Raw genomic sequence first — 144,179 nt, forward strand, 5'->3', positions numbered from 1 at the left:
TACCTTAACTTGAAATATTCTTGAATAATGCTGAGAAGACTGGGTTCTCCTCAGCAGTGCACACACACAGCTCAATATCTTTTGCACCGAACAAGTCCCAAAATGGTGCAAAGCCCACCTTCAGCCTCACCCCCACCTTAAAAGGTAGTCATAAGCATTAATCATAGCTGCTCCTGCACTGGGCCTGAAACCATGTTATCATCCCAAGGTAATAGCCACCAAAGAAGAAAACTGCTCAAATCTTTTTTCTTTCTTTTCCTTTTTTTTAAACCTTGAGCACACTTCTTTCTAACAGGTAAGAATTAATGTTTTATGCCTTGTTCTTCACAAGATGTGGGAAAGTGAGATACAACACGAGACTGGGGAATTATGTGTCAGAAAGTATAAAAACAAGCATCCCACAAACTTACTTTCCTCCCTCAAAACCAGTTATGGGGATTAAAAACAGCAGAATGTATTCACAGGCATCATATCACTGGGAAGAAGAAAAAATTGCTCTTACTCCCACTTACAACACCCATTTGGGACTGACAGTCTCATGTCAGTATGCTTTACCTGGCAGAGAAGTTAAGCTAACTAGCCTGTAGTTTCCCATAAACCCCAGTAAATCCCTTTTTGAAAATCAGAGTTACATTAGCTACTTCCCAGTCCTCTGGCACAGAGCCTGACTGTAGGGACAAGTTACATATTTTTGCTGGGAGATCAGCAAACTTCACATTTGAATTCCTTCAGAACTCTTGAGTGGATGCCATCTGGCCCTGGCAATTTGTTAATTTTTATTTTCTCAAGGCAGTATAGAAAATTCTCTCTCGTCATCTCAAATTGGCCCAGTTCTTCAGCTTTCAAGCCTGAGAAGCTCAGTTCTGGAGATGGTATATGGTCCATGTCCTCCGCCATGAAGAAAGATGCAAAGAACTCCTTCAGCTTCTCTGCAGCCTCCTTATCCTCCTTAATAATCCCTTTCATGCCCACATAATCTAAGGGTCCGACCGCCTCCCTGGCAGGCTTTCTGCTTCTGAAATATTTGAAGAAGTTTTTGCTATTCCCCTTGACACTTCTTGCTATATGCTCCTCAAACTCTTTTTTAGCATCCTTTATTGTCTCCTTGCATTTCCTTTTTCCAGAGTTTTCTGTTCTCTTCATTTGGGCATTTTTTTAAGGAAGTCTTCTTCCATTTTATTGCTTTCCTGACTCTACTTGTTAGCCATGCTGAACTTGGTGGTACTTTACCTCCTTGGTATACATTCCAACTGAGCTTTTATTATTGTGGTTTTGAAGAAGTTCCATGCTTTCTGAAGTGATTTGACCTTCCTTACTTTCCCTTTCAGCTTCCTTTTTACCAGTCCCCTCATTTTTGAGAGGTTTCCTCTTCTGAAGTCCAATGCATCCGTGCTGGACATCCTTGGCAGTGCTCCGCTCACTTAATTAATGAATTATATTAATTATATAAGCTTAATTGGATCATGCTATGGTCATTATTCTCCATTTGTTCTACAACTCTGACATCTTGCAACTGGTCCTGGCCACCACTTAGGATTAAGTCCAAGGTCACCTTCTCTCTGGTTGGTTATGCGACCAACTGCTCTAAGGCAGAGTCATTTAGCATGTCTAGAAAATTAGCCTCTGTCAATACCTGCACATGAATTTGCCCAGTCTATGTGAGGGTGATTGAAGTCACACATTATTACAGCTCTGTCTCTCTTTGCCACCTCTCTGATTTGCTTCTCCAACTCCAGGTCACTCTCTGGATTTTGACCCAGAGGGTGATAGCACATTCCTAAGGAACTAGACTACATCAGGAACCAGGCTACATGACAGAGACTGGCATCCACTGACGTCCATTGTCAGCTACAATGCACAGTCTAAGAGATCCTCCCCAGAATCCTTTGCAAGGTCAGAGAGGGTGCTGGAGTGCACATTTTGAATTGCACATGGCTTCACTGCTGCTTTGAAAAATATTGCCATCCCATGGTACTGTCTGGATTAGAGCCTTATTAAAAGAAAATTAATACTGTACAATAGTGTGTTATTTAGCAGGGGAAGAGTAACTGGCCCTATCCACCCCCAGCACAGTACCTCCAGTGACTGTTGCTGGTATCTATCTTATGTTTATTTTTAGATTATGAGCCCTTTGGGGACAGGGAGCCATCTTATTATTTGTTTGTTATTTCCCTGTGTAAACCGTCCTGAGCCATTTTTGGAAGGGCAGTATAGAAATTGAATTATTATTATTGTTGTTGTTGTTGTTAATAATAATAATAATAACAAATGCAATAAGAGCAAAAGTAGAAAAATCAACAACAAGCAGCAAGTGCTGCCTTTGTAAAGAAGCAGATGAAACAGTGGACCACCTAATCAGCTGTTGTAAAAAGATCGCACAGACTGACTACAAACAAAAGCATGACAAGGTAGCAGGGATGATACACTGGAACATCTGCAAAAAATACAAGCTACCTGTAGCCAAAAATTGTTGGGACCATAAAACTGAAAAAGTTGTAGAAAATGAAGATGTAAAAATATTATGGGACTTCCGACTACAAACAGACAAACATCTGCCACACAATACACCAGATATAACTGCAGTTGAGAAGAAAGAAAAACAAGCCAAATAATTGACATAGCAGAATAGAAGAGAAAGAAATAGAAAAAATAACAAAATACAAAGATCTACAAATCAAAATTGAAAGGTTGTGGCAGAAGAAGACCAAAATAATCCCAGTGGTAATTGGCGCCGTAGGTGCAATTCCAAAAGACCTTGAAGAGCACCTCAACACCATAGGGGCCACAGAAATCATCATCACTAACTACAAAAAACAACTTTACTGGGAACAACCTATATTCTGCGACGATATCTATAATAATAACAACGATATTGATAATAAAATTCAGCCATCGCAGGTCCTTGGGAAAGACTCAATGTCTGGATAAAACAAACCAGTCAATAACACCTATCTGACAGTGTAAACAAAGAAGAAGAAGAAGAGGAGGAGGAGGAGGAGGAGGAGCAGGAGGAGAGTGCAATTTGCATTTGCAGCATGCACCACAACATATACCTGTGCATTTTCCTTGTCTGTGCACAGATACTTTGATGCCTAGAGTCACATTCTATGCATTTAGAAGCCTGCATAGAGTGGGAGAAAATCCTCAGAACTGGGAATTTAACAGCAATGTTGCAGAAGAATATTATATTCATTGATGAAGACTCTGTGGAGAACAGCAGTGGAGTCTACAGGAAACGTCATTGGCAGTGGGAGGCGAAATGGGTCCACTTGATCAGGGTTTGGGTTCTAGAGGAGCTTGGACTATTCATTTTATTTTACCTATTTTATTTTACCAGTCACTTTTTACATCAACGAAGTCATTGCATGACTTCAATCAATCAATCAATCAATCAATTTTTATTACAGCCGTTGGCCAGCCAGCATTGCATGACTTGAAATTGTTTAAATAATAAATTTTATTGAATTGTTATCTTTGACAATACAAATATAAAAAGCAATTTTGAACTGCACAAATGTTACCTTAGAACCATTGTTCCCTCTAACAGAGATTCCCAGATGTGGTTGACTACAACTCCCAGAATCCCCATCTGCAATGGCTTTTGCTTGGGGATTCTGGGAGTTGTAGTCAACACCATCTGGGAATTCCTGTTAGAGAGAACACTGCTTAGAACAGCACTTTTTCTGGGGGGGACTATATGTTTTGTAGCTGGTGGCACATTTTGAAAAGCCCTGGTCTGGATTATGCGTGTAGTTGGGCTGGCCTGCATTTTTCTGGGATACGCCCTTTGTTGCATGCTATAGTGTTCTGCTGGAATCATGTTTCCTGGGAAATTCCCAGATTAAGAGAATGCCCTTTGAAGTAGAAGGACCCGTTCTCAGAATCCAAAACCATCACCAATTTATTTTCCTATCTCGTATTACAACTACTGCTAGGAAATAGTACAGGCAGAATTGCATTCTGGGAGCTGGCAATCAAACTAGTCTACCAAAGACTTGAGATATATTAATATATCTGTCCTTAAACACAAATTGTATCAGCCAAGTCTCAGTCTCTCTCTGCTTTTTTTCAAAAATAGTTACATCATTCTCTTTTGGCCGTAAAAGATTGTGGACTACCCAGCAAGCTGACACCTCCTATCAGATGCAATTCATTTTGTGTGGCTGTTTGCTTGTCAGAATTATTTATAGCCGTAACTCATACCAGACAACTTGTACAACTGCTGTTTCTTACAGGGATATTTCAAGAGTGTATGATTAATCCTCGCAGCAACTGAGAGGGATCCAGACAGCATTTGCAGAAGATCACAAGGCATCCAGAACTCTACTGCACTTTGTCTTTGGCTCTTGATGCATCTTCAGGCCAAGAGATGGGGATGGTGGAATTCTAAACCTCATGTATGGACATCCTGCGTAGACTTAAGGTTCAAGCATCCATGTTTGTCCCTGAATGAAATATCATGATGACTTCCTTTCTTGGATGGCTCATCAGAGATCGAATACTGCAGAAGAAAACCAGGGGTCACCCCATGAAATTGATTGCCAGGAGGTTTAGGACCAACAAATGGAAGTACTTTTTCACACAATGCGTGATCCACTTGTGGAACTCTCTGCCACAGGATGTGGTGACAGCCAACAACCTGGATGGTTTTAATAGGAGTTTGGATAACTTCATGGAGGAGAGGTCTACCAATGGCTACTAGTTGGAGGGCTGTGAGCCACCTCCAGCCTCAAAGGCAGGATGCTTCTGAGTATCGGTTGCAGGGGAGTAACGGCAGGAGAGAGGGCATGCCCTCAACTCCTGCCTGTGGCTTCCAGCATCATCTGGTGGGCCACTGTGTGAAACAGGATGCTGGACTAGATGGGCCTTGAGCCTGATCCAGCAGGGCTGTTCCTGTGTTTCTATCACCTCGTACATGGTGCTTTTCAATTAAGGTGATTAACACCTTTGGGGACCAGGTCATCAGGCGTAGTGTCAGGAAGTAGAAAAAATTAGTAGTCTGCCTACCAATGTGAACCAGACCTAGTTATCAGCATCTGCATGGAAACGAATTATACATAGCAATGCCTCCTGTTGCTAACAAGGGCCATTTAGGGAGCTGCTATGGGTCAAGGGAGACAATACTTGAATAGCAGGACTGATGTTCTGACTCAGTACTCAGCAACTTCATACATTCATATTTTAAAAAATAAAATAAAAAGAACAGGAAAAATAGATAAATGCTAAGCATTCTTCATAACCCCTTACAGATGTTTTTAAATTATCATAATCACCATCATCATCATCATCAAACCCCTGCTAACTGGGCAAAGAGGCACCTTTTTAACATGGTCTCTTTATTTAGCAGGGGAAGAGGAACTGGCCATCCCCAGCACAGTACCTCCAGTGACTGTTGCTGGTGTCTATCTTGTGATTCTTTTTAGATTATGAGCCCTTTGGGCACAGGGATCCATCTTATTTATTTATTTGTTATTTCTCTATGTAAACTGCTTTGGAAACATTTATTGAAAAGCGGTATATAAGTTGTTGTTCACTGGCGGAGCTACCATAGTGAGAAAGCGTGCAAAGAGCACGGGCCACTGCCTCCAAGGAGCCGCTGACGCTGCCTCTTCCCCCCTCCCCCCCCCCCACACACATTTCAAAAGGCAGGCAGGTACTGTTGTCTTTCATCCCCCACCCCCATTCTCCACCTCCGCTACAGGGCCGCAGCCTCCACCCCCTCCCTCACCCCATCCCATCTCTGATGATTACCACCCCTCCCCCAGTTCCGGCAGGAGAGATTAACTGGGGGGGGGGTCAAATAGCAATTTGACTCCCTGCTTTACCACTTCTTGAAATGACTCATCCAGTTTCCTAGAGAAGCAGGTAGGAGGAAGAAACATTTGGCTGTAGATAGCAGCAGCAGCCCGCCGTCACAAGCAAGCAGAGGAGCGAGTCGGCAGAAGGACCTCTTGAGAGAGAAGGCAAGGAACTGGCGGGGGCACAATCTATGCGGGGGTGGGCTGTAACAGTGAGACTCATGGTTAGGGTTAGGCTTAGGGTTAGGCTGGAGCGGGCAACTGCAAATCTGCAACTAGTACAGAACAGAGTCTCGTACAGCAACTAGCAACTAGTACAGAACAGAGGAGGAGAGTGGAGAAACTGAGAAGAAAGAGATCCGCAGCAGCCCCCTCTGCCCTGAGCCTATCGAGTCCACCGCTTGTGTTCCCTGCTTCCCTTCCTTCCTGCCCCCCCCCCCACTCTTGATGCTGCTAGAGAGAGTGCTGAAGTGCTAGCAGAACAACACAGAGAGAGGGACTCACTGAGAGCAAGCATTGCAAGTTTGCAAGAACTGAAGATGTTCTGTTGTGCAGTGTTGTTGAGTCTGAGAAGACTACGTCAGGGGTACGCAATTCGGGAATTCGGTGATTCGGTTCGGGACCCGAACCGAATCACCCCTGTTCTGTTTTGTGCCCGAATATGCAAACTTCTGAGGTGTGAATTCTCATTCTATCATAGCAAATGAGATTTTTTCCAATTAGACAACTCTCATGACCCCTTTCACTTTTTCACACTCTCAATTACTATGAATATGAGGAAGTAATCAATTTAGCACACTTCACCTTATGAAGACAAACCTCAGAATTCACCAAAATTCACCCCTCTGCCCAATCACTCTGAAATTGGGGATGGGTGGTAGCCTCCACCCATTAGGCACTATCTACCAGCCCACCCCACTCCTTTGGGGCAGATCCACTTTCTGCCCCCAATCTGCCCCAAAGACACCAAAACTTCAAATATTCCCAAAAAATCAGGCCTCTGCCCAATCCCCCTGAAATTGGGGTGGTAGCCTCCACCCATTAGGCACTACCACTCCAACTCACTCTTTTGGGGCAGATCCACTTTCTGCCCCCAAACTGCCCCCAAGTCACTAAAACTTCAAAAATTCTCAAAAAATCAGCCCTTTGCCCAATCCCCCTGAAATTGGGGTGGTAGCCTGCACCCATTAGGCACTACCACCCCACCCCACTCTTTTTGCCCAGATCCCATGCTATGCCCCCAAACTGCCCCAAAGTCACTAAAACTTCAAAAAATCTCCCCAAATCAACCATGAACCGAATCACCCGAATTTTTCATGCCCGAAATTTGGGTGATTCGACTCGGGCCTGAAAAATATTGGGGGACATCAGGGGTGATTTGGTTCAGCCCCCAATCACCCGAAATTGCTCGTTTTGGGCACAGATCGTTCTGTGCCCGAAATTTTTTACACATCCCTAGACTACGTGATGAGAGTCCTCAGAGTCAGATTCAGGTAGTGCCATTGAGTAGGGGTGCGGGGCAGGCGCAGGGCAGGGGTGGGGGGTGGAGGTGTCTGTGTTTGTTTGCTTGCTTGCTTGCTTACTACTACCCTTCCTGGCCTCCTCGTTCTCCCAGCATAACTGCCATCCCGGCCATGGGACCGCATGTTCTGCTCCGTGGCAGCATGCTCCCCCGGCCCCCTCTGTGTTGTATGTGTTGCTCGCGCCTCACTTGCTTGCTCGGCCCACTCCAACCTTGTTACGCCCCCTGGACTCACCATGTCCCTGACCTTAGCCCCTGCGAAAGGTGAAGCCGGAACCTTTCTCCCAGACCTGTGTATGAAAGGATTTGTTTGTGCAGAAGAACATTCAATCATATGAGCATCCACCTCATTCTGAAATGCTGCAGTCCAGCAGGGCTGGCCCCACCATAAAGCAGAGTGAAGCAGGCTGCTTTAGGACAATGGCCACATACATAGCTGCTCACCTAGCACCCTCCCCAGAGGCAAATGAAAAGACTACAAGGTGGTTTTCTACTTACCTTCCTACTAGATAAGGAAAAAAGGGGAAGAGATCTGGGGAAAGGGAGATGAGATTTTAAGAGGACAAAATGTGGGGAGAGGAAGGGGTGCTATTTTGTGCTCTGCTGCAGGCAGCAAAACACTTCTGGGCTGCCACTGTAGCTCAGACACAGCTTGTCACCTCTTCAGGTTTTTGTGGGAAGTAGGGCAAAGTGTGGATAGAATTGCAGCCGTGTGACTTGCACATAAGGCAACAAGAGAGCCAGCGTGGTGTAGTGGTTAGAGTGCTGGACTAGGACTGGGGAGACCCGAGTTCAAATCCCTATTCAGCCATGAGACTTGCTGGGTGACTCTGGGCCAGTCACTCTTCTCTCAGCCTAACCTACTTCACAGGGTTGTTGTGAGGAGAAACTGAAGTATGTAGTACACTGCTCTTTGCTCCTTGGAGGAAGAGCGGGATATAAAATGTAAAAATAATAAATAAGAATGACACACTCATCAAAAATGATAATGGTAAATTTTAGCAATATCAACATTGTGATGCCTTAATCTGAGTCCTGTTTCTCCCCCAAATAGCCCTACAATTCTGCCCCCTGATGCTGAATTATCTTATTTGTATTATTACAAATAAGAACTTGTATTATTTGTTATTTATTATAATTAAAGTTGTGTTTGCCTTTTAGCATGTTCTTGTTCTTTGCTAGTGCCTGGATACCCATATTACCTGTCAGACAGATGCTTGCTGCCTCTTGGCACTATAGCAGGAGGAGGCTAAAGCTTCTTTTCCCTCTCTCTTTATATGCAGCCACCAAAAAAAAAAAAAAAAAAGGCGGGGAGGGGCCCATCTTCAATTCTTGAACAAGGGCCCCTTCAGGGCTTGCTACGCCCCTGTTGTTGTTGTTGTTGTTGTTGTTAGTATCATCATCATCATCATCATCATCATCTTCATCTTCATCTTCATCTTCATCCACTGCCAGGCTGCATTTCAGTCCCAAACTGAACCTTTGCATTCGTGCAGTCATTTCATCACTTCCCTTTATATTATGACTAGAAAGCACCCATGGTTCTCCACAATAACACCAAAGTGAGCAGCATTAACTCCACAGAAACCCGATCAAAAACAGTTGTAGCCAAAGAGTATGTATTTAATAACTTGCTGCTGCCCAAAGAGAACTCTTTCTCCTATGTCCACATACAAAGAGGCCATAGCTCAGTCTCCTACCCTCAAAGAGCTATGGAGCACACACTGCAGAAAAAAAATTCCATGGAGAAATTTCCATTTTATTCTTCAGAGGAAATCCTGACATTTGAAGAGAATGAGACGAGTCTCATGATGAATGAGACTCGCTGAAATGAGGTCTATGGGGGGAGCGGGCTTAGCCCGCTCTCCCCGCAGACAATCACCTGCAGTTCAGCTCCCCAGACGACTGCCGGCTCCATCATGGAGCCGGCAGGGGCTGTGGGGATCGGGGGTCGTGTGGCCCTCGGAAGTTCCAGGATGCCCTGTGCGAGTGCACAGGGCATCCTGGAGAGACCCCCGAGCCCAGGAGACTTCTTTCAGCCTCCCAGCAGGGGTCTACTTGTGTGTTGCCGCAGCATGGAGCCGCGCTGTGGTGGCACATGATCCGGAAACCCGGGTTAGCGGAGCACTCGCTCTCCTACCCTGAGCTTAGGGGAAGAGTAATTAAGAGGGCTAGCTACCGGAAGCTGCGCAGCTCCTGTTTCAGCACACAACCGCCAAAAAGTGGGCTAGGCTTCCTTAGCCCACTTTTTGGCGGTCGTGAGATTCGCCTCAATGTCTCTTTTGGAGAACCTTGGAAACCCTGAAATTCGGAAAGAATTTCCTCTTTGGAGAAATTTCTCCATCTCCACCCTTTGGAAAGTATGTGATACATTTTACTGCGGAATCTGCAATGGTGTGCCAATACTAGTGGCAACCCATGTTCAAATTATTGATGATGATGATGATGATGATGATGATGATGATGATGATGCATTTATATCCCACTCTTCCTCCAAGGAGCCCAGAGCGGTGCACTACATACTTAATTTTCTCCTCACAACAACCCTGTGAAGTAGGTTAGGCTGAGAGAGAAGTGACTGGCCCAGAGTCACCCAGCTAGTATCATGGCTGAATGGGGATTAGAACCCGGGTCTCCCCGGTCCTAGTCCAGCACTCTAGCCACTACACCACGCTGGCTCCCCTACACCACGCTGGCTCAAATATGTTGGCAGCCACCATTACTACCCCCCCAACTCACCTGTTGCCTCTCTCCAACAAGGCCCCCACAACCACCTCCTCACCTGCTGCTCCCTGCTGGCTCCATGGCAGCTCTAAGCCCATGACCAGCTTGCTAAGGTTTGCAAGCCATGGCACAGCATGACATTACAGCCCAATGCCTGTGGCTGGGCCATGGCATTATGCTATGCCATGGCTGGCAAATCTTAGCAAGCCAGACACAGCTTCTGCAGGCTTGGTGGGGGGAGAGGCAGTAGGTAATCAGTGCTTGGCATCCCCTCTTCACAAGCGGCTTTGTTCATGGAATTAGAGATTCCACTCAATTATAGATCTGCCACAGGGACTCTTTATTTACCCTCCTTGACATGGTTCTGTCCAACGAACATGGCAGCCCTGTTTCAAGGGCCACTCCCCTGCTTCATGTGTCAATGTTCCTCTGAAAATGTTCTGTCCTGAAAACTTTTTAACCACAAGCAGAAGCTCCAGTTTCGCATGCCACAGTTGACCTCCATTGAAAACAGGAATGTGCAGAATACCTATCTATTCCTCCCCAATCTTTGCCACTCTTCTTGGAGTTCTTTTCTCTTCCCTTGAGATTCTTAGCAGGAATTTACAATTTCATCTCAGAATTGCACTTTAGGAAGAATATGCTAGCAATTCAAGGAAGTGCTGGTCCAGAGCTTCTTCCTAGAGGTTTTTCTAAATTTCTTGAATGTTCATCCAGTCAGGGCTCTCCAAACTGGCCTCAGCAACATATATTAGGGGAAATTTAGAGGACATGCAACATGAGTCTGAGGCTGAGCCTGGCTCCTGAGGTTGTTATGAGTTCCATAGTAGGACTGCCTGTATGCCCCCCTTGATACTTCTACAAAGCTGCCTAGTCTAGCTTGACCTGCATTTGAGAGAGAGAGAGAGAGAGAGAGTGTCCAGGAAAGGAACAGTGTTTAACAGTGAATCTAAGGGCAACCTAGAAAGTCATGCAAGGAAAGAAGCATTGCTACTGCTTCCTATCCATATAGGAGTCTCCCTGAACTTCTTTGGTCTGTCCTTCTCTTTCCTCCACTCCTTCTCCAGATCTTTTCTCCAGTCCTACATTCTCTTCCTGAACTTATTCAGGTTTGTCCTTTTCCTTCCTCTGCTCCTTCTCCAGATCTTTCATCAGTCCTACCTTTCCTCTTTGCCCAATCTTGCTCCGACCTATCTATCTCCCTCTCTCCCTTAACATCTTCCACTCTCTTCTCCTCTCCCACTCCTCAGTATAGCATATACATTTAAATAGCCAGTATAACAGAGGTCAAGTATTAGTATCCAGACACATGTCCATCTTGCCTATTCTGTGTCACGTGGGAATGCCCTACATGTCCTATCACATCTAAGCCTCTACACTGTATTCAATAAAATCTATTTTTATTTGGATTTGAAACCTATGCTTGTGACTTTCTGGGAAACTGCCTGTTCTATAACCTTAGCCTAAAGGGGCACAGCTGCACCCCTTCATAACAAGGTTATTGTGTTGACTTTTTCTACTAAAATCAGGACACCAAGGATCATCATCATTAAGTAGCTGCTGAGGCCTCGGAGTCTCAGAATTGTCCACTGCTGATTTCTCACACCAATCTCCCCCAACCATGAAAGTGCACCTTCCAGCCAAGAGCCAGTTCAGGGAACCACTTCTGGGTTTCAAGGAGCACTTCCAAGGATGGGGGAGACCAACAAAAATCTCCCACCCACCCCACACAACCAGTGGAGTGCTGCTAGCTTGCAGCACAGAAGTGCCAGATTCCCTCATACAGCACTGGTGCAGCCATTTTAAATAAATAACAATATAATATTTCCCAAAACTCCTTCAGAGAATTCTCCGCAATCTACTCTTTCTCCACTTTTCCCCTTATTTTTTGGTACAGGAAGATATCTTTTTAACTACTTTAAAAAAATTATTCGTTGCTATGGAAATGCATGCCTGTGCTAAATTGTGCTTGATTGCTGTGGCTTCACAATTCATCACCGTTCCTGTCCTAAAGGTACATGTTGCATACCTTTGATGACATGCAAAAGCATGCCTCGGATAAATGCTGCTATGATGGCTTCCTGAAATGTGATAAGAAGCAATAACATGAAATTGGCTGCCTAGGTATGAGACAATGGTTTGTGACATTTATGCAACAAATGATTATATCAATTTTCTATGTACAGATAATAAATAGAGGTAAAATAAATGTGCTCTTAGAAATTCTCCTCTGCAAACTTTGATGCTGCATACACTTCAGATATTATCTGAATACAAATATTTCCCCGATATTCACCAATTTTGCCATTTATTTATTATTTTATTTATCAAATTTGTACACCGCCCCAACCTTTAGTCTCTGGGCAGTTTGCAATAACATAAAACCAGTTAAAAACATATACAAAAACTTAACAACAATTTAACAATTTAAAAATAAACCAGAGATTAAAACCCAAAAATATTAGGAAGCTGAGAAAGCTTGGGTAAAAAGATGGGTTTTCAGGTGTTTTTTTAAAATTGCCAGAGATGGGGAGGATCGTATCTCAGCAGGAGCACATTCCACAATCTCGGGGCAGCAACTGAAAAGGCCCATCTCTGTGTAGCCACCAAACGAGTTGGCAGTAACTGGAGACAGACCTCCTCAGATGACCTCAATGGGCGGTGGGGCTTGTAATGAAGAAGACACTCTCTTAAATACCCAGGGCCTAAGCTGTTTAACTAGCACTTTGTATTTTGTCCGGAAACGCATTGGCAGCCAGTGTGACTTCATCAGTAAAGGAGTAACATGGTCTCTCCAAGATGATATATTCACCAACTGCAACAGAATGTGCTGCTGAATCCAGCATTTAACAGTATTTGAGAGTTGATATGCAAAAGGATTTAGTATCTGATAACTTACTTCCAACGATATTTTACATTTGACAGTATTGGATAGGTGTGAGCAAAAGAGGGGTCATGCTTTGTGAAGCTTTCAGCATTCAGAAAATGCCTGCCCTTTCAACAAATTTTCAGCAAATTGTATTGAGAGAAGGGAAATTTGTTTACCTTTTTGGAGTGAGGCTTCACAAGGTATCAAAAGGGGGTTAGATGAATTCTTGGAGGATGTCTATCAACAGCTACTGGTCATGATAGCTATATGTCATCTCCAGATCTCCAGAGGCAATGACTTACAGCCAGAGTAACATATCAGGGATGTTACAGGAGGCTGCATTTGTTTCAATAGGACTAATCTGAGTAATTTGATCGTGAGTAGCTGCAGTGCGGCTCCGCAGCGCGGCTCCTCATGATGAGACCCCCGGAAGGGAGGTGAAAAGCCGCCTCCCGGCTCCGGGGGTCTCACCAGCATGCCCTGCGCGCTCGTGCAGGGCATGCTGGAGCTTGCAGGAGCCGATTGGCCCCCGCTCCCCCCAGCCCCTGCTGGCTCCGTAACAGAGCCAGCAATCGTGTGGGCAGCCAATACGGCTGCCCAGGCCCCTGCAACAATCGTCTGCGGGGAGAGCGGGCATAGCAGATCCCCGCATAGCCCGGTCTCCCCACTCTCCCCGCAATATTGGCAAAAGCGGGTCTCACTGATTGTGAGACCTGCCTCCATGTCTTTCTCTAGTACCATTAAATGACTAGCATCATCCACAATTTACAAAACCTTTAAAAAAATAATTTAGGATGATGTTCTATTGTGATACATAGGTTCGTTCGTTCGTTCGTTCGTTCTCTCTCTCTCTCTCTCTCTCTCTCTCTCTCTCTCTCTCTCTCTCTCTATATATATATATATATATATATATATATATATAACTATGCTTTTTTTACCACTATTCAGCCTCATTTACTATTTCTTTACTTCATGAGCTGAGCTTCAGTGGGGAAAATATTTTAAAATCTTGTCTCTGGGCCCACTCCAACCTTGCTACGCCCCTGAATGAAGGCACATTATTCTCTCCAAGTTTTGCTTAAGGGTATTTGGAACAAATCCCATTGCTGCTGCTGTTGCTGCTGATGCTGATACATGGGTACTATGAATTGCAAAGATGTTCATCTAGAGATACTCTAATCCTTGCTTTTATCATGAATACACACATATAAGCACAAACTTGTAAGAAGTAGGAATGCCCAAAGTCAGAGCTATAGCTACTACTGGAGACAAATGTCCCTGGGTCCCACTGAGGAACGTGAGGTGCTGGCTGGGTGATACCTTGCCCACTCCAACCTTGCTATGCTCCTGTTAGTGTTACCTGTAACAGGGACTCCCAGATGTTGTTGATTATATTAATCTCCAGCCAAAGGACATTGCCCTCAGCCAAAAGCCAATGCAGCTGGGAATGCTGGGAACGGTAGTCAACAATATCTGGAAATCAGAGCTGTGCAAATCGATTCAAGCTCAAATCGATTTGAGCTCCAAATGGGTTGTTTTGAGTGTTTTGAGCTCGAAACAAAATGCCCTTAAAATAAAGGGCCTGTTTCAAGCTCAAAATGAAAAAAAAACCCACCATTTCGACTCAAAACATTTTAAGTGTTTCAAGCGCCATTTTGAGGCCTATTTTTCTGGGGAGAGTTGGTCTACCAATTGGAATCAACAGGTAGACCCATCCTCCGTGGCGGTCTAATGCACTAAGTCCAGAGTAGTGGTCTACCCACTGACCCCAATCAGTAGACCAGCTCTCTCCAGAAAAACAGGACTGTTAAGCCCGCTCTCCCCGCAAACCCCTTCCCGGCAAGTCTCACTGATCGTGAGATTCGCCTCCTGGTCTACCAATTGGGGTTGGCGGGTAGACCAGCCCTCTGAGGTGGGCCAACCTGCTAAGTCTGGTGTGGAGGGCTGGTCTACCACCATGTGAGATGGGTAGATCAGGCCTCCTCCCCAGACTTAGCAGGTCAGCCAACCTCAGAGGGCTGGTCTACCTGCCAACCCAAATTGGTAGACCAGCTCTCCCCAGAAAAACAGGCCTCAAAATGGCACTTGAGAGACAAAACATTCTGAGTGGTTCAAGGTTGGTTCATTGAAACAGCCGGCTTTGGCTGCTGTTTTAACTAATCGATTTGAGGATTTTGCAATTTGTTTCAATTCATTTCAAAATCGCAGAATCCATCTCATGCACATCCCTACTGGAAATCGTAGGGATTAGTGTCTCCTGTCCAAAGCTTTGGTGGCCAAATATATTCTGAAGAGATTCAGTTTGATTCAACCATCAAAACTTCAACTTGGATCTGAGCAGACACACTGAGGATCAGTGATGTTTCCTCTTTTCCAGATTGATTGATTATTTATTTATTTACTACATGTTTATACCACCTTTCTGCCTTGACAAAGGCACCCAAAGTGGTTTACAATATTAAAAGAAGATCACTTCCAGAATGTGGGCAGAGCAGGGATATTTCATCCACCGTGTGCAACAGCATGCATGCTGAGCACCTGGGGGTGTTGCATGCATGCTGCTCCTTATGCAGCCCACTAGAGGAGAAGCAGGAGGAGGAGGAGTCCCAGCTGCCGGACAGCCATGGGGTGCTGATACAACAGTGAGAATGCATCCTCGGACCAGGGGGAGGAGTCCAAGCCCCTCCTGGGATCTCAGGGAGGGGTTTTGGGAAAGATGCATATTTAGCTAATTTGAACAAAGACTGGCATGACAGGCCACTTGTGCAACATTTGTGAATTTGACATCAGATATTTTTAGATTTATGTTACATACATACCCTGCACACTTGTCAACAACAGCTAAATGGCCTTCATGCTGCCCTGTCATTGAGAGATTACAGGAAATGGAGTCCTGACTGATGAGTGAAGTATTATATACTTTTTAATTATGTCAGCATCAGTCTAAGAAAAAAAATGTAATGATGGTCAGCCTCGAAAGGTATGGTATAATCCATCTTCTGCAACACAATACCTATAATGCACCTAACATATACTTCCATTAATTCTGAACCATATATATTATAATAATATAACCACAGTTTATGTCCTTAATTATAACCACAGTTTATGTCCTTAAAATTTGCAACAAACAACTTGATGGTGAACTTCTGTGTCTGAACTTCAGAGGTATGAATGTTGCCCTATGCTGTTTCCAAACTGAAGCTTTGACGCTCCCAGATGGAGATACCTAGAAGATTCACCTTCTCTCGGGGGAAGAGAAGTGTGTGGAGATCAATGCAAACACTAACCCCAGTGGTGCCACCACCACACCAGACCTTTAATAGGCACCTTGGATGGATGCTGGGAATAGTTATGACTTGGTTGTCCAAACAACTTCATAACACTAACTGAAGGTGTCCTGAATATCTTGCAGCTTGAGGCGAGATCCTCTGCAATCCTGGGTTGCATTAATAGGGGCATCATGTCCAGATCACATGAAGGAACAGTTCTACACCACTCAGTGTCACAGATACACACCAGTGCTGGTTAGAACCCACTTGGGATACTGTGTCTAGTTCTGGCCACCATATTTTAAGAACATTGACTAACTGGAAGAGGTTCAGAGCATGGCAACAGTCAGAGTGTGGGGTGTGGCAACAGTCGGGGTGTGGCAACAGTCGGAGCATGGAAACAGTCAGGGTGTGGAGGTCTAGAAACCAAGTCATGTGAAGAATGGCATCTGGTTGACCTCTGAGAACCATCTGAGAATGGCATCTGGTTGACCTCAGCTTGGCTACATTATGAACTGAGAACCATTTTTCTCTTGTTCGGAATGTACTCTGAGCTTCTCAGCATGCACAACAAAGAACAACAACAACAAAGGGGCCCGTGACTGTAGTTTTTCAGGCCATCTGGGCACACAGAAGAAACATGTTGCTCTAGAGGGGAGTACTAGAAGCAGTGGGTTGAAGTAAGCAGATTTTGTTCAGAGTTTTGACAGTCTTGCTTCTCACAGTGGCATGCTCTCCTTAACTACTAGATTTCATCAAACAGAGGCTGGAATCTGGATGGTCTTCTATCAGAGATGCTATATGAGATTCTTACACTGAACAGAGAGGTTGAACTTGAAGACCTCCAAAGTCCCTTCCAATTCTAAAATGCTATCATTCTGTGTGCCACTTGCTGTACTGTATTTGGCAAAGAGATGGAAGGAAGGATGGTGGCAGCTGAGCAGGCTGTGTAGTACTTTCTGGGAGACGGTGAGCACAGGTAAAGTGGGCGTGGATGACAATGGAACATAGGAACATAGGAAGGTGCCTTCTACCAAGTCTGACCATTGGTCCATCTAGCTCAGCATTGTCTACACAGACTGGCATTGGCTTCTCCAAGGTTGCTGGTAGGAGTCTCTCTCAGCCCTATCTTGGAGATGCCAGGTATGGAACTTGGAACCTTCTGCTCTTCCCAGAATGGACCCATCCCCTAAGGGGAATATCTTACAGTGCTCAGACATGTAGTCTCCCATTCAAATGCAAACCAGGGTGGACCCTGCTTAGCAAAGGGGACAATTAATGCTTGCTACCACAAGACTGGCTCCCCTCCATAACTGTGAACACTCTCCCTTCCATAACTGAGGCTTGGGAAGAAAGTAGGAGCTGAACCAGAAGGGGCAGAAAACCCAGGGAGTGAAGAAGGAGGCACAGAGCAGGCACAAGCTCACACACCTGTAAAACCATGGGCATTCTTCTCTGACCTCTGAAAGATAGATAATACTGAGAGTATAATTTGGATACTTTGCTTGAATGTTAAGGATATAGCTATAAAAAGAAAGGAAATCTTATATGCATTGCAATACACTGCATTTTTGTTTATCCAAATTATTTTGTTTATCATTCCAGGTAGTGGATATAGTGTAAGGTTAAAACAGATCTGAGGGGTAGCAGTTCACGTTTTGTGTCAAACATTTTGTGTGTCAAACAGCAAGCATTTGATGACCACATCATTGTTTCCAGAGATGGGGCAAATGTCTCATTATCTCTCCAACCCAACCCAGAAAAACCATTTCCCCTGCAAATGTCAACCGAGTAGCTACTGCCATTGATCGTGCTGACTTGCTGCACTGTACTGAAGATGAAGCTGGCTTGATGATCTAATATTGCCACTCTCCTATTCTTGCTGATTGCACATAAATGCCATAGATACAGGGAGAACTGATGCAGTTGCTCTCAGCAATGCCCATTAAATCACGTTATTGGGGTGGGGGGGCAATCTGTGTGGAGAAAGGGGAAATAAAAATATGTGCCTTGGTATTATTTTTCATTTCTATTGCTCTTTTATAACCTAGTCTAGGTCTGAACCAAAATGGCTATCGCTGTCTTGGTTTTGATCTCAAATGTGATGAAAAGGCCACCGAGCCTTTGAACCCTTTTGAAAAGTCGGAATGTTTGAAAATAGGGGCTGACGTGCCCTTATTGATGTGCAAGCCCATCTTCGCCATTGGGACTTGCGATGCCTCTGCCGTGGACCCAGAAGTCTCTGCACTGCTGTACAGAACCAAAGTTTGCATATGTTACAATATGTTACCTTCCCCCCACCCCATTTTCACAAATGGCAAAAAATTTGGTAGAACCCTGCTTAGCAAAGGGGAGAATTCATGTTTGCTAATGCAAGACCACATCTCTTTATCCAACTATTTATATTAGCCTGCTGGAGAAGAGGAGAGGAGGATACCATCTCCCCAAGGGTGTGAGAATGGAGTGCCTGCCTCTTCTCTTCTGCCCTCCCTGGTTGCCATCTGCCTCCCCCCAGGGCTGCTTGCGGAGAGGCTTTGCAGGACTGGGGCTGTAAGGGTGCCTGGGCAGTTTTTCCTGGTTCCACCTGCTGAGCTTATTGCTCAGCCTATATAGGAAGATTGCCGATGGCCACAGCCCTCAGAAGCCTGCTGGAGAAGAGGAGAAGAGGATACCATCTCCCCCAGGGTGTGAGACTGGGGTGCCTGCCTCTTCTCTTCTGCCCTCCCTGGTTGCCATCTGCCTCCCCCCAGGGCTGCTTGAGGAGAGGCTTTGCAGGACTGGGGTTGTAAGGGTGCCTGGGCAGTTTTTCCTGGTTCCACCTGCTGAGCTTATTGCTCAGCATATATAGGAAGACTGCCGGTGGCGGCGGGCCCGCCACCAGCGGGGTTGCCACCAAAGGGGTTGCCACCGAAGGGGGTTGCCCCTTTGGGGGACCCACTTCGGGGGAGAAACGAGGGCGAGGGCTGGACACTTTGTCCAACCATTTGTATAGAGGGAGGCATTCAATAGTGGGGTTTCTGTTCAATCAGTTTTAATGTGTGCTGAGGTTGGGTTGAAGATGTAATGTGTGTGGGTTTGTCTGGAGATGGGGAGCCAAGGAGTGCCTTCGTTGAAGGTGGGGCAGCTATTCCGGTGGTGTTGGGGAATAGAAGAAGAAATGTTGGCAGGTCAGCAGGCTGTTCTAGGGGAAGGGTGGTCAGAAATCTAGTAGCTGTCCCCCTTTCCGGCTGTCCTGCCAGCTTTTTGACCTTGGGGAGCACTGCCAACATCCCACATAACCTTACCTTGCTCCTCTGCAATGCCAGGTCGGTCCAGAATAAATCAGAACTCATCCCCGTTGTCATGGACGGATCACCATCTGGTTAAGGCTGGACTTACAACCGCTTTCCACTTTTGCAGGGGCGAGGGACCTATTAGAATGGTCCGCCCGAAGAAGTTACTGGATCCGGTAGGATTCCAAGAAGCCTTAGAGGGGTTTAATGTTGGCTCTGCTGGTGATCCTGTTGATTCCCTGGTTGAGAACTGGAACAACTTGCTCACCAGGGCAGTAGACACGATTGCTCCTAAGCGTCCCCTCCGACCTGCTTCAAAATTGGCCCCTTGGTATATGGAAGATCTACAGGGGCTGAAGCGGCAAGGTAGGCGACTGGAGCACAAGTGGAGAAAAACTCAACTCAAATCCGACAGATTATGACATGGAGCATATTTAAAGATCTATGCTCAGGAGATACGTGCGGCAAAGAAGCGGTTCTTTTCTGCCCATATTGCCTCTGCGAGTTCACGTCGGGCGGTGTTGTTCAGGGTTGTCAGGGGACTAGTATCTGCTCCCTCTCCCTTGAACTAGAATTTGGAGGCATCAGTTACCCGCTGTGGTGTGTTTAATGAATTTTTTGCAGACAAAATCTCTTGGATTCGGGCCGACCTAGATGGGGACTCCACAATTAATTTGATGTCTGAACTGGAGGTGTCCGACAACTCCTCTTATACGATTCGACTGGATCAATTTCAGTTTGTGATTCCTGATTATGTGGACAAGCTGCTTGGAGTGGTGAGGCCTACCACTTGTCCTCTTGATCCTTGTCCAACATGGCTTGTTCTATCTAGCAGGGAGGCTGTTGTAGGCAGCCTGGTAGAAATCATAAATGCTTCTCTGAGGGAGGGCAGGATGCCTCCTTGTCTTAAGGAGGCAATCATTAGACCTATTCTAAAGAAGCCTTCGTTAGATCCCTCAGAGTTGAGCAATTATAGGCCAGTTTCCAATCTCCCATGGCTGGGCAAGGTAATTGAGAGGGTGGTGGCCTCTCAGCACCAGGCGGTCTTGGAGGAAACTGATTATCTAGACCCATTTCAAACTGGTTTTCGGGCAGGCTATGGGGTGGAGACTGCCTTGGTCGGCCTGATGGATGATCTCCAATTGGCAATAGACAGAGGAAGTGTGACTCTGTTGGTCCTCTTGGATCTCTCGGCGGCTTTCGATACTATCGGCCATAGTATCCTTCTGGAACGTCTGAGGGGGTTGGGGGTGGGAGGCACTGTTTTACAGTGGTTCCGCTCCTACCTCTCGGACAGAATCCAGATAGTGTCGATTGGAGATTGTTGCTCTTCAAAATCTGAGCTTAAGTATGGTGTTCCTCAAGGCTCCATACTCTCTCCAATGCTTTTTAACATCTACATGAAACCGCTGGGAGAGATCATCAGGGGATTTGGAGCTGGGTGTTACCAGTATGCTGATGACACCCAGATCTACTTCTCCATGTCAACTTCTTCAGGAGTTGGCATATCCTCCCTAAATGCCTGCCTAGAAGCAGTAATGGGCTGGATGAGGGAGAATAAACTGAAGCTGAATCCAGATAAGACGGAGGTACTTATTGTGCAGGGTCGGAACTCTAGAGACGATTTTGATCTGCCTGTTCTAGATGGGGTCACACTTCCCCAAAAGGAACAGGTTCGCAGTTTGGGAGTACTTCTGGATCAATGTCTCTCCTTGGTTTCTCAGGTTGAGGCGGTGGCCAGGGGTGCTTTCTATCAGCCCCGGCTGATACGCCAGCTGCACCCGTTCCTCGAGATCAATGACCTCAAAACAGTGGTACATTTGTTGGTAACCTCCAGACTGGACTTCTGTAATGCGCTCTACGTGGGGCTGCCTTTGTACGTAGTCCGGAAACTTCAGTTGGTTCAGAATGCGGCAGCCAGGTTGGTCTCTGGGTCATCTCGGAGAGACCACATTACTCCCTTGTTGATGGAGTTACACTGGCTGCCAATAGGTTTCCAGGCAAAATACAAAGTGCTAGTCATAACTTATAAAGCCCTAAACGGCTTAGGCCCTGGGTATTTAAGAGAGCGTCTTCTTCGCTATGAGCCCCACCGGCCGCTGAGGTCACTTGAGGAGGTCCGTCTCCAGTTGCCACCAACTCGTTTGGTGGCTACACAGAGATGGGCCTTCTCGGCTGCTGCCCCAAGATTGTGGAATGCACTCCCTGCTGAGATGCGATCCTCCCCATTTCTGGCAATTTTCAGAAAACACATCTCTTCAACCAGGCTTTCTCAGCTTTTTAAAACTTGTTTTTAAATTGTTTTGATTATTTAATTGTTGTTTTATGATGTTTTTAATTGTTAATCATTGTTTTATGTTTTATAATTTTTGTTTAATGATTAATTGATTTAATGGTGTTTTAATGTAAACTGCCCTGAGCCTTTTGGAAGGTCAGTATAAAAGTTTTAATAATTAATAAATAATAAATAAAATAAATAAATTAGTAACTCACTAATATTCAAGAATTGCTCAACTATCACTTAATATTTATATTGTACCACCTGGGTTCCAGGTGACAAACAGAATATAGAACTGGCATTGTCCCTGTAAACAGATTTGTTTATTTGTCTGTCACATTTATTCTGCCATTTCTCCGAGGAGTTCAGGAAAGATATATGGGTTATCCCATTTTATCCTTCCAATAACCCTGTGAACGCTGATACGCTGATGATGGCTATGTGTCAGAAACTGTCAAATAGTAAGCACTCCTGCATGCCAGATGTCAAATGTAGGAAACCCTTTACGATACTGTGACCCTCCTACCTTGGGAACATTTTTCTAATTTTGTCAGTGGCAGCTACTAAAATAGTTATCCGGGGGCTAATCACCAGGGAGGGGGAACCTGTTCCCTCACTGCAAAGCATTGCCAGTGTGATTCAGTGGGACTCTTAGCTCAGCACCACATATGCATATAGTGGCTGATTGGCTAGCAACACCCAGCATGGACCATTGGCCCATCTTACCCAATATTCTCTACTCGGAGTGCCTTTTATCAGCTTCAGCTGAACGTCAACTGCAACCTAACCTGGACAGAGATAGCTTGGTCACCATTACACACACTCTGGTAACCTCTCGCTTGGATTACTGCAATGCCTTGTACATGGGGCTGTCTTTGAATACGGTCTGGAAACTGCAGTTGGTACAAAATAGGGCTGCAAGATTATTAACTGGGACCGGATGTTTTGAGCACATTACACCAGTGCTTCATCAGCTGCACTGGCTCCCAGTCCGTTTCCGGGCCCAATTCAAAGTGCTGGTTTTAACATTTAAAGCCCTAAATGGCTTGGGGCCAGGTCACCTCAGAGAGCGCCTTGCCCCATATGTCCCAACCTGGATGTTAAGATCTTCTTTGGAGGCCCTCCTCCCAGTGCCCCTGCCAAACGAGGTGAGGCAGGTGGCTACCAGCAAAAGGGCCTTTTTGGTGGTTGCACCAAATATGGAATAGGTTTATTTATGGAATAGCCTCCCCAATGAGGTTTGCCTGGCATCATCACTTTGCTCTTTTAGAGGCCATATAAACTGCCCTGAGCCATTTTGGAAGGGCGGTATATAAATCTAATTAATAAATAAATAAATAAGACCTTTTTGTTTACTCCGGCTTTTTAAATTTTGATTTTTAAATTTGATTTTTAACTGATTTTTAACGAGTTTTTAAATTGCTTTGTGTTGTGTTTTGTATTTTCTTTTCCCTCTTTTGGTCTGTTACAATTTAATGTGTTGTGTGTTTTTATTGCATATGTTTATGTTGTGTTGTGAGCTGCCCAGAGAACAATTTGTATGGGGTGGCTAAGAAATAAAAAGTTTTTTTTAAAAAAACCAAACTCTGTCAGCAGATCTCTAGGGCCTTTTGGGACCCACATGCAAAGCAGGCATGCTATCAGTGAGCTGTGGCTTCCTGTCACACTTGATACCTTTAGAGCAGGGATCCTCAATGTTGGGCCCCCAGATGTTCTTGGACTTCAACTCCCAAATCCCCAGCCAAAGGCCACTGGGCCTGGGGATTATGGGAGTTGAAGTCCAAGAACATCTGGGGGCCCAACGTTGAGGATCCCTGCTTTAGAGAACCATTAGATTAACTGTTGTATTTTCCTTGATGAGCTAAATATAGAGAAAACATTGGTGTTAAAACTCCTTTTTCAATGTAAATGAGCCACAGAGAAATTAGACTTGTTCCCTTAGCTAAGCAGGGTCCACCTGGGTTGCATTTGAATGGGAGACCACATGTGAGTACTGTAAGATATTCCCCTCAGGGGATAGAGACACTCTGGGAAGAGCAGAAAGTTCCAAGTTCCCTCCTTGGCTTCTCCAAGATAGGGCTGAGAGAGATTCCTGCCTGCAACCTTGGAGATGCTGCTGCCAGTCTGAGTAGACAATACTGAGCTAGATAGACCAATGGTCTGACTCAATATATGGCAGCTTCCTATGTTCCTTGAGTCCAAAAACTCCAAGGTACAATGCCTTACATTCTAAGGGCAAAAGCCCAAAGATTTCTAATACAGAGTCAAATGTCATCCTCCACCCACACCCCTGTCTGAGTTAAAGCAAATCAACAAAGTTATCTAGGTTCAGCAGGAAGAAAGGGGTGGAAATTTTGATCCAGAGGATGCTACTTGCATCAAAAAATGCTCCAGTGCCACTCCTGCTGCATAGTTTAATCTTTTTTTCAATTAAAATGCCTGCATTGTCATCCAAGTAGGGAGCAGGGAAAGGCAACAGTGCCATCTATAGGCTGCAGTGAACTTCTTTATGCAATCAGGATATTGCAATAAAAAGCACAAGAACTGTCTTGCTGGATCAGGTGAGTCTATTCTCCAACCTTGGAGAGATAAAAATAGGGACTCAGTGGCTACACCCCTATTTTTATACCAAGGATCCCCACAGGAGCTCCAAAACCATTAATGACTGTATTACAGCAAAGGCTTTAGCTGAGGAGGAGAACATCTGTTTTCCCTGCAGAAGCTCCCAGATTCCATCCCAGCATCTTCAGGTGAAACTGGGAAACACCCCTGTCTGAAACTCTGAAAAGCCACTACCAGTTAATATAAAATGTATAATATGCACATATGTATATGTAGTTCAAAAAACTTGCTAGTTTAAGACCGGAGAACCATTGTGGCTCAAACTCCACAAAACCGAGAAACTGGAACCTAGAGTTGATGCTTCAACAGACATGCCACATGAGCATAATGATGTTGTGAAATGCCACAAAGCATGTTCAAGTACAACTTGTCTTTCCTGCACCCACAGCTTTTCTTGGTTCTTGAGGCCCAAATCAAGATGTGGAGGATGGAACGGCTGGCACCAGCAAAGATGCCCATGTGGGTGCATGGAGGGGACCCACATAAAATTTCTATGGGTTCTGAAAAGGGATTTTTTTTTGTTACCGTTGGCAATCCAGTATTCTCCCAATGTACATTTAGTACAGATTCTAAAGAGACAATAGCCTCCTTCAGACATTATAAAATGGAGGCCGTACTTGAGTATAACCTCTAAGAAAAGCAGAAGTCCTGCCCAGCTGTCAATCACTCTCCCCTGAGAGGCAAGCAGGGGCGGGTTAAGCCATTTGCCGCCCTTAAGCCAAGTCTTTTGCCGCCCCCACTTCCGCAACAAGGAGGGTAGTAGGGGTGTCGAGGAGGAAGGAAGTCCCCCAATTTTTCATTAAATGCTGATGCAGTAGAGGGATGGATGGGGCCCCGGGAAGGCTGTACCAGCGGGACGGGGGATGAAGGGAAAGTCCCACTGTCCTTTTACATTAAAATGCACTGTACAGGCTACATTGGGGCATGCATTCATTTGGGAGGAAGAAGGGGAGCTGAAGGAGCTCTCCCTCATTGTTTCTCAGCATGCAGTGGATGGATGCTGCTTTAAGGAAAATGAGGGGCTTCCTCCCCCCAACATACAACCCTTGCCACTGCCTGCCACCTGATTTGGCCTCTGTGCAGTACATTTTAATGTAAAAGGGCCGGGGGACATTCCTTTTGTTCCCCCCCATCCATCCCACTGTATAATCCATCCCATTATATTTAAATTATAATGGGGGGTGCTTCCTTCCTCCTAACCACCCCTACTACCCTCTGGGGTGGGGAGAAGACTTAAACTTTCGCCTCCGCCATGCAGCGGTGACAGCTTTAAAAGTTGAAAAAAGGAGGGGTTAAAGATAAAAACATTCCCCCGCCCCAAAGATTTGTGCCGCTTCTCCTGGATTTGCTGCCGTAGGCTATTGCCTCTATTGCCTCTGCAGTATTCCACCATGTATAATAATAAATAATAAATAAATAAATATAGGCAGGCACCTGACACATACAGCCTTCATCTGAAGCGGCAAAGGCTGAAAGTGTTTTGGAGGGCAATTCCATGAATGGGAGGATCCAATGCCCAAGGCTTTAACTCTTGGAATCACCCTCCAACATGCATACAGTCTTTGCTGCTTCAGATGAAGGCTGTAAGTGTCAGAAGAAGGCCAGAAAGGGAGAATGATTGACAGTCAGGCAGGACTTTTGCAGCTCTTTTATGGAAACGGTACCCAAGGACAGCCTCAGTTTTAAAACGTCTGAAGGAGGCTAGTGGATTGCATATTATTTTACATGTGCACCTTCCAGGATGATGCTGGATCTTGTCAGGGCTCTGTTATTCTTAAGCCCCACTCTCACCCAGCATTGGGAATAGCACAGCACTGCGTGGAGGTGAGAAATGACTCTCAGGTTGGAGATATTTTGTGAAAATGGTCCCACTTGAAAAATATGGATGCTCACTGACATATGAGTTTTTCCACTGTAAAAACAGAGACCTCCCCCACAAGCTATAGAAGAGAGAAGTTAGCAAGCTGGGAATTGTGGGATTACTTCAGTGTTGATGTAATAAAATAGGCACAAATAGAAGTAGCCCACTCCACTGAAGTCTATAGGACCTTCTGATCGCAGAAGTCAGTGTCCTTCTCCTTTCAGTGTTCTGATAGTGGGAGATGGGCAGCAGGACACAGTCAACTGTGAAGTGATTTGAGGGCAGAGGGAGTCACTTGTCTGCCAGACAGACAAGAGAGGGTTGAGGGGAGGGGAGAGAAATATGTTATATATGTTTTGATATGTGTTTCAAATGTGGTTTTTCTTTTGTTTTGCTTTGTTGTTGTAAAGAACACTTGGGTAGTAGGTGGCATATTAATTGGATGGATGGATGCTGCAATCCTGTGCAGGCTTATTTAGAAGAATGAACAAAGAGGGAGTTGTTCCATTCTTCAGGTAAATGGCCCATGTCTTTTTTTAAAGGGTCCCATACGCATGTATGGGACCCTTATACATGCACATGTACATACGTACATACGCATGTACTTCCAGTGACTGTTGCTGGTGTCTGTCATGGAGTTTTTTGCTGGGTTTTTTTTAGATTGTGAGCCCTTTCGGGGGACAGGGAGCCATCTTATTTATTTATTATTTCTCTGTGTAAACCACCCTGAGCCATTTTTGGAAGGGCGGTGTAGAAATTGAATGAATGAATTTACCCATTTAGGCATCATTCTTGACCTTACTGATTTGCATTTTAAAAGAAAGCATTTTTTAAAAAACAAACAAACAAAAGCAGTGCAAAAATGCTCCAGAAATGGAAGGAGGAGATTTCTTGTTGACAGTATGGGCACTAGCCAGTCAGTGCTGTCCACAAGTGGTTCCTGCTGCAAACACATAGAACGGTTTTTTCAGAACTCGGCCCGGGGAGAAAAATGATATGTGTGGAGCAAACACAATGAGGGTGCTTTCAGATTTGCCCCACTCTCTAAATGTACATCTCTTTTCTCTCTAACATAAAAGCAATTAGGTTTCCTTCAAGATAAGATCAGCATATGCTTATTTTATGTTTTGAAACTGCTAGGGTTTCTTTTTCCCTGAGGCCAAGAATTCTCTGCCTCTCATGCTTTGCAGGTTTTCCTGGCCCTTAGCTGTCTTCAATCAGTGAGAACAATGTTCAAACCAAATCTTTCAGAACATTGCAGGACGCAGCCATGGATGAAGGAGAAAAGGAAAGCTGGGATTATTTTTCATGTGCAGGGACAGTTTGACTGAATCACAACTGGTGTTTGACTGATATATCTATACATTTGACACCTGACTGCTGATGTCCACCCTTTGTTTTCCTTAAATGTGTGTATAAAGGCTTGCATGTGCACCACAGCACATACAAATGTGCACCCAATGATAAATGGTAGCAGAAAGTGCTTTGAAGATAGATGAGTGAGTACTTATGTTTTTGATTTGACACCCTGCCCCTTGGATTTTCAGAGCTGCATGGATTCAACACCCTGGATTCGACAACCTGCATGGATTTGACACCCAGCCCCATGGTTTTTCTGAGCTACATGGATTCGACAACATGCATGGATTTGACAACCTGCCCCATGGATTTTCTGAGCTGCTTCTCTGGAGCGTACTAAGCACCCAACATGCACTTGGGTGAAGATTTCACTGTATCTTACTTTCAAATCTGCATACTCTGGCTGGGCAAATACTACTTGCTACATTCCATATTTATTTTTGTGAGCGACAGAACGCATAGTGGCTGACACCCAGTGCAGCATTACATATCCATAACACTGTGCTGGAGGGCTGTTGTGCCCTTCCAAGTCAGGGATTGTGCGAACTGGGCAATTGCGCAAGAAGCACTTCTTCAGATTTCCCCATTGTCCTGTTGGTGCAACCATTGTCCTGTTGGTGCAACCACTGTGCAACCATTTCCCATTGTCCTGTCGGTGTCACTGCCTTTGAAGGGTGCAGCAGCCCGACAGTACAGTGTTACAAAAATGCAGCACCGGTTGACAACAATAGTGTTTGGGATGATTTTCAATCCTCATTAAAGATGTAGAGTACTCCGAAATGCCATTCTGAAACACGTTCAGTGCTGGTTTATACGGAGAATGTTACTGCTCAAATATATGATGCATGTGTAAATACATGATTTTCTGGCACGAATGGCCTTCAAATCCACAAAGTGGAGTAAAAAAAGGACCTGATGTTTTGTTGAATGCCCAAATAGTAGAGGAGGTAGTTCACCACACAGACAGAGCCTCTTTCCAACCCACTGAGATAAAAGAGGCTGAGAAGGAGGGTGTGTGTTCCCCTTTAAGTCTCTCTCCCCCTACCCAAGTCTCCCCAAGTAAAGGAAGCCATAAAAGGGAAGAAGACTTCCTTCCAAAATTGGAAGGCTGGTCTAAATGAAAAGAACAAAAAGGAACACAAACTATGGCAAAAAAAAAAAAAAGAAAGGTAACAATAAGGGAGGCGAAAAGAGAGTTTGAGGAACATTTAGCTAAAAGCATCAAGAGGAATAACAAAAAACTTCTTTAAATACATCAGAAGCAGGAAACCTGCCAGGGAGGTGGTTGGGCCATTAGACAATGAGGGAGTGAAAGGGATTATTTAGGAGGATATAGAGGTTGCAGAGAATTTTAAAAAGTTCTTTGCATCCGTCTTCATGGCAGAGGATACTGAGCATATACCTGTTCCTGAACCAGGCTTTTTGGGGATGGAGGCTAAAGAACTGAGTCAGACAGAAGTGACAAGGGATGATGTTCTAAACTGTCTGGAAAAACTGAAAACTAGCAAATCACCAGGGCCGGATGCCATCCATCCAAGAGTCCTCAAAGAACTCAAATGTGAAATTGTCGGCCTCCTTGCAAAAATATATAACTTATCCCTGCAATCAGGCTCTGTACCAGAGGACTGGAAAGTAGCAAATGTAACACCAGTTTTCAGGATCCAGGGGCACTCCAGGAAATTACAGGCCGTTTAGCTTAATGTCCATTCCAGACCAATTGATGGAAAGCATCCTCAAGGATAAAATTGTAAAGCACATAGAATAACAGGCCTTGCTGAGAGAGAAGCAGCATGGCTTCTGCAAAGGTAAATCTTGCCTCACCAAATTTTTGGAGTTCTTTGAGAGTGTCAAAAAGTGTGTGGATCAAGGTGATCCAGTTGCCACAGGGGCTATTCTCATGACCAACAAAAATCGGGCTAGCAGAGGCTAGCCCGATTTTTGTTGGTCGTCAGAACCACCGGGCTCGCAGCCGAGCCCGGTGGTTCTGGAGCAGCTAACCTGCTCGAGAACCCCTGGCAAAAAGCAGGTTTGCGGAGCGAGCACTCCTGCAAATCTGCTTTTTGCAATCATGAGTAGCCACGGCGCGCCTTTGCGCTGCACCTACTCATGAGTAGACTCCTGGCCAGGAGGCTTAAAAGCAGCCTCCTGGCTCGGGGGTCTCCCCAGTATGCCTTGCGCGCTCGCGCAGGGCACACTGGGGCTTGCGGGGGGCACGTGGCCCCCACTCCCCGCCAGCTCCGTCTTGGAGCCGGCATCATGTGGGCGGCCGATTTGGCCACCCAGGGCTCCCTGCCCACTCGTGAGTGGGGAGAGCGGGCTTAGCCTGCTCTTCCCACTCACCAGACAAAACCGGGTCTCACTGATCGTGAGACCCGGTCCATAGTATACCTGAACTTCCAGAAAGATTTTGACAAAGTTCCTCATCAAAGACTTTTGAGAAAACTTAGCAGTCATGGGATAAGGGGACAAGTACCTGTGTAGATTGCTAACTGGTTGAGGGACAGGAAGCAGAGGGTAGGGATAAATGGAAAGTTTTCACAATGGAGCAGATGAAGAAGTGAGGTCTCCCAGGGATCTGTACTGGGACCGGGGCTTTTTAATCTATTCATAAATGATCTAGACGCTGGGGTAAGCAGTGAGGCGGCCAGATTTGTAGATGATACCAAACTCTTTCGGGTAGTGAAATCCAAAACGGATTGTGAGGAGCTCTAAAAGGATCTCTCCAAACTGGGTAAGTGGGCGACAAAATGGTAAAGTCAGTTCAATGTGGGCAAGTGTAAAGAGATGCACATTGGGACGAAAACCTCCAACTTCATGTATACGTTGAAGGGATCTGAGCTGTCAGTGACTGACCAGGAGAGGGATCTTGGGGTCGTGGTGGACAGCTCATTGAAAGTTTCGACTCAATGTGCAGCAGCTGTGAAAAAGGCCAATTCTATGCTAGGGATCATTAGGAAGGGGATTGAAAATAAAATTACTAATATTATAATGCCCTTATACGAAACTATGGTGCGGCCACACCTGGAGCACTGTGTACAATTCTGGTCACATCTAAAGAAGGAGGTTATAAAACTGGAAAAGGTGCAGAAGAGGACAACCAAGATTATCAGGGGCCTAGAGCACCTCTCTTATGAGGCAAAGCTGCAGCATCTGGGGCTATTTAGTTTAGAAAAAAGATGACTGCGGGGAGACATGATAGAAGTCTATAAAATCATACATGGTGTGGAGAAAGTAGATAGAGAGAAATTCTTCTCCCTCTCACATAACACTAGAACCAGGGGTCATCCCATGAAATTGATTGCCAGGAAATTTAGGACCAACAAATGGAAGTACTTTTTCACACAATACATAATCAACTTGTGGAAGTCTCTGCCACAAGATGTGGTGACAGGCAACAACCTGGATGGCTTTAAGAGGGGTCTGGATAACTTCATGGAGGAGAGGTCTATCATCGGCTACTAGTCGGAGGGCTATAGGCCACCTCCAGCCTCAAAGGCAGGATGCCTCTTAATACCAGTTGCAGGGGAGTGACAGCAAGAGAGAGAGCTTGCCCTCAAGTCCTGCGTGTGGGCTTCCAGCAGCATCTGGTGGGCCACTGTATGAAACAGGATGCTGGACTAGATGGGCCTTGGGCCTGATCCAGCAGGGCTGTTCTTATGTTCCCTAGGCCCTCTATCATTTCCCTTGTTCTTGCTGTCCTGTGTACAGGTCTCCCCTTCTCCTCCCCTCCCCAGTCCTCTCCTTTTCCTAAGGCCAAGCACTGGATTCTCTCTCTCTGCCCACCTCTCTCTCTTCTACAGTGCCACAGCTTCAGCAGTGTTGCAAACCAACCAATCAACAAACCAACAAACCACAACTATTTAGAGTCTTGGGTGAAGTTAGTCCATAATGTGTTTGGGTTTGCCTGGAGATGGGGAGTCAGGGGGCATGTCCATTGACTGTGGGGCACCTATTCCAGTGGTGGTGGAGAATCGAAGAAGTAACATTAGCAGGTTATCAGGCCGTTGCAGGGGAAGGGAAGTCAGAAATTTAATTGCTGTTTCCCCTTCTGGCTGCCTTGCCAGCTCTTTGACCTCAGAAAGCAGGGCCAGCCTCCCACAGAGCCTTACCTTGCTACTTTGCATTGCCAGATCAGTCCAGAATAAACCTGAAATCATCCATGATTTGATTCTGGATGAAGGGGCTGACCTGGTATGTATCACAGAGACATGGCTGGGGGATGCTGGTGGCCCAATCTGGTCCCATCTTCTCCCTCCAGGGTACTCTGTTGAGGAGCAGGTGAGGAGATGTGGGTGGGGATGTAGAGTGGCTGTGGTCTATAAGAACAATATCTCCCTTGCTGAGATCCCTGTGGAAGTGTCTGACAATATTGAATGTGTGTACCTAAATTTGGGGACTAGGGATAGATTGGGACTTCTGTTGGTGTATGGATCACCCCTCTGCCCAACAGAGTCCCAAACTGAGCTCACGGACTTGGTCTCGGATTTGGCATTGGAATCTTGCAGGCTTGTGGTGGTGGGGGACTTCAATGTTCACTTTGGGACCAATCTGTCCAGGGCAGCTCAGGAGTTCATAGTGGCCATGACAACAATGGGCCTATCCAAGTGGTGTCAGGACCAACGCATATTTCTGGAAAGACGTGATCTGGTCTTTCATTCTGAACAGGGTGGTGTTCCATGGATGGCGACTCCTATAATTTCCCCATTGTCATGGATGGACCACCATATGGTTAAGACTGGACTCACCACCATGCCGCACCTCTGCAGGGGCAAGGGGCCCATTAGGATGGTCTGCCCAAGAAGGTTATTGGATCCAATAGGATTCCAACAAGTCTTGGAGGGATTTAGTGTTGGCTCTGCCGGTGACCCCTTGACACTCTGGTGGAGAATTGGAACAATCAACTCACCAGGGCAGTGGATACGATCGCTCCTACGGATCCTCTCTGACTTGCTCTGAAACTGGCCCCTTGGTATACAAAAGAACTAGGAGGGCTGAAGTGGCATGGTAGATGACTAGAGCACAAGTGGAGAAAGACTTGATTTGAATCTGACAGATTATTACACAGAGCACATTTGAAGATCTATGCTCAGGAGATACATGTGGAAAAGAAGTTATTCTTTTCCGTATCACGTACGCAAGTTCACATCCAGTGGAGTTGTTCAGAGTTATGAAGGGGCTAGTGTGTGCCCCTTTCCCCCTGAACCAGTACTTGACGTTTTTAATGAGTTTTTTGTGTGTGGTCAAAATCTCTTGTATTCAGGCCGACTTGGATTCAAACTCCACTATTGTTACAGTGTCTGATGCCAAGGTGTCCAGAATCCCCTCTTATGTGATGACTCTGGATCAGTTTCAGTTTGTGACGCCCAAGGATGAGGTCAAGTTGCTTGGAATGGTGCAGCCTACCACCTTCCCTCTTGATCCATGCCCAACATGGCTTATACTATCTGGCAGGGAGGATGTTGTAGAGGGCCTGGTAGAGATTATAAATGCTTCTCTGAGGGAGGGCAGGATGCCTCCTTGTCTTAAGGAGGTAATTATTAGACCACTTCTGATGAAGTCTGCCTTGGATCCCTCAGAGTTAAGCAACTACAGGCCTGTCTCTAACCTTCCAGGGCTGGGCAAGGTGATTGAGAAGGTAGTAGCCCCCCAGCTCCAGGCGGTCTTGGAGGAAACTGATTATCTAGACCCATTTCAAACTGGTTTTCTGGCAGGCTATGGGGTGGAGACTGCCTCAGTCAGCCTGATGGATGATCTTCAATTGAGAATTGACAGAGGGAGTGTGACTCTACTGATCCTCTTGGATCTCTTGGTGGTCTTTAATACTATTGACCAGAGTATCCTTCTGGAGCGTCTGAGGGGGTTGAGGGTGGGAGGCACTGCTTTGAGTGGTTCCGCTCCTACTGCATGGGCAGATTCCAGATGGTGTCTCTTGGAGACTGTTGTTCTTCAAAATCTGAACTTTTATATGGTGTCTTGCAGGGCTCCATATTGTCTCCTATGTTGTTTAACATCAACCTGAAACCAATGGGAGAGATAATCAGGAGATGTGGTATGGGATATTATCAATATGCTGATGACACCCAAATCTATTTCTCCATGTCAACATCATCAGGAGAAGGCATGACCTCCCTAAATGCCTGCCTGGAGGCAGTAATGGGCTTGATGAGGCATAGCAAACTGAGGCTGAATCCAGATAAGACGGAGATACTTATTGTGCAGGGTTGGAACTCAGGAGACAATTATGATCTGCCGGTTCTGGATGAGGTCACTCTCCCCCAGAAGGAACAGGTATGCAGTCTGGGTGTGCTTCTGGATCCAAACCTCTCCCTGGTGCCCCAGGTTGAGGCCGTGGCCAGAAGTGCTTCCCCCCCCCTCCCCCAGCTTCAGCTGATACGCTAGCTGAGCCCATTACTTGAGATGAATTTCCTCAAAACGGTGGTAAATATGCCGGTAACCTCTAAGCTGGATTACTGCAATGCGCTCTATGTGTGGCTGCAGTTTCCTATGTAGTCTGGAAACTGCAGTTGGTAGAGAATGTGGCAGCTAGGTTGGTCTCTGGGTCATCTCGGAGAGACCACATCACTCCTCTGTTGAAAAAACTACACTGGCTGCCAATATGTTTCCAGGCAAAATACAAGGTTTTGGTTAAAACCTATATAGCTTAGGCCCTGGGTATTTAAGAGAACATCTTCTTCGCCATGAGCCACATTGCCTGTTAAGATCATCTGGAGAGGTTCATCTGCGGTTTCTGCCAACTCGTCTGGTGGCTACTCAGGAACTGGCCTTCTCTGTTGCTGCCCCTGGACTTTGGAATGTGCTACCTGTTGAAATAAGAGCCTCCCCATCTCTGGCAGCTTTTAAAACCAACTTTTTATTGGTTGTTTTAATTGTCTTGTGAACTGCCCAGAGAACTTGCATTTTGGCAAGTTCTCTGGGCAGTATAGAAATATGCTAAATTTGGCGGTATAGAAATATGCTAAATAAAAATAAAACAATAATAATAAAAGGCACTGAAGACATATTTATTCACCCAGGGTTTAATTAGATTCATAGTTTTAATACTTTTATTGTTGTGTTTTAAATGAATTTAATGTTAATGATTTTAATGTTTAAATGATTTGAATTGTAAACCACTCAGAGATGCAAGTTTTGGGCAGTATAGAAGTATGATAGATAGATAGATAGATAGATAGATAGATAGATAGATAGATAGATAGATAGATATTTAACGTATTGATATACTGCCCACTACCAAGGTCTCTAAGCGGTTTACAATAATAAAACACACCGAAAGATTAACACATTTAAAACATACATAAAATTTAAAATTTAAACAAACTCAACTAAAAACGTCAACTAAAACTTCAACTAAAAAGAAACTAAACTTGGAGAAAAGGCTGCAGAACAAACCAAGGGTGTGTACAGCCCACACTGGCTCTAAATTAAATGAAGTGTGCAAATCCATCTATCTAGCTACCCTCTTGTTTAGAAAGGCTCACATTTGAGTTATTTCAGTGCTGTTCTCTCTGTTTCCCCCTTTTTGCTTGTCTTCAGTTTCATTTGTTCTCAATAATGTTTAATCCAATTTAATCCACATGATTTTCTTAGTGCAGTGGTTGCTCAAGGCCTCTGTGAGCTGAGGCAAGGTGCCTAATGCCTTCCTACTTATGTGAACTTTCCTCCACTTCTTCTCCCTCTTCTCTCTCTCTCTTTTTAAAGCAAGGAACAGATTAGAAGAGCATCTTGCCATCTTGCTGGTATCCCAACAATTTGCTGTCTGAGGCAGCTGACTCACCTCACCTCATGGAAGAGCTGTCCTGTGCTGGTGCCACATTGCTCAATCAGTCCCCTTCCTGAGCTACTCTGTGGCTGAACTATTAAGAATGTTTCTATAACCATCAAAATGCATGGTGCTTTGAAAACTAGTGCAAGCAGAAAGGTCCTTGCTCCAAGGAGTTTGCAGTCTAAACTTCAACAAAAATGACAGCAAGGAGAGAAATATAGGTCAGAGATGGGAAAGAATGTGGGAAATAAGAGTTATGAGGAAAACTTTGTGAAAGAAATTATTTACCTGCACAAGAACTTTGCTAGACAGAAGAACTGAGAGTAAGCAATAGGAACTCGAATAAGACCAAATAGAAAATGACTTTATACCAAGTCAGATCACTGGGCCATCTCACTCAGTACTGTCTATGCTGATTGGCAACAGCTCTTCAGCTTTCAACCAGGGGTCTTTCCCAGCCTACCTGGAGACAGAAGAGATCAAACCTAGGACCTTTGGCCTGCAAAGCATGATCTAATCTCCACCACTTACCCTTTCCAAATCATGAAGCACACCAAGATGAGAGTTAAGCCATCGTTCAGCTAAACCCACTCAAATGGTTGAATATTGGTTTCATTTTAGCACATTTTCCAGCACTTCTTGCTAGAAAGTGGAAAACCTTTCCAGAAGAAGAGCTTGAGGGGGGAAATAGGCCATCATATAACCTACCTACTGATTCAACAAAAGGTTCTGCCCTGTTTGTTTGTTTGTTTATTATTTAACATAAAATACAAGGGCAATTCTAAAGCAAAGATCAAAATCCATGCAAATTGAATTCAGCCCTAATTCGACCTTATTCTTTTAACAATGCAATGCTCCATCCTCACTGACTCACACACAGTACAATGCTGATCGCCCATGCTGACTCTGTGCGAGTCCAAATGACGTCCTCACTTCCTCAGAACATCCTCTTGTCCTTATGTGATGTCCTCACAAGAGCTGATCTTGTGGTAGCAAGCATGACTTGTCCCCTTAGCTAAGCAGGGTCTGCCCTGGTTTCATATGAATGGGAGACCACATGTGAGAACTGTAAGATATTCCCCTCAAGGGATGGAGCCAATCTGGGAAGAGCAGAAGGTTCCAAGTTCCCTCCCTGGCAGCATCTCCAAGATAGGGCTGAGAGAGGTTCCTGCCTGCAACCTTGGAGAAGCCACTGCGAGTCTGTGAAGACAATACTGAGCTAGATAGACCAATGGTCTGACTCAGTATATGGCAGCTTCCTATGTACCGAGCTCGTAGAGCCTCCCATTATTCCCAATGGGAACCATGTTGCTTCAGTGTTGATGCAATTCCCAGGGGCCACAGAGCTCAGTAAGACTGAGTATGCCATTTGGACTTTCACAGTCCCAAGCACTTATATGGGTGTTGTGCTGTGCTATATGTGAGTCTCTGGCTTTTCACATTGGCTTTCGCGCTAGCCTTTGGTTTTCATTGCAAGTGTTTAAAAGCAAGAATTGTACAAAACACTGTTGTGTTTTGTATTTAAGAGTGCCTGCAGAAGTATACTTATACACTATCTATAAATAAATAGTGATGTAAATATAACAGCAATTATAGTATTCTAATGTAGCTTTTCTAATGTCATTCCTAGATCATCGTGCTGGTTCTTTCAATCCAAAGTCATTGCCTCAACAAGTGTTAATTTAAAACTCACAGAAAATGGTTCTGAAACACAGCACTTTGATGCCACACAATTAAGTACTCTCCTATGAATACAATTTCAAGCATTTCAATTGCACCAGGAACATCTCGAAGAGATTTCCATAAATTACAATAAATCATGTTCATTTAAGCACAAGGTGCATTGTTTAGGTGAAGGCTGAAAGATTCCAGGGCAGCTCTGTGCTTTCTCTCCGGGTGCTTTTGTTTCTACCAGTCAATCAGCCTCACCGGGTGCAAAATCTCACACATCTTTTTTTGATGAACAGGCAGCAAATAAAGCACTGGAGGCTGAAACCAAGGCCCTACTGCAATGTTCAATAGTGACTTTTTTCGCAATGAGCCTCTTTAAACCAAAATGAAATGTTTTCAACTCATCCCAGTTATAATCAATAACCAAATAGTGGCTAATTTCCAGAGGAAGGAAGCACCAGTGCAGTGAGAGGAGCAGACAAACAGCACTTCCAGAATAACTGCACCAGTGTACCAGGGCAGTGGTAACTTTTTATGACCCCTGCCTTCCCCAGGAAGCCCTCTGTGCCACCTGAAAATACATCCTTGAGGGTTGTGCAGCCCTCAGGGCCCTAATTTCAGGTGGCACAGCAGAAGGGGAGGTTGTCAAATATCTGGATTTGTTGTTACTATAGCAAAACCCACCATTTTCATCACAAAAACAGAAGTCACATCCTAACATTGGCAAGTTGGCCTGGCACTGAGACATTTGGACAATTATATCTGACTACTAGGAAACACAGCGGTGCAGTTAAAAGTGAAAAGAAATGTCTGGCATTTGGATAGAATAGTATTGTTGGGATTTGCTACAGACATTGTCTCTTTTTCCCCTCTCTCCGCCAAAGAGACTTTTAGCCTGTTTATTTTTTTAGCCAATGTTTAGTAAGTAATAAAGATCAAACTCTTGTTTCTTAGTTAAAGTTGGCTTCCTGTTCAATTACTTGTAAAGGATAAGTAATTTCTCTTCAACAAGTATCAAATTAGCACCATGCTGAAATGCCCTGTCCACTTTTCCATTTTGTTGGAGGCTGTGAAGTTGTGAGGCATTTGGAGAGTTTGGGGTGCATAAGAGGGTAAAGTGTTTGCCCCACTTAATGCTGGTGGCATTTACACTCCCTGCTGCTGCTAGCCACCATGTTTCTTCAATACGTCCTGCTGAGAACATACCAGTGTGAAGGCAAGATGTACTGCTTCATTCTCTTGCCATCACTCTGAATTGATTTCACAACAATACAGCAGCATGGCATCATCATGAAGCTACATCCAAGTGAGGGCAGGAGCAGAAGCAGTGCTTCTTGCCCTCACATTGGCATCTTATCGGTAAGAAGTACAGAAGAAAAATTACATCCCATAGCCACAGGGAGTGAGATTGCCACTTCTACCAAGACTATATGAACAGGCAATGGCAGGTGAATGGACTGGGGGACCGATTTCATGAAAATAGCAGTGTCCGTGTGAAAGAAAACACACTTAGATTGCAATATCTGCCATTTTTCCTATCCTGTCCTCCATCATTGTCTTTTCAGTTGCAGTTTCTGGAACACAGTGCTTCTTCCTTCTTGCATTAGTTGCATGTGTGATCCCACCTCATCAGGAATCATACAATGCATAGGATGATGTCACAAAGGATGTAATGCAGTCAATCAGATTTGACAATGTGGTGATGTCGCTGAGGGTAAGCGACACCAATTGAGAGTGAAGGCAATGTAAATTAGTAGGCAAACAATACATTTTACAGGGGACCAGTTCAGATGAATTCTGTGAAAAACTGTGGCTGACATGATGGGCAGCCCTCCATTGATGGTAGGGAGTAAGAGTGAGCAGCATGGTTCCAGGGGGGAAGTGCTTGGAGGAGCTATGAGGCCCAGGCATCCCTGCACTCTTTCCCAGCCTCCCCTGCATGTCTTCCCAGCTTCCCAGTGGACCCTACTAGCACCCCTGCACCCTTCCAGCCTTCCCCATGCAGGTACTGCTTCCAAATACATATTGGAAGCTCCAGTATGATTCTGCTGCACAGTCCTGGTAGGGACCCACCAGGCAAAAGCAACACCAGCAGTGTAGCAATGAGGCTAATTGAAATGTTTTGCTTTGTATCCAATGGAAGAAGTGCTGCCATGTTGCCTGGAAGCAGTATAAGTCATTCTTCAGCAGCCCCATCACGTATGCCTTGGATGTTCCAAAGCATCCCCGGCAGGTCGCTTCCATCAACGGAAGGCTGCGAGTCATGTCAGCCAGTGAGCAGTTCCTACTTAGCCCTAACTCTGGAGAAACATTCTGCTCTCTCACAGAATTCATGTAAGAAAACAAAAGGAGGCTTGTCTCCACAGTGCATCTCTCTTCAGGGTTTCTCAGACATTAGAAAGAAAAGAGTTTGGATTGGATCCCAGAGGTTTACCTTTCACCTTCTAATTATTTTGGCAGGAAAATAGCAGGGCCCTCTAGCCATCCTGCAGGCTAAAATAGCATACTGCTTTCCTTTTGGCTGCACAGAAATGATTTAAAAGGCAAAATGATGCCCGTTTCACCACAAGCATCATTTTGGGAGACTGAACGGCGAACGCCAGTAGAAACATAGGTAAGAAACTTGGAAGGGGAGACGCTCAACATATGAATACCCTCTGCTCAAAAAGTCTGGCTTTCTGAATCTGCTAAAGATTCAGGAGATGGACGTGACTCAGAATGGAGGCTAAACTCTGCCTTCACCACTACCCAGCAATAGGGATGTGCACAGAACCACGGAGGCGCAGTCCGGCACTGGGGGGCATGTAGCTTTAAAGGCGGGGGGAAGTACTCACCCCTCCCGCCACTTTTTCCCCTCTGGTGCACAACTTTATAGCAAAGATTTTGGGGCGGCAGTGTTCCTCCCTGCCGCCCCTGCTCCCGTCATTGCCCGTCCAAAGCGGAAGTTGAGAGCACGCATGTGCCCGTCACGGCGCACGTGTGCCTGTTGCTGCCGCCGCCGCCATGCACACACCACACACACACACCACACACATGCGTGTGTGATGTGTGCAGGGTGTGCGCAGAGGTGGCGACGGGCGCATGCGTGCTCTCAACTTCCGCTTTGGACGAGCAATGACAGGGGCAAGGGCAGCAGGGAGGAACGCTGCCGCCCCAAAATCTTTGCTATAAAGTCGTGCACCGGAGGGGGGAAAGCGGCGGGAGGAGTAAGTACTACCCCACCCGCCCTTAAAGCTACATGCCCCCTCCCTCCGGACTGCTGGACCGACCCCAATCCGGACCGGTTCGGAGGCCTCTGCAATGGCCCCAGACCGGTCCAGTGCACATTCCTACCCAGCACTCCCTGCCAGCCCCTTCTTCCCCACCACTGTCTCCAGGGGCGGAAAGCCTTATCTGTAAAGAGAAGCCCAATTCAGACATTATGCTGTACAAGTGTACAGATGGCTGTACACTTCTACATGTGTTTGTGTGAATGACTGTGAGGCTATACACACGATGGGAGGAAATCGGGCTAGCCTCCACTAGCCTGATTTCCTCCCATTGTGTGAACCACCGGGCTCAGCTGGGAGTTCCTAAGCGGTTCCTAAGTGGGTAACCCGCCCAAGAACCCCTGCCCTTAAACCAGGTTTGTGGAGTGAGTGCTCCACAAACCCGTTTTTTTTTACTTGTGTGTTGCTGCGGCACAGCTCCACGCCACAGCAACTCATGAGTAGACCCCCAACTGGGAGGCTCAAAAGCAGCCGGCTCAGGGGTCTCTCCAGCATGCTCGCACTCGCGCAGGGCATGCTGGAGCTTCCGGGAGCCACACAGCCCCCCAACTCCCCAGCCCCCACCAGATCCGTGACGGAGCTGGCAGTCGTGTGGGCGGCCGCTGTGGCCGCCCAGAGCAGACTGCTGTTCGTCTGCGGGGAGAGCGGGGATTCGAATCGGCAACCTCGGGCTTGATAATCAAGTCATTTCCTACTCTTGTATCTGTGTCCAATATAACATGTGGATGACTGTACCTGTGTGCAGATCTGTACCTGTGTACACTGTACATTTGTTGTATGTGTGTTGAACATACCAAGGCTGTGCACATGAACAGCCAAACTCAGGCTAGAGCAGCCCAGCCTGGGTTTGGCTGCCCATGTGCAGCACCTGGATTGGGCCTGAGCCCAGCACTGCCCTCACTTTTAATAAGTTGAGCCTGAGCCCAACTTTTTACCCTGGCCTTTAGTCAGGGTTTAAGGGTACAAGCACACCCTTAACCCTGGCAACTGGGTTGTGTGTAAGCTTGGGCTGCATGCAGGTAATGCGTGTGCTTGGCACACAGCCCGAGCATAGAGAGAGTAGATGCCTAGAGCACCCAACTCCGGGGGGAATCCCCCAATGTACCTCACTCACCTCAATGGTGCATCATGGGATTCCTAGAGGCCAGGAAAATGAGTCCCAGCCTCTATTGATCTGTGCTGCTGGGAGCAACACAGACCATATGGGGATGCAGCAGCACACCAAAGAATTCAGCCACTGTCATCTGGGAGGATGCTAGGTTCATCCATTCCTTTCCACCCACCCATACACCCTCCTGACTGGTCGTGTGAATAGCCTTAACATGTGAATATGCCTAGAATGGTTAACAGGCAGTGGAGGGCATTCTTCCCATTGATCTGGGGACAGTGGTCTTTCAACATTCCAAATCATGAGAATTTCTGTATTGGGAGAATCTCTTCCTGACATAGTGTTTGCCTTTGCAGACGAATACTCTGCCAGAGACTCATGGCTATTGAGCACGTCAGTACCAGGGGGAGTGGCTGGGGTGTGGCAAGCTGGTAAATTCCCATTCTTTGTACCCGGTATACTATATCAAGTTTGAACATCATCAAAACAGGGGTACAATCCATCTCTAAATAAAGAGTGTGACAGTGATACTAATGGCCAACTAGCCTCATGATTCTGAGCACTGGTGATTTATGCAGCTTAAGGCCGGATACTCTATTTCAGGCTCCACTATGGGTCATGTAGATGTTCTTTTCTCCTACCTAGTCACATTAAATCATTTCATCTTTACCCTTTTGCTTCCTCCCTTCTTGTTGCCTCCCTACTTGGCCTTAGAATTGTTCCAGTTAACATTAAAATTTATGGGAAGTTGCTCTCTAAGGTTAAGGCAGCTGGAATAGTTTTAGATGGCCAAACTAATTTGTGGTGACTCCAGTTAACCTTTTCTCACTTCTGGCAAGGAACATTCGAAAGTATTAGCATCACAGAAGGTTGCCAAAAAGACTTCTTTTCCTCAGAAGGGTATGGAACAGGGCTGTGGGGAGCTAAGAGTCATTCTGCAAGGTGGTCTGTTAAAAGTGGTAGGCATCTGGGTTGTACCATTTCAGACTGCATGTGGAGACCCACATTGTTTTATTCTTCCTCACATACTTGCATACAGAAAACTAGCACATGAAGGGGGGGAAGGTTTGGGGTATCTCATTTACTATTATGCTGGTTTATATTATTATTGTTGTTGTGAAACTTAAGTAAGTAGTACACTGCTCTGGGGGAAGAGCGGGATATAAAATGTAAAACAACAACAACAACAACATGATGTCCAGCCCTCAATTGCTGGAAGAAGGGATGCAGAGGGATCCACAAGAACCCTTCAGCATCCTGTTCAAAAGACTTCTTTCCACAGTGGACTTCTTTCTGCAGAGACAGAACGGTCAAGAAAAGCTCCAGAGAAGGGGCAAGGAGGCATGCACCTCTTCGGACAAGGCCGCGCATTCCACATTTCTATTTCAGAAATCTAACATGCAAAATACAGTTGGCCCACACATAAATTCAATTCGCGCCTTCTGTGCCTCCCTTGGTATTTTTTCTGGTGCTGCCACTGGGTAAGCAGTTTTCACATCTCTCCCCTCCCTCAAAAGCCCTTTGCAGTTGTACAAATGTGTTCCTGAGGGCTGCATGACCCCCAGGAACAGCTTTATACAACTGGAAAGGGCTTATGGTAGCAAGCATTAATTGTCCACTTTGCTAAGAGGGGTCCACCCTGGTTTGCATTTGAATGGGAGACTACACATGTGAGCACTGTAAGATATTCCCCTTGGGGGTGGGGCCACTCTAGGGAAAGCATCTGCATGCTTGCATGCAGAAGGTTCCAAGTTCCCTCCCCAGCATCTCCAAGATAGGGCTGAGAGGAGGGAGGGGAACTGTCCTGAACCAGTTTGCCTTGAACTGGGGCCAGTGTGGAGGTTTTGCTCCTCTTTCCCTTGTCCCTCTCCCTACAGCCAATGGGGGCAGAGTTGCCCTTACAACACTTTGATCTGGATGACAACGAGCCTACCAGAGCAAAGGAAATCACCAGCCAATCAGAAGGCAGTGGCTGAAAACCAGTCAGGAGGGCAGAAAAACTGTGAACAGCACAGCTCTAATGTGGCCACCACATTCAAACCATTAAACTGATTTGAACCAGTTTGAGTCAAACTAGGCTCGGCTCAAACTCAAACTGGCCCCTTCTTTTGGGGAGCTGTTCCAGTTTGAACTTGAAATGGTCAAACCAGTTGACCATTTGAGTTGAAACTGGTTCAAATCATCATCACCATCACCATCATCAATAATATACAGATTTTCAACAAGAAGTTCACAACGTAAGTCCACAAGAAGACCCTGCTGGATCAGACCATAGCTCATCAATCCCAGCATCCTGTTTCTCGAAAGGGCCAACCAGATATTTCTAGGAAGCCCACCAGCAAGGGATGCAGCATGCCCCTTCTCCCATCGCTGCACCCCTGGAAAGTGGTTTACATAACAAAAAGAGTGAACAAATGATTTATAAAGATGGTTCCCTGTGCCAAAGGGATTCACAAACTAAGAATAAATACAAGGGGAAACCAACAATAGAGGGTTGGACCAGGACCAGGGAGACCTGAGTTTAAGTCCCCACTCAGCCATGAAACTCACTGGGTGACTCTGGGCCAACTGCACATCTCTCAGCCTAGCCTACCTCACAGGATTGTTGTGAGGATAAACATAACCATGTACACTGCTCTGGGCTCCTTGGAGGAAGAGCAGGACATAAATGTGAAAAGATAAAGATAAACAATAGGCACTTGAAGAGACACTATAGCTGTGGGATAAAAAGCAACAGTTGGTTTCACCCTGTTAAATATGAGAGTCACCAGCTCTCTCTCTCTCTCTCTCTCTCTCTCTCTCTCTCTCTCACACACACACACACACACACACGCATCATTTGCAGATAGCTGATTGATCATATTTCTGATCATATTTCTGAGTATGTGTGTGTATAGAGAAATATGATCAACAATCTGAAGTGATGCAGGTACAGCCCAGAATTCAAGGACTTTAGCCTACTACATCATTCTGTTAAATGTCAGAATGGCTCTCAACCATTTCAATATTCTCAATTAATGTTTGGCTAAGCTTCAACATGGACACATCCACTATGGTATCATCCTGACAGTATCCCCTGGGATGACTTACCTAGATCTTTACTCTGCCTGTTCAAGACCTAGTTTAATTCATGCCTTCATAATCTCAAGGTTAAAGTACTGTCACACCGTGAAGTTGTTCACATGACTGGGTGGACAGAGTGGTGGGCAGGCAGCGGGGGAAGGCTGAATAAGCTTACCTTCCCCCCAGACGAGTGATAGCTTGCTTCTGGGAGCTCGGAGCACACGAGCCTGGGATCCCTAGCCTGGGTTAGGCTGCATGTGAGAACAGCCTCACGATGTTGAAGATAGAAAGCTACCTTATACTGAGTCGGACCATTGGTTCTTTCAGCTCAGTACTGAGGTCATTCATACAACTGAAAACTGAATAGGACAAGTGTCTTTCTCGGGTTTGGGAGCTGTATGTGCTCCAATTTTCAGCTGTGTGGGTGCTAATAACTAGGTAGGAGGAGGAGGAAGTGATTTGCCCCTACTAACTGGGCAAAGAGGCACCTTTAAAAGTGATGATTCTCTTATATTTAGCAGGAGGAGAGCAACTGAACTGGCCCAAGCCATCCCCAGCACAATATCCCTCCAGTGACTGTTGCTGGTATTTCTCTTATGTTTCTTTTTAGATTGTGAGCCCTTTGGGGACAGGGATCCATCTTCTTATTTATTTATTATTTATCAATGTAGACCGCTTTGGAAACTTTTGTGGGAAAGTAGTATATAAATATTTGATGTAATTGTTGTGTTGCATGGAAGTGAGGTAGGAGGAAAAGCTGGGTAGGACAGTGCTGTCCTACCCAGCTTTCATACCCAACATTTGACCAAAGTAGGAGGAAAAGGTGTCCTACCTAGCTTTTCCTCCTACTTTGCTTCCATCCAGTCACTTCTTCCTCCTCCTACCTAGTTGTTTGCTCCCACACAACCAAAAATTGGGAGCACACACAGCTCTCAAACCTGGGCGGGACATTTGTCCTACCCAGTTTTCGGTTGTGTGAATGACCTCACTGACTGGCAGCAGCCAATTTTTCCAATCTTCACCAAAAAAAAAAAATGCAATTGCTTTCAAAATTGCTACAGGTATTTCCTTGGAGCAACTCTCTAAAATCTCTTATATTTGCTTTAGACAAAAATTCAGTGACAGTGGACATTCAAATATAGATTAGATACACATATCCAAGATCCTCTTGGATGTATTTGTCCGGATATTTTCTTGTGTTTCTTTTTTTTTCTGCTCAGACATAACAAATGTTAATGCCAATCAATAATGCCAATGCCAAGCAGAAGATACCGGTTTGTTTTGTTGAGGGAAAACACAACCACCGTCTGGTGTTGATACACACACACACACCAAAAATAAAAATAAAAATGTTTTCCCACCTGAAATTCCAATGTACTATCTCATTAGCTTTGTGGGCTAAAAACAAACAAACCATAAAATCTCCATCTCATAACATAATGGTAAAGAAATTGAACTGAGATTCATTTGAAACTCATCAGGAGCAGAATGAAAGTAAAGCTTGTTTTCAATTAGGCAAAAATCATAAAGATTTACATAAAATCCCCATACCAGCTAATTGACATTAGTGTGAAGTTCTAAATATCACACAGCAAATCCTCTGAGCCTACCCACAGGTCACAGATCCTCGCTTCAGAAAGCAATGATTATTCACCAGAGAGAGAAGGATGTATGGTGTGGGTTAACAAAGTCTGAACCTTTAAGAAATCCAAAGAATCTTTCAGGATTCAATTAGGTTGCCTGAATAGGAACTTTTCCACATTACTTTCATAGCTGCCTTTAAGCTACATCACAAATTCAGGCCTTTTCTCCTATTAGTGGAATAGGATGGTTGCTACCACCTCAAGGCTGGATCCAGCTGCATGCCGTGAAGCTCAAGGAATGCAGGGAAGGTAGCTTAAAGAGGAGAGGTGTAGGGGTATAGCACGTGCCTTGCATGCAGAAGGTATCAAGCTTAATCACCAGCACTTTCTATCCAACGGAAGCACAAATTATGCATGACCTGACAGCATCGCCTTGTCTATTTATTTATTTAATTATGTATTTATTGCATTTATAAACTGCCCCATCCAAAGGCTCTGGGTGCTGTACAACAAATTTAAAAATACATTAAAAACCACACCATTTAAAACACAGTGCTAAAAACAATATAAAAACAATTCAAAACCATTTAAAACTAATTAAAATCCTTTAAAAAAACAAACACCAATTTACAAACCTTGGAAGGCCAGGCCAAACAAGCAAGTTTTTAGGGCTCTCTTCAAGGCCGACAGTGAGCCTAAACTGCGGATATCTGCCGGCAGTGCATTCCATTGGCCAGGAGCAGCTACAGAAAAGGTCCGGTTCCGAGTCGCCACCAGACGTACCAATGGTAACTGGAGATGGACCTCTCCAGATGACCTCAACGAGCAATGGGGATCATACTGAAGAAGGCACTCTCTAATGTAGCACGGACCCAAGCCTTTCAGAGCTTTAAAAGGTAATAACCAGTCTAGTTCTTCTCTATAACATGTAGAAATGATCTTCACTATTTTTCGAGAGGGGGCCATTTTGGCAAAAAGCCTTCCATGGAAGGGCCATTTTTCACTGGGCTGACCTCTGCACAGTACTGTGCTTTTCTCAGTGTTGGGAGGATCCTTTAAGAGAGATGGAGCCCTTTCTTAAGAACTCTAGTAGAAAAGAGCTGGAAGCACCACACTTCCCAGCACTCTGTGCATGCCTTCCAAAATGGTGCAGGGGCTCAAGAGGGCTCCAATTCTCTTGAAGGAGCCCTCTCAGTACTGGGCAAATCTTAGGTTATTAGAATGGTTTTCTCCATATGGTGACAGGGTGACTGTGCAGAATATTCAGCTTTGGACAAAGCTTCACACCGGCCCAATTAAAAAATTAGGAAGCCATTCGGAAGGCTGCCACTGACCCCTGGGCCTCACAATGGAGAGGACTGTGACATGCAGGATCACTTGCCCCTTTTTGTGATATCATTATGCTGTGAATTTATCCAACCTTGCTAATGACAACTAATAATACGGCGTGGGGACAAAGTGATGATGTCACCAGCATCACTGGCTGCTGCTGGCAGGAGTGGGGACATGTGTGGCACAAGAATGGCATGAAGTGTGTGATGCTATCATGAAGTGATCCTAGGATGGGACTTTCAGCACAGCCCCATACCCTGTGGAATATGCCATTCTGCCCTCAGGGAGAAGGATTAGGAAAGACAAGCCTGTCACTTTGGAGATCCACAATACTAGGCTATGTAGATCAAAAAAGCTTACTTGGTGTATTGCACTTGTTCATATAACGTAGTGTGAAAGCAACCCAAAGGGACCAATGCCCTGTGGCTATATTTGGCTATATCCCATGCAGCTGCAGAAACATGAGAATGGGTGCTCAATCAATTTAAAAAAAAAGACTGGCCTGTTAGCAACAGCCTGTAATAAAGGAAAAGCTTCCCTGGATCAAACTGTAATTGGTTTAGTCTATCTAAGCTTTCTTAGAGAAGACACAGAATGTTTAGGGGTTTTTAATGAGGTCTCCAAGGACTGGTTTGGACAAGCACTGCCCAGCATAGGCTATATGGTTGGGGAGACCCCAAGAGCACCTAGGCCCTGACATCACAAGAAGACATCCCAATGGGTTCTTGGGGTATCCTTTTATCATGTGAAGGGACAGTATTGGAATCACCCCTCTACACATGTTCCCAATACCTGATTAAACAGAGTTTTGGAGTGTATGTAGAAGGGTGACTCATATGAACACCCCCTCATGCAATTAAAAGATCCCCAAGAGCGTATTGGGATGTCCTATTACATCAGGCCAGACGTGCTCTTGGTGTATCCCCAACCTCATGGCATGTGTTGGGTGGTGCTCATCCAAATCAGCCCCAAGAGATATAAGACCAAGACCAGGTGAGCTCCCTAAGCTGTTACCTGCCCTCCATCATCACCATTTCCCTCACCCCCAAACTTACTTTGTGAAGGTCAGAGGGAAATCAGCAGCAAGGAGGCTTGGTGAGGGAAGACGTCTTCACCTTTTTGGCAACAATAGATGCCAAGTACTCAGAAAATATTCAGAAAATTTCCTTGCTGCTGGGAAGCTTGTGAACTATGGTTCTCCATTCTTTCTGGCCCAACTGAAAACTACAGTTCAAGAAACGTCTTGGTGTGAATGGATACCAATACTAGTCCTTCTGTTTTGTCTCAAGGATAAATTTGGGTCACATCAAGTTCAGCCATCATGAACTGGACCCAAACTTCAGTTTGGGTTTCTAATAGGTTGCAGGTTGGGTGGGTGAATCAAATTCTCCATTCCACTTCCCATCCTGTTACAAGAGTTGCCATTTTCACTAATGATCAGAGTAGACAATCCAAAGGGACACAGATGAGCTCCTAATGCAGCATAGTAGCAACTCTGCTGGAATCAAGTAGTGGTGATTTCTGTGTCCACTTGAAAAAAGGAGGCTGTGGCATTAGCATCCGGTCTGAGGTGCAAGAAGGTTTGGGGCCAATACTGGGAAGAAATTCAACAAGAGATAGCTGGGCTTGTTTAAGGGAGGCCTTCGGGACCTTCCAGAATTTTTTGCCTGAAGATTCTAAACAGATGGAGGGAGATGCTTTCCATGGTAAGTGTAAGATGTAGCCTGCCCTATGCAAATACAGTAGTCCCTCACCAACCATGAGGGTTCCATTCCTGGAAACCCTCACAGTTTGCAAATTCATGGTAGGCGGGACATAGACTTTAATGGGAAACAGGGGTTTGGGGAATCGTGAAAGGGAAAGTGCCCGAAATACAAAAAAAGGTGAAAACAATCCCCCTGACTTCTGGAAAAGATCCCCTGAACCGTGGAAATGACCCCTGACCCGCAGAAATGACCTCCACAGCCCCAAAAAGCTGCCCCAACCCCCCAAAATCACCCCAACCTCTCAAAAACACCCCTGGCACCTCAAAATGACCCCCTGATCCTCAGAATGACATCCTGACCCCATAAAATGGCCCCCCAAACCACCCAGAATTTGAAAAAAAAGGCACCAAACTGTGAATACTTGGGTCACAGTTGGAGAGGATGATGACAATTTTCCAGTCATGGATACTCAAATCTGCGATTGGCAAACCTGTGATAGGCGAGGAACGGCTGCATATGCCTTGTAAATCTTGCTCTACATGACACACCTTTCCACTGTGCTAATTTCTCTCCAAAAGTTCCCAGCAATTCCTTCCAATTTGAAAATGATCATTATGTTTTCAACCAAAAATCCAGATTATTTAGTATGCAAAGAGACATACAGCCCTTATTTAATTCATCCTTCACAGCAGCTCTGTGAGGTAGAGCTTGATTATCCCTCTGATCCAAGGACACCCTGCTCATCCCTGACTAAGTTGCTATTTGAACCTAGTTCAAGTCTGCCACAAGCACACATTAATTCATGTTCTGCACGTTCACAGGTTGTTGGATGCTCCACCAGCATTAGTGCTTTTAACAGAGAAATGGCCATTACTATTCTTGTTGTCAAAAGGGAATTCTCAAAAAGACTTGCAATCTGCTCCACCAAGTCAGACTGTTTTAATTTTAATAGGCTGGGCTGCACTTTCATAAGATCCATTTTTTTAGCATGAAATATCTCTTTATGGGGGCTTTAAAGTAAGTGGTTTTATGTTTGTTTCTGCTTGCTTGCTTGTTAAAAGACCAAACTTTAAAAATTGTGTTTGATTGCAAAATGGTTCATTTTGCTGCAAAACTATGGATTTTACATGTTAGGCAATCTAGTTTGGAACAACATTTCTGGCTGGAGTTCATTTTATCCCAGACTTAGGTATGAAGCAGTTCAAGACATTGGCTAACATTCAGTGCAGCGTTATGTCTCCATAATGCTACACTGCAGGGATGCTGCACCCTTCAAAGACAGTGTCTGGAGTGTGCAAAGTGGGCGGTTGTGCAAGCTGTACTTCCGTTAAGTTCCCCCATTGTTCTAAATGGGGAAACTTCCAGAGTAAGTAAATCCTGTAAATCCTTTATTATGGTGTTTGACCAGATGTGAAACTTGCAGAAGCACTGCTTGCACAACCTTTTGTATACCCCTGACACTGCTTTTGAAGGCCCCAGCAGCCCCACCATCCGGCGTTATGGAGACATAACACTGCATGGAAGGCCAATATCCTAACTAAAGCTGTGCGTGTTCAGTCAAAAAAAGGCATCCGCACAGTGATAACATCCAGAGCGGGGGCTCATGCAGGGGGACAATTTTTGCCAATCTCCCTTCCTCTGGAAGTGCTTTGAGTCATGTGAAATTATGTCTCTGAGAACTGCATGACCCTCGGGAACATAATCTCACCCTGTGAAATTATGGACGAAGGGGATATTGACGAAAACCATCATCACCCTGTGCAAGCCCCCACACTTCAGAAGTAAGGAGTGTGTTTGTGTGTGTGTGTGTGTGTGTGTGTGTGTGTGTGTGTGTGTGGACTGCATGACTGCATGAACACAGTTTTAGTTTGTATGTCAGCCAATGGGCACAATCCATCAAGAGCTAGTTACAACTAAGTCCACCGGAGATCAGTGAGAATTACTGTAAATGAGTCACACAAGTGAGCCCCATTCCCTTGTGGTCAGTGGCTGACATTCCGACTAGCAAACTGCTTGCACAAATGTGTGGCACTGGTGCAAGGCTGCTGTGCTAAGTCTGGAGCTTGCATTCCAGACTAGTGTTTCATCAGCACAAATATTTCTGCACTTGTGCAACATGCACAACTGTTGGCATGCCTCATATGCTTTGCAGGAAGGTTTTGATCAGTTGTGAGAGAGTGGGATTTCAGGCATCCCTGTGACTTTCTGCAACTATGTGATCTTCTTGCACTAGCCCAACATTGTTCATTGCACAAAGTCAGGGGCATAGCTTGAGGAGAGGGGGCCCATGTTCCCCCTGTCTCCGGGGAGATAATGAAAAAGTAGGGATGGATGGAGCTGGAGGCCCCTCAGGAGCTGGGGGATGGTGGTGGTTCCCATCCATTCAATAATAGTTACACCCATGCACAAAGTCTTGGTTGGTCTGGATGTCCACCAGTAGGATTTAGTCACAACAACTAACTTTGATTGGATTGCAGTGAAAACTGAGTGATTGGAATTAGCCTCTTCTAAGCAGGCCTGCACAGCTTGTTACTCAGCAAACTGAACCAGTTAATCGGTGGCTTGATACACTACCTACTTTGGAATTGCAAAAACAGGAAAGTTATCAAACATGGTGCGGGTCAACAGGTGAACTGTATTCAGCTTCCTCAGTCCCCAAATGTGAAGACATGCCCTTGAGGGTTCCTCAGCTGTCTCTTAGGAACATAGGTACATAGGATGCTGCCATTAGAAGCCATTTGCAGCCAGACCGGCAAAGGGGAAGGGCACGGCAGGGGAGTTCTCACGCCGCCCTCCCTTGCGACTTGGAATGGGAGGGGTTCTTGACTTCTTGCAAGCGGGGAACTACACGGAGCGGATCTTCTTAATGATGGATCTTCTTAACGATGGATCTGCTTCAAGATGGGTCTGTTTGAACGGCACGGGTCTTCTTGTGGGCGGCCGCCAGCCAAGCAGGACTTTGAAGGGGGTGGCAGGGAGCTATCCTTCCGCCCGATTACTCGGGGAAATACGGCGCGGTTGTTGGGAGGGTTAAGTAAAGACCCCCCTATTCTTTTTGGAACCCCCCACCCCAGTGCCGGACCGCAGCTCTGCGGTTCCGTGCACACCCCTAGCTGCGCGCTCATACGGAGGCCTGAAAGGGCCAAAAATGATGAATTCCCGGGCCGCGGCAGTGATAAGGACGGCCAGGGGGAGAGGGAACCCATGCAGACCCCCTGCGCGGCATCAGCAAGGACCCCGAACGGGCTAAAGGTAGTTTACCTTAACTTAAATTTAAAAAAATTCACGGACCGGTCCGGAACCGGACCGGGGGGGTTCAAGGGGGGGCCGGACCGAACTGGCCCAGTTCCATGCACACCCCTATAAGCAAGCATGCAGGTGCTCTTCCAGGAGCGACCCATCCCCTAAGTAGAATATCTTATTGTGTCCACATATAGTCTCCCATTCAAATGAAAACCAGGGCAGATCCTGCTTAGCAAAGGGGACAATTTATGCTTGCTAAAATTATTTTTATAGACCTCTATCATGTCGCTCCTCAGTTGTCTTTTTTCTAAACTAAAAAGCCCCAGGTGCTGTAGGTTCACCTGATAAGGAAGGTGCTCTAGGCCCCTGATCATCTTGGTTGCCCTCTTCTACACTTTCCCCAGTTCTGTAATGTACTTTTTGAGGTATGGTGAGCAGAACTGTACACAATACTGCAAATGTGGCCGTACTATAGATTTGTATAAGGACATTATATTAGCAGTTTTATTTTCAATCCCATTCCTAATGATTCCAAGCATGGAATTGGCCTTTTCACAGTGGTTGCACCTTGTGTCAACACCTTCAATGAGCTGTATAGTTCTAAGCAACTCCATGGCTATTTAGAAATCATGAAAGTTTGCTAGAGTTGTCAAAGGGAATTTTCATCTAAACTGAAATTCAGAGGGAATTTGGAAGTTCCTCCTCAAGCAAAAAAAAAAAAATACGAGGAATGTTGAGGGAAGTCAGAAAAGATTTGATAAAAACAGCAAAATTGGAACATAGGAACATAGGAAGTTGTCGTATACTGAGTCAGACCATAGGTCCATCTAGCTCAGTATTGTCTACACAGACTGACAGCGGCTTCTCCAAGGTTGCAGGCAGGAATCAGCCTGCAATCAGGCCTATCTTGGAGATGCCAGGGAGGGAACTTGAAACCTTCTCAGAGCAGTTCCATCGCCTAAGGAGAATATCTTACAGTTCTGCTCACACATCAAGTCTCCCATTCATATGCAACCAGGGCAGACCCTGCTTAGCTAAGGTGACAAGTCAGGCTTGCTACCACAAGGCCAGCTTTACCACAAGACCAGTTCCACCTAAAGTGAGATTTGAAATGAATTTGGAAGCCTCTCCTCAAGTGAAACATTTGAGCTATTTCTGAAAATTTAGATAGAGAGGGTATACATCCATAGAATTTGGCTGAACAGCTACTGATCTTTTCCTGGTTTGTTATAAGCCATTTATCAGAGCAACCTGATTGTAAAGTGTGGCCCTATCTTTTCCATAGCCATCAGCGTGATGCTGACACTTTTGCACGCAATCCTTCAGTTCCTATTAAAGTCACATCAGCTCATAAAAATGAGAAAATATGGAGGCATTCCAAAGAGAGTGACAACAGGCCGCTCAATAGAAGAATGATCATTGGAAAAGGCAATTTCTCTTTCTCGTTTTTTGCCTCATATAGAAAACAAAAGATCTTGTGTCAGGTATCTTTGTAATATTTTAAGTTGTCATGTATTCCTCCTAACATCTATTGACACACCATTCGAAAGGAGGAAGCATGAAAAATTCCTCTGGATGCATTTAAATTTCATGTGTAGGAAAAATACTTTCCCCTCTAAAAAACCTATGAACTTTAATTTTACGATTTAAATATATATAGAGGATATCATCCATGAAGGACGAGCATTAAGTTTCTTTCAAGAATATGAAGGACCCCATAACTCATAAGTGCCTCAGGTATGGATGAATTATAAAAGCTTCTCTCAAGAGTGAAAGAAACATAATCACTCTTCAAGGGTGAGATATTCTATTTACTCCGTGGGGATTTATCCCAGGCTACTTTAAAAGAAACTGTTTAAACCTCAATAACCATATTAGAGGGAACCCACCAAATTTTACTTAAAGCTGAGTTTGAGGTGAATTTGGAGGGTGCTGCTCAACCATAATAATAATTTTTTAAAAACCCCGAAGAGACGTAAAAAATACCCCTGCTAACTGAGCAAAGAGGCACCTTTTAAAGGTGTGATTCTCTTATATTTAGCAAGAGGAGAGCAACAAGCCATATCCAACCCCTACACAACATGTCTCCAGTGGCTGCTGCTGGTGTCTACCTTCTGCTTTTGTTTTTAAGATTGATCCCTTGTGGAAAGGAAACCATCTTGTTGGTTGGTTGGATGGTTGGTTGGTTGTTCCATGTAAACTGCTTTGAAAACTTTGGTTGGAAAGCAGTATATAAATATGCATAGTAGTAGTAGTAGTAGTAGTAATATTTCATGCAGATGGCTCCACATGTCTCAGGAGAGTTTTGTGCATCTCAAAGTAAAAAGGTTATTAGGAAAAGAAATTTAATAATTACAAAGATTTACACTTCCCTATCAAATATATTGTATTTACCTGAATCCAAGACTATTTTCTCCCTCCAAATGTTTTAATATTAGAAATCAGGGAGTCATCTTAAATTCAGAGTACTGCTACTTTTGAGTAACCTTTAAGACAATCCCCTTAAAAATTAGAGGTTAAATTCAGAGATCCCTAGTTCCCTTCCCCAAAGAATGACAGTTCCCAGACTTACCTGAACTCTTACCCCAGACTATTATACCATTAAGTCTCTCATGTAGATACACACATATCATATTCACAATCCCTTCAGTTCCATCTTGTAATTTTAAACTTAAATTACTGTCACTGGATTCATTTTCTTTCCTCGATGGAGCTCCTCAGTGAAATTCTGCCATTTGGCTCCCCCTTACCTTACCTTACCTTACCTTACCTTACCTTACCTTACCTCCTTCTCTGTGATTCTGTGAATCACCATGGACATCACTGAAGGTGTCACCAAAGGGTAGTCCGGAAACTACAATTAGTACAGAATGCGGCAGAGGGGTTGGTCTCCGGGTCATCTCGAAGAGACCATATTACTCCTATATTACAGGAGTTATTCTGGCTGCCAATAGGTTTCTGGGCAAAATACAAAGTGCTGGTTATAACCTATAAAGCCCTAAACAGCTTCGGCCCATGGTATTTAAGGGAGTGTCTTCTTCTGCACAATCCACATCACCCACTAATTTATCAGAGGAGGCCCGTCTGTGTCTACCCTCAAGTCGTTTGATTGTCACTCAGGGACGGGCCTTCTGAGTTGTCACTCTGAGACTTTGGAATGCCCTTCCCGTTGACATAAGACTCTCCCCATCACTAGCGGTTTTTAAAAGATCTTTGAAGACTCGTCTTTTTAACCACGCCTTTTAACTTCTGTAATTTTAAATACTGTAAACTGATTTTGTTTTAAGCAGGTTTTGGAGTTTTAATTGGTTTAGTGTTTTATTTATTTGTATTGTTGTGTTATAGCTGTGAACCACCCTGAGACTTTGGTTTGGGGCGGTATACAAATGTATTAAATAAATAAATAAATAAATGTAGTCTATCAGAGCTGAAAGTGATGTCTTCTAGTCCAACCACCGGGAGGAACCCCCTGCTTTTTTGGCAGCTGCATCACACTTCTGTCTCTTGTTCAACTTGTGGTCACCTAAAGCATCTAGCATCCTTTTCACATGTGCTGCTGCCAAGCCAGATCTCCTCCATCTGAGTCTCATGCATTTGATATTTTTTTTAACTAAATGCATTTATTCTTGGAGGCCTTGACTACTCCTCATTCAGAGTGATCCCATCAATGGGACTGGATCGGAGAGACACTGGGGGGAAAGGTAGGAAGATTTTCATGATTTTGTGCATATAAAAAGCAGGGTCTATTCACAGCAGGCATGCAGTACTGTGATTTATGGAGGACCCAGAACAGTTTGGCCAGGCAGGACAAAAGAGAGTAATCAAATGAGCAGAAACAGTTGGCAGGCAGGCAGCAGAAGTCAACAAGATGGGGAAAGGCTGCATGACATGCACTGAAGACTAGTCAAGTGGCTTCCCTAGGAGACAAATTGTCCTGGAAAGAAGAAATTGCTTTTTTAAAAAACTGCTATTAGACCAGCTGAAGTTTCCTCGGTATATCAAAGATTTAACATATCATTTCCACAGCTCACTTTGTTTCCAGGCTATTATATGATCTGCACTGTATCATTTATTTCCATTTCATCCTTCCTCCAAAGCACTCAGAGCAGCATATATGCCTCCCCACCACTGCACTTTATTCCAACAACCCTGTGAGGTAGGTGGAGAGAAAGTTAGTTTGTCTTAGAACATGAGCCAGCTGGGGTGGTCAGTACAACTGTGATTTCTGACAAGGTCTATAACCTTACAGATGGAAAATCGGTGATAGCTTTATAAGACTTTCAGCTTTCAGTGGCTTATCACGCTTTTATTGTCCCAACCATTGGGCAGCCCAATTTGCAATGGCGTTTTAAAAGCTTTTAAACATGTTAAAAACACAAAAACAACTATAACATTTTATCGATGTTCTTAGGGGAATGGAGATGAACACTGGCAGAAATGTCCTTCAGAGATTACTCCATGGAGAGAGTGCAACAATTGGTTCATCCTGACCCTGACCCTAACCCTTTCTTCTGTGCAAAAATGACTGCAATTTTATCCTAACCATTGGGGCGGGGAGGGGGGAGGGACAAAGAAAGGGGTGATAATGCAACAATGCTGTCACCTAAGTTCCATCTTTAGGGGGTTAGATGTTGGATTATGAGCATTCATCCCCTGAGGTGGTACCAATGGCCAAAATTTGTGGACCTGGCTCATAGACTATCCAACTGGTGAACTCAAAGACTTTTTAGCTGCATCCGGATTTGAGCCTAGGACTCCCTGAAGCTACTCACATGTGCGTGCAAAACCAGGCGAAGGAAGCCCAGCCCAGTTTTGCATTCACATGTGCACCACTGGGATTGGGCCCAGTAGCACCGCGAAGTCAAACCAGCCTACTGAGCCTCCCTCTAAAACAAGGTTAGGAGAGAGAGAGAGCACTCTCTCCTAACCCCCATTTTTCTGATTGTCTGCCAGTCATGGCTGCTTGCAGCCTCAGCTCCGGGGAGGATAGGTGAGATCCCCATAATGCACCGTGCACTTGCACGGTGCATTACTGGAGATTCGGGGGAGTGGGACAATGTGAGGTGAAGCACCCTGACTCTCAGAGCAACTAGCAGCAGCCGGTAATCATCTGGGCAGGCAATCCACCTGCCCAGCGGGAAAGACCTTCTTGTGTCTGGGGAGGTAAGCTCTTTGAGGCTTCCTCCCTGCTAACCCTCTTGCCCTTTCTCACTGGTCAGGAGAAAGGGCTCTCTGACTTAGTCCAACATGCTAACCTCTTCAACGCACTGGCTCCCACTTGGGATCTGCACTGTTTGCCTGTTTCTTACTAAGTTCAATCTCAGGTATTAGTTCTGACCTTTGGCTTGGGACCTGGGTATCTTACAGACCACTTCTCCTATACATACTGAGGTGGGTCTCACAATCAGTGAGACCCGCTTTGTCCAGGTTAGCGGGGAGAGCCGGCTAAGCCCACTCTCCCCGCAGACAGGCAGGGCGGCAACCCTGGGTGGCTGGATCAGCCGCCCACACAACTGCCGGCTCTGTGAAAGAGCCAGTGGGGGCTGGGAGGATCGGGGGCAGTGGGCCCCCCAGATGTTTCAGTATGCCCTGACCAAGTGCACAGGGAATAGTGGAGAGACCCCAAGCCAGGAGGCTGCTTTTGAGCCTCCCAGTTGGGGGTCTCCTCATGGGTAGCCGTGGCGCAGCTACTCACAATTTTAAAAACCGGGTTTGAGGAGAGCTTGCTTCACAAACCCGGTTTAAGGGGCAGGCTACCTAAGTGGGCTAGCCGCTTGTAAGCCACCGGGTTCACCTGCGAGCCCGCTGGTTTACACAAGCAGCAAAAATCGGGCTAGGCTCTCCTAGACTGATTTTTGCTGCTCATGGGAATAGCCCCACTGTATCCCTGGGTACGCTTCACTCCACATCTGTGGTCCTTCTCTGAGTGCCCCCTCCTACCTGCAGGAATTCACAGGTGTCTGCTAGAACCAGGACTTTTTCATTAATGGCATCACCTTTGTGGAATGACCTGTCCATGGCAGCCTTCTTGGCTCCAACATTAAGGCTATTCACATGATTGGGAGGTGGGGAGGGCAGGAAGGGAAGGGGAAGGCTGTGCACAATGCACCCTCCACCCAGGCAACCCTGCAATGTCAGTGGGAGCGCTGAAAGCTCCCACATCAGCATGGTGCATTAGGGGATACCCCTGTGAAACAGGCGCTCTACTGCCCATGTCTATGTGCACTCAGTTTGCAAGCAGCCTGAACACAGACACAATCCCAGCACTGGGGTGAAGAACACGCCAGTGCCCTTAACCTTGGCTAAAGCCCGGGCTTAGAAGTGGGGCTAGATGGGGCGGCAGTTCCAGGATCCATGTGGATCCCAGTGCTGCACATGAGCAGCCTAACCCAGGCTGGGCTGCCCTACCCTGGCTTAGACTGTTCATGAGAATAGCACTTTGGAATGCTCTCCCGGTGGCTATTTGCTCCTGGGTCTCCATCATGGCTTTTAGAAAGCATGTGAAGACTTGGCTTTCCACTCAGGCTTTAATGTGATTGTCTCCATTGCTGCTTCTTTGTATATTGTATGGTTATTTTCATGTACGTATTTTTTAAAAAATTAATTAGATCTGTTTTTATACTTTAGCATAGTATTTTAATTGTATAATTTTTATAGTCCTGTTTTAATTTTTTCTATGTGAACCGCCTCATGATTTTTTTTAATGAAAGGCAGTATATAAATTTAACAATTAAATACATACATACTGACTGACTGACTGACTGTATGCCTTCCAAAGCAGGGCAAAAATGTAGTTCTTTGCAGATTGTGGATTTTGTTATCACTTTGTTCTCCTTTATGGGCTGTTCCTTGTCTTGATGATGATGATGATGATGATGATGATGATGATGATGATGATAACATAAGAACAGCCCTGCTGGATCAGGCCCAAGGCCTGTCTAGTCTAGCATCCTGCTTTGCACAGTGGCCCACCAGATGCCGCTGGAAGCCTACAGGCATGAGCTGGCGGCATGCCCTCTATCCTGCTGTTACTCCCCTGCAACTGGTACTCAGAGGCATCCTGCCTTTGAGGCTGGAGGTGGCCTATAGCCCTCCAGCTAGTAGCCATTGATAGACCTCTCCTCCATGAAGTTATCCAAACCCCTCTTAAAGCCATCCAGGTTGTTGGCTGTCACCACATCTTGTGGCAGAGAATTCCGCATGTTGATTATGCATTGTGTGAAAAAGTACTTCCGTATGTTGGACCTAAATTTCCTGGCAGTCAATATCCTGGGATGACCCCTGGTCCTAGTGTTATATGTGAGAGAGAAGAATTTCTCTCTATCCCCTTTCTCCACACCATGCATGATTGTATAGACCTCTATCATGTCTTCCCACAGTCATCTTTTTTCTAAGCTAAATAGCCCCAGGTGTTGTAGCCTTGCCTCATAAGGAAGGTGCTCTAGGCCCCTGATCATCTTGGTTGCCCTCTTTGTTGTTGTTGTTGTTAAGTTTCTGCGAAGGTTGAGTATATTTCTCTGTTTATTTTATTTTCAGGTTTGGAGGTTTTTTGCGGGGGGGGGATTGTTTTGTTTTCTTTTAATTTAGGTTTTATTGTTTTATGTTTTAATGATTTATTGTTTTACTAGTGAATTTTGGCCCGTTGAACAACGGGCCCTAGTAACGGCTCTCCTGTCCCCCCGCTGCCATTCCCCCTCCCTCCCTCCCTCCCTCCCAGCTTACCCCCCCCCCCCCATTAAGGGCCAAATCGGCCCAGCCACTTGCCCCCACAGCTTCCACCACCGACCAACCGCCCGCCCACCCAGCTGCCGATACCTCCTTACCGCCGGCACACGTCCTCCGCTTGATCTGCTGATCAATTAACAGAAGGAGAGAGGTGCTCGCATGCACAGCTCCACTCTCTTTAAAGTCTCTTCCCGAACTGGCGGTTTGGGCGGCAAGGACGCAAAGCGCCAGTTCTTTAAAGAGACTTTAAAGAGAGCTCCGACGCTGCCTCGCTCAGTTTACCCCGGCGCCGGTTTTCCGGCTTCTTCGGGGCAGCCGCTTCTGGCCGCCCAAGATGGCTACCGGGTACTGGCAAGCGTGTCTCCCTTGCCCTATTCTGGGCCTGCGCTTCGCACATGCCCAGAACAGGGCAGGGAGGCATGGATACACGCTTGGTGTCCGTCCACGGACGGACACCAAGCGTTTTATTAGAGAGGATTGTTTTAATGATTCTGTCTTTAGCCACTTTGAATTGCTGATAAGATTAAGCACAACAGGCGTTTGTAAAAATAGAAAATAAATGAAACCCATGAGCAATCTTTAAAGCCACATCTTGAATTAAAATTGGGCAAGGCCAAAGGGGTCCAAGTAAAATTGCCCTGAGGGCTACGTACAGCTGCAGGTCACCAATTGGCTATCTTTAGTTGAGAGTGTCACATTCCCCCCACTGACAAGTCATAAAGCAACTGGTTCATGAAACAACCATCTCTAAATGAGCTCACTATTCCTTTGCCAATTTAAAGGGGCTTTTTATAAGGAAGGGGGGGAAATCATGTACTATACGTGATTTACAACACGTTTACATCCTGTGTGGTTTAAAGAAGAGGAATCTGTATAATTATATAAGCGTGCTGTTATTTAAATATTTACCAGCATTAAACACCAAAGGGGCTATGCGGTTGATCCAGGGGATTCATATTGTTCAAAAGTAATACACTTTGCTGGATATTATGCAAATCTCATAAACTTTTATTTTGTTGCTGTAGCTCAGAGCACCGTGTCCCAAGGCGGCTATTCACTACGTTGAAACAGATAAGGTTTTAATAATAAATACTGATGATGAATAAGTCAGAAAGTTTGCGCAATGCTAATGTTCTCGTCAGCCCCAGGGTACTTTATTAGATAAACAAGGAACATTTTCTAACTTGCTTGTACTCATGTGCTTTTTTGTTTTCCAGGAAGTGCTTGCATGATAAATAATTTCAAGCCATTAGATGGTTACCGACAAATGGTATTCCCTTCCAATTTGCCACCACTTTCCCTGAGAATTAAGATTTAAAGGCAGAAATTATGCATTTACTTGAGTGAGGCTAGCATGAGGAATTAAACTTGGCTGAAAGACAGAGACAAACCAGGCTGACTGATGTTGAATATTTAAAGCAGGACAGTCACACAAGAGGTGTTTGCATTTGTATTACGAGCGTCTCAAAGAGTATTTATCACATTAAAATAAAAAATACCTTCAGCAAAAATATACAATATCGGATCCAGATATGCCTGGATGTTTGGATTGGCTACCTGATGCTGATCTTACCTGATAGCTGGTGTGGTGGGGTGCGGGGGGATGACCCATATTGTAGGAAAGCTATCCTAATATGTAAGGAAATGACACAGCTTGGAAAAATCTTATTTAGCCAGTACAGAGTAATGAAATCCTTGTCATGCTTATTAGCAGTACCCACTCACAAGGCCATTTGCTTATTTCCATGAGCTATTGTGTCATTTACATTAGCTGCGGTCTGGGACCACCGACCCTTCCCACCTTCCATCTCTGATTGGTTAATCTGACCAAGGGTGAGGAGCAATGAGGGATGGAGCCACTGGATCTGCCCCTGTGCACAGCTGCTGACGAAAATGTCAGTGGCATGTTCCATAAGATGTGGTAAGATCTGTTTGCTTGTTTATCTGATGTATATATGGCCTTTCTGTTAAAAAAAAAAACACCCACTAAATTCAAAGTGATTTACAATAAAAACAGATAAAAACACATTTTAAACACACACACACACTTACCAAAAACAGTAAACATTGAGACAGAACACTGACAGCCAGCATGGTGTCATGGTTAGACTGTTGGACTAGCACAAAGGGACACGAGTTCAAATCCCCCTTCAACCATGAACTCTTGGTCAGACACTTATCTCTCAGTAACCAATATTACGGGGTTGTTGTGAGGATAAATATAACCATGGACACCACTCTGGACTCTGGGGAGAGAGAGAGGGTGGGGGAAGGATGGGGAAATCTGCAGAAATGCGGCTTCCACATCTGCTACTTCTGAACAGCATTGGGGCTTGCTTAGAAGGCACAGCAGCCCTGGGATGCAATGTTATGGAATCATAACACTGCACATCATGTCAGCCAAAAATAACAGCAATAGCAATAAAAACAACAACAACAATGATAACAATAATTCAAAGAGAAGATAATAGAGTACACATTGGAAACAAAATAAGAACTTACAGTTCACCAGTAAACAGAAAGTTGTTGTTTGTAAGATTGCTTGTGCAGATTGTGGTGAATGTTATGTGGGAGAAACTGGGAGGCCTCTTTTGGCAAGGCCTAAAGAACATCTTGCAGACTCAAAGTACATTAATAGGAAAAGACCTTAGTCAATACACATGAGAGTTAGGCATAAAAGAAAAACAACTCCACTTAAAGTGTGTATTTTGGACAGAAGATTGCACACTTAAAATAAAAATCAGAGAATAATTGTATATTGATAAACTGAAACCTGGGGTTAATGGTTAAGAGGAACGTAAAGATATTCTGAGATATATTGGCCTCTAAAGTGTGTACAAGCGGACCTCAGTACTCATGGGGGTTCCGTTCTGAGTTACTGCAGCGGATACCAAAACCGCTGAGGCATTACATGAATGGGATTGTGAGGGTTAGGTTCCGAAGAGCACAGAAAATTGTAAAAAAAATGGGCAACACACACAGATTGCCCTACCAGCCATACCCACCAAATGACTTAAATCCACCCTATTTTTTTTAGAAAAATTATTTTTTAAAAACCTTTTCTTTGAGAAGGAGCCACAAAATGGCTCCCGAACCCAAAATGGTGGCCAGAAATGAACCCCGAGGTCATTTCCTAGAGATGTACATATGAGGTGGTATAAAAAATATGATAAATATATAAATAAATTTCCGGCTACACTCAATATGCGGATACATGGGTTTAACACCTTTTTGCGGATTTTTCACACATATACCGAAGTCAGTGGCCAATTACCTAACTGTGGATACGTGAAACTATGGATGCCAAATCCATGAATAATGAGGTCCTCCTGTACTGCCTAGTTTGTTACTTTTGCCCTTCCCCTTGCTATTGCTGAGCTTGGAGAAGTGTTCTTATCTCTTCTCCCATGTGCTTTTCATCAGCTTGAGGGGATTGGTTGGGAGAGTTTCAGTTTTGCTATTTGTTTGTTTGATTTATATACCATCCCTCCAAAAATGGCTCAAGAATTCTGGTTCAGACACTGTTAAACATCAAGCATGGGAAATGATGTTTTTATGTTGAAACATTTGCTTTTTAGCAGAATCCTCCCTTTTATACGCAATAAAGTAGGTCTATAAAGGAGAAAATAAGAACTATTTTTAAAGGGTCCACATTTAAATGCCAGAAATATTGGCTCCACCCATTGGTCTACTCCCATGTGAACCAAGACATAGGGAAAAGACTCTTCCCCTCATGCTCAATTCCTTTTTGACCTCCAGCAAGGGGAAAAAACTGGTCTTCTGGTAGCAAGCATGAATTGTCCTCTTTGCTAAGCTGGGTCCACCGCATTATGTGAGACTATGGGGCTATTCCCACGAGCAGCAAAAATCGGGCTAGGAGAATTTTCCTGCTCGTGTAAACCACCAGGCTCACAGAGGAGCCCGTTGGCTTACCAGCAGCTAGCCCACATAGTTAGCTCGCCCCTTAAACTGGTTTTGCAGTTTTAAAAATCATGAGTAGCTGCAGCATGGCTCCATGCCATGGCTACTCATGAGTAGACCCCTGGCTGGGAAGCTGAAAAGCAGCCTCCCAGCTCGGGGGTCTCTCTTGCACAGGGCATACTGGAGCTTCCGGGGGCCGCGCAGCCTCCAAACTCCCCAGCCAGCTCCATGACTCTGGCCACCCAGAGCAGACTGCTGCTCATGTGCGGGAAGAGCGGGCTAAGCCCACTCTCCCTGCAACCCCCCTAGAGGCTCTTCTCTGTAATCGTGAGAAGAGCCTCTACATGTGAGACTACAATGGGAGATTACATAGCAATAGTAGCAATAGCACTTACATTTATATACCGCTCTATAGCCAAAGCTCTCTAAGCGGTTTACAATGATTTAGCATATTGCATATTGTAAGCACTATAAGATATTCCCCTTATGGATGGGGCTGTAGCCCAGTGGTAAAGCATCTGCTTAGCATGCAAAGGGTCTCAGGTTCACTTCCTGGCATTTCTGGGAAGGGCTAGGAGATAGTCCTGCCTGAAACCTTGGAGAGTTCCTGATAATGCAAATGATACTGAACTAGATGGACAAATGATCTGATTCAGTATAGGGCAGCTTGTTCTGTTCCTATGTTCCTAAGGTCCGCTATTCCAAGGACCTCCTCCCCTATTCCAAGGACCACCTCACCCAGTTCATCCCATGGTGACATACAGTCAAATGGCTCTTTAACCCTCTCCTCTCCAATATGAGCAACCATAAAGGCATTCTCAAGGGTCAAATTCAGATATAAAAGGAAGCCAGAGGTCCTTTCACCCACACATCTGAATTCAGGGAAATGGAGTTTGTGGGGGAAAGAGGCCCGTGGTTTCCCTCCCTGATTTTCAATACAAACCTTTGGTTCAGAATGGAGTTTGGACACCACAAACTCAATTTCTGTGGCACCAGCATTACATTCGAAAGCTGGCCCTGCAGTTTCAGACCCATGGCACTGGAGTTGAAGGAGGAAGTTCCTCCCTCACTTTGGACCCATTGGCTGTGTGGGTTTTCTTTATACAAGAAGGAAACCTGCACAGCAAGCTCCCCAGCCTTTCTGCAGTCTCGTTGATTGTAGAGATGCAGCTCTCCTGAATGTCCAAATGCAGATGGGAGAATGGGGGGAGGGGGTCAGGGAACCAAAGGTCCACTGGACTCGCAGTTCCGCGTTACAACTGAACGGGGCCAGAGTTTCTCTCTTGTGTCTTTTAGCTGCTGTTGGGATTGAGCAATTGAAGTTCATGAGAGGGAAAGAGTTTTCCCTGCATCTTGGTTCACATGGAGTGGATGAGTGAGAGGAACCAATTTTCTGTCCTTTAAAAATGGATCCAATTAAAATTAGTTCTTATTTGGTTGGTCAGATTGTTCTTGCCTCTGGACTAGAGAATGAAGTTGACCATCCTTGGTTTAACACAAACTACTGGGCAAGGCAGAGTCCTCCGCCCCCCACCAGAAGCCCCCTTACAGTGATGCTGTATCACATCATTAAAGAAGGATTCTGGGTCAGAAGGAATGGTGAAATCCCCAAGAAGAGCAACAAAGCTTCTTTTTCTTTAGAGTAAAACAAAAAAACCCACCATCAACACTGGTACTGTCCCAGGAAACTTCTTAACTAATTGAGAACAGGAACATAGGAACCAGCCTTATATCAAGTCAGACCATTGGTCCATCTAGCTCAGTATTGTCTACCCAGACTTGCAGCGGCTTCTCCAAGGGTTGCAGGCAAGAGGCTCTCTCAGTCCTATCTTGGAGATACCAGCGAGGGAACTTGAAACTTTCTGCACGCAAGCATACAAATGCTCTTTCCAGAGTGGCCCCATCTCCTAAGGGGAATATCTTACAGTGCTCACACATGTAGAAGCTATTCCCACGATCAATGGAAAGTGGGGTTAGCCCACTTTCCAGTGATCGTGAGAACCACTGCGCTTGCAGGCGAGCCCGGTGCTCCCAAGGCGGCTAGCCCACCAAAACCACCCTCCCCTTAAATGAGGTTAACAGAGAGAGCTCTCCATTAACCTCATTCCATTGCTCATGTGTCACCGCAGTGTTTGATGGCACAAGAGTAGACCCCAGGTCAGGAGGCTGAAAGCAGCCTCCTGGGCTCGGGGGTCTCTCCAGGATGCCCCACGTGCTTGCATGGGGCATCCTGGATTTTCCAGGGGTTGCGCGACCCCCAATCCCTGCAGCCCCTGCCAGCTCCTTGACAGAGCTGGCAGTCGTGTGGGCAGCCAATCCAGCCACCCAGCTACGAGTGGCTTCTCATAGCAATAGCAATAGCACTTACATTTATATACCACTCTATAGCCGGAGCTCTCTAAGCGGTTTACAATGATTTTAGCATATTGCCCCCAACATTCTGGGTACTCATTTTACCGACCTCGGAAGGATGGAAGGCTGAGTCAACCTTGAGCCCCTTGGTCAGGATCGAACTTGTAACCTTCTGGTTACAGGGCAGCAGTTTTACCACTGCGCCACCAGGGGCTAAGCCCACTCTCCTCGCAGAACCCTCTCAGGTGCTGCACACGTGTTGTGTGAAGTGCCCCATGGTCTCCCATTCAAATGCAAACCAGTGCAGACCCTGCTTAGCAAAGGGGAAAATACTACTCTCCTGCCCCCAGAAAAAACACCAAAATGCCCTTCTCATGATCACATCCTGCAAACAAAAGAGGCAGACTTGGGGATTTTCAACTCAGTGTAAGCACAATTGTGAGTTGTTTCTGTGTCCTATGGCCATTCATTGCCTTTCTCTTCCTCAGCTAAACGGTATTTTCTATTCAGTCTCAAGCAAGAAAAGCCTGTTTTTGTTGTTGTTGCTTAAAAAAATAAGGGGAAAAGGCAAAATCTAATTTCTTGGACCTACCTTTTGGACGGAGCCCAGCACTCCTGAAAGTTTGTGCCACCCCTGCATCTTTGAGAATTGATCTTTTTCACCTTTTGTCTCAAATTATTTCAAGTGATGTTAATTAAAGTGTCCCACTGGGGTAACAATAACAGTATGGGAAAATTGATTCCTTAAGCCTCTTATGAGCATTTCAAATTGGGATACGCTCAATTATTCTACACAGCCATAAAAGGATTGTCTATCTTACAGTTTCCTTGACAAGCAGGCTCTAAATAAATTAATCAAATAAATTAATTTCATCCAAGCTACTGCCGAACAATCTGTTTGGAAATGCCCCAAAATAATGTTGCTCATTCAGCTTTTTCAAGACGTTCTCAGGTTTCTATAGTGTGTACATTTTTTTTTTCCACTTAGGGAGAAAAAAGAGATACCTCTTCAAACCTTTTTTGATCAATACTTGAAAAGTGAAACGTAAGTATCTTCAAGAGAAACTTTGGCTGCTTACGTCCTTTCTTGAAAAAAAGAGGTTATTTCCCACCTCTTTCTCATGGGACTCAACACTGGAACATGCTATGCAATGCATGTAGGGAAAAACACTAGGAAGCGATCCTCATGATCATGTGAGAACGTGATCCTCTTTTGTGGGGAGGAAGCCCGAAAGCACTTAACTTACTGCAAAATATCACAGTCAGGGCTCTGGGCGGGCAGATCGGTGGTGCAGACCAATAGCAGCTCTCTTTCGGCTGAAAGGAAGCACCTCTGCATGGTGCGCCCCCCCCCCCCCGAGCCCCTGTAATTTACCGCATGAGTGTGCAGTGCATTCCTGGGAACCCCCCTCCCTGATTGTGGCATTTTCTATTTTGGTAAATACGGTACCTCCTCCTCTGGCTGTCTGCACTGCCACCACTTGCAAAACTGCTCTCAGGTGGCCAGCAGCCATGTTAATTAGAGAGTTCAAGGGAAAGAGGGTCCAGGAAGAGCAGAACTACTGCAGTGCTAAGGGCAGGCACTCCACTGCTCATGCAGTGCATTGAAGGATCCTGGAGGACCCACCATGATTCCCACCCCCCCCATCTGAGCTCTGGAACTTGCCACTGTGCTGCTTGTGTGGGCATGTGAGTGGCAGAGCCCAGAGGAAGCTTGTGTCATGCGGGAGAAGGAAGGTAGGAGCCTTCCTTCCCTTTTGGTCCCCCGCCCACCATTTAGTTGTGAGAACAACCTTTCAGTATTTACATCCAGCACTAAATGTGGGAGAATTTCTCCCATCTTCTAGAACAGAGCCCTGAGCAGCTAGGATTCTAGAAAGTGGGAAGAAACTCCACCCACATTCAGAGTTTGTCGGTGCAGAGTTTGTCGGGGCATGGCTACTTACAGTACAAGAGTGTGGCTAGCCAGAGTGTTCCTATCTGCCTCCCTACCCATTAATCCTCCATGGGTCTATAATGTATGAAGCAGGCTATTATTGTCACTACGAAGCTATTCAAACAGGCAGGCGAAACTGAACTAAGGAAGCCCAGCCTGGTTTTGCCTACATGTCTGTACCACTGGGATCAGGCCCAATCCCAGTGGCGCCTCAGAGGCAAACCCATCTCTGGAACCAATGAGGTTAGGAGGCTATTCCTACGATCCCTGGAAAGTGGGCTAAGGGAACTTAGCCCGCTTTCCAGGGATAGTGGGAACCATGGGACTCGCCGGCGAGCCCGGTGCTCCCAAGGTGGCTTGCCTGCCTAATTCCCCCTCCTCTTAAATGAAGTTAACAGAGCGAGCTCTCCGTTAACCTCATTTTTTGGTGGCACACGGCGACACACAAGTAGACCCCTGACCAAGTAGCCTCCAGGACTTGGGGGTCTCTCCAGGATGCCCTGCGCACTCGGTTGGGGCATCCTGGGACTTCTGGGGGCCACACGGCCCTCGATCCCCGCAGCCCCCACCGGCTCCATGCGGGAGCCAGCAGTCGTGTGGGTGGCCGATCCGGCTGCCAAGGGCTGCCTTTTGACCGTCTGTGGGAAGAGCGGGCTAACCCTGCAAACCCGGAAGAAGCTCTTTTCACAAATCATGAGAAGAGCTTCTAGGAGAGCAAGCACTCCCCTAACCCCGTTATCCTGATCGCCTACCAACCCCAGAGCAAGCAGCCGGGGCTAGCAGACTGTGGGGTTCCTGGTCAGCTTTAGCTTCAAGTAGGGGGATCCCCATAATGCACCACACACTTGTGTGGTGCATTATGGCAGTTGCAGGGGGTGGGGCAATGAATGGCAATGCGTCCCGGCACCCCGATCCTCCATGCTGCTGGCAGTTGCCAGAAATCATCTGAGCGAGTGATCCACCTACACAAGGAGCCCTCGATCATCTGCGGGGAGTTAAACTTTTTAAGGCTTCCTCCCCACTAGCCCTCTTGCAATTAGATCTAGCAATCAGGGAGGCTATTCACAAGATGGGAGGAAATCGGGCTCGTGGAGGCTAGTCAGAACCACCGGGCTTGGCTGCAAGCCCGGTGGTTCTTAAGCAGGTCACCCGCTTACGTAGCCCGGCAGTTAAATGAGTGCTCTGCAAACTCGGTTTTTCTGATTGTGAGTTGCTGCAGCGCGGCTCTGCAGCATGGCAACTCATGAGGAGACCCCCGACCAGGAGGCTGAAAAGCAGCCTCCCAGCTCGGGGGTCTCTCCAGCATGCCCTGCGTGCTTGCCCAGGGCATGCTGGAGCTTCTGGGGGTCACGCGGCTTCTGGGGGAGCTTCTGGAGGCCGCACGGAACTCCCCAGTCCCCGCTGGCTCCGTGACGGAGCCGGCAGTCGTGTGGGTGGCAGATGATCATGAGAAGAGCCTCAGGGCATTTTTTTCAGGATGCAACCTGAAGGCAGGCACAAAATAGCTCTCCAGAATCATGTGTTATATTGACCATTATTGAAAGTAATGCTAAATGCTGCAATGTTTTCCCTCTCACTATAGAATACTTCAGCATGTTTTCAAGATAATCAATGGAAAGACAGATTTCAGTATGCTCAGTGGCTTGATGAGGGCATCAGGCCAGGCCATGCCCTGGTTCCTACAATAATTGAAACTAGGTTTAATGTGGGTTACCAGAATTGACATGATTGTGTGAACCCATGCCAAGGGGTTTATAACCCAAGACCTTGCATGGGTTCACACAAATGTTGGTAACCCACATTAAATCTAGATTCAAACAATTGTGTGAACGAGGTTAGTGTGTCAGTCTTTCAGGTTTTCTAATGGAATGGAGTGACAGAAGAATCAGGACAGACCAAAGAAATTACTTCTTCACAAAATGCATAATTTATGGAATTCACTACCAGAAGATGTGGTGATGGCCACCAGCCTAGATGGCTTTAGAAGATGATCAGACAGATTTATGTGGGGTAAATTCTAACCATGGCTATTAGTTATAATGGCTACATGGAATCTCCAGATCCAGAGGCAGTATATCAGTTGATGAGGAGCAAAAACAAGAGATGGCTAGTTGCCTACATGTTCCATTTCATGTATTTTGTTGCCCACCATGGATAGCTGGATGCTGAACTACATGAACTTCAGATCTGACCGAGAAGGTCTTGACTCTTGGGGGCTAGTCTCACGATCAACAAATATCGGGCTAGGAGAGCCTAGCCTGATTTTTGTTGATCATGTAAACCACCGGACTCGCAGGCGAGCCTGGTGGTTTACGAGTGGATAACCTGCTCAAGTAGCCCTCCCTAAAGCCCGGGTTTGCGGAGTGAGCACTCCGCAAACCCGGGCTTTCTGATTGTGAGTAGCCATGGCGCAGCTCCGTGCCGCAGATACTCATGAGGAGACCCCCAGAGGGGAGGCGAAAAGCTGCCTCCCAGCTCCAGGGGTCTCACCAGCATGCCCTGCGTGCTCACACGGGGCATGCTGCAGCTTGCAGGAGCCAATCGGCCCCCGTTCCCCCAGCCCCCACCGGTTCCGTCACGGAGCCGGCAATCATGTGGGCAGATGATACGGCTGCCCAGGGCTCCCGCAGAGATCGTCTGTGGGGAGAGCGGGCTTAGCCCGCTTTCCCTGCAGTATCAGCAAAAGCGGGTCTCATTGATCGTGAGACCCGCCTCTTATTATTGGCTGTATGTCTGAAACAACCATTTACTGTAATTACTGCTGGTCAGGAAGGAGAGAATCAGAAACATGTGGCATTGGGCAGCAGCTGCCAGCAGGGTGTTTGTTTGTTTTTACAAGAGCTTCTGAACAGCAGTAATCTATCTGAGCAGCTGCAAAGGAAGAAAGGAAGGAAGGAGGATTTAACCTACCTTCCCCGCAGATGATATCCTGTCCTTCCCTGGGCAGGCAGATCGCCCACCCTAACGAGCGGCAGCTTCCTCAGCAGCTCTGGGGGTTGGGGTGCTGGGACACAATGCTGCGTGCTGCCATCCCACCCACTTATTGGGATCCCCCTCCCCCCACCACCAGTGTGCCAGCCGCAGCTCACACTCGATTCAAAAGATGAGGTTAAGGGAGTTCTCGCCCCCTTAGCCTCATTTCAGAGGGAAGCTACTTAGGCGAGTTTGCTGTCGTGTAGCTGCCAGGATTGGGCCCGATCCTGGTGGTTCACACACATGTGCAAAACCGGGCTGGGCTGCCTTAGCCCAGTTTTGCATGCATGTGTGAATAGCCTCTTTGTTTTTTCCATGTCAATAAGCCTAAATATCCACTTTTAACTTGTATTGGTTCTAATTCACCTTGGTGAATAGGCATGTGGACAGAAACTGGAACCTGCTGAAATGATGGACTATGACCTTGGGAGGAAGGGTAGGCCACTAGCCACCTCTCCTGCTCCCTAGCATGGTATGTGGGTTGAAAAATAAGTGAGGGGGTAATATTTTCCTGTGGGGAGGAATAGATAGGACAACAGGTGTTTCACCTGTTACAGCACAAATCACTTACTATCAGCCCAGCTTAAACTACAGCTGATCCAGAAGATCAGGGCACATCTTATACATTTCAACATTTCTCAAATGAAAATAGAAACATACTTGCTTTAATACCCTGTTCTCATCCCAAGAATTGCATCATAAGTCCCATCCTTTCCACTATTACACATTGAGGCGAGTCTCACGATCAGTGAGACTTGCTGGGAAGGGGTTTGTGGGAAGAGTGGGCTTAGCCTGCTCTCTCTGCAATCAGGCAGGAAGCTCTGGGTGGCCGGAGCGGCTGCCCACATGACTGCGGATCCATCACGGAGCCAGTAGGGGCTGTGGCTGTGCACAAGCGCATGGGGCATCCTGGAGAGACTCACCTCCCAGGGCTGGGAGGCTTGTTTCAGCCTCCTGGCGGGGGTCTCCCCGTGTGTTGCCGCGGCGTGGAGCGCGACAACACACGATTGAAAAGATGGGGTTAGCGGAGCGCTCACTCCGCTAACCTCATCTAAGTGGAGGAGGAATAAGGAAGGTTTGCTGCCGGGAGCCAAGTGTTTCCTGTGGCAGCAGATGATCAGGCAAAAGCGGGCCAGGGTCCCTTAGCCCGCTTTTGCCCAATCATGAGAACCCCCCTCACTGTTGAAGGCTCTTCACTGCCTGGTCTATGATGTATTCATTTCTCTGAAATAAATCTGTCCTTCAGTGATTTAAAAGCTTTTGTTCTTTGGGGTAAAAACACATTAGAAAAACATAATTGCTTTACAATGTGCTATCAGTGGTTCAAAATATACCTCAGCAGCTTAACTGTGAGAAGTGGCAGTTTGGCACTGCATGTTACGTTAGCATGCATGCACTTGCATATTAATGTGCACTGGAATGAAGATGCATCATAAGAACATAAGAACATCCCTGCTGGATCAGGCCCAAGGCCCATCTAGTCCAGCATCCTGTTTCGCACAGGGGCCCACATCCACTCCTCACTCTGAGATGTATCTTCTAGCAACACCTGAGAAAGAGCTGAATCTCAAGGATGGACAAGACTAAAAATTCATGCTCACAAAACATTTAACAAGCTAGTGTGGTATAGTGGTTACAGCAGGGCTACACAACATTGGCCCTCTGGCTGTTCTTTGGACTACAGCTTCCATAATCCCCAGTAGTCAGGGGTTATGGGAGTGGTAGGCCAACATCTGCAGGAGGGATGAAGTTGTGCGATCTTGAGTTAGAGTATGAGAGTAGGACTGGGATGACCCAGGTCTGGATCCCCACTCAGCCCTGTAGCTCACTGAGTGTCCCTGGGCCTAGGTTAGGATCTCTCTAATTCTAACCTATCTCACAGGGTTTGATGCAGAGGATAAAATGAGTAGGAGTGGAGAGACAATAGACTCATACACGTGATGATTATTAGGGAGGAGAAGCTTCTTACCCTAGCTTGGTAAAAACCTGGGTATATCTGCTGGGTAGGAGGGAGCCCTCCACCCCAGCTGCTGCTGAGCACATGATCCCAGGCGGTGCCTCCGAATCTGGTTTCAGCTGACAGATGATTGCCAAACAGGAGCACGAGCAACTTCTGAACTAGGGGAGCAGGCTTCTCCTGCCCTGATAATAATTGTGTGAATAAGCCTAATGGATGTCACTTGAGCTCTTTGGTAGCAGGGCAGGATAAAAATAAGGGCTAACATGATGCTCAGAGTTATGGCTTTGTAATGTTGTGAAAACAGGATGGGCAGGCGCAGAGGGTGTGAAGCGGTAGCCTGGGTTCTGCCACCGCCACAGCCCCCTAAGCCATGCCCCCTTCACCTGACGCATGACACAAGGCACGATTAGTCATGCTCCCAGTATCGTACATCAGGTGCAGGGGGCGTGGCGTTTGCAGCATGGCCAGGAGCGGCTCTTTAAAAGACAGGTGGAGTTGCTCCGCGTGCTGATTTTGCTTGCAATTGGAGCCATGTGGCCCTGTTTGGGAGCGAAATCACTTTCCCACATCTGACATCAGACGTGGGGAGACGTGTCTGGGGCCATGAGGCACGGCCCCTGATTGGGGGCAGCCTGCATTCTTTGAACCCGTTCACCCAATGGTGGCTCCACCCCTGAGGAGGGGGAGCCCCACACCAATGTAGACAGAAGAAAAAAGCAGGAACCCTTGCTAACTGAGCAAAGAGGCACCTATTAAAGTGGTGATTCTCTTTACTGAGCAGCAGGGGAGCAACTGTCCCTATCCATCCCCAGCACAGCATCCCTCCAGTGGCTGTTGCTGGTGTCTAACTTATGTTTCTTTTTTTAGATTGTGAACCCTTTGGGGACAGCGGTTCATTTTTAACATTTATTCATAGCTATGTAAACCGCTTTGGGAACTTCTACGGGAAAGCAGTAGATAAATATTTGTCGTATTTGTATTCATATTAAAAATGTTTTATTGAGGCAAACAAGTTCCAATGCATTTCAAGGTAGAAAGCCTCTTCTTCAGGGGAAAATCTTCATGAATTGAAATACAAAGCTCCTTTCAAACTACTAACTTGTGACATTGTTCCCAGAGGCTGCTGCGGACTTCTAAAGCAGCCCCGATGCTGTACAGAAGCAGTGGATGTGCAAGTCATGTTTCCCCATTTGTAACAATGGAGAAATCTGCGGAAATGCTGCTTCTGCAACCACTGCTTCTGGACGGTGTTGAGGCTACCTTAGAAGTCCACAGAAGCCTCAGGTCACAATGTTACAAAGCTAGAACTCTGTGCATCATGTTAGCCAAGATCTCAGAAAGAAACAGTTGGAGTAAACAGAGTGCATTGCAGTAATGAGGGCTTGCTTAATAGATTTGGTAATTTTATTTCCTGCTGTTTATCATATTGGCTTATCCATGGCTTTAGTGGGAGCAGAACCTGTGGTCAAGCCAAATGGATTTTTACTTATTTACTCTACTGCAACAGTTTGCCCATCTCTCATGCAAATACACAGCAGCAAGATTAGATTTGCCTTGTTTATACAATTAGCAATGCTCCCAAAAAAAGTGTGCTGTGAATACAGATGGAAGCCAAAGGTCTATCAGCTTGCAGCTCAGAGTATATTAAGCACTTCAGATAGCATAATGGTGCAGACACTCTGCTTAATTTAATTATGGAAAGGCAATACCAGCTCTAAATGAGTGATTAAAACTTGCTGCAAGAGACACTGGGGTGGGAGAAGAAGACTGTATTATTTGTTGAGAGCTGGCGTAGCATAAGTGGTGACGGCCCAATTTAAACACAATGCTGGCGGAGGTGAGTTCACGCTGTTGGGCCTGATTTAAATCTGACACTGACCTAGGCACTTTCCGTTATGCGAATCGTACGGTGCTGCCATCTCATTTGAATGCTCTTATCAACAGCCCTTTTACACAGAATGTTCACAAACCAGCGGTGCATTCAGCCAGGCTAGAGATGACTAATGCTGCTCACATATGAGCCAAAGTATGCAGTAAGCACATTCAGATAAGACAGCAGCCACAGAGAGCATTTACGTGAACAAGAGCTTTGCTGTCACATGTCAGTTATACCTATAACTGTATAAGCAGGGGCAGCCTAAGGTATGGCAGCAGCTGAGGCAAAGAGAAAAATGCTGCTGTGCCCCAAGCCCTTAGTAGGGCAGCAATCACCTAGCCAGTTCCCTTCCAAAACTCAAGCTTTGAAAGTGCACAGGGGGGCAGGAATGAGGGAAGGTTCCCACCACTGTTCCCTCTAAGAGGGGTTCCTAGATGCTGTTCACTACAACTCCCAGCATCCCCAGCTGCAGTGGCCTTTGCCCAGGGATTCTGGGAGTTGTAGTCAACAGCATCTGGGAATTCCTGTTAGAGGGAACACTGGTTCCCACCAGCCTCCTCTTCTCTCCTTGTGCTTCACGCAAGCTTGGAAAGAGCTGCTCCAATCATGGTGGCAGTGAGGAGCATCTTGCTGCCCTGGTGGCTCTTTAACATTTATTTGTTTTTATTTAATTAACATATTTGTATACTGCCCAAAATGGATGTCTCTGAGGCACTTCACACGATTGGTGTGAAGTGCCAGATGGGGTTTGTGTGGGGAGAGCAGTCTTAGCCCGTTCTCCCTGCACACGAGAAGTGGCTTGTTGCTGGGCGGCCGGATTGGCCACCCAGACAAGCGGCTGCTCCGGTCAGGCACTCCCATGTCCAGCCACAGCTCCATCGGGAGCTCCGGGGTTCAGGGGAAGGGGAGCAACGCCATGCAGCACTCCAGCACCCCAAACCCCAGGAAAGCACCATGCAAGTGCACAGAGCATTCCTGGAGTCCCCCTCCCCTCATCCCCACCCCAGTGTGTCATCCGCAGCTGCAAGCAGCTGCAGCTGACACACAATCAAATAAACAAGATTAACAGAGCACTCACTTCTTTAACCTTGTTGAGGGTGAGGGGTAGTTAGGCGGGCTAGCTGCCAGGGAACCACCGGGAGCCCGGTGGTTCTCACAATTGCTCAAAACTGGGCTAAGGGAGCCTAGTCCAATTTCGAGAAATCATGTGAAAAGCTTCTCTGGGCTGTTTACAACAAAACAATACAACAACACATAAAAAGGTTAAAACATTACAATAATTTAAGATTTAAAACATTGTTGGAAATAATAACAACCATCAAACTATTAAAACAGTGACACACTTCACATGATCCGTGTGAAGAGCTTTGGGCGGGTGTATGGGGAGAGCGGTAGTGATGTGCCCAAACCGGTCCGGAGGCTATTCTATAAGCCTCCGGACCGGTCCGGACACGGGGTGGTTCGGTTCGGGAGGGTGGGGGTTCCATTAAAGGCGGGGGAAGGGTTTACTCACCCCTCCCGCGCTTTTCACTTTAGTGACTGTATGTACTGTAGTAATTGGGCGGCAGGATATCGCCCTGCCGTCCGTTTCCCCGCTTTGGCTGCTAGCCTGCTGAAAAAGTCTTTGCTGCAAAGTAACGCAACTCTAAAGGCGGTGGCGGCAGCAGCAGCAGAGAGGAGGAGAAGCCGCGGGGAGCTGGGACTTCCCTTCTTCTGCCTGGGCAAGAGACAGAATGTGCCGGAGGTGCTTGGCCACCTCGCTTAGAGCTGAGGGAGTGCGTGCGCACGCGCAAAAGGCTTTGAGAAGTGGGAGCATCTCGACTCCGTCTGAAAAAGGAGCAGGTGGAGGAGGAGGAGGACAAGGACCAGCGGCTCCCTAGAGAACCAAGAAGGAAGCGAAGGAGGAACAAGCCAGTGGGACAGATGGCACGCGAAAAACCTCCATGCGGCACGGCCGGGAAGACACGTAAAGGCGCACATAGCTGGAAGATGATTCGCCCGTAGAATTAGGTTAGATTGATTCGCGGACCCTGGTCTCCCTCAGCTCTAAGCAGAATTTCTCAGCAGAAGAGCAGCAGCCAAAGCAGGGAAACAGACAGCAGGGTGATATCCTGCCGCCCAATTACTACAGTACATACGGTCACTAAAGTGGAAAGTGCAGGAGGGGTGAGTAAACCCTCCCCCCGCCTTTAATGGAACCCCCCACCCCGGTGCCGGACCGTAGCTCTGCGGTTTTGTGCACACCCCTAGAGAGCGGGTTAACTTGTCTCCAAATTACCTGCTCTGTCTCAGAGCCAGTTGGGAGCCAGGAGGTTTGGGGGCCTCCCGGCTCCTGGAAGCGCCATAATGCACCATGTGAGTGCATTATGGAGCTCATTATGGAGTGCAATGGGGAGCCTCCCAATGCCGTTCGGGAGGCTAGGTCTGTGATGGTGCTGTGCAAAGCCATGCAACAGCAACACACTATCAATTAGCCCAGTTTTTCAGCATCCTTGAACCCAAAACCTGGGTTAAGTGGCAGGCTACTTTACAGGGTTACTTTCCTACCCCGGTTTTCACTGCATGTGTGAATAGCTTCAGAATCTAATTAAAAGCCTGGATGAACAAATGCATCTTGACTGCCTTTATACAAGTTGTAAGAGATGGAGAGGCTCTTATTCAGCAGGGAGCACATTCCAAAGCCTCGGGGCAGCAATGCAGAAGGCCCATTTCCAAGCAGCCACCAGACCAGCCGGTGGCAACTGCAGACAAACCACTCCTAATGATCTCAATAGGTGGTGGGACTCATCGTGAAGAAGATGTTCTCTTAAATACCCAGGACCTAAGCTGTTTAGGGTTTTATGGGTTATAACCAAGACCTTGTATTTTGCCTGGAAACTTATTGGCAGCCAGAGTAGATCTTTTAAGATAGGAGTGGTTTGGTCTCGCCAAGATGACGCAGAGACCAACCTAGCTACTGCATCCTGGACCAACTGCAGATTCCAGTCTACGTAAAAAGGCAGCCCAACATAGAGCATATTGCAGTAGTCAAGTCTGGAGGTGACCAGCAGATGTAACCTACTGTTCTGAGGTTATTTATCTCAAGAAATAGACGCAGCTGGTGTATCAACCAGAGCTGATAGAAGGCATTTCTGGCCACTGCTTCAACCTCAGATACCAGGGAGAGTTTTGTGTCCAGAAGCACTCCCAGACTGCGTACCTGTTCCTCCTGGGGAAGTGTGACCCCATCCAGAACAGGCAAGTCAAAATCATCTCCCAAGTTCCGACCCCACACAATAAGTACCTCCATCTTATCTGGATTCAGTCTCAGTTTGTTATACCTCATCCAGCCCATCACCACCTCCAGGCAGTTATTTAGGGAGGTTAAGCCTTCTCCTGATGATGTTGACATGGAGAAAAAGATTTTGGTGTCATCAGCATCCTGATAACACCCTGCACCAAATCTCCTGATGATTTCTCCCAGCGGTTTCATGTAGATGTTAAGCAATATCAGAGACAATACAGAGGCCTGAGGGACACCATTTCGAAGTTCAGATTCTGAAGAACAACAATCCCCGATGGACAATCTGGAATCTGCCAAAGAGGTAGGAGTGGAACCACTGCAAAGCAGCGCCTCCCACCTCCAACTCCCTCCAGCACTCCAGAAGGATACTATACTTGATAGTATCAAAAGCTGCCCAGAGGTTCAAAAAGTAACCGATTTACACTTCCTCAGTCAATTCCCAATTGGAGATCATCCATCACGCCAACCAAGGCAGTCTCCACCCCATAGTCTGCCTGAAAGCCAGTCTGATGTGGGTCTAGATAATCAGTTTCATCCAAGACTGCCTGGAGTTTGGGGGCTACCACCCTCTCAGTTACCTTGCCCAGCCTTGAGCCTACAGTTGCTCAACTCTGAGGGATTCGACATGGGCTTCTTCAAAAGAGGTCCAATAATTGTCTCCAATTCAAATTTACTCTGCAAACTCATAGGGACATAGGAAGCTGCCTTATAATGTTAGACCATTGCTCCCTCTAGCTCACTGGTGGCAGCTTCTGGGTTTCAGGGGCAAGATATGAGTAAGCCTCCCCCAACCCCTGCCTTCACTGCCCACCTCCCACCTTCACTGTCCCCTACCTTCATTGCGCACCTGGAGAGAGGCTGAGCTGGACAGCAGTTCTGCCTGAGCTGAAAAGCAGTTCCATGGCTGAGCCAATGCAAATTTATCACATCATTGAGCTTGCACAGACATACCAGTTCAGTGACACAGGGCTGCCCTGATGCCACGAGAACAGGCTGCCTTAAAGGGGCTGGGATGGGGCAGCTTGGCTGTGCTGGTTTGGTGTCATCACCGAGCAGCAAGCAGAGCAAGGGAGGCAACTGGTGGGCCTTCAGCCACCTGCAGCCTCTGGACATTCCCCATCCTCCCATCTCCATGGTGCCTACACCCTTGCTCAGGACCAAGAGTAATTTCTGCATTTTAGGTTTGCTGGGTGTTCCAGTTCCTGGGTGACTGACTTCCATGGAGGGATCTGCCCTTATGACCCTGTTTGCAAAATTAATCAACATAATGTCCCCTGCTGACAGATTAAAGAGGCACTTTTCTAAAGTGGTAGTTCTCTTTATTTGGCAGAGGGAGAACAACTGGCCCTATCCATCCCTAGCACAACATCCCTCCAGTGGTTGTTAGTGGTGTCTATCTTATATTTTTTTTTTAAGATTGTGAGCCCTTTGGGGACAGGGAGTCATCTTATTTATTTATTTATATCTATGTAAACTGCTTTGGGAACTTCTGTTGAAAAGTGGTATATAAATATTCACCATATTTGTATAGCATATCAGCACCTTTCTTCCTTCTCTCCTTCTCTCCAGGCAGACCAGGAACTTGGCTGATAGGCTGGTTGGGAGTCATCCCAATACTTCCTAGCTCCGTTCATGTTCCTGATCAAGTGTGCCTTCCACCCTACCAGAATTCCATTAACTCGAACCAATGAAATAACGAAGAAAACCACCAAGCTCCACAAGAGGATAATAATGTTCTTTGGCTCCAAGTCAACTCATTTAAACACACCTTAGAAACACAAATTGTAGGGTGTGGTTGCTGCTGCATCTCCCATTTGACTTCATTTTTTGGAAATGAAATCAGTTGCTTCCACACCTTAGCACCAAATTGGTCCTCCGGCCCCCACTGATGCATTTGCTGGGAGGAGTAAAGAGGCTAAATGCGAGAGTTTGAAAGGTCATTCCACCATCATCCCTGGCCTCAAATGCTTCTGACTGACTCAACCTTTGCTTGGATTCTTATTGGCCAGCAAACATAGTTTTCACAGTCTCCAGTTCAATTTAGAAATTCCACTGGAAATAAACCCACAGTTATTGGAGGGCGGGGGGACTAACTCTTATAAGTACATTGGAATATAGTCGCTTAACTGCTCAGAAAACCCACTGAACTTAGTGAAGAAGCCATCAAGTTTGCAAAAATGTCATTGACACAGCTCCCCATTCATATGTAACAGGAACCTGGGGTTAAAGGAGCCTGAGGTTGACAAACTGGTATATACAGATGCGTGAAACTCCAGTCCCGCCAGAAAAGCAACCCGGGGATTCCCTTCCCAAACTCCTATTTGAAACCTGCTCCTACACGCATTTTGCAGCTGGCTGCATCATGTCCGAATGCTGAGCTTCAGGCTGTGTTAGCTGTAACTGGAGTTGAGGGAGGAAGCTCCTCCTCTCTCTGGCTGTGATTGGCTGCCGGGGCTGTCCTTCATGCCAGAAGGAAGCCTGCACAGCTTGTTCCCCCTCCTCTCTGCAGTCTCCCTGTGAGGTTAGGGAGTCTCTGCAGTCTCCCTGACTGGTTACCATGCGGGGGCGGGGGGGAGAACCGGTTCTGCGTTGTGTGTGAATCAGGTGACCAGGAAGTGCAATGGCATGGTCATTTGAGCACTCTGTCCTAGAGCTTCTCAGAATTCTAACAAAGGCCTGTTGGAGACATCACATCTTCGTTGACTAAGAGCTACTCTGGCTCAATATTTTTAGATTGTGAGCCCTCTGGGGACAGGGAGCCATCTTGCTTATTAATTTGTTATTTCTCTATGTAAACCACCCTGAGCCATTTTTGGAAGGGCAGTATAGAAATTGAATAAATAATATAATAATTATAATTATAATTATAATATGCAAAACAGAACTCAACATGTTTTTAACTTCAGATATAGACCATAAAATCTTTGTGTGACCAGTAGGCACTTAAATACCATTTAAATACTTTTTTAAAAGAATTCTTTGAGTGTTTCCAAAGAGTTCTCCTAGAAAATTGTTACAATACTTGTCAAGTGTCTTCTTTCTTTTCCCCCTTTGAATTTTCCACACTAGTGGCCGTTGCTATGATACATCATGCCCATTGATATCAATATACAACATGACTCATTTCATGGCCAGGAGATGGCATGACAAGGACTTATCAGAGCGGGAAATTAGAAAGATGCTGTTCCAGAAAGCTATTAGCATAAGGCACCTAAATATAATTTAAAGTGGTTTACGCTTTTAAGAAAACGAGATGTATTTACAATAAATGTGGTGTGCTGAAAATTTTGTTTTATGCATCCTCCTAAATTCAGTACAAATGTTCAGGTGCTGAATGCTACACAAAAGCTGTTGGTCGAAGTGAACATTTGCTCATGCTATTAGCTTGTTCTCCCCAATGTGATGTGAGGTCCAATGATCATATGGTGGTTCTGGGCAGGCTTCCCTATTCATGCAAGAGGTTATTTCAGACAAACTGTTCCTTTGCTTACCAATGTAATGGTAAAGTTCTTGCAACTAGCTTCCTCATGTGGGGAGAGGTGAAATTCTTACAAAATTTTGTAAGAACTTTATTTTGCCCCTAAACACTGACATGTACTCATGAGGCATTAAATAATGCACTAATAACCAAACTTTATAAATTAATGTAACAGATTTGCAACAGAATAACAGTTAACTTACCTCCTTGCCTTTTCTCAGTGCTGGTTAAGAACAACCACTAGTCAATAGTACTGCTCAGGAATTACTCTAAAGAACTTGATTTCAATAGGACTTCCGCTAAGTGATTTAGTCAAGATGTCAGTCAATAAAGCCATTCACATGGCCATCGGGGCTGAGGCTGGGGAGGGCTGGGGGAAGAAAGGAGGGAGTTTCAAAGTGTATTTAAAGCCTGGCATCACTCTGCCTCTGGAGGAAGAGAGAGAACTGCCTTGCCTTGTTAGGGGTGTGCATGGAACCAGTTTTTCTGTTTGGTTTGAAAAAAAAACTGAATTAAAACCAGACAGTGGGTTCGAGAACCAGTTTGATTGAACTGGTTAGGTCAACCCTAACCTCTGCTGACCTACTGATGAAATTCATTAAAAATCATATGATCGCCTGATTGCTTTGTGGGCTGGGTAGTAGGTAGCACACATCATTCTCTACCACCTAACCCGTTTTGGTGTCCCTAGGCACTATCCATGGGGAATAATGGGCTGGTACAAGCAGCCCATTATTCCCTATGGTCAAACCGATTCATACTGAACCAGTGGTCATTTTGATAGAATTGGTTCTCAGACATGCAGCCTGGTTCAAATTCAGTTCAAATTTGAACTATGCACACCCCTAAGGGCTATCTGGGGGTGTACCGCTGTGATTGGGAGTGATCCCAGTGCTGCACATGACCAGCCCTACCTTTGGTAGCCCTGTTTTACTCCTGTAGGGCTGCTCATGTGGATGACCTCAGTGTGTCCTACTTCTTAAAATGAATTGTGTGGAGGGCAGAGACAAAAGCCCCAAAGTAAGTACAAATGTACGTACTAAAGTTAGAGATCTGAGTGCTATTGGGGAAACTGGAAAAACTGGGGGAATTGTTGGGTTGCCTAACAAACTCTACAATATAATAGCAGCAGAGTCAATGGAGTAGGATATCCATGGTCTGCATTGTTTCTCTATATAGTAATGTACAGAATATGGGGAATAAGGAAAATCAGTTTGAACTCCTAAAGCAAGGTAAATATTACTTGATAGGTATACATGAGACTTCCTGAGACGTACCAAGACTGGAATGTGGCAATTGAAAGATATAACCTTTTCAAAAATAGATGCAACAAAATGCGAGGGGAATAGCATTATATGTCAAAAAATTGTGTTTCTTTACAAATGTCCAATAGTATGAACATAGTAACCCAGTTGAGAGCATATGAGTAAAAATAGATGAAGAAGGAAGTAAAAACAATGTTGTGATTGGTCTACTGCAGACTACGATATCAATGAGAGGGTATAGATGATGGTTTCCTGAAACAAACTGCAGATGTTTCATGGAAGCAAGAATTAATAGTAATGAGGGACTTCAATTATCCTGATATATGTGGCAGACAAACTCTGCTAAGCATCAAGTCTGCAACAAATTCCTGTCTTGTGTCACTGACAGCTGCTTCTTTCAGAACATGCAGAAAAGAACAAGGGTATTGAATATCCTTGATCTGATCTTAACCAATAGGAAATAGCTGGTCAATTGGTTGAAGGCAGATTATGCCTTTAAGAGTTGATAAAATCTCTGCCTACCACCCAGCCTCCCAACTGCCGGTCTGTGCCAGTGTGCCACATGCCACACCCCTGCTGCTCAGCTTGCTGATGTTCATGTGTGGCGACTGTATGGGAGGGTTAGATGGCAAGTCTCTCTCACTGGAGGCCTTCAAGCAGAAGCTGAACAGCCATCCATTGGAGATGCTCTAGCTCTGGATTGCCTGCATCAAATAGGATGTGGCTTCCATGATCTATAGGAACATAGGAAGCTGCCATATACTGAGTCAGACCATTGGTCCATCTAGCTCAGTATTGTCTACACAAACTGGCAGCGGCTTCTCCAAGGCTGCAGGCAGGAATCTCTCTCAGCCCTATCTTGGAGATGTTGCCAGAGAGGGAACTTGGAACCTAGATACTCTTCCCAAAGTGGCTTTATCCCTTAAGTGGAATATCTTGCAGTGCTCACACATCAAGTCTCCAATTCATATGCAACCGGGGCAGACACTGGGGCTATTCTCACGACTAACAAAAATTGGGCTAGCAGAGGCTAGCCCGATTTTTGTTGGTCGTCAGAACCACCAGGCTCGCAGCTGAGCCCGGTGGTTCTGGAGTGGCTAACCCGCTCGAGAACCCCTGGCAAAAAGCAGATTTGCGGAGCGAGCGCTCCTGCAAACCTGCTTTTTACGATCGTGAGTAGCCGTGGCGCGCCTTCGCGCCATGCCTACTGATTAGTAGACCCCCGGCCGGGAGGCTTAAGAGGCTTAAGAGTAGCCTCGTGGCTCGGGGGTCTCCCCAGTATGCCCTGCACACTCGCGCAGGGCATACTGGGGCTTGTGGGGTCCGTACGGCCTCTGCACCCCCCGCCGGCTCCGGCTCAAAGCCGGCAATCATGTGGGCGACCGATCCGGCCACCCAGGGCTCCCTTCCCACTGGTGAGTGGGGAGAGCGGGCTTAGCCTGCTCTTCCCACTCACCAGTCAAAACCGGGTCTCACTGATCATGAGACCCGGTCCCCTGCTTCGCTAAGGGGACAAGTCATGCTTGCTACCACAAGACCAGCTCTCCTCCACTACAAGCTTCCCTCCAGCTCTCTGATTCTATGCTTTGGCATGAGATCACTGCTATTGACCTGCTGGATCTGCTGCACAACCTCAGGCTCCACTCCAAGAAGCAACAGACTCAACGCTGGCACTCCTCTTCCTACCCCCAGCATTCAATGGGTAGGGATGTGCATAGAACTGATTGGCCCAGTTTGGTTCGAGTCCGGACCAGACTCGAATCTGACTGGACCAGTTCAGTCCAGCACTCCCCCGAACCCCGCCCCCGTTCAGTTTGATGGGGTTGGTGAATTTTTTTGTGTCAAAAAATTATTATTATCTTTCTCCCCTTTGGGGGAGTTCCTTGGGGTGGGGTGGGGTCCCGCGGAGATTCCCTCTTCCCCCACCAGCGTCTGTAATCACCCCCTCTGGTGTCATGCCCTTGAGCTCCGACAGCGAGGAGGAAGGGGAGGCTGGCAGCTTTCCGGCCGAGTCAGGAGTGTCTGAGGGGCAGAGCCCAGCTGTCAGCATTCCTGAAACAGCTGTGGCAGATCCAGCTGGTGATTTGGAGCAAGCACGGTAGCCTGACTCAGCAGAAAGCGTGGGGGACCAATGCGAAGGAGGGCAATCTAGTGAACCACCAATGACTCCCCAACAGCGCAGAATCACGAGACGCAGAGAACAATTAGAGGCTGTTAGAAGAAGCAAATGCCTTTTGCTGAAGGCTGACCAGCAGTAAATTCCTACCAGCTGGGAGCTCTCGGCTTGCTCTATAAATAACCTCTCTAACCTCCTACTCATTGCTGAGAATCAACATTCATAAATCAACCTTGCCGTTCAGCCAAGCAGTCTCGGATTTCAGCAGCTCCGCTTGCTTCGTGAACTTCCTTGGTAGCAAGCCAGACCTTGACATCTGGCCCATTTGGCCATTTCTTTGGCCCCCATAGTAACAGCCAAAATGGCGGCCGCCATGCATGCACAAATGGTGTCTGTGAGGCCCTGGGTCATACCAGGCCTCGCAGAGGCCATTTGCACATGCACGGTGGCCACCATTTTGGCCACCGTGCTGAACTACCAACTAGCCCGAACATCGAACTGGTTCAGGGTCAAACCTGTTTGCACATCTCTATCAGTGCGCAGAGAGTGTCGTCCTCAAAGAAATGTGTGAATCGGTTCTTCACGTGTAAGTTGGGGATGTTTAGCTGAAATAATTTTGCCAGTCTCCCAGCTGCATCTGGGCATGGCTTACTTACCCCAGCCTCAACTGAATAAAGCATGAGGCAGAAGAGACACAACCATTGGCTGCTGGGCTTGGGGTGGGGGATATTGAGACACATGGCCACTGGAGCTCTTGCTTTCCCAAGCCAGCAGTCCATTTGGAGAGTGATCCCTCCCTCACTTTCTCCCTAAGGCAAAGTGGAGGTTACGGCTGGTCAACTGGCCCTATCCATTCCCAGCATTGCATCCCGCCAGTGGCTGTTGCTGGTGGTGTCTATCTTATGTTTCTTTTTAGATTGTGAGCCCTTTGGGGACAGGGATCCATCTTCATTCATTCATTCATTCATTCATTTCTATGTAAACCAGTTTTGGAACTTCTGTTGAAAAGCAGTATATAAGTATTGGTCATATTCATATTTGAACCTTTTGTGGTACAAATAAGAATATGACCAATACTTATATACTGCTTTTCAACAGAAGTTCCCAAAGCAATTTACATAGATATAAATAAGGGCCACCTTAAGTAGTGCAGCAGGGAAATGCTTGACTAACAAGGAGAAGGTTGCTGGTTCGAATCCCCTCTGGTACTATACCGGGCAGCAGCAATATAGGAAGATGCTGAAAGGCATAATCTCATACTGCGTGGGAGGAGGCAATGGTAAACTCCTCTTGCATTCTACCAAAGAAAACCACAGGGCTCTGTGGGCACCAGGAGTCGAAATTGACTTGACAGCACACTTTACCTTTACCTTACCTTTTGTGGGCGGACAGGCAGGAGTTTTTTGGTTTCACACAGATTGGCCTTTGTGAGGAGTCCTTTTTGCCTGCTTCACACTATGCTCCTGTAGGTAGTTGAGGTTTCCTGATCACAACAGCAAGTACAGTGCAGTTGGGGAAGGTTTTATTAGGGCTAGTGAGCAGCTTCAGGAATGCTTTTAAGTGATGAGAGGTCCTTAGATGTGTTATGGCTCAGAGAATGCTGGCTAGGTTATCCTTCTAATCTGCAGATGCATCACTCATCCAAAATGCTTTATGGCTTGGGGTGGGCAAAGCCAGTGTAGATACCTGACTGTAGGTCGGCTAAGATGGTAGCATTATCCATAGAGTACAGCTGAGTGGAGCCAAATAAAATTGTGTCCCCCTTTGTGCTATAGGTGAAGGTGAGGCTCATACCTTGGTAGCAATCTTTGAGACACCACACTGTAGGTGGGTTGGGTCAGGGTGCCAGTTCCATTTTCTTGAATTGAATTTGCATTACTGAAGTTGTGGCCCTTTCTTCTAATACTTGCCTTGTGTCTTTATTGGCTATGGGGGCAATGTTACTTGCTTCAAGGCCTGAGATTGGTTCAGACTAAAAATCAAAATAAACTCATGGGCCATGGTACTGCCTTGAGAGTCAGTCTGATTATGTGCATCAGGGGTCTGACATAGCCCAGAGCTAATAAACTGCAACTCTCCCATATTATAAAAAACATGATTATAGACATTTTCATTAAATCATGAAATTAGCCCAAGTAAATTGGAAGGATGTGTAGGTGAATTTCAGCACCAAGGCACTGATGAGTGCTTTATGAGCTCCACTAATGGCCAGTTTGGAAGTATCAGAAAGTACCGCAATCAAAATCGCTCTGTTATTTTCATTAACTTCATGACACCTTTAATTGGATCCTCTTTCTTGCTGCAAACACGTCCGCTTTTAAGTGCACAGCATCTCAGGCAATGCAGCAGTCCTCGTAGATGGGAGGCTGTTTGGATAAATCGATGGAATATCACTTTCCAAAATAGCCTCCCGATTCCTGCAAGAGGAAACCGCCTCTTGCAATCTTCTTCAAAGGCTTAACTCAGTACTTGAGGGATAAAAGCTGAAAATCCTAGGCAGACCATATCACCATTCTCACTAGCAAGATGTCCTCTTCAAGGAAGATGATAAAAATGCCACTTCTCTTGTATTAAATTTAGCATGGAAATGAAACGACATCAATCCCAGCCCTAATTGCTCTCTTCTTGAAAGCCAGCCAAAACGTGCTTATCCCTTAATGCGTTGATGGGTGCTTTGGGGCTCTCTCATAACACCTAGAGTGGCATTTGCATCTTGCAGCCAGAGTTAGGGAAAATGTTCACACCTAGAGAGGCTGTATGAGACAAAGGGACGCCAGATAAGCAAGTGGCTAAATAAAGACAATTTCATCCAAATACAGTAAGGCATTGTGGAGAGGCCCGGTGCCACTAAGCTTCACATACAAGCAGGCTTGGACTTGCCCACAGGGCAACGGCATATTCCCAGTGAGCCCCACCTATGGGGAGCCCCTGCACCCAGCTGCACTCGGCAGCAGTGAATACGCCCACCCTTAAGTACTCATTCTGCTCAAAACCCGACACCCTCCCCACACACATTCCACCGCCCTCTCAGTGCCCCCAATCCGGCCCTGCATGCAAGGATACATTGTTGGATCTCCTTCTGTCATTCATTAAGAAGGCTTCTAAATTGCTGTTGTGTGTTGTTGTGTGCTCCCCAATTCCCCGAGAAGGAAAGACATTGCTGGGGTAGTACTAAAGGAGTTGGTTTCCTTTGGACGAGACTGTTGGAAGGAATGTCATTTTTATAATGATTGCTGTACTGACAGATCTGCTAGTAGAAAATATTGGAACCAGTGCAATGTCAGTGGATTATTCCTAGCCAGAAAGCAAAGAGTTAATGTTACCTTCAGACTTGAAGGGAGGTGGGGGGAATTCATATGTGCATGAATTCTCTGTATACCAGTTTTCAGTCATGTAGGTGGAATACCACAGGCTTCTTTCTCTCTCCACCCAAATGGACATGTAACCCAGCTAAGTTCTTATTTTAAGTAACCTTTCTTACAGTTATTAATTATAATTCTGAGTGGTTTCTTCAGAACCCAACTCTGCTGCTAGAAACTAAATAGAGCAGGGAGCACTGATACAAGACGACAGATCCTTCCTCATCAGCTTCCCCGAGAGGACTCAGAACCATCAAGGTGTTTTCAGCTAATTTTGGGCTTGCTTCCCCCAACCCCTGTCTCTATATTTTCCAAACTGCAAAACTGTTGTTTCTTCACACACACATACTTACACCTCCCTCCCTCCTCCACCTAGCCTGGGGGGCATATTTCCATAGTCCTGATGGCTAACAGTTAAGGGAGATTTGCAAGTATCTGGAAGCCATCTCCTAATAATTAACTCCCACTAAAAATCATCAGGCGGCCATTATAAACAATTAAGGAGCAATCTGCCTAACAAAACAAAGCAGTTGGCCAACTATAGCATTGTACATCTTTTGTGCATTTCGTTCTTGACCCTTGATCTCCTCCTTAGCTCTATTCACATGTTATATTCAAGGCATATATAATCTGTGTACAACGTACATACATACAGATCTGTACATTTGTACAGATTAAGTTCAACACATCTACAAGGCTATGCTTATCTGCACATTGCATTTGGCGGGGCATACGGAGGGGCTCACCTTTAAAATGAACACATGTACAGTCATTCACACAAAAGCACATACATTTGTGCAGATATCTTTATACACATATAACATAATGAGCCTGTTGTCATGCACACCCTAATCCAGGCTAGGCTGTGCGTGAGAATCGCTGGGATTGGGCCCAATCCCAGCAGGGCAGCACCGCCTAGCTCAGCTTTTCAATCCAGCTCTTAGATGAGGTTAAATGATTGAGTGAACTCTTAACCCAGGCTCTGGGATCATGTGTTCGCTTAGGCTGCGTTCAACCGCAGTGGACACAGAGATGGGCACCTAGATCACCTGTCTCCTGGGGGAATCCTCCAATGCACCACGCATGTTGCACAGAGCACTGTGGGATATCTGGAGGCCGGGACACATCATCCCAGCCTCTGGAGATCTGTGCTGTGCCATGCAGTGGAGATCGTCTGGGGGCGTGGTCCACGCTCCCAGCAACATTGCAGAGATCGTCTGAGGGGAGTTGGACCAGCCTCACCACCACCACCCTGCCCAGTCGTGCGAATGGCCCCAATGTCTGGATAGGGCTTTTGATTCCCCTTTGCGTACTTTTTCATCTGACTCCAACATTCTGTCTAGCGCTGAACATATGGCGCTGCCTTGTGCTGAATCAGACTGACTATGGGTCCTCCTAGATTAATACTGTCTTCTTTGACTAGCAGCAGCTCTCTAGGGTATTTTCCAGTCCTACCTGGAAATTCCAGGAATTGAACCTGGAATCTTCCGCATGCAAAGCAAGTGCTCTTTCTCTAATTTCAAAGCTGCAGCTCTACTAACATACGCATTCTAGTGTTGACCCTGATGACAGGGGTAGATAGCCTGACTAAGTTATTTGATGGAAGTCCCACTGAAATCCACAGGACATGTTAGTCATGATTCATTCCTTCTATTAATTTCTATGGGACTTGCATCAAGTAATTTAGATAGAATGTCAGTCAGAATTCTGAACTTCTGATCCCAATGTATTTCTTACTTGCCTTTTCTAGAATTTCTGTTCCTAACTGCCTATGTATCAAGGCTGCCTATGTATCAACAGCCAAGTATCAAGCTCCAAGGCAGCAAGGAAGAGCCAGGAATTTTCACAGTTCCTACACAGAAAAAACAAGTTGCTTTTTGGCGCACAGGGACAGGTTGCTTCATAAGAACATAAGAACAGCTCTGCTGGATCAGGCCCAAGGCCCATCTAGTCCAGCATCCTATTTCACACAGTGGCCTACCAGATGTTGCTGGAAGCCTACAGGCAGGAGTTAAGGGCATGCCCTCTATCCTGTTCTTAGTCCCCTGCAAATGGTATTAAGAGGATTTTCATAGGAAGCTGCCTTATACCAAGTCAGACCATTGGTCCATCTAGCTCTTTTCAGACTGGCAACAGCTTCTCCCAGGCTGTAGGCAGGAGTCTCTCTCAGCCATATTTTTATTTTATTTTATTTATTTTATTTATATACTGCCCTTCCAAAAATGGCTCAGAGTGGTTTACATCAAAATAAAAACAATCAAAATCAATTGGAGATTTTAGAATCTATCTTGGAGATGCCAGGGAGGGAACTTGGAACCTTCTGCATGCAAGCATGCAGGTGCTCTTCCCAGAGTGGCCCCATCCTCTGAGGGGAATATCTTAGAGCAGGGTTTCTTAACCTTGGGCCCCCAGATGTTGCTGGACTACAACTCCCAGAATCCCCAGACATGGCCTTTGTGGCTGGGGATTCTGGGAGCTGTTGTCCAACAACATCTGGGGGCCCAAGGTTAAGAAACCCTGAGCTGGGTCTCACAATCAGTGAGACCCAGTTTAGAAGGGTGAGCGGGAAGAGCGGGCTAAGCCCACTCTCCCTGCAAACTAGCAGGGAGGGAGCCCAGGGTGGCTGGATCAGCAGCCCACACGATGGCCAGCTCCGTGACAGAGCTGGCGGGGGCTGGGGAGCTCGGGGGCTGCACGGCCCCTGGAAGCTCCAGTATGCCCTGCGTCAGCACTCAGGGCATACTGGGGAGACCCCCAGAGCCAAGAGGCAGCTTTTCGCCTCCCCTCTGGGTGTCTACTTGTGAGTAACCATGGTGCAGAGCCACACCACAGCTACTAACGATCTTTAAAACCAGGTTTGCGGAGCACTCACTCGGCAAACTTGGTTTTAGGGGAGGGGTAGTTAGGCGGGTTACCTGCCTAGGAACCACCGGGCTCGCAGCCGAGCCTGGTGGTTCACACGATGGAGCGAAATCGGGCTAGCCTCCACTAGCCTGATTTTGCCCCATCGTGTGAATAGCCTCCCTGCCTTAGAGCGTTCACACACGTAGTCTCCCATTCTTATTAAAGAGGACCCTGCTTATTAAAGGGGACAATTCATGCTTGCTACCATAAATTCCTCAAATTGAGGAGCAAGCTTTACAGGACCTCGTGAACAGGGATTGGCCCCAGGGGTCCCCTGACAAAGTGTTCAGGCAAGCTGATACTACTACTACAACAAATATTTATATATTGCTTTTCCAAAAAGTTCCCAAAGCAGTTCACATAGAGAAGTATAAATAAAATGGCTCCCTGTCCCCAAAAGGCACTAAAGAAGAAACATAAGATAGGCACCAGCAACTGCCACTGGAGGGATGTTGTGCAGGGGGGGAAAGGGCCAGTTGCTCTCCCCCTACTAAATAAAGAGAATCACCGCTTTAAAAGGTGCCTCTTTGCTCATTTAGCAGGGGAGTATTGCAGCTGGTATTCAGACTAGATGATACCGTCAAAGTACAGAGCTCAGTCAGCTAGCAAAAGTACCAGCAATAAGATGCCAGCCCCGGTTCAAATCCCCCCAAGCAGCACCTTATAATTATATGACTAAATGCGGATCAATATTTTTAAGGGGTACATAGGAAGCTAGCTTATCCTGAGTCAGACCATTAGTCAATCTAGCTCAGTATTGTATACTGGCAACTGCTTTCCAAGGTCTCAGGCAAGAGTCCTTCCCAACCCTACCTGGAGATGCCAAGGATTGAACCTGGGACCTCCTGAGTGCTCTACCATCAGCTATGTATGGACCTAACCCCAATGAACGTGTACATCTAAATATACACTGTATCAAGGCTCCACTGGCATGTTTACGAATGTGTGTCGTCAGGGAGACAAAACTGGTTCCACCTCCCTGCTGAGTGGCAACCCAGATTTGCTGCTGAATCAGGTGCAGAATGGTCCTAAGGTTATTTCTATTCCAAGGTAAAGGAAAGGAGTGAGCTAGCTTCTTGTAGCTACCCGCGAGTCCTTTCAAAAAGAAAATACTAGGACAGCATAGCCATACAACGTGTCACTAATATATCATCCATGAATAGGTTAAGATGATAAGTACTTCATTATGAAATTACAGTGTCCTAGTGAACACTACATTGCTTTTGACACAACAAACATTTCGCCATATGCCGAAGGTGGCTAAAAACCGCCGCTTACTGACAATCACTTGTCGAAATCTGGATTGCATACTAAACACCTACAAGTGGCTGCTCCTGGGCAGAGTGCATGTAAATAAATGATCACAAGAACTAGGCTTCAAACAACTGGTTTCTAAGGAACGAGAAACCAGAGGCGGCCTAATACTGATAGACAAACTTTACAAAATGCTGCTGGCTCCTTTTGCATTCATCCTGACCATACCTCAGTTCTTCTAACAAGGAACTTAGACTTAATTTGGAGGGTGCCACTGCCTGAATAAGAATATTTTCATTCCGTTATGCTATTTACCTGATCCAGAATCAAACCTGGGTTGTTGTTGTTTTTAGAACAGAAGTACTTGAACCGGAACTGGACATGACAAGCCCAGCCCAGTAGTTGGCCAACAGAAGGCTTGTAATTCTGACATCCCCTATTGAAAAGGTACATTTCTAGGAGGCTGTTATCATACACAGGCAAAACCGGGCTAAGAAAGCCCAGCTTGGTTTTGCCTGTGTATGAGAACTGTGGGAACTGCCGCTCAACTCTCGGTAGCAGCACAGCAGCAAAACCGCTTAGGGAGCCCACCTTCAAAACGAGGTTAAGGGAGCAACTACTGCTGGCTGCTTGGGCTCCCTGCCAGCACAGGGGGAATCCCTATAATGTGCCGCACATTTGTGCATTGCATTATGGGAGTTCCGAGGGCCTCCCGGCCCCCAAACCTCCCTGCTGCTGGCAGCAGCAGAGGATCGTCTGGGTGCACAGTCAGTGCACACAGCAGATCATCTGCAGGGGAGGTAAGCTTTTAAAGGCTCCATCCCCTCACCCCTTGGAGCCCTTTCTCATGATCAGGAGAAAGGGATCAAGATCAGTGTTGCCTCTAACAGGGATTCCCAGATGTTGTTGACTATAGCTCCTGGAATCCCCAGCTGCAACGGCTTTTGCTTGGGGATTCTGGGAGTTGTATTCAACAACATCTGAGAATCCCTGTTAGAGGGAACACTGCTCAAGATGTGAGAACTGGTCTTCTGATTTCTGTAGAAGAATGAACTCTCGACCATTTCACAACTGTGACCTGTATTTAGCTGTACAGACAAACATGTTTGGAGCATAGGTCTTTCCAAGGGGGAAGCAAATTACTTCTCATATAAGCAGGTGCTCTGATGCTTGAAGGAGTGTAATGAGCCAGGGTGTCCCCATCCCCAGCCTTCTGGTGTGCCCCACCTCCCAACCCCGGGACAGTATGGCAGAGGTTCTCAAACTTGGGTCTTCAGATGTTGTTGGACTTCAGCTCCCATAATCCCTTGCCCTAGTCAGACATGCTTACACATGTACAAGTTTTTGTGTGAATGATTGTGGAGGCACGAGGCCAAGACCTCTTGGTTTTTATAAATAAGCCCTTGTATTAAAAAATAAATTATAATTTGCATTAATATTCCCAAATATTCTCAATATTCCTATATTTCATTACTGTAAACAGACTGTATATATAAGATGCTTACAAAGTCCCTGTGTGAGGAAAAACTGGCACGATCAAGAGTTCTCATGCCTGCTGCACTTTAGTTTCACTTTTGAGAAAGAACGGTTTGACAGTTTGGTTTTGGAGGGAAGGGAAATTGTAAGTCTATTGGTTATGTTTTGGAAAATGGAGGGAACTTTGAGTTGAGCTGACTGGAGATTTTGAAAAGTATGTTTTGGAAGTTAGAGTCTGGAGAAAGTCAGAAGACGAGTGCACTGCAGAATCAGAGAAGAGTTCAGGTTGCTGTCAAAGCTGAAGACTTGAAGAAAGACAGTCTACGAGAGACTGCAGAACAGAAGAATTGTTGGCACAAAGCTGTGGCAGTAGATAGAGCTATTGAATCACAGGCAGTGTGGTGTAATCTCTGCAGGGCTGAAAATCACTAAGAACTGGAAAAGAACTGGACCTGAGACTGAACTAAGGAAAAATCAGAGTTGCTAAAGGTGATTATGAAGGACTCTAAGTTAGAGCTCAGTGAGAGTCAGGTTAGTGGATTCGTTTTTGATCACATTTTGTTTGTTTCTTATGCTCTTTTGGTTAATGGCTTTTTGTACTAAACTTGTGAAGCAACTTTTGATTTAAAATTAAACTATTTGCAAAGCATTTTTTGTTAACCTCTAAAGAAAATTTTTAGCTTCTGTTTCTCCACCCCACACCTAGAGGCCTTACCGCTCTATCAAAGTTTGTTCTTGCATCAGAAGTTTGAAAGGCTGTTGTGGTAGACTCAGCCTAGAGCACAAAATTCTACTTGGTGGCAGCAATTAAACTGGTATTTGTCAGGGAGATCCATGTCATGTGTTAGCAGTGGTGTGGATCCTCCACAATGACTATACATGTGTTCATTTTAAAAGTGAACCCAGGTACAGGTCCTCTCAAAAGCAGGTTACAGATAGGAAGTGTACTATTGTAAACGCTCTGAACCTAATGTACAAATAACTGTATATGCATAATAACTGTACATATGTGCAAATCTGTACATGTATACACTGGCTGACATACCACACAGCTTCCTGTTTGCATTTAGTGCCAACGTGGGCACTGCTGCATCTTCCTAATGTCAAAGTATACACTTGTGCAAATGCTGAAATTACACAAGGGTGTTGCACAATTGCATGGCCATTGGAAACAGTGGTCATGTGATCACTCAACTCGCTTGCACAGTTTGGGCATCTGTGGGTGTGAGCTTTCGCGACAGCCATTAGGAAGATGCAGCAGTGCCCACATTGTGCTGAGTGCTGTGTGAGGCTGCATGTAATGTCAGCCTCTGTGACTAGGCACAGATTTTATGTTCACGGAATGCAACGTGTGAATAGGTCTATAGTGATAAACTGATTCACAATAATCAATTTAAAATCCTCCAATAATATTCTGGCCCAATTACTTTGAATTCCATGTCCTCTCTCTTTCACTCACTCATTCACAAACACATAGAGATATATACACATTGACTGCAATACTCAGCTCAATACCTTGCATTTGGTTTGTACGCAGCTTTTAGAAAGCTTAGAGGTTTTGTGCTGTGGCCTTTCTGCATCGTAAATATTAAATGTTAATGTGTACGCTCCATCTGGAAACCACTTCATTTTCAAATTCTCCCACCTGTAATAACCAATAAGGAAGAGATCGTTAAGGAGAGGAAATTTTATTTTGGCACATTGAGAATGTGACCTATAGTATGGTACATATGCAAAGTATTAAGGAGAAAGGTTTTATCAGCCAATCTTTCTTTATCACTGCTTATTTGCAAAGAATGGGGGACATAAAATACATGGAGTAGTAAATATAAAACAAGTGCCAGGCCTAATGTAATGCTGCAACAAAAATTACGTTGTTCTTTTTTTGAATGTAGTTTAACCTAGCTTTCTGTCCTATTGTCTTTCCTAGGTGGCCCCATAATATCCAAATGCTTTACTGAAAGCTCCAGTTCATGATGGCATGGGGTGAATTCTCACATAATAACAGCCCTGCTGGATCAGGCCCAAGGCCTATCTAGTCCAACATCCTGTTTCACACAGTGGCCCATCAGATGCATCTGAGAAGCCCACAGGCAAGAGGTGAGGGCACACACCAAAGAAGAATGCACATGTCTCAAAGCACATTGCTGCACCACCTGAGAACAGAGGTAGACAATGGGCCAGTTCAGATTATACTTGCAAACTCATGTTTAGTATATCTGGATTTTTCTACCCACTTGGAAAACAGATTTAGGCGAACAGACCAATGTGGGCAGAGTGTACTCGTCAATCACATGTTTAGCACACTCCTTTCACAGATGCAGGTCTATCACTTCTCTCTCTCTCTGGTTCCCAGGCTTCCTTTTGTATTTCCTGCTTCATACAGCACCTTCTCATAGATATAATTACATAAAATGATAGAGTCATGGACAGTGATCAGCTGTTGAGATGTAATTGTTTTCCAGGACTTTGAGGCTATTCACACGATGGGGCGAAATTGGGCTAGCGGAGGCTATCCTGATTTCACCCCATCGTGTGAACCACTGGGCTCGGCTGCAAGCCCGGTGGTTCCTAGGCGGGTTACCCGCCAAAGTACCCCTCCTCTAAAACGAGCGAGCACTCCACAAACCTGGTTTTAAAAATTGTGAGTAGCTGCGGCACAGCTCCGCTACTCACGTGGAGATCCCCAGAGGGGAGGCGAAAAGCTGCCTTCCGGCTCTGGGGTTCTTGCCAGCATGCCCTGCACGCTCGCGCAGGGCATGTAGAGCTTCCGGGGGGCAATCGGCCCCTGCTCCCCCCAGCCCACACCAGCTCCATCACGGAGCTGGCAATCGGCAATCGTGAGCGTGCAGGTCATGCTAGACAGACCCCCGAGCCAGGAGGCTGTTTTTTAGCCTCCCGGTCAGGGGTCTACTGTGAGTTGTCATGGTGCAGAGCCACACCACGGCAACACACAAGCACAAGGACGGGGTCAGTGGAGCGCTCGCTCCACTAACCTTGGCTAAGGGCAGGGGCAATTAAGCGGGTTACCCGCTTGTAAGCCACCAGGCTTACCTGTGAGCCCGGTGGTTTACACGACCAGTAAAAATCGGGTTAGGCTCTCCTAGACCGATTTTTGCTGGTTGTGAGAATGGCCCCACTGTTTTTCAACAAAAGTTCTTAAAGCCATTTAGAGAAAAAGAATAAATTGTAAATAAGATAGCTCCCTGTCCTATAATGGCTAGCAATCTAAAAATAAGCATAAGGTAGATAACAAGGGGGGGGGACCTGGAAAGATGCCACACTCGTGTCTGATGGGGACAGTTACTCCACTCCCCCTGCCAAATTTGAGAGAATCGCCACTTTTAAAAGGTGCCTCTTTGCTCAGTTAACAGGGGTTTCCCTGGAACAAAAGTCTGCATAGGCCGGGGTGGGCAAATTTGGCCCACCAGCTATTGCTGAACTACAACTCGCATTAGCCCCAGCTACAATAAATTGTGCCTGGAGATGAAGAGTGTTGTAGTTCAACAACTGCTGCAGGGCCAGGTTTGCCCACCATGAGCATAGGCTGTTCTGGGGTGTGGTGAGTGGATGATCTTATTTAACTGCAAAGAATGGAAAAATATGGCAGTCTGGTTCATTTCAGCTCTATGACTCTAGAAAATGAGTGAGGGTTAGGAATTCAGGACCAATGTAGAACTCACCTGAACCTGCACGCACAAATTACTAGGGGAGTAAGCCTGCAAAATCACAAAAGTGCACAGATTGAAGATTTCTGTAACTGCTGCCAAAAACACCTGGAAATGCCAAGCCTCCAGCAGACGGATTACATGATGCCCGCACCGCATTTTATTAAACAGCGCAGTCTCTGCAAGTCCCTCGCCCAGCTATTAAGTCTAATGTACATCAAGGTTCCATTAAACATGACACAGAACTGTTGCATTTCACACCATTCCCATCCAAACTGATGTTTACCTGAAGGCCTTTGAATGGATTTTGTCAAAACCCAAAGTAATTACACTGTAAAAGTTCAGCTCCCACTCCTACATCTTCTCTCTTCCCCAAATAAATATTGCATGAGGATGGAACACAGAAGGGCTGTTTATATCCATCACTTTTTAAAATTTACTCATATCATCATGCAATTCACTGTGGTGTGCAAAAAAAAAATCCCCCAAAACCCAGGATGCATTATTCCAAGTCAGAAAGCACAACAGTAATAGATAAAAGAACCCAGTATGTGGTTTCTCCTCCCTCAGCTGCCTCAGAGCAGATTGCAACCAATACTTCTTGTCATCTTCCACATACAAGATAGAAAAAAGAGTTAGACTGCAGTCCTGGACTCACAAACCCCTGAGTAAACCTTCCAGTATAGAGCCGGTTCAGATGCTCTCAATAGCCTCTGCACATGATGCTGGTGCCACATGTAAGTGTGCCCCTCCACAACATCACTCAAGGATGTGATAACGCAATCTTGGCACATTCTTTAATCATGTGTGAAGGGTGATCATCTAAATTGCCCCTCTACACACACTACAAAACCCTGTTTAAACAGGCTTCTGAAGTGCATGTAGAGTTGTGCATGTGTTGCTAATGATCATTCTTCACACACATTTAAAGGACGTGCCAAGATTACATTGGCACGTCCTTAAGTGATGTCAGGTCCCTAATGTTATCACATTTGGGCCCATACAGCTGATGAAAATGGAGGTATACTTCAGAATGATGGGCAGAAATATTTCACATGTCTTATAGAAACTCATGTAGATTCTCTTGAAAATTATCAGACGTTTCTTCTTGGGAAAAATCATGAAATCCACTTCAAATTTTGTTTTTTCGAAATATTGCTTGTCCCTCATTACAGCTGCACATTGCTGAAGTTTCCACTCCACTTTCTGTCTGCTGTATTCATGTACTCTTCATTCACCTATCTTCCACTAATGTGTGAATGTGGAGGGTGCTTAGACTTTAGATTAAAGATCTTCCAGCAACATATGGTCGTCATACAGCAGTTTGGTAACAGTTTGAAATATTTCTCAGCATGTACAACATGTGGCATGGCAAACTGAGCACTGCATGTTGAATTAGTTCATGCACATGCATTGAGATGCGGGATGATGCATCGCCACCCCACTATGCGCTTCAACATCTAGCACATAGAAGGACCTGGACCTCAAAGAATGACACCTTTAATTAAATTAATTAAATTGATTAGATATATAGTGTTAATATTTTTAATATTGGGTTTTCATGTTTTCAATGTTTTCAGTGTTTTTAATTGTTAATGGATTTGATGTTTTAAATGATTTTAATTGTAAACTGCCCAGAGACACAAGTTTGGGGCCGTATCAAATTATTATAAACTAGTTGACCCCGCACAGAACATCTGTGCGCTCTTCGGGGCCGGCAGTTACCTCTCCTCCCCAGTCTCCGGCCATCTCCACGGCTGGGCCCAGGCTGCAGGGCCAAGTGCTGCCTCTGTGGATGGGCCCACCTGCCGCTTGCCTCCGCGGCCAGGCCCGCCACCACCTCTGGCCTCCTGGGTGCGCCTCAGCCAATCAGGCACCTCCGCCGCCCAGCCAATCAGCTGGGCGCCAGGACGCACATTCCAAGGCACACCCAGGAGAATTAATATAATAGATAAGCAAACAGACAAACAAAAAACTTGAGAAACTCACACTCCAAATTTGAATGAGGCATACCCCAAAGGAGAAAATAAGGACAGTGATTTAACAGAGAGAGAAACCGTAAAATAGGAACTGCCCCTGACCTATAGGGACAATTAGAGTGGTTGTAGTCACATTTATTACTCTGTGTATGTGTGTAGTGCACATGTGCATGCACATTGAGCGTGGAGGAGTGTGCGTGGAGGAGTGTGCGTGGAGGAGTGTGCGTGGAGGAGTGCACACCGGGTGTGCGTGGAGGAGTGCATGCTGGGCACCCACATCGTGCCCCCATACCACACGCAACCACAGACACCAGCAGCACCCAGCAGCATGGAGGTTTGGGGGCTGGGACACATTGCGTCCCATGGTCCCATAATGCAAAAAGTGAGTGTCTGGTGCATTGTCGGGATCCCCCAGCACTAGCTCGGAGTCTGCTCCTGTGTCAGCACCATGTGGCACTAACACACTAGCACTTAACCTGGGTTAAGGGCGCCTTTATACCCGTAACCCTGACTAAGCAGTGGCTCCCTGAGTGGGTTTTCTGCTGCACCACTGCCAGCAGCTGCTCGCCTTCCAGTGGTACACACATGCAGCCAAGAGAAGGCTTGGCTTCCTTAGCCCACTCCTGGCTGTGCGTGTGAACAGCCTCAGTATGTTAAACCTGCCATTAATGGTGGCAAGCCACTGGAAGTAAGTTACATAAGAACGTAAGAATAGCCCTGCTGGATCAGGCCCAAGACCCATCTAGTCCAGCATCCTGTTTCGCACAGTGGCCCACCAGATGCCGCTGGAATCCACAGGCAGGAATTGAGGGCATGCCCTCTCTCCTGCTGTTACTCCCCTGCAACTGGTACTCAGAGGCATCCTGCCTTTGAGGCTGGAGGTGGCCCACAGCCCTCTGACTAGTAGCCGTTGATAGATCTGTCCTCCATGAAGTCATCCAAACCCCTCTTAAAGCCATCCAGGTTGTTGGCTGTCACCACATCTTGTGGCAGAGAATTCCACAAGTTAGAAGTGCCTGTTTGATGTGGAAAAAGCAACCACAGGGGTGATGCAAAGAAATGTTTAACATTTTCCCTCTGCATGTTTTCCTCTCGTACATTATCCTCTGAAGTGGCTTTTTGCTACACATTTGGAGAAACCATTTCAATTCAGCACTAGGCTTTATGTGCAGGAACAAAGGTTCTAATCCTGCACAGGGGCCTGATCCTGCAGGAGAGTTGATGCACATATGCTGTGCATGTGTTGAGCTCTTTTTGTTCAGGTTTTCCTTTAACTGTCTGGATGTTGTGGGTGTGATCCAGTAGGTGTGATCCTGTCTCCTTCCACATACATTCTGTGGGCGGGCTCAGACATCATTTATTTATATATAATATTTTATTTATTTGTTTATAATTTCTATACTGCCTGACATGTGCATCCCTAGGTGGTGTACATAAGTTAACAGACAATATAAAAAACAGAATACAATGATTTTTAAAAGTATGACATAAAACCAATTAAAGTTAATCAAAAGCCTGAGAAAACAGGTGTGTCTTAAGGGTCTTTTAAAAATCAGGCAGAGATTAAGAAACTCTTATTTTAACAGGGAGTGCATTCCAAATCCCTGGGGCAGTTACAGAGAAGGCCTTGTCCCAAGTAGGCAGCAAATGAGCCAATGGTAGCTGTATCCACCTGGCTGTATGCCAGTCATATGTCAGTCATATGCTGTATGCCAGTTGCTTATGGTTACCCAGTTATCCTATGGTTAGTATTCTGAACATACTTATGGTTACCCAGTTGCCCGCAATTGTGTGAGCCCACTTTATGGGAGGAACCATAGGAACATAGGAAGCTGCCATATACTGCGTCAGACCATTGGTCCATCTAGCTCAGTATTGTCTTCACAGACTGACAGTGACTTCTCCAAGGTTGCAGGCAGGAATCTCTCTCAGTCCTATCTTGGAGAAGCCAGGGAGGGAACTTGAAACCTTCTGCTCTTTCCCCTTAGTGAAATATCTTACAGTGCTCATACCTAGTCTCCTTTTCATATGCAACCAGGGCAGACCCTGCTTAGCTAACGGGACAAGTCATGCTTGCACCACAAGATGAGCTCTCCTCACCATACGTTCCCTCATGGCGGGAAACCTAGATTTGTAACCAAGAACTGAAATTGGCTTATCACCCCTCATAATGCTCCACCTTTGGTTCATACTACAGCTGAACCTATACACTTCATGAATCCCTGGTTCATTCCAGGAGAACCAGTCCCTTTGCCTTCGGGTCCAACGACTAAGAAGCAGATGATGTAGGGAAAGTTTGCCCGTCGAAGGCATGCTGGAATAGCTTTCAGGGCTTCACTGGAAGGCAGAAACTCGGCTACCTTCAATAAACTGAGATATGTAATTGTCTGCAGCACCAACTACACGTTCCCTTCATATCTTGGACTGATTTCAGACTGCGGGGGACCAAAGGTCCCCCACTGTGTGTGAACTTGCCCTGTAAATGCTTTTTAGAGGTATGAATAGAGCAACTGATGGAATTCCTTGCCATGGTATGTGGTGATGGCCACCAGCTTGGATGGCTTTAAAGGAGGTTTAGACAGATTCATGGAGGACAGGTCTATCAATGGCTACTAGTTTGATGGCTGTGGGCCATCTCCAGCCTCAGAGGCACGATGCCTCTCAGTGCCAGTTACAGGGGAACAACAGCAGGAGAGAGGGAATTCCCTCTCCTCTTGCCTGTGAGTAGTAGAGGTACATACCTGCTGTCAAAAACCATGTGCTTTTGTTTACAAACAAATGCACATGGCTGGAGGATGGCATCATAGTGACATCACGGGGCGGGGCATGCCACTGTCAAAATGCGCTGACATCACCGGAAATACGTCAGCGGAAATACATCAGAGGAAATGGTCAGAGGAGACCCCCACGTGGCCAGAAAGGGTCAGAAGTAGGGGTACACCCTCACTCTGGAAGTTTGGCCCCCACCCTTCCACTCCTACCCCCAGAATATGTCCAGACATGTCCCAAAGGTAGGCATGTGACCCCTCTACGAACACTCCTAGCCACACTGGACCAATAGGAACAGGTTTCAGACCCCCAGAAAGATCTGAGTGTGCAGGAGTGATAATGGTTGGGTGGCCATTTTGTGTAACTTTATTGGCTGAAATGGGGGTCAAGTGATCCCTCTACGAACAGGACTAGGGGTGGGATGTTTAGAGGGAAACCATTTTACAGCTGTACAGAGACGGTTGCTGATGCTAGGACTCCGCTGCGACCCACTGGTCTATCATTGTCACAGGCACCCACGAAGATTAGGCCTATGCATCCGCAGAATCTGTCCTTCCCTCCTACTGGTATGAAAACCCACCAGTTGGCTGACCTTATTGCTGATGAGGTTCCAGAAACTAACTTTGCAGCAGAGCCAATGGATGAGGATGGTAAACTAGAATGTGATTGCAGTCGCTGTAACACCAGCCTTGCAACCCCCATGGAAACTGACGATGGAGAGCCTCCAGCTACTGCTTCCAAAGTGGGAAACATTTTTTCATCAGATTCTGAAACAGAAGTGTCTGTGAAACAAAAGCAGCGTAGGAAGATTTTTCCAAATCGCACCAACACAAACAAGTATTGAGAGACACGTATATGTTGTGGTGCCGCCGCTTACTGCACTAACAGACACAGCACCTCTGGACTTTGTCATTGCTGGGGCTGGAGACTTTTTCCTGGATTTGAATCACACACTTTTATATGTGTGTTGTAAAATTGTCAGGGAGGATGGAACCAACTTGGCACAGGATTCTGCTGTGGGGCTAGTGAACTACCCAATTGCCACCATGTTTAGCCAGATGGACATGACCCTGGGATACCATCTTGTCAGTCAGAGCAGTAGCACCTACCCCTACTGGGCTTTCATTGAAGCGATGATGAATTACAGTGAGGCCACTTTATCTACACAATTTTCAGCTGGCTTATTTTATAAGGACACCCCAGGGTTCCATGAGATAACTGCATTAGATGGAGCAAGCAATGGGTTTGTTGACAGGGTCTCCTTTACATCTGAAAGTCATAAAGTGGACCTATTGGGACACCTACACACAGATCTTATGTTTCAAGAAAAACTGCTTTTAAATGGCGTAGATGTGAAAATTAAACTAACGTGTAACAAAGCAGGTGACGCTAACCCCTGCTATAGGCTGCAAATCTTGTCGGCATCCCTCTTTATCAAGAAATGTTCCCTGAACCCCGCTGTGCGGTTAGCACATGCTGAGGTGTTACTCACAGCCAATGCAAAATACCTAGTGGACCGTGTGAGTATGAAAGTGTTCAGTATTCCTGCTGGAAGTCGTGTCTGCAATCAGGAAAATTTGTATTTAGGACAGTTGCCAAAAACTGCCATCATTGATTTTGTGGATAACAATGCATTTAATGGGTCATATACCAAAAACTCCTTTAATTTCAAGCATTATGACATTAACTTTGCCTGCCTCTATATGGATAGTACCCCAGTCCCCATGAAACCGTACCAGCCAGACTTCACAGCGCGTAATTATGTCCGTGAGTATATGGGACTGGTACAGGTCACAGGCAAGCACCTAGAAGACAGACCACTGCTCATTAATAGGGAAGAATATGGGAAAGGCTACACGCTGTTTGCATTTGATCTAATGCCTGAACAAGAATGTGTGGGCCACTATTCCCTGATTAAAACAGGGAATCTGAGGGCCAAAATTTGCTTTGCCAGACCACTTCAAGTGACCATTAATATGACTGTGTATGCAGTATTTGACAACCTAATCGAGATAAACCACAGGAGGGATGTACTGTTCGACTATATGTAATATGGATAGCATACAGTTAACACGCGTGCTGTCTGCAAGACCCTGCACCCAAAAGACTTTCTTTGGAGTTTTTCCTAGCGACTGGCTGCCTAGAAAGAGACTGCTACAAAGACCTGTGGGTCTTGTAGTGAACACACACCTCCATAACCTCCCAGGAGAGTACTGGCTAGCCATCTACCTGACAGAGGACAACCTGGGAGAGTTTTTTGATTCTTATGAACACCCCCCCCCCAAATCACTCATGGCTTCCCAAAGCTGTAATGAATTTTTAAAGAAAAAATGCCTCTAAGACAATCTTTCAACCCTGACAGCTCCAAGCTCCTGATTCTGTGACCTGCGGCTACCACTGTGTGTTCTTTCTACAGCAGAGGGGTAGGGGTTTAACATTTAAGCAGATTAAAGAATTGTATTTGGGGGATTAAGAAAGAAATGACCAAATGGTTGAGCTGTATGTTAAGAAAAAGAAATGCATGCCCAGACATGTCCCAAATTGTTTTCAAAACACACAAGTGTGTGGAACTTGTACTGATTTTCACAGAACAATAAAGTAAGCCTCAACGACTTTTAAGAGTATATGTATGTGTTTGTGTGTTCCTTACCCGCAAATCAGCAACTACCAGCCTGTAAAATATATTTCAGAGGGGGACACTTGTGTGTGTGTGTGTGTGTGTGTGTGTGTGTGTATATATATATGTATATATATATATATATATATATATATATATATATATATATATATATACAGGCTACAGCTGGAGCCAGTGAGTTCTTGCGGGTATTTTAGAAGTCCTGGGTGTAGGAGTTAAGGGTAGAGGGCTAGCTGCAGGGCTAGGATTCTTTGCATGCTCTAAAAGTTCCCTGCTGATATGGTTTCCTGCAGCAGAGCCAGGGACATTTAACTCTGCCAAACCGCTCATAAACAGATCCCAGCCTTTAGGGAAATGTTTGGAAGGCAATGCATGAACTTTGGTTAATGCTTTGATCAGGTCCATCATGTTGGAACCCTCAACAGCGGCCCCCTTATAGATGAAACAACCCCTCTCATCCCACACTGTAACTGCAGCATTCTGCCTCAACTTGTTTAACAAAATCTTTGCAGCGTTCCTAGAGGACACAAGCAAAGTGTCCAAGATCTCTTGAAAGGAGGGCTCAGAGCTATGTGGAACTTCAGCAGCAGGCATCTCGGGTTGTGGTAGAAACAGGTTTAGTTTTCCCTTTTCAGCATCACCTTGTCTCACATGTGTTAAATATTTTTGAAGTAGACCCTCATAAAGCTTAGCCTTTTCATATTCTGTTAAGTCAGACCTCTGAAGAATTCCTTGCATTTTGGTGTCTAAGGCGTAGATTGTAGCCGCTCTGATGCTTTCCTCCTTAGGAGGAGGGTTCCCTTTTAGCAGATCTAGCTGGTGTTTGGGGACCAAGTACATCTTTCCCGCATATTCCATTATTGTTTGGTTAAAAGGCTTGTTATCAAAGGAATTGCAATGCGTAACAGTGGTGCAAGAAACCCACCTTACTGCTTGACCAAAAGTTTCTTTTTTCTCAGAGATACGTGCTTGTTACTCAGCTTTTTAATTAACCCACGTTTTTTTCTTAGCACACGCACTTGGTGTGGACACAATGGAATATTCCCTTTTAGGGTGTTCAGGGCAATCACGTATATGGCTGATATTAAATCATCAGAAGCTGCACATAGTATGGCCTTCCTCTGACATGGTGAAGCCTTAATAAGGAGTTTCAAGAGGGTGAGGTTTCTCTTCATGCAGGTAGACATGTCTCCATGCAGCAGGGGCTAACAGGAATACCTGTGAAAGCATCAGTGTGTGCCCCTTTTGTATCCCCCCTGTGTTTTTTTCTTGATGTATACAACAGGCCAGACAGGAGGGAAAAGACCTGTTCTTACTCTATAATTCTCAGGAGTTCTAGGGTTTAAATCCACACTAAGTAACCATAAGGTTCTCATGTGGCATCATGGTAGGCCTCTGTGAAATACCTGACATTCCCGGGAGAAATCTTGTGTGCCAAATTAATGATCGGTAATTTATCCCTCGGGTTTTTAAAGAGTATCATATACTTGGCATTGAGGCTTATGGTACAGGCAGATTTCCCTTTGTAGAAAACATTCTGTGTGATGAGAAAAATGCTCAGATTCCTGTGGTGAACAAACTCCATGAAAGCGTGTTCAATTTGTTGTCTGTCAGATGAAGCACTCATCAGGTCATCCAGAACAAGAAAACAGGTTTTATATGGGGGTAACAACTCATCATCATCAATTTTCTCAGGCATACCTTCTACAAACGTTATCATAGGGTATTTACAGAGCATTTGTTTGTACTACGGCTGCCAACAAGAGTAACACCACACGATTTTTTCAGGAATCACAGATAGCACACAGTGTGCATTGTCCAACATTTTTGTCAGAAAAAAAAGTTTTACTGCAGTTACTAGGTCCTGCAAGGATGGCAGAGAAGGGATGTTGCCAGCAAGCATCCATTTTTAATACTCATATGGTATAGTCTTAATATCCTCAATGATGATGCACTTATCAAATACCACTCTCTGTGTCTTCCTCAAAAGCCGTGTTTCTATCTGCCACCTCCTCTTATTTCTAACTATACCGTTCTGCTCTACCACAATCTCGTGTGCAGGACCCTGTTCCGAAACTTAGGCAAAAACCAAACCTTTAAGACTATCAAAGTTAATCTTTTGACAGATACTCACATTCAGAGTAATCCCCTTGACTTTTATACAGGATGCACCCCCAGACAGCTTGTAGCCATAAGATTTAGGACCTGTGCTCACAAACTCTGTTATGTACTGGTCTGATGGCAGTTTGTTTGTCAGCTCCCCTAAAAAGTTTCCAAGGGGAGGGTTGTACTCCCCCTCGCGAGACACATAGATCACAGAATCTGTGTCATGGTACAGGCATCGTCCCTCTAGTTTCTCCATGCTAGAGTACAAATGCAGGCATGCATATGATGTTGTAAAATATGCTAGAAAAACATTTGTGTAGTTGTGTGCATGGAACTGGTCTGGGGCCATAGAAAAGGCCTCTGGACCGGTCTGGAATGCCGGCAGTCTGGCGGTTTGGCAGGGCGGGGGAGTGTGTCTTTAAGGGAGGGTGGTAGTACTTACCCCCCCACCACCACTCTTCCCCCTCCAGCGCTGGTGTTTCTAAAAATGTTCTTGGGGTGGCAGAGTTCCTCCCTGCCGCCCCTGCCCCTGTCGTTGTCTGAAAAGCGTAAAACTAGAAAGAGCTGGCGGTGCACATGCGCCCTTCGTGGCGCGCGCACTCGTCTCCGCCGCTGACGCTTGCGCCACATTGCATATGTGGTGCACGCGCACCAGTGGCGGAAATGAGCGCGCACGCCGCGAAGGTCTAGAGTGGGAGGAACTCTGCCGCCCCAAGAACATTTTTAGAAACACCAGCAGCGGAGGGGGAAGAGCGACGGTGTGGGGGGGGGGTAAGTACTACCACCATCACCCCCTTAAAGACACACTCCCCCCCAGTGCCGGACCATGCTTCTGTGGTTCCATGCACATCCCTACATTTGTGTTACCTGGAGGGACTACACAATCTTTTGCATCTTTCCAAGACACACAACATGTATCATCATCAAGGAATTCACACATAGAGACCTCATAGCTATCTGAAAAGAGGTACTGGAAAAGCTCATCAGGTTTTTTCACTATGAAGGTCCTAGGGAGGTTTGTCCTCTGAGCAAATTTCCCCCACAAGGAATTTAAGAAAAGCTTGGCTATTTGGCGTTCAGCAGGGTTGACTTCAATCAGCTCGAGGCATAAACACACCCCTTCTTTCTTATAATACTCATCAATGTATCTCTCTTTGTCCACCCTGCTAACATACTCTGCAGGATAGCCAGAGGCCTCCTGCTTCTGCTGGAGAAATGTTTTGATGTACTCTGAAAAGAGACTGTCAGACCTCCTTTCGAAATGCCAAACCTCATAGATCTGCACCACCCTGTACCCTTTAGCCACAGCAACCTCCAATTCCACTATGCACCATGTCCCCAGCAGCGCCCTTTCCTCATCATTGTGCCTACAGTGCTCCAACTGTTGTGAGTCTGCACAGAGCCTGCACAGGGGAAACATGAGCTTCCCGTTCACCTTGACAGGTAGGACAGGGGGGGAGAGACTGCGTGGTGGGTAAACCTTCACCTTGGCAATTCCAAAATACTCAGAGAGTGGCCTAAAATTATCATAAATTACTTCAGGATGGCCTATAGGAAACTGGCGGTTTTGCTAAAGGATAGAGGGAGGTAAAATCCGAGTAATGAATCTGTTCTCCCTCCTTTGCCTCATAATACAGATGCACACAACCAGTCCTGCTCTCAAACAGTGCATCTCTAGGTTCCAGAGGTTCTGGAAACTGCTGCTGCTTCAGAAAATCCATCACCTTCTGGTCCCCCTTGACCATATCAGTCCAATCATGCTCCCATATACAGTGGACTTCAAGCTCCAATCATTTAGGACATCTGCCCTCCTCTCACTAGCATTGTTGAGAAAACCATAGGTTTCTGACAACATAGGGTGCTGTCTGTGTGCGGGATAACAGGTTAGACACCCGTGATAAAAACATCCGTTAAATTCAAAGGCAAGTTTCTTTCCCCCATTCACAGAATAGCCATCTAAATAATATGCCTTAACACCCCCTGATGCCTCCTGCAGCTCCTAAGGAATATCAACCTTAAACTCACCCCCTTTCAGAGGATGCTGAATATGTATGTTTTCCCTGTGGGCCATGTATTCCAGCCATTGAATGGACGAAGTTGAGAATCTTTTGCACTGATTATGGTAATTATCTGGGGCCAGTATGGAGATCTCTTTATCCTTCAGATACTTGTAACGGTACATTCTTAAGCACACACTAGCAAGTGTAGGGTATTGGAAGGGGTCGATACCCACCAGCACCCTGACAGTTTTCTTCCCCTTAGGTTTATCAACTACATCCCATGTCATCTCAACCAATTCATGTCTATATTTTGTACAGGCCTGCATCAAGATTTCTGCATCTTTCTGACAGTAATAGGCGAATTCCTTCTGCATGTAAAACGTCTTTGATTTGTTTTCCTCATACCACTTCATGAATTCTTCCTTATCTGCAGGTTTCATAGTGTCCACAACATAGTACATGGGTTCTGGAATATTCCCAATATATCTCTCATTTTCTTTTTTATTAACGAAATGTGGGAAATAACCCTTACAACCCTGAAAACACATAGCTTTGGGGAGCTTTGCTAGGGCCATGGGTAGATGGCAAAGGGAATCTATAATTTTTATGTTATTGTTTTTAACTGTTATACATAGTAGTTTCCCCCCCTGAGTGAGCAGATCTACATAGAGACCTTCTTTGATTAGCTCCCCCAAGATTAGAATTCCGTCATAGCTTCTCAGATTATGGGCTATAAAACTACAACCCTTAAAGCTACTGTCTGATGTAAATTTTATTACAAACTCTTGCAAACATGAGTCCCCCTTAAATTCCCAATCTTCCCCTTGGGGGCCCCACTTTTTCCAACCTTTCTGTTTCTCTTGATATGCTTTAACAGGATCCACTGTCTCTCCTTGAAAAGCCCTGGCATAAATATAGTTTGGCACGTGGACCCCATCCTCCTGCCTGCATTTGCAGTCATAAAACACATATTTTACAGATAGCTCGGGGTACTGTAAACGTGGAATGTAACACTCATGTTCTTACCCAGGGCAAAGGTACTCGTAGCATACACGACACCGTTTTCCCCTACAGGGGCGTTCATCTTCATGAACTGCCTCGACATAATTGAAGCACTTATCACATAGTTCACGTGGGATGCATTCTACCCGCCCCATTGCAGAGAGCTTCTTATGCCTTCCTAGACATTCTTGTGATCGACACTGCATCTTGCATTCAGGGCATCTGATTATTCGCCCTACACGTTTTACACATCCTGTGTCCAAACAGCGGTGGCAGTCATGGTAACAGACATAACAAAAATTTCTGGACCTTTGATGTTCTTAACCCCATAATAGTGAGCATTATGAAGTAACAGAAAACACGTTTTGAGGTATTTCTGTTCAGGAGCTTTAAAAACACTCCATCCAGAAGTTTCCCATTGTACAACCATAATATTGACCTTCATGTGAGTCTCTATGGTTTTCATGTCTGCAAAAGACACTTCTTTTTGCTCACCCCACCCAAGATCCCTGTACAGTTTTTTTGCACCTTCTTTTATCTGTGTAGTGGTAGCTCTCTCATCTAGAACAGCCATGAGACTTGCTGCAAAGCAGAGTGCTGTATTAGGCATGGGTACATCTATCAGGTGCAGCCTCTTTTTCTGTATAATGCTGTTATAGGGCATTGATTTTATATGCCTGAGACCGGCTCCTCGTGGGGGTGTAATGACAATCACAGACAGTGTTAATGCCCTATCAGCTAAAATTTGAGCATAACTTTGAAGCAGGTTAGACATCACACTTAAGAATGTTTCAGCATTCAGATGCCCTGCCTGCCTCCTTGCAGAGTAAAGGGGGTTTGAAATTCCTGGCCCTCGCAATCTGAGCTGAACAAAGTCCTATATGGTTGTTTATATTGTCCAGAACCCTTTGAACAGCAGAATACATTCCCAATAGTGCATCACGAAAGGAGTGTACTCTGTCCAAATTCACAAACTTGAATTCATAATACATTTCAACGCCATTAAAGCGTGCATAGTTTCTATTATAATGTTGAATAAACTGTAGATCGAGGGGTGGGGGTTCTTCAGGACTGCCTGCTGATTCTTCAGAAGAGATTGGCTGGGAATCCACTGCAGGGCCAGCATCAGATGCCATGCCTCCTTGTGAGGACCCGTTGTGGGTACCACACTGCTCAGGGGCTGTAATCTGATGGCCGGCAATACTATGTGGCTCTACAGGGGGTTCAGACACCGTATCAGAATCAGGAGCATTCCCGAACCCTCTTGTTGACTGGGTGACATGTTCCCTCCCCCCGCCTGTATGCAGACAGGGTAAGGTTGATCATTTTTATTTATTTCTACAAAATCACACATCGTGGTTCCACAACTTATTAGAGCTTGCAGCTGATGTCTAATATCCCTAATCATGTCCTTTTCTTTTTGAATTATGCGCGTTGCTTGCCCACAATGTTGCTCAGCCTCAGTCATGCATTCTAAGGCATCTGCCTTATCCCTTATTAATGTTTGCATGTATTCTGTAGCCCACGCCATGCTGGCCAAGAACTCATTAGCACAGAGATTCAGTGCCTGCTCATCACGGACCCCAGGTTCATGTTCTGAAACAGATAGATCAGAGGCAGGGGTCATCAGGCATGTCTGGAGTAAAACTCACACTGCTAGGGGAGATTTTGAACTCACAAACGTGTGTCTGTGTCTGTGTCTGTGTCTGAACCTTCTGGGCTTCTTGTAGGGTGGCTGGCCATCCACATTGGAGCCTCCCGGTGTTTTGTGTTTGGGTTGCTGCTGTTCTTGGAATTCCACATCTGCAGACAAGGGAATCATATGGCTTTATTAATAAAATGATCCACAGAGTAAGTAAAAGCTATGCATAAATAAAATAAAAGAGTCAAAACATTTTTTTCTTTCTTTCTCCTACCCTTACTCTTTGCTTTTCTCTTCAACCTATTTAGCTGTAGGGGGCAGATTCAGATACTACTGTAGAAAAAAGTGGGGGGGGGGTAGATACAATTAGTCAGAAGTTTCAACATGCTGAGTCATTTGCAAGGTTAGTTGTGTGTTTTTTTTAAATCTATTTTACCCTCTAGAGCAGGGTTTCTCAACGTGTGGGTCCCCAGATGTAATTGGACTTCAACTCCCATAATTCCCAGCCAAAGGCCACTGGAGCTGGGGATTATGGGAGTTGAAGTCCAATTACATCTGGGGACCCACACATTGAGAAACCCTGCTCTAGAGCATTCTAAGGCAGATTATGCACCCCACCCTGGGTATTTGTCAGATCTACTGTGAACAACATAGGGCTGTATTAATCAAAACTTATTGAATTATAGGATGATATAGTACACAGAGAGAGAGAAAAAGCCCCTGTTCTTACCTATGTTATCATCACATCTCTGGTCTATGCTGGCTGCAATAAAAAATATATAGATAGTCTTACTCAGAAAATCCTTCAAACTGTGTTCATCTAGATTTTATTTTTTAATTTTTTAAATGTATTTTACCAGGTACTGTGTTTCTAACTGCCTGAGTTGTGAGAACCTCCTCCTCTGGGATGAGATATGGGTCCAAAGCCTTTGAGAGTGAAAAAGTGGCTCTCCCAGGCCCAGCCTGATGGGGTTGAACAGGCCCTTCTGCAGAACATCAAATATAAATCAGACATGTATACATCTTCATAACATTTTTTCAAACAATCTAAAAAGAGAGAGAGTAGAATATATTCATACCATTATCTTCAGTGATCTCGAGAGCACTCAATTCTTCATCCCTAATGCTCATCATCTTTGGTGGAACTTCTTTCTTTCTTTCTTTCTTTCTTTCTTTCTTTCTTTCTTTCTTTCTTTCTTTTGGTGAGTGCTGTTGAATATACAAAAAGAGGCAGGGACATGTTCAGACATATCCTGCCCTGCCCTCACCAACCATTTCTTTCTTTGTTTTTTGGTGAGTGCTGTTGAATATACCAAAAAAGAAAAAGAAAAAGATTCAGGCAGGGACATGTTCAGACATATTCTCCCCAACCAGAACCCTAAATGGCAGCCAATGGAGTACCATCAAATTTATGCTCTGGCTAGGGCATGTAAAGAACAGGCCTGTGGAAAACCAAAACTGGAGGTAATAGGCCCCTTGCTACTTAAAATGGAGGCCGATTTAAAGCCCCACATGGCTTCTCTACACCCTAACAGCCTGATAGATATTGAAAACTTTTTCACTGCCATGATGGCTGCAAAATTCAGATGAAAAAATCAATAAGGGTAGACTTTTAACAATATTTCTCTTTTATGGATTGCTTACAAAACGGCTACGACCCTCGGTGAACCAGCAAATCAAGGACAGGATGGCCCTTTTTATTACAGATTACATTGTGAGGTCTGGGTGGATTGAACATGTGTGCTGGGTGAGTGTATTTAATTTAAGCAAACATGATTGTGATTTATGCATGCATGACCCTGTTTGTTTGTTTGTTTGTTTGTTTGTTGGAGAGCTGTTTTGCAGAGAACAGAATTCTCCCTTGGAATACTAGATTTCTACAGATATTGAGGCATACATTAAAAATGTTATATATAATACTGCCTGTGTAAATATGTGCTTTAAGAATAAAATTTAAAAATAAAAAATGTGAGTGCTTTAATTTTAAAAAGACCCTGTGGCTGAGATTCCCTACAGCTTTGGAGGGTTGTGAGTAGCTGACCCTTACCCATCAGAGAAAAAAATTAAGAAATTGCAAAAACTAGTAAACAGATTCAAACACTAATCTCTGTCCAACACATGACCCCAGAGAAAAAAATTAAGAAATTGCTAAAACTAGCAAAGAGTTTCAAATAGAAAAATAGATTTGCTTACATTGTAAAACCATATAAACCCTCCATTTAAACTACTAACAAAGGACCAATTTTAAATTAATACTTTCCAGATTGTTTTTTAACTAAAAATGGGAGTGTTATTCATTCCTTGGCATTCTTTTTCTGCTGCTCCTGCTCCTGCTGGAATTTTCAGGATGCAAGAGGTGGATTTCCTGCCTCACAGTAATTTTATCAGTTTGACTTGTGGTCTTGCATGGTCTCTGATTGCCTCATGCATGCTGATTGGCTCCTGCATGCTGATGAGAGGTGGCATCTGACAGTGGGTTGCTATCATCTGATGAACTCATCTTGCTGAAGCACGTCCCTCAGGAGAACCTCACCCTCCTCCTTGTAAAATAAGACAGAAATAAGCTACCCCCAACAAAAATAAATCAGACATTTATTTAGAGTCATGTCCGTTTTTGTTTTTATGAAATGATACATAATAAAATAGCATTTAATAGAAAAACAGATGCAGTCTGAAGCTGTGTTTCTTCTGCATAAAGACCATGTTAAGGATGTGTTGACAAAAACAACACAACACAGGAATGCAGCAGTATTAAATACTACATTTATACTTTTGCAAGGGAATTTATACAGCTACCTCCGGAACAAGAAATTGTCTGTGCTCTCTTTTTTCAAGGATACAGTTCACAAAAGAGAGCATTCTGGAATCTTTCTGGTGCGGGATCGCTTCTAACACCACCTTCGGGTCATCAGAATCCTTAACACTGGTGATGAGATTTAGAGTCTGATCAACTGTTTCACTAGACAGCATTAGCATTTTCAGACTATAACCAATTATAATGATTATGTGGAGCACTGCTTTCACACACATCCTTGAAGAAAATATTCTAATAAATCTGGAAATATTTCTTTCAGTCCAGGTGACACATTCATGTGAGTCTTGACCCCCATACACCCATAGCATGAATCATGCATGTAATTCTTCAGACAGTATTTTAAAACTCCATATACCCCCGCTCTCACGAGCCCCTTCATAGCAGACCTCCTTTTCATTGCTGGTATGTAAACTGAATCATTCACTTGTAGTCCTAGGAAATTCTGCATAGTAACATGACTGAGTTGATGCGTTCTCACAGCAGGAGGGTTCTGTAGGAGAGGAAGGTATGCTGTTATTACCTTTTCTACTTCTTTCTTTCTTTCTTTCTTTAGCAATAGCACTTACATTTATATACCGCTCTATAGCCGGAGCTCTCTAAGCGGTTTACAATGATTTTAGCATATTGCCCCCAACATTCTGGGTACTCATTTTACCGACCTCAGAAGGATGGAAGGTTGAGTCAACCTTGAGCCCCTGGTCAGGATCGAACTTGTAACCTTCTGGTTACAGGGCGGCAGTTTTACCACTGCACCACTCTTTCTTTCTTTTTAAAAAGAGATATTCCCACTCAAATTCTCCATACGCACCCTGATATGCATGTTCCCTGGCTCTGTATAGTTCCACATTGCTAGAGGGTGTGTGTAAAGACATTGGTCCTCATCCTCCCGAAAAAATAAAAGAACACAGTTTTAAGTTGCATTCCTGAGGAACTCTCTCATACTCCCAGTCCTATAACACCAACACTCCTTATTTACCTGGGCTCCAAAAGGTTCTACAGCTGCAGCCTCCAAGATTCCCTGCCAGATTTCATGAACTTCTTGGTCTTCTTCAGGACGCTTGGCAGGTGGGAGTTTCTCATCATCAGAACTTGTGCTAATATACCGCTTTCTCAGGCTAGGCTTTACATCTGTTTGTTGTACAATAGTCTCCAAGGATCTCTCTGGGGAACCCATGATCGCACAAACATAGTGAGTCTGCAAAAACAAAATAGCTCAGAGAGACAGAGGATATTCCTACAGAATCAGGATGGCCAAGCGTGTTCGTAGAGGGATCACTTGACCCCGTTTCAGCCAATAAAGTTGCACAAAATGGCCGCCCAACCATTATCACGCCTGCACACTCAGACCTTTCCGGGGGTCTGAAACCTGTTCCTATTGGTCCAGTGTGGCTAGGCGTGTTTGTAGAGGGGTCACATGCCCACCTTCAGGACATGTCTGGACATATTCTGGGGGTAGGAGTGGAAGGATGGGTGCCAAACTTCTGGGGTGAGGGCGTACCCTTACTTCTGACCCTTTCCAGCCATGTGGGGGTCTCCTCTGACCATTTCCGCCGATGTATTTCCGCTGATGCATATCCGCTGACGTATTTCTGGTGACGTCAGCACATTTTGACAGTAGCACACCCCGCCCCGTGACATCACTATGACGTCATCCTCCAGCCACGTGCATTTGTTTGTAAACAAAAGCACATGGTTTTTGACAGCAAGTATGTACCTCTACTACTCCTGTGGGCTCCCCAGAGGCATCTGGTGGGCCACTGTGTGAAACAGGATGCTCGACTAGAAGGGCCTTGTGCCTGATCCAGCAGGGCTGTTCTTATGTTCTTGTGTCTGAATGACAGCATTCTATTGTATTGGTGGCTGCACAGAGGAAAAAAACAAAATCTGACATTTTTTTTAAAAAATGCATGTTTTTATTCCAAGTGCAGTATATAGAGGTTTTAAAGAAAAATAACCCAGCCTTGGAAGATTTCATACTGTTTGTGGTTGTTGGTTAATCTAACTTCAGTGTTATATGGAATTCTGGATGTTTGAACAGCTCTCAAGGTGATTCTTTAAAGTGCATTTTTCTCTCCCTTTTCATTAAAAAAAAAAAGGTGAGGGCTTCTTTTGAAGACAAATTCTCAGCTGGAACGTTGCTTTTAGTTTTTAAACACTGAAGTGAGATATTTTCTTTGCCTGAGCTTTGGCTTCAATCCATCCTTGTCTATCAGCCTTTCCAGGACTCTGCCTCTCTTTTTGAAGGTGTGTAAATAAAATGTTAAGATTTAGCCTTTACCTGGCCCTTCAAACTGAAATGGGGAGAATTTTCAATGAGCAGAACCAAACTAGGCGGAGAAAGAACAGAAATGACTTACAACTGAAAGGAAGTCAGGCCTTGAAAGGGCTGGCTCAAGTCACAATACTGATTGTGTTACCGCAGGTGTGGCAAAATGACATTTCCACAGATAATCCTTAAATATTCAAGCGATTGCATTGTAAAAGCTGCGAAACACTGAGACATTCCAAGAATTAAAGAGGAATAATGGGTCACCATACTAGGGATAAGCAACTGGTAGCTTGGGGGATCCATTCAGCCCTCCAAGGCTCTTCATATAGACTCCATTTATTATGCATCTCCCTTGACTCTTTATTCCCTAGTACTAGTAATATTAAGCCCGTTATATTAACGGGCTCGCTCTTTGGGGCTGCCTGTTCCCTTCTTTCTCCTGCCCCACTCTCCCTCCCTCCCTTCTGCCCCACACTCTTGCCTCTCTTCCCCATCCTTCACAGTAACGGGCACTAGAAGCGTGAGCGCTGGGCAAGAGTCTCCTCTTAGGGGCTGTGGCAGTGCTAGCTCTGTGCAGGAGCCTCGGCTTGGCAGGCAATCCTGGAGACGGGGCCGCTCTGCGAAGCGCGCTTGCCTGGCATCATGCAGCAGGCGCCCCCCAGGTCCCGCCTGGTCAGCCCCTCCAAGGTAGGGCCAGGAGAGGCTCCTGCCTGCAGCCAGCCAGGGAGGGGGAGGAGCCGCCGCCGCCGCCAGTCCATGCAGGCTGCCCTGAGGCCGAGCGAGCTGCTGGACCGAGGCCTGGCTCGGGAGCGGCTTTTCCTGCTCCAGCCCAGCCCGAGGAGCAGCAGCTCAGGGAGGGAGGAGCCGCCGCGGCATCCTCCTCCTGCCCACCATTGATCACGTCACGCAGCTGGCGGAAGTCCAGGCTCCGCCCGGCCCAGAAAGCCTGCATGGCTCGGTGGGAGTAGAAGAGCAGGGCCCAGCCGTTCACCGCCTCCTCCAGGACTCTCTTGCGGTCCTCCCCTGCCGCCGCCTCCCGGCTGGGACCACCACCTCCTCTGGCCTCCCCCGCCGCCTCCTCCCAGCTGGGCTCTCCGCCTCCACCTTCTCCCGCTTCCCCCGCCGCCTCCTCCCAGCTTCCCCTGCCGCCTCCTCCTTCTCCCGCTTCCCCCGCTGCCGCCTCCCGGCGAGCCGCCACCTCGCCCAGCTTCCCCCGCCGCCTCCGGCCTCCCCCGCCGCCTTCTCCCAGCCAGGGCTGCCGTTTCGGCTCCTCGGCCCACCGCTTCTCCTCCAACCGCCCAACATGGCGGCCAGTGCCTGCGTCTGTGTCTCCCTCAGCGTGTTCTGCGCACGCACCCAGCCACGCATGCGCAGAACACCCGAAAAAGACACGGACGCAGACACCAAAAGGGGTTGCCTCCTTGGGGGACCCACCTCAGTGGACTACGAGGGTAAGGGCCAGGACCAGACCCTCTGTTCAGTTATCAGATTAGGGAGGAGTTACTCAACAGTGGGGCTTCTGCTTAGTTAGTTTAGCTGTTTTTAGAATTGGGCTGAAATTACTGTGATGTGTTTGGGTTCATCTGGAGATGGGGAGACAGGAGGTGCCTTTGAATGTGGGGCAGCTATTGCAGTGGTGGTCAGGAATAGAAGGAGTAATGTTGTCAGGTTAGCAGGCCATTCCAGGGGAAGGGTGGTCAGAAATTTAATTACTGTCCCCATTTCTGACTGTCCTGCCAGCTCTCTGACCTCAGGGAACACTGCCAACAACCCCCATAGCCTTATCCTGCTCCTCTGCAATGCCAGGTCAGTCCAAAATCATCCTGAACTCATTTGTGATTTGATTATGGATGAAGGGACCAACCTGGTGTGTATTACTGAGACTTGGTTGGGAGAGGCTAGTGGCCCAGTTTGGGCTCATCTATCTATTATCTATCTATCTGTCTATCTATCTATCTATGTAAACTGCTTTGGGAACTTTTGTTTTAAAGCAGTATATAAATATTTGTCACATTTGTATGTGGAGATCTAGCTGGCTAGGACACATAGTTGGGCCTTTTCTGTGGTGGCACCCAGCATGTGGAACTCTCTGCCACAAGAGGTCTGTGTATTTCCAATTCTTCTAGTATGCTAAAATTGCTCCAAGACTTTTCTTTTCTGGCAGACTTTTAATTGATTTGTTGCTTAATTATGTTATTGGTTTTGACTCTCTACTGTTTTCTTTTTTTAAAATCTGCTTCCTATTGTTTTGTAATTGGTAATTATGAATTGTTTCATGTTGTTTGTAACTGTGTTCGCTGCCTTGACAGGTTTTGTTTTGGAACTAGAAATATGGGCCATCAATCAACATATTAATAAATGATGCTATATTAAAAGTTATTTAATTGTGTTAAATATCTGTACCATAAATGCAGATATAAGAGCTTGGTGCATCTCAGTTATTTTATCGCCTTTGCACTAATTGGCCAAAACATGAGAAGTCAACACAAGTTGACTTCATAATGATTTGCTGGGTAAATCATACATCCTGCCTGTATGCTTTCCCATACATGTCGACAAATAAAAAGAACAGAGATGTACCTTTTTGCAATGAACACTGAAAAATTCAAGGAAGGGCTTGCAATACCTCCCAGGGGGGCAGACTCTCACAGGTACTCCTCTGGCTGTAGCCCTATTTATAACTTGTGTGTATTCAACCAAATATCATGTAGGTTAGGCTGTTCTACAGCCCACTATTTTATACATTTTGTTTTATCCATGAACCTTCCTTCCAATGTATTTGTCTGTCCAGACTGAAGTAAAAAGAGTTACCTTTAGTGTCGTATCAATCCTTATGGAAATAGCATTCAAAGCCTTTTACTGGGACATAAACTCCAGGCTAAAATGTCACCAGATTTTATTACACAATCTAAACTTAATTGCAAATAAGCTGGTGCACTCATAAAAGGTGATGTAACATGCCTGTTAAATCCTACATCTGCTAATTGTTCACAAGAGGACAGCAACTGGAGACACTACTAAACATTGTTCATTTGAAAAACAAACATGGTAGCATGTATTTGAGCAGCAAACCTCCCAAAGAAGGAAAGAATGATTACACATAATGCTTGACAGAATATTACAGACATTGATCAAATAGCAACAGCTGAACATCACTAGTTGAGTTTCACACGCAGTCAGCACAGTGCAAGTTCTGCTTTGCTCATGTTTCACTGCTACTTGGCTTGGACAGATACTTTGCTGAATGTCCAATAATTGTTTGGAACATGGCTGATCCCATATGCAGACCAGAGTAAGGTGATGGTCTCAGGCAGCAAGTTTTGGGTACAAGGCAGTGAATTGTCAGTTATTTAATGTTTATGGCTGCTATCTAAGAAATGGTAGAAATCAGTTCCATGAACAGGCTATGAGTATCTATGAGCCCTTGGAACACATTAGGCCAGCTGGGTGTGTCACTAGTTTGTTTCTACATGCAATTCAAGGTGCTAGTGTTGACTAGGGATGTACACAAAACGGATTTCGCATCCTGTTTCGAGCTCAAAATGAAATGCAAGACAGCCTAAACGTTCCATTGAAACAGTGGATGCTTTGACAGAACAACTCGAAATGTTTTGAGTGTTTCAGCCACAGGTAACAATGGGGAAATTGAAACCCCCCATTGTTTCCCATGGGTACTCAATAGAAATGGGCAAGCAGACAATTTTAACCTTTCGCCCCAAACCCCATAGGATCCTTTTTTAACCTTTCTCCAAAAACCCCATAGGATTCTATGGGGGTTTGGGGAAAGGTTAAACATTTGTTTTAAATTGCCCACTTGCCCATTTATTTTGTGGGTTGGGTGGTAGGTAGCACCCATCATGCCCTACCACACAACCCACTTTGGTGTCTCTAGGAACTACTCATGGGGAACAGTGGGATGTTTTGAGTTTCCCCATTCTTCCCTATGTCCGGAACAAGCTGCGTTCACAGAGTGCAATGCATTTTGCAACCCTGCCCCAGAAAATACTGTAGCAGCATAGATTAAAAGGAAATCTGTCCCTTCCAACACAGAACACCCATTTCAAACAAGGCAGCAATGAAGGGCCAGGAATTTTGACAGCACCTTCACACACAAGTTGCTCATTGGAGCACAGGAACAAGTTGCTTCATAGGAAGCTGCCATATACTCAGAGGTGTATCTAGGGAAAATAGCGCCTAGGGCAAGTACTGAAACAGCGCCCCCTGTCCAAACATCTGACACCCATCTTTCAGAAAACTTTACCATAATATCAGCTCAAAAATACAAGTCAAGTTTGTTAATCTTTTAATATTTCAAAAACTATTTATCAGTGGACGTAGCCAGAACAAAAAAGGCTGGAAAACTATGAATTTCAGTATACTGGGGCTCATGAAATACGCAAATACTATGTGGAGGTGTACTTGGAAAACTAAACAGACGTGCCTGTCTAATTCTCTGCTATGCATTGTAGCATCACTGTTACATAAGTTTTAAAAATAAATGGAGAATTTGGCTTTTCCCAGATACTCTGAATATAATTAAAGGATATGCAGAGTAAACTGTGTCTCTGCTTGGAATATATTCTAGTATTTCAGAAAGACAGTTAAAATGAGAAAAAGAGAGCAAGAAACTCCCAGTAGCATTTATACTAAAGATTTCACACTGATTCAAAGAAAAACTCACCATTAATAGCCATATTATTAAGACATCACATTTAACTCACTTATCACAAGAAGCAAAGTAAGAGCAAATGAATACAACCCTAGCTCATAAGCTGCAGCTCAGTATTCACAAGGCCTGATTCTCTGTACATAGTGCCAAACTGAATATGTGTATAGTGACTTATATTTAATTAAAAAAATATTTACCCGTAGCCCCTTCGGGGGGCTTCCTAAAGGTTGTGGAGGGGGAGGGTTAGCAAAGGTTTTGTCAAGGTCTGGCCCAAGGCCAGCGAAGTACACGGCTCGGCTGCTTGCTGTGGGTGAATGACAATTGTTGAAACTCAGCAATGAGTGGGAGTCAGAGGCTCCCATTTATGGAGCCAGTCGAAAGCTCCCAGGTGTCAGGATTTACGGCTTGTCAGCCTTCGATAACAGGCGCTTGCTCCTCCGCACCGCCTCCAGTTGTGACCTGCGTTTGAAACACCTGCGTTGCTGTGGCGTCGGTGGAGCTCCAATGCCTAAATCATCCCCCGATTGGTCGCTGACATTTTCTGCTGGTTCAGGCTGTTGAGTCTGTTCTGAACCGTCAGCTAATTCCACTGCAGTCGGGCTCTGCCCTTCAGACATTCCAGACTCGGCTGAAATGCCGACAGCTTCCCTTTCTTCCTCGCTGTCAGAGCTAGGGGACATGACAGGTTTCCCCTCCCCCCACTGGCCTCTTAATTCACTGCCGCAGCCCATCCCGGGCTGATTTAGGGGCCTGTTTGGGCCTGCAAAGGTCAGTGTGGTGGCCATTTTGGAGGCTGCCACACATGCTCAAATGGCCTCTGCAAGGCCTGGCAAGGCTAAGGGCCTCACAGGGACCATTTGAGCATGTGCGGTGGACATTTAAAAAAAAAATTTTTTTTTTAAAAATGGCCACCAAAAACAAAATGGCTGCCACACATGCTCAAATGGCCTCTGCAAGGCCTGGCAAGGCTAAGGGCCTCGCAGAGGCCATTTGAGCATGTATGGTGGCCATTTTGTTTTTGGTGGCCATTAAAAAGAATTTTTATTTTAAAAAATTGTGCCCCCCCTTCAAGTGGCGCCCGGGGCATGTGCCCTGCCTGCCTTACCCTAGATATGCCCCTGCATAGTGTCAAACTGAATATGTGTGCAGTGACATATTATATTAAATTTTAAAAAATACCTGTAGCCCTTTTGGGGGCTTCCTAAAGGCTGTGAGGTGGGTCTGCAAAGATTCCCCCTCCCCTCACTGCTGGCCTCTAGGGCTTTGCAGGGACCATTTGAGCATGTGTGGTGGATATATATATATATATATATATATATATATATATATATATATATTTGGCCGCTGAAAACAAAATGGCTGCCTCGCATGCTCAAATGGCCTCTGTGAGACCTGGCATGGCCTAGGGCTTCACAGAGGCCATTTGAGCATGCACAGTGGCCATTTTGTTTTTGGTGGCCATTTTTTTAAAAAATAATAATTTTTAAAAATGGCACACAGACCCCTTCAAGTGGCGCCCAGGGCATGTGTCTGCCCTACCCTAGAGACGCCCCTGCATATACTGAGTCAGACCATTGGTCTACCTACCTCATCATTCTCTATACAGACTGGCAACAGCTTCTCCAAGGTTGCAGGCAGGAGTTTCTCTCAGCCCTATCTTGGAGATGCCAGGGAGAGAACTTGGAACCTTCTGTATACAAACATGCAGATGCTCTTCCCAGAGTAGCCCCATCCACTAAGGGGAATATCTTACAGTGCTCACGCATGTAGTATCCCATTCAAATGCAAACCAGGGCAGACCCTGCTTAGCAAAGGGGACCATTCATGCTTGCTACCACAAGTCCAGCTCTCCTCCCACAAGAGCAGCAGTTCTCCTGGTCTCCCACAAGACCAGTGTTACTAGAAAGAACAAGGGTTACTATTTAAAAAAATGTGCTAAAAGTGTTACCAGTTGGGGCTTCAAGCAACAGCAAACTGGGCCCCAAATATTTTGGGTCTCCAAAAATCCCAATTTCATGCCAAAAATGTTCACCAGAGAACAGATGGCTCAATATTAAAAAGCACACTTTAAAAAAAAACACACCATTCCTTGCATATGATACTTATTTACCTAATACTTTCATTAAAGGGGTGTTCCAAGATCAGCCTGCAATAAATTTATAGATTTAGTCTGGTACATTTAAACCCTCTTGCTCACCAAATTAATCATCTCCAGTATGATTTGCCAGGCTGGGTTTTACAAAGCAGTTATTGCATGAGAATTAATAAGAGGCTTATAATCTATACAAGAGTGAGAGTGACTCTTAATAAACCTCTGCAAATATTACAGGTCTAGTTTTCTAACGCTAGAAAGGTTGACAGACTTGAAATCACTTACAATGATGTTTAATCTGGGGGCCTAGTGAGGCCAAAAATGTTATTTACACACCCAAATTAACGTTCTGCCCTCCAAACGTTCTGCACATCCCTCGAGTAGACAATACTGAAGCTAGATGGACCGATGGTCTGACTTGGGATAAAGCAACTTCCTATGTTCCTAATCTGAGAGTGAAGGAGATACAACAGTCCAGGCCAGTGTTTCTCAACCACTGGTCCGTGGACCAGTGCCAGTCTGTGAGCTGTTGGGTACTGGTCCATGAGGGTACCAGTCTGTCACACTTAGAGGGGTGGGGCTTGGAATCCATGGAGTCTGGGTGAGCTCTCCGGAGCTCATTTCTAGATAGTCAGCCCTCGTTGCTGGATAATATTAATTTAGCTCCGTCAAATGAACATTATCCAGCAAGGAGGGCTGCCTGGAAATGAGCTCTGGAGAGCTCCCAGTGGTCGCCCCTACCAGCCCAAAATTGTTTTGGGGGGCCTGGGGTTGGGGCTGGGGAGGGGGGTAACCCTTATACTAACTGCTGGTATGGGAAGCTGCACATCAAGAATGTACCTGTCCATGACTCAGAAAATGTTGAGAAACACTGGTCTAGGCTGTATCTTTCCTTTGCAGGGGGGTGGGAGGGGGCAGTGTCATTTCACACATCTAATCTCCCCTGCTCCCCCTCGCAACTGCTAGGAAGATAAGCAGAGTGAGATCAGGAGAGAGAGAAACAACAGAGAAAGGCTTGCAGGCCAGTGGCTTCTAGAACTCTCTCAGTATGACTCTAAGGCAAGTCCATCCAGTTCCCCTCTACTTTCAGGAGGCAGCCTTCACAATTCTGAATTGAAAAGTCTAGCACTTTTTCAAGAAGCAAGTGTAAAATGTAGCCATCCTCTAAGACATCAAAGTTGACCACATCTGGACATGATACCAAACAGTGCATTATGCCCAAATGTAAGTCGGGCAGTCGAGAAGAATCTTCCAGGCATATGAACTTCTCAGAGCTGTCTACTCCAGCAATCTTTTACAATGAGCATCTAGATGTCTCTTACAGCCATCCTCTGTTGTCTCCAACAGGGAAGAGTGAACATCTTGGGCAAGGCAGTGACTGTGTTTGGGCTTCTGCCCCACCTTTTCTCCAGGTGTGTGCCATCTACCCTCAGCCTCTGCTGCTTTAAAGCTGGGGCTGGGCCAGGGACTGAGGAAGGGAAGAGGGAACATCTTGGGCAAGGCAGTGACTGTGTTTGGGCTTCTGCTCCACCTTTTCTCCAGGTGTGTGCCATCTACCCTCAGCCTCTGCTGCTTTAAAGCTGGGGCTGGGCCAGGGGCATGAGCCTCTTGTCGTGAGCCGAAGGGCAAGGGCACAAGGGCTCTCGTCCTTGTGGCTCTCAGCCATGGGGCAAGCTGCCTGGAGCCCTGAAGACCTTCTCCTCCTGCCTTGAAGATCCGTCTTCCTCCAAGCAAGAAGTCAGCAGAGACTGTATAAGTCTGGTCTTGGTTTTAAATTAAGCCAAGAAGCTGTGGTGGGTTAATCTGGGGGGATGTGTCTGGGAGAGCGAAAAAGTGGGTCTGGAGTGGGGGCAGCAATATCACGGGTAGCAGGCAGAGGGAGATATGGCGGTGGGAGTTGGGCACGCCGTTACAGGGGAAAACGGTCCAGGCAATTGAGGCCTGTTCCTTTTTCCGGCCCTTCTCCCAAACCTCTGACCCTAGGGAGCTCTGTGAACACTCCCTCGAGGATTAGGGTGCTGCTGCTGAATGCCCGGTCAGTTAACGCAAAAACATCTCTCATCCACGATTTGATTGTGGATGAGCGTGCTGACCTGGTATGCGTGACGGAGACCTGGTTGGATGCGCTGGGCAGGGTTGGTCTCTCTCAGCTTTGTCCTCCAGGTTTCCAGATCGTGCAGCAGCCCTGCCTCGAGGGTCGGGGAGGAGGCGTTGCGGTCATCTTTCGAGAGACCCTCCCCGTTTCCAGGTGCCCGGTCAGGCAATCTCAGAATTTTGAGTTTGCCCCTGAGGGTGGGCTTCCGAGATAGGCTGGGGATTCTGCTGGTGTACCGACCACCCCGCTGCACTTCAGTCTCCCCACCTGAGCTGGCGGGGGTGGTCTCGGAGGTGGCCTTGGGTTCCCCCAGGCTTATTGTCTTGGGGGATTTCAATGTCCATGCTGAGGCCCCCCTAGTGGGTGCGGCTCAGGATTTCATGGCCTCCATGGCAACCATGGGCCTGTCTCAATTGGTATCGGGCCCTACCCACGTGGCAGGACACACTCTGGATCTGGTTTTTGCCGACCGGGAAATAAATGATCTGGAGGTGGGGGAATTTGAGACCACTCCCTTGTCATGGACAGATCATCACCTGGTGGGGTTTAGTTTGACTGCTCCGTCTGCCCTCTGCAGGGGTGGTGGGCCGATTAAAATGGTCCGCCCCCGGAGGCTTATGGATCCGCTTGGATTCCAGACGGCCCTCGGGGAGTTTCCAGTGTCCAGAGCTGGTGACCCTGTCGAGGCCTTGGTTGATCTCTGGAATGGAGAGATGGCCCAGGCTGTTGACACGGTTGCCCCCAAGCGCCCTCTCTGGCTTGATGGAGCCCGTTCTGCTCCGTGGTTTTCCTCGGAGCTTAGGGCGATGAAGCAACTCGGACGACGGCTAGAACGACGCTGGAGGAAGAGTCGTCACGAATCCAACCGAACACGGGCTAGAGCCCATTTTAGGGACTTCTCCGTGGCGGTGGGGGCGGCGAAGAAATGCTTTTTCTCCGCCTCCATTGCGTCTGCTCAGTGCAGACAAACAGAGCTGTTTCGTGTGGTAAAAACCTTGCTCCACACATCCCCCTGACAATGGGGGAGGAGCCATCTACAGCTCTTTGTGATCAGTTTGCCTGTCGCTTTGCAGATAAAGTCGCTTGCATCTGTGCTGACCTGGACTCCAGAGTTTTGGCAGTTCCGGCAGACGTGCCTTTGGTACCATCTGGTCCCATTGTGTTGGATTCTTTTTGGTTGGTGCGGCCTGAGGATGTGGACAAGATCCTGGGCAGTGTGCGGGTGACTTCGTGCGCTCTTGACCCTTGCCCTTCATGGCTAATAAAAGCTGCCAGGGAGGGGACAGGTAGATGGTTGGAGGTGATCGTTAATGCTTCATTAAGGGAGGGCAGGATGCCATCGTGCCTTAAGGAGGCAGTGGTAAGACCTCTATTTAAAAAGCCCTCCCTTGATCCCTCCAACCTGGACAACTATAGACCTGTGTCTAACCTCCCCTTTTTGGGCAAGTTGATAGAGCGTGTGGTGGCGTCCCAGCTGCAGAGGGTCTTGGATGATACGGATTATCTGGACCCTTTTCAATCTGGCTTCCGCCCTGGATATGGGACTGAGACTGCCTTGGTCGCTCTAGTGGATGACCTACATCTAGAACTAGACAGGGGGAGTGCATCCCTGTTGGTTCTGTTGGACCTCTCGGCGGCGTTCGATACCATCGACCATGGTATCCTTCTGGGCCACCTCTCGAGTATGGGGATCGGAGGCACTGCGTTGCAGTGGTTTCGGTCCTTTCTTGAGGGGAGGGTTCAGAAGGTAGTGCTGGGGGACTACTGCTCAGCCCCGTGGCCGTTGGCCTGTGGGGTCCCGCAGGGATTGGTCTTGTCCCCCATGCTGTTTAACATCTACATGAAGCCGCTGGGAGAGGTCATCCGGAGATTTGGACTGAGTTGTCAGCAATATGCGGATGACACTCAGCTCTATCTCTCCTTGTCATCTGATCCTAGGGAGGCGGTGGATGTCCTTAATCGGGGGCTGGAGGCCATGATGGGTTGGATGTGGGCTAACAAACTGAAATTGAATCCGGATAAGACGGAGGTACTGTTGGTCAGTAGGAGAGCCAATCGGGATGAGGAGATTCTACCGGTTCTGGATGGGGTTGCACTCCCCTTGAAGGAGCAAGTACGCAGCTTGGGGGTACTACTGGACCCGGCTCTGCTTTTGGAAGCTCAGGTGGAGGCGGTGGCCAGGGGTGCCTTTGCACGGCTTCAGCTGGTGCGCCAGCTGCGTCCCTTTCTCGAGAAGGCAGATCTGGCCACGGTTACCCACGCCTCAGTCACGTCACGGCTGGATAACAGTAATGCGCTCTACGTGGGGCTGCCCTTGAAGAATATCCGGAAACTGCAGCTAGTGCAAAACGCGGCAGCGAGGGTTTTATCCGGAGCTGCCTGTTGGGAACATATCACCCCCATTTTGAAAGAGCTGCACTGGCTGCCGGTTTGTTTCCGGGTCCAATTCAAGGTGCTGGTTTTGACCTTTAAAGCCCTAAATGGTTTGGGCCTGGGGTATTTGAGGGACCGCCTGCTCCCAAGGGTTGCTGCCCGCTTGACTAGGACATCTGGGGGGGGCCTGCTCCGGGTGCTGACAATGAGGGAGGCTCGGTTGTTGTGCACACTAGACAGGGCCTTCTCTGTTGCTGCCCCCAGACTCTGGAATGCTCTCCCAGTGGCCATTCGTTCCTCGGACTCCATCACGGCTTTTAGAAAGCTTTTAAAGACTTGGCTTTTTACCCAGGCTTTTACATGATCGTTTTCTACTGCGGCTTCTCTGTGTTGTATTTGTTGTATTGTTTTTATGCCTGTTTTTATATGTTTTTATACTTTTAACATGATGTTTTTATTGTCTTTTTATTGTATGTTTTTAACTTTTGTAAACCGCCTTGGGGTTATCTTTTTAACGAAAGGCGGTATATAAATGCAAAAATAAATAAATAAAATAAACATTTAGTAATCAGAAGTATATTCACTCTAAACATGGATGCTCCAGTTAATAAATCAAAGCTAATAGCCATTGGTATGGCAAGGGTTGTATCCTAATCAAATTTTCATGGGCAGACGTCACTTCTGTTCACACACAAGGGGCTGACTTTTGCTGAGCCCACTTCAACAATCCCTTGTGCTACATCCCATCCATTTTCAGAGATCCTTTCCCCTGATCCTCAGAAGTTAATTTTTTACAGGCCATGGGGTCTGCTGTAGGGAGGAGGTGACAGGGAAGTTCCATTGCAGAAACCTTTTTTCTGCATATGCAAGAGTTAGGATACAACCCTTAGTCTCTTAGCTTTCACTGTTACGATAATTTTCTTGTAGGGATGTGCAATGAACTGGCGGAGGTGGTTTGAAGGTGGGGGGCATACCTTTAAGGGGTGGGGGAGGGTGCCCTTACCCCTCCCACTGCATTTCCCCTGCTGGAGCTCCATTTAATAAGTCTCTGTTGGGGAGTACCTCCCTGCCACCCCAGTGTCTTCCTTGGCCAGAAGTAACAGGAAAGTCCCAGTGCGCCTATGTTGTGCTCTCTCGCGTACACCCGACATGCATGTGAGCAAGCACAATGTGCACACAGACACAAGGTACTTCCTGTTATTTCCAGCTGAGGAGGACAAGAGGGTGGAAAGGAGGAATTCTGCCACCCTGACAGAGACTTTTTAAATGGATAGCCAGTGGCGGGAATGAGGCAGGAGGGGTAAGGGCACGGGCACCCTCTCCCATCCTTAAAGGTATGCCCCCACTGGCTTTGAACCAGTGGAACCGCTGGTCATTTGAACCAGTTTGGAGGCCCATAAAGGGCCTCTGAACCGGTTCTGTGCACATCTCTACTTTCTTGTCTTCATGATTAAAGTTGAAGTTTTGAAAAGAGAGTCAAAAAGAAAGCAGAATGGAGTTGGGTCTTGTTATGGACAATGCCAAATGTGAATTCCCCTGGACATGGTTGACATGTGAATGGGTTGGACCTGTGTTTTGAGTCCAGATGTGCACAGTGTAAACACTGGAGTAAGAAAAAGTAGCCTAAGAAGTCAGGAAGGGAAAGCAAAAAGCATGACATCCAAAATGTGAGGAGCCAGACAAGGTTCTCAGCATTCCTTAAAAAGTCCTGGCTTTCCGGAAGGTCCCTTTTCTGCCCTTCTGAGACTTAAAAACAGGTCTCCCTTTGTCCTTCACCCCCACTTCATTGCTGTGTTCTCATTTTGCATTCTTTCTCTGCTGAGCAAGATTGTTAAGTTGCTTTTGCCTTGCATTGTCCCCTGCCTGGGAACTGAAGGTTTAAAGCTTATGTGTCCATATCTGTGATGACTATTGGCCAGTAGAAAGACTGTTAGATCTTGTCAATCATCAGCACTTTTTGGATAATCTTATCTTTGGTCTGGATCTCAGAGATTTTATTTTTGAATGTTTTCATTTTTGCTTCCAATAAAACATGCTCCCCCCCCCCAAAAAAAAACCAACACCCCTCTGGGTGCTTCACTCATACCTTCACTCAGAGTTTCACCCATATTATTTATTTTATTTATTTATTCTTCACATTTGGAGGCTGCCCCAAACTTCCATCTCTGGGCAGTTTACAACATAAAACAGATTGAAAATGAAAACCTTACAACAATTCAAAACTACAGTCTAATTAAAAAGCCTGGGTGAAAAAATGTCTTTCGAGGCTTCTAAAAAGATTTTAAAGATGGGGAAGCTCAAGTTGTTAGAGATAGGGGAGAGGAATTGCAGAATTTGAATACCTGGGGCCAAACTACATATTATGTTAATAGTGTTTTTGAATATAGTGCTTAAGACTGGGCATGACTTTTTCCTTATAAAAAACAGGTATGGGGTCCCTGATCCAGAGTAGGATCATGGGAATCTTTTTGTGCCATTTTCCCATGGGAAATTCTGCCCCCTGCCAAGCCACTAGCTGACATGTTCACTAATGGGATGGAGGTGCAGCCTGCTTATATTAGTCTAGAGCAGGGCTGCTCAACTTCAGCCCTTCTGCAGATGTTTGCCTACAACCCCCACAATCCCTGGCTATTGTTTACTGTGGCTGGGGATTATGGGAGTTGTAGTTCAGAAACAGCTGGGGGGTCTAAGTTGAGCAGGCCTGGTCTAGAGTTAGGCTGTGCTGTGCTCACAGGGTGAGCAATTTTCATCGATGCCCCCTCCTCCCAGAAGTGATTTATGCAACCTGGGAGGGAGTGGGTCCCTGAGGGCTGCACAACCCACCCTTAAGCCCATCCTCCCGCTCTGCCACAATCCAAATCTGGGTCCCCTGCAGCTTCTTTTTGTACCAAAAAGGACATCGCTTGTCTTAAGCATGCTGTGCAAAAATGCTGTTGACGAAATGTGTTCTCTGTAGCTGATGCCAACCCTTGGCACACATTCCTTCTGCCTGGCTTCTGCAGAGAATACCTTTCTACTCCTCTTCCCTTCCACCACCTGACAAGAAGTTCAAAATCCTTTTAAAATGGTATGCAAAATATAATATGTAAAATAAGTATATGCAAAACTACATGATTTACATAGGGGTTTTTTCCAGTTGGGATCAGTGGGACTTATGTATGCTTAGCTGTGCACGAGTTTTCGCGCAATGAATTCTGGGATGTTCAGTCACAGAAGTTTGATTTTGCACCATAAATGAGTGCAAACATTGCATATGCTGTTTAGTTTAATAACTTACTTGAATTATTATTGTTCTGTAACCTTTAAGATCAGACCTAGTAATATTAAAATAAAAGAAATTTAGAGCATTAAAATAAACCTCTTACTGGCTTAGTACTTTGGTCTTCAGTGCCAGTCCAAATGTTATGTCAATGGCATGTAATTCCTAGCTTTTTAGGCCAAAGTGGCTGAAGAATTCTGCCACTTGGTCAGCTGCTTATTTCATCTTTTCTAGTGACTAAAAGAGCTGTTTAACCACAGCCAGTTTCCTCTTAGCTACCTTGAAAAGGGGCACTCAAGCCAACTAAGATGCCTACAAGAACAGAAATGGTTGCATTTTATCTAGGCTTCCTGTAGAAACGTCCTCTAAATTGACATTCAGAGCAAATGTTTGGGCTCTTTCAGAGGTGAAGCCTTCACAGAATGACTGTACTGACGCTAGAGATGTGCACGAAATGATTTGTTTAGAATTTGAATCGAATTCCAAAAATTCATTTTGAATTTGAATCTGGTTCAGAAATTTGATTAAAATTTGGAATGAGTTTGAATAGATTTGACGCTGTTTTGGTGAGTGTTTAAACTAACCAGGAGGCCTGAAGTATTTTTAAAAGGTGCCCAATGGCTCTCGAATCAAATTTGAATCGAATTTCAGACATTCAATTCAAACCTGAATCGAATTGCCCTTTTAAGGGGTGATTTGATTCGAATTTTAATCACTCGAATCACCCGGATTCAAGTTGAATCAATTTGAATTTGAATCAATTTGCACATCACTGACTCAGTATTACTTCAGATGGAAAATGGCATTGTAGAATTTCTCCCCTACATAAAATAATTCCCTGCATGCAGAAAGCTAGTACATCAGGGAGCAGACTAGGCTAGAACTCTTCTCCTTGACACACTAGTTTTATTATGTGCAGGACATTTTCTGTTACACGGGAACATTCAAGCATACAAGTGGCACAGTCCACCATATGATTCTGCTGACCAATGTGGCTTGGCTTAGAGCCTCTTCTGTATCTGTATTGAGTGCACCAGTTAGCTACTCAGAAAAATTCTGAAGTGCTCCTTGTAAGTACTTTTGACTGGAGATGAGGGACTCCCATTGAAAAGAGCAAGAGCTTTCTCTCCTGTTCTCCCCATAACCATTAAGGATACTCAATGGCTGATGTACTACACCAGACCGGCTCAACTCAGGCCCCTCAGCTGTTTTTGGACTACAACCCCCATAATCCCCAGCCACAATGGCCAATAGCCAGGGATGCTGGGAATTGTAGGCCAACATCTGCAGCAGGGCTGAAGTTGAGCAGTTGTATACTACGCTGTGAGCTGCCCATCTAAGAGGGATCCACGCTTGCTGCTTTTGAACCAACCAAGAACCTGTCCATGCAGCTTCCAAAGACAAACGCTGCTCCGTGCTTCTGAAGCTGTGTGTCTTCTCTGCTGTATCACTATTGCCATTGGGAATAATGGCTATAGCAGTGCAGCAATGATGATACCCAGCTTTGGAGGTATGGAGAAGCCTTCACCTTTGGAAGCTGCATAGACAGGCTCTTGGCTGGCTCTGACGCAGCAAGCGTGCATCCCTTCTGGATAGGCAGCTCGCGGTGTAGTACATCAGCCACCGTATGGTATGGCATCATTTCACTCAGTTTCCTCAGCCCTTCAGGAGTAGCAGCCAATGAAGTGGAGAGGGGATGGATGTTCGCTTGCAATATAATGGCACACCACACATTTTATATCACTAGCCATTATAGGGAAGAAAGAAGGAAGAGATACTGAATGGTTAGCCAGCAGCTACAAGATTGCCACAGCGTCTAGTTCCAATCTAAAGAATCCAGAATAAGTGCCTTTGTTCTTTTCAGTGCAGGAGCACTGTGGAACTGAACACTCCATCACCTTTGGGGGATTTATTTTATCTGCTGCTGTTGAGTTCTTATTGTTGCATTCTATTGTTTAAATGTTTTCACATTCTTGTAGGTAAAGGGGGCAAGCTCTCTCACACTTGCCTTCAGTTGAGTCAGAAATGATGCAAGTTTTTCTGTGGGGGAAGGGAATTAGAAGGAACCTAGATCATTTTCCTGAGCCAGATCATTTTCCAGACTAGGGAAAAAGCCTCCCCAGCAGCCTTCACCATCTGCAAGATCACTGCCCCACAACCCCCTTCCCAAATGTTTGGTGAATCAGACAGAAGCATTTTCCTTCAACAGAGGAAGTGGGGTTTTTTCCTTACTACTGTTCACTCTGGTAGTTTTCCATTCAAAGAAAATTTGTTTGGATTTACATGATGGGAACAGGGGTTCTTTGATCTCTACTTTGCATTCACCATTTCTACTGGGATTCCCGTAACCATTATTGTCTAATTATTTTTGACATTGTGCAAATGTTTTGTAAACAGCTTCAGAGATGGGGAGAAGACACCCACACAGCTCTGTCTCCCGTTGACAACAAAGAAACATGGTGTTCTTTGCAGGTGACAAAAATATTTTCCCCTCCCTTTGGAGATATGCTTAAATCTGTAGCTTTTCAATAATAATAATAATTGCTTTATCAGGCCTAATACACATTGACACTGCATCTTGAATGCTTAATTCAGTTACTGCAGAATTCATTTTCTGTGAGTCATCCAGAGAACAATTTGTTATGGGGCAGCCATATAAATACAGCTGTTATTATTATTATTTAGAGCAGGGATTCTCAATGTGCGGGTCCCCAGACGTAACTGGACTTCAACTCCCATAATTCCCAACCAAAGGCCACTGGGGCTGGGGATTATGGGAGTTGAAGTCCAATAACATATGGGGACCCACACATTGAGAAACCCTGATTAGGAGTAAGTAGCTGAAACCTTGTAGTTGTATTCTAATTTTTGTAGATTAATTATTCTGGGGGTTTTGAAACAAAAATAGGGTATGCGAATGTATGTATGTATGTATGTATGTATGAATGAATGGGTGGATGGATGGATGGATGAAATTGATTAGACGTCTTACTTATGTCATACATTTAATGAACATTCTTTCCCTCACACACAAAAATACTCATGCAGAAGATTGGTGAGCCAGAGATTCATGAGTTGTCCTGTCCCATGTCTTTAGTTTTCTCCTTAATTTAAAAAAAAAAAAAAGGCTGAAGAAGCCCCAAGATGCAGAGGGATCGTGGCAGTGGGTGAAGATGGCAATTAATCCTTTTCCTCAGGCAATTGACCAGGCTGCTATTTGCCCTCTTTAACAGTTGAAGGTGTTTGGGGGTGCGGGGTACTTTTCCTCTTTAGGAGCACTTCTCTCTGCACTCAGAAAAATTCTTGGTGCCAAGCCACCTTTGAGATGGACACAACTAAAAAAAATTTTTTTTAAGGGCTGCACTTTGCCCATGACACTTCTGAGCCTTCTCCAGCTAAGGGGGTGCCTTGCAGGGCCTCTCTTGTGTGACAGTTGCTGCATTCACACGCAACAGGAAACCAGAGTTGAGGGGGCCTAAGGCTGCATTTCTTGTACGTCCAAATTTCTTGTACATCCAAACAACCCAGAGATGTGAGTTTGGGGCTGTATCAAAATATGCTAAATAAATAAATAAACAAATAAATCAATATGCATGCAACCACAGTCTGGACACAAAAGTGACTCGAGGTTTCCCTCCCCAAACTGCAATTTGAATCTTCAGTTTGTAGTGTATTTCGCCGCTCCTACCTGAGGTTTGCCTTTGGGGTTGCTGTATTCAAAGGCTGCCTTGGAGTCCCAGAGGGCTCTAACTGGAGTTAAAGGAGGAAGATTCTCCCTTGCTCCAGCTATGATTAGCTGCGAGGGCTGCCCTTCATTCCAGAAGGAAGACCACACTGCCCAGGCAGATAGTTCCCCTCCCTCTCTGCAGTCTCCCTGACTGCAGTTCGGGTCCTGGCGGTTATGTCCAAACACAGGCAGGTAACCATGCAGGGAGGGGCTGGAACTGCGGTTCCATTGGACCCTTGGTTCCATGTCATGTGTGAATATGTCCAGTGAGTTCTCACTGCAATTGTTACCCTCTCCTCTTTCTCCAAGGCGAAACTTAATTTGCTTGAGGAAGGTAGGCAGAGTGGAAGAGAAGGGGGCACTCCACTTCAGCTTTTTGAGCTATCCTGACAATTTTCTTTTAAAAAAACTCATTTTAAAAAACCTGTTTGATAGACGCACTCAAAAAGTCCAAATGTTTTTAGGGCAAGCCAGTGGGGATTTGTACATCACTATTTCGAGGTTGCATTCTGAGTTTGTAGGAGTACACTGCTGCATGACTGGAGCACGTGCTCTAGATTTATACCCAAAACCCTTTGCAATGCTCAGAGGTGAAGAGCCAGTCTTACAATAGGAAGCATGAATTGCCCCCTTTGCTAAGCAGGACTTGGTTTGGTTTGCATTTGGATGAGTAACTACTTGGGAGCCCTGTCTGCTGTAAGATATTCCCCTTAAGGGATGGGGCCATAGCTCTGTGCTAGAGCACCTGCTTGCATACAGACGGTCCCGGGTTCAATCCCTGGCATCTCTGGGTAAGACTGGGAAAGACTTCTGCCTGAAATCTTAGCGAGGCACCGCCAGTCAGTGTAAACAATACTGAGCTGGATGACCAATGGTCTGACTCAAAATAAGGAAGCTTCCCTAGCAGACAAGTAGACGTGGAAAGGGCTTCCTTTTAGCAGAAAGTATGGAAATCACTGCTCTGAAGAGATTGGAATCCAGCTCTCCCCAGTCCAGCTCAAATTAGGGAAGTGCACGGAATGGCGGTAGGTAGGCTTGAAAGTGGCGGGGGTGCCGCTTTTTGAGCAGGGGAGGGTGCACTCACCCCTCCCACTGCCTTCCCCTCACCAGCGTCCTTTGTTTAGAAAGCTAATTGGGGTGGCAGCGTACCTCCCTGCTGCCCCATTGCCCCTGTTGGCCAGATATGGCCGGAAGTCCCTGATGCACCTGCTCACACAGGCACATCGGGGACTTCCAGCCATATCCGGCCAATGGGGGCAGCGAGGCAGCAGGGAAGTACACTGCCGCCCTGATTATCTTTCTAAACAAAGGATGCTGGTGGGGGGAAAGCAGTGGGAGGGCTAAGTGCACCCTCCCCCGCTCTTAAAGTAGCAGCCCCGCCACCTTCAAACCAGTTCGGAGGTGCAGAAAGGGCCTCCAAACCAGTTCTGTGCACATCCAGTTCTGAACCAGTTTCATGCACATCCCTAGCTCAAATAAGCATGATTTCATCTTGACCCTGCCTATTATCTTAATGCGAGGTATTCTCCCGTCCCTTGCCTTGAGGATTTTAGGAGAGCAACCCCTGTCGTGGAGTGAAGAAAGAAACCTTTAAGCTCCTTTCCTCGGTGCAGCTTTGCAGAAACCCCTGCAACTTTTTGCCGCATCCCCCTGCCAAAATAGATTTGCCAAATGAGATTTCTCCATTTCACACAAGTCGCCTCCACCACGTCTTGCGGAAAGCTAGAGCTGCCGCCTGGGTGGCTTTCATGAATGAGTGATGGCCAAGCCCCGTTGCTCTGAGAAAGTATTACTCATCCAAAGTATTTGCGTTCCAAGTTGGGCTGTCAGGAAGATGAACAGTGGATTTAGTTGCTTGGCTGGCGTGTGTGTGTGTGTGTGTGTGTGTGTGTGTGTGTGTGTGTGTGTGTGTGTGATACACTATGTGCTGCGTTGCTATCATGCAAAAGAATGCAATGGCTGTGTAGATTCATTGCCCCCATACATATACTGATGCACCCTTATAATGATGTAATTATGATCCAGTATGTTAAAGATGTGACATATATTGGATATACAGTATATACTTATACTGTAACTTATCCATATAAGTTAGAAAGAGGGCATGAGTATCAGTTAGTTAAAAGGCTAGATCTTAGTAACATTTTTTGTCGTTCTGAACAGAAGCTGTATTTAAGAGAAAGGGGCAAATTATTGATCGTGGGTACATAACAGACATGGTGGCTTACATGATACACAGTGTTATGGCTCCATAATACCAGCGGCGGCTAGTATAGTGGATCAGGGGGCAGTAAATGAGTCTCAAGTGAGGTTTGTTCTCCCTCCTCCCACCCGGTCCTGGTTACCTTGCTCTCCCTTGACACACTTGGTCACTGCATGAACCCCTTGCCTGCGGGGTGGTCATCTGCCAAGTTGGGAAACAGGGCAAATGACCAGCCCGCACACATTTCCTACTTATTCCCTTGCTCCCTGGGATAGAATGCTCACTGTGATCTGTCTCCTATAGTTCCTCTAGCCCTCCAAGTTTAATTCTGCCAGCACTCAGAACTGGATACCTGGCATGCAGGGGTCTTCAGTTCTCTTTGGTGCAGCGTTGCAGCTAGAACTGGTTGTATGAATCTGTTCTCAGATGAAGCAGCAGACAGAGTTCTGTAGGGCCACTTGTGTGAGATTTGAAAGACCCCTTGTAGAAATATCATGTGACTTCATGGCCTCAGGAAAGATCTCAATGATTCCACCTGGGAAAGAATGGAGTAAATAATAAAGAATACATTCTTTGCTTTAGAAAAGAAAACCATCTGTGCTCTGTTTTCCAGAGACATCAGCAGCTCACACGTTCGAAGTAAACTTTCTTTTCAATTTTCCTCAGCTCAGAGTTTGCAAAGACAAAGAGTACAAGCCGCAGCAGGTGCACACATGAAACACCCCTCCTGACGAGAACTAGAAAGGCGATCAGCTCAGCCTGCCCCTTTAATGTCTTCCTCTATCCCAATGTGCGTTGTGCTGTTGCTTTACTTCATCTCCTTGCCCACCCACCATACACAATGCATCTGACAGAAGCTTCTGGCCTTTTGGAATTTGTTCACGGAGGAAGAGAGGCTGGAATCAAAAGATGAAAATCTGAATACCTAATGCTGTTGTTTAAATAACCATTGGGAAAGCAACATGTTCCATCTCCAGGCCATTTGGAAAAGTGTGGAGTGGGCAACATTGCAGGGGGTCGGGGGAGAGAAATGGCACAGCCAGCAATAGCCACATCTTCACAAACAGCTTTACAACTTGGGCAAAAAGACAGGTATAGGGAACTTGATTCACTTCCATGTGGGCAAACTTCATCGCCACGGGGGTCACCTGCTACATAGTGAGGCTGTTCTCAGGCACACTCAACGCAAGTTAGGGAAGCCCGGCCTGGTCTGGCTATATGTGAGAGCCGCCAGGATTGGGCACGATCCCAGTGGGGCTGCGCTGCCTAGCACTTAGCTGGCATTAAAGACTCGGGTGAGCCCTTAACACAGACTCCAAGATTGTGTGTTCGCTTGAGTTGCATTCAGCCCCAGCAGACACAGAGATGGATGCCTAGAGGGCCTCTCTCTTACAGGAATGCCCCAGTTCTCTGAGCATGTTGTGCACTGCATTGTGGGATAACCGGAGGCCGGGACACATAGGGATATCCGGAGGCCGGTCACGCAGCACAGATAATCTGGGAGCATGACTCATACTCCTAGCAATATCGCAGCACTTGTCTGAGGGGGAAGCTGCGTTGGTCACTCAGTCATATGAATGGCCCCAGTGTTAAGATGCAAGGCTGGTCAAGGATGCAGAGAGAATATTTTTAGTCAAACATTTCTAAAACATTTGCATCAGGGGAGTGATGCAAAGGAATCGTTTCAGAAAGAGGGCAATGGACCACTGGCTCCAGTGATCAGAAGGAATCCATGGGCACTAAGCCTAAGGGAAGCTGGCTAGTGTACTGAAAATACATAATTTATTGAAAAGTCCCTTGCATCAAGAAGAATTTCTTCAAACAGGGGATAAATGGCCCTCTTCCTTCTTTGTATCCCAACCCCATTTAATTGCTACTGAAGAACTGTTTGGAAATGGTGAAAAATAAAACATTCTGAGCATGCTCTTTCTCTTGCTCCTATCATACATTCCCCACACCCCAATTAGGAGACAGCAGTTTGCTACTGAATCACGGAGCTGGAAAGGGAAAGCCAAGTGCGGGCTGTTTCCCAGCCAACAAGGCTCCCAGAAACATTTGCCCCCTCCTTGTTCAGGGCCCATTTTCACTGAAGAACATAAGAACAGCCTTGCTGGGTCAGGCCCAAAGGCTATCTAGTTCCAGCATCCTGTTTCACACAGTGGCCCACCAGATACCTCTGGGGAGCCCACAGGCAAGAGGTATGTGCATGCCCTCTCTCCTGCTGTTGCTCCCCTGCAACTGGTATTGAGAGGCATTGTGCCTCTGAGGCTGGAGATGCCCCACAGCCACCAGACTAGTAGCCATTGATAGACCTGTCTTCCATGACTTTGTCTAAGCCCCTTTTAAAGCCATCCAAGCTGGTGGCCATCACCATTTCCCATGGCAAAGAATTCCATAGATTAACTGTGTGAAAAGTACTTCCTCTTGTTGGTCCTAAATTTACTGACCTTCAGTTTCAGCCCCAGATGCTGTAGCCTAGACTCATAAGGAAGGTGCTCCAGACCCCTGCTCATCTTGGTTGCCCTCTTCTGCACCTTTTCTAGCTCTACAATATCCTTCTTAAGATACGGTGACTAAAGCTGTTCACAGTACTCCAGATGTGGCCGCACCATAGATTTGTATAAGGGCACTATAATATTAGCATTTTTATTTTCAATCCCCTTCCTAATGACTCCAAGGATGGAATTAGCCTTTTTCACAGCTGCCACGCACTGAGTCGACACTTTCTATGAGCTGTCCACCACGACCCCAAGATCTCTCTCCTGGCCAGTCACTGACAGCTCAGTTCCCATCAGCATATATGTGAAGTTGGTGTTTTTTGCCACAATGTGCATCACTTTACACTTGCTTACACTGAACCTCATTTGCCATTTTGTCATCTTGTCCCACAGTTTGGACAGATCTTTTTGGAGTTCCTCACAATCTGTTTTGGATTCCACTACCCTAAATAGTTTAGTGCCATCTGCAAATTTGGCCACTTCACTGCTTAACCTAACTTCTAGATCATTTATGCACAAGTTAAAGAGCACTGGTACCAGTACCGATCCCCGGGGGACTCCACTTGGGGTCAAGGCAAGACTTGCCCTTGCAGATGCCATGCTGGTTCTCCTTCAGCAAGGCCTGTTCTCCTATATGGTTAACAATTTTGTCCTTAAGTATGCTTTCCATCAATTTACCCGGCACCAAAGATAAGCTGACTGACTGGCCTATAATTTCCTGGATCCCCCCGGATCCCTTTTTGAAAATTGGAGTCACATTGGCTACTTTCCAGTCCTCTGGTACAGAGCCTGATTGTAGGGACAAGTTATATATTTTTGTTAACAGATCAGCAATTTCACATTTGTATTCCTTCAGAACTCTTTGGTGGATGTCATCTGGTCCTGGCAATTTGTTAATGTTTAGTTTTTCAAGACAGTTTAGAACATCTTCCCTTGTCACCTAAGATTGGACCAGTTCTTCAGCTGCTAAACTGGAAAAACTCAATTCTGAAGATGGTATATGGTCCGTATCTTTCACTGTGAAGACCGATGCAAAGAATTCATTCCGCTTCTCTGCAATCTCATTTTCCTCCTTAATAATCCCTTTCATACCCTCATCATCTAAGGGGCCAACTGCTTCCCTGGAAGTTTTGTACTACTGATATATTTAAATAAGTTCCATGCTTCTGGAGTGATTTGACCCTCCCTTTCAACTTCTTTCTTACCAGTCCCCTCATTTTTGAGAAGTTTCCTCTTCTGAAGTCCAATGCATCTGTGTTGGACTTCCTTGACAGTTTTCCACTCACTTATATGCTGGATTGAATCACGCTATGGTGACTTTTACCCAATGGTTCTGCAACTCTGACATTTTATACCAAGTCTTGGACACCACTCTGGATTAAGTCCAAGTTTGCCATCCTTCTGATTGGCTCCAAGACCAACTGTTCTAAGGCACAGTCATTTAGCATAAGTAGAAATTTGGTTTCTCTTTCATTACCTGATTGTGAATTTACCCAGTCTATGTGTGGGTAGTTGAAGTCACCCATTATTATTGCCCTGTCTCTCTTTGATGCCTCTCTTATTTGCTTCTCCAATTCCAGGTCACTCTCAGCGTTACGATCTGGAGGGCAATAATACATCCCTAGAAACACATTTCCTTTCAGTCTTCTTAATGTTACCCATAATGATATTGTGAAGGACTCCAGCCTTTGACCTTTTTGGCAAGCTGTCATGTGTTTCCTTCTGCACAACTCCTGGCTCTACTCTTTCCCCTTCTGGTTTATCAGAACATGTGCACCCCTGCACCTTAGGGGATTTTTCTGGCTGAACCCAATACCTCTCAGTTCCTGTCCGCAATCCCCCGGGCATCATTTTAAAAGCTGCTCTTCAATGTTTTTGATTTTAAGTGCCAGCAGTCTGGTTCCATCTTGGTTCAAGTGCATCCCATCCCTTTTGTACAGGCCTTGCTTGCCCCAAAATGTATCCCAGTGCCTAACAAATCTAAACCCCTCCTCCCGGCACCAACATCTCATCCATTCATTGAAACCCCTCAGCTCTGCCTGTCTCACTGTACCTGTGCATGGAACAGGTAGCATTTCTAAGAATGCTACCTTTTGGATCCTGGACTTCAATACGCTACCTATCTGCCAAAATTTGGCTTCTGGGAACCCCTTACTACATTTCCCCACATCGTTGGTGCCAACATGCACCACGACAGCTGTCTCCTCCCCAACACTGCCTAAGAGCCTATCTAGACACTGTGTGGTATCCGCAACCTTCGCACCAGGCAGGCAAGTCACTGTGCGGTCAACACGCGGATCACAGACCCATCTCTCTATGCTCCTAATGATCAAATCACCCACTACTAAGAGGCCCCACCCCCAGAGGCATATCCTCTGTGAAAAAGGATATGGGTGCATCACCCAAGGAAGGGGTCCCTGCTAAGGGAGTGTTTCCCTCTTCCTCAGACAGATGTCCTCCTTCCCTGAGACCTTCACTCTGCATGACAGCAGAAGCACTGTCACCCTGGGAGTGGGATGCCTCTATCACATCCCTGAGAGTGTCATCCAAACACCTCTCTAACTCCCTGAGCTTCTCCAGGTCGGCCATTTTGACTTCGAGGGAACGAACGTGTTCCCTGAGAGCCAGAAGCTCTTCGCACTGAGCACACACCCAGGACTTCTGCCCCTTGGGCAGATAGTCATACATGTGACACTCTGTGCAATACACTGGGAAGCACCCCCTCCCCTGCTGGCATTCTACTTTTATAAGTGGTTTGATTAGTTATTTAGAAATTATAGGGCTTGTTCACTTGAAGCTATGTACTGGGTGAAGTTGTCAGCTAATTAAAGGTTTTAAGATTTTCTTCCAAGAAAATTACAAAGTCGGGTAGTACTCACCTTATTCTTGCGCTGGGTATCTCCTCTGTGATGGACCACTTGTGTGTGCCTCCCCACAGAGTTCCCCACCAATCTCCTGCTAAACTCCTGCTAAACACCTTTGATATCTGTTTGCGAACTCCTGGGAGCAAAGTTCCTCTGGTCTGAGGCTTATATTCAAGAACAGCAGGCAAACTGACTCTCCTCATGAATGTGACCCTTCCCACAAGCTGGAATGTCACTCAACAGTAATGAATCCCCCACTCCAGCTAACTCCTTTGACAAACTCACAAACACTTCCAGCCATCCAGTAATCAAACCCTAGAAAATTACCATCCCTAACAAACTTAGCTTCTTTCCCTTTTGTTTTCCTGGTTGGTTGGTTGGTTGGTTATTTATTTATTTCCTTGCTGTGTTTCCTTGCTTGATAGCTTATTTAGGAGAGAAATACAAGCTTGTTGCCTCCTCTTCCTTCAAGATCAGCAACCCAACTGACTCTCCTCAGGAATGTGACCTCTCCCACAAGCTGGAATGTCACTCACCGGGAATGAATCCCCCACTCCAGCTAACATCTCTGACAAACTCACAAACACTTCCAGCCAGCAAGAAATCAAACCCTACACTTCTCATCCCAGGGCCTACATCAACCTTGCTATGCCCCTGTCCTCAAGGATGCAAAAACTACACACATGCTGCATTGATGATACTGAAACAAAACAACCATCTAAGTTGCCCGTGTTTGTACAAAACAGTCCTGTGCAAAGGAATGTTTTGTCATCATTAATGCAGCATATATGTGATGCTTGTCCCTCTGAAGAAGAATCATTTTGAAATGTGTCAGGCTTTTTCACTGAATTATATATTTGCAATGCACCTTGATGTTGTCTCTTCTATTATTGCTGTTTTGCTGCCTTCCCACCTTCATTTTCCTGAACAAGGTGCTGTGATGACAAGAGACACACCTGGGCATGGGAAGATTTGGCAGGGGCAAATCCCAAAGGTGGGAGCAGATCACAGAGGCAGAGAGGAACTTAGGAAGAGGAAAGTCCCAGCCATTGCTGCAGTAGTAGAGATATATGTCAAAGGTGGCTGAAAGGAGGCTGTACCTGGCTACACTCTGAGGTTTTCCCTTTTGCTATGGTTGCTTGACCTGCTCTTTTGCCATTACTGCCTCTACACATTTTGCTTGGCACATTAAGGGTGTGCAGAACCAGTTCAATTTGAACCAGCCTAGTTCGACTGGTTTGAGCTCAAAATTGAGTAACCCCCCCCCAAAAAAAGAGGGCCAGTCCAAGTTTGAATCG

The sequence above is a fragment of the Hemicordylus capensis genome, chromosome 4 (genome assembly GCF_027244095.1).
Source record: "Hemicordylus capensis ecotype Gifberg chromosome 4, rHemCap1.1.pri, whole genome shotgun sequence".
Classification (NCBI taxonomy): Eukaryota; Metazoa; Chordata; class Lepidosauria; order Squamata; family Cordylidae; genus Hemicordylus; species Hemicordylus capensis.